Genomic DNA, 121896 nt, shown 5'->3' on the forward strand with positions numbered 1-121896 from the left:
GCCAGTATGGAAAGCCCTAATCTGAATGCATGAGTTGACCAAAAGCTTTTCCCTCTCATCCCTTAACGCTGTGTGTGAATCCTATGTAAATTTCATCTTCTAGTCCTTAGCCTCCCTGAATTCTCATGGAGTGACAGTTCTCTGCCTACAGAGGATAAAAAATGGCTCAGCAAAGCTGAGATGAAAAATTACATGACCCTCTTTGTAAGTGATTTGGGAGGTAGGTTATTCACCCTACTGTATTCTCACAATGAGTCCTTTAGTACTCTTTGTCAATTTTTAATGGATATTCCCCGTTTTGCAGTCCCTTCTGTACACTGTAAACCTACCTGACTGACTTAGATCTTGGGACAAACAGAACCACAGTGGAAATGGTAATTGTGATTTGGAGCGTTTCTGTTATTGGGTGTCCACCTTGATTTATTTTTTTTTTCTTAGGGAGTGGTTTCCAGCTGTTATCAGGTGTAATAATTCTGTGTTTCAGCCCAGCCCCAAGGTTTAGAAGGCTGTTTGCTGTCCAGGAAGAATGTAACGTAAGCAATATTGATGCATCTTTTACCAAATTGTGCTGGGTAGTGTAAAAATGTGCGTATCACTAGAGTCTCACCTTGGATCAACATTCTGATTCTCTAGAAGCTAGGCTTGCTGCTTCACTTCATTTTCTTGTTGGAGGTTTTATCAAAGATAACCAGTGTTTTAAAGGAGTCTGTGGGTCTATTAAGACATATCAAAATGGATGATTTGCAACTTAGTGAGATTTGGTGGTCAGGCTTCTTGGAAGATAAAGAAGGTACTCTGCGCAGGGTATCTTCTGTAACAGGCGGAGTCTTTGAGTGATGTAGGCAATACTTAATCAGCCTGAAGGTTGAAGAACCAGAGAAACAGGTTATGTGTCCATTAGCTTTAGTAAAAACAAAATAAAACAAAAAAATGCCTTGAACAAAAACAAAAGCCTTCATAAGAAGGCATGACAGCTACTCTTCTGGTTCACTCTTGGAGGACAGCAACAGCAGGATAACTGCCAAAGGCCCATTTGGGCCCTCTTATTCAACCTATCTGCCTCTTGATTATCTTTCCTTTTCAAATGGGGAAGTTGATTACTCATGCTGTCTTGCAGAGTAGGTAGTTGAAAGAGTTTTGAGAGACTTGGGTTGAATAACGACTTCATATAGAGAGGATACGTGAGTGTAAAAGGTTAGTGGAGAAAGAGTTGGGGGGGAAGGGAATGAAGACAAAAAACCAAGTTATCGTGGTGCTCCCTGGGAGATGAGGAGATCATGATCATTAGTCTTGAGAAGTGGAGCAGAGGGAATTCCAGTAAGTGTCTTGCAGGCAGCAGGAATATATGCGAGGCAGACATTAAACAGACAAGACCAAGGTATTATTGAGAAATAACAATCAGTTATTTCCCTTAATGACTTTGAAAAGCAAGGAGAGAAAACAGATGACGTTTCAAAGCTTATTATGAGAAAGGATAGGCTTTCTATATCTCTTTCACAATCCAGAAAGAGTGAGCTGTTTTACACAATGAACATCTACTTAGTCTTCTCCCGGATGCACATTGACCTATTTAAAAATGCAAATAGTTACAAAGTTCCCTTCAGGCAGTGACAAAATCATTGTAGAAGGAATAGAGTTAACCCAGAAAGACGATGTAATGTAATTGGGTTGTAGCTTGTCCAGGAGAGATTTCTCTGCAATCCTCAGAAGATGGGAGTGATAGAGGCTTTAACATTTGAATGACTCTCAGCTCTAGGTTTACCCTGTGAGATTGTGTATAATCCCCATTAACCCAACGCTGATGATGACTCAGATATCAGAACTGCTGTGCAATGGAGAATATGTGAAAGAACAAATGTGAAGAGAGAAAAGCATGCAGGAATGACCATTTTCTACAACAGGTCTCTGTAACTTAAAAGACGTGTGACGCATACCCAGGGGGACCACTGGAACCAAGGGAACTGAATCATTGCATATATATAATGGAGTGAGTGTGTGCTGCAAGCAGGATCAACTTCACCTTCTGGACAGCTGTAAATTCTTCGTGGGAGGGTCGCTTTGCAGAACCTAGTTCTCTATGGAAAAGCTGTACACAGTTGCAGAGATTTTCTGTGGGGTAAAGAAAATTAAAAAGCAGGTTCCAGCTACATGAAAAAGCCTATGTTGGGTCCTCAGAGGTAATCGTCTCTTTCTCTTAAGTTTAACTGCTGAATTTTTTGTTAAGGAATTCACTGTGATGGGATCTGGTCTTTAGGTTTCCAGTATGCATTCCTAAAAATGACTCTAGGCCAGACTGTGAATGGTTCCAGACTGGTATGAAAACTGTGGAAGCAGTGGAATGAAAGAAAATAAGCAATTTTGATTCTCTTGCTACAGAATAACCAGAATTGATGGGTGCAATTTTGTATTTTGCTTGGTTTTAGAGAAACAACCAACTCCACCTCCCATATCCTAGAAGAGCAGATGAATCTGAAAATAATTTATCCATGTTTGCAGTCTTCATTGTACAAAAACGTCTCTGAAGATTTCCTGTGTGCCCTCAGAGGTGACATGAAACCCTCAGTCAGGGCACAGGTTACAACTTCATTGCACCACAGTTATCTTTGGGCGTCATTTTTTTTTTTTCCCTCTACATAGCATTGTCTTCACAGAGGAGAAGACCGAGAAAGGTACGAAGGCAATATCACCAGCTATGCCCAGAATTTGCACTCCAGTTGCTCCCATTCAAAATGCTCTGGCATCAGTGTTCAGGGAAGCTTGGGCAACTGCGTTGAATTCTATTCCTCTGCACTTGTTTGGGCATTTGGGGGGTACCCAGCAATCCAACTGTGTCTGTGGAGCACAATCCCTCTCCTACACACAAGGGGATTGGGAAAGGAGGAAAGGTGAAAAGTAACTTCAAACACATACACGCAGGGATCACAAGTTAACTGAAAAATAGTGTTTCAAGACAAGGAGGGAAGAAATTGAATAGATGAGGGCATAATATTTACCATAAGTAGGCAAATCATTTGAGCAAGTACGTTCCCCTTAGGATTCATTTAAATGGATGCACTCAGGCCCTAGGGAGTGCAGTACTGCAGGGAAAAGAAAAAAAAAAAAAAGTATTCTTTCTTGGACTTTGTGTAGCTTTCAAGATTTAGCTGTATGTCATCAACTCAAAATACTACTTGGTGGTAGACAAGTCTTGTAGCTGCTATGCATGGAGCTTGTCAATATTTGTAATGTATAAACCAGTCTCTATTAATGCACATTAGCTGTTTGTAGATAACACCCGTCTGTCCTAGAGCTGCAGTCCTTTAATGGCATGCTTTTAACAACGATTACCCAGCTTGGATTGCTTGCTAAGGGCATTTTGCAAAGAAGTGACGACATAAAGCTCCACAGTTTCTGTAATCCATCAGTCTTTTCATAAATGGGCCAGACGGCTCCATTCTCTTGCATTTGTCCACTTGGCTAATTCAAGGCAAGATTGTCACTTCTGCCGGTATTGCTGTAGAAACCTTAAAAGGTGTAGATGGCCTGTCTGTACGCAGGTATGGGGATCCACGGTCAGGGTATTGGAGCTGAGGAGTCCTCTAGCTTTGTGTCGTGCTGCTGTCCTGCTGCCCCCAGCGTGGTTGTTCTGCCTATGCAGCCACATGTGGGAAGCTACACCTACAACAAGACAAGACTAACGTAGCGAATGCTTATGGAATGATGATGTAAACAGCCTTGGCTCTCCATACAGTTGTTTTTTCTGAGTTCAAAAGGGTGGGAACTTTTTTGACAACCCAGAGTCAGATTCTGTTTCCTCCTCATTTCCTTTGGGAAGGGTTGCCTCTGTGGTGGTGATGTCTGTGGACATGCGAATGCACATGCACATGTGGCAGGTGTTCCCATGGCAGCACACAGCTCCATAGCAGCACACAACAGAAACTGACATCTCCAAAATTAATTTTTAAAATGTAAAATAGATGGGTTATACCCTTTCCCTATCTTTGTGTCTTCCTCTAATTTGGGGGTAGGAAGCAATGAGTGGTTTATGAGGTGCCATAGGCTTAAGTGTATGATTTTTATTTTTTTTAAATTTTTTTACTGGTGTCCTGAGATCATTAACAGGCTGATTTGCTGACCAGTTGACTGTTGACACCAAGGAATTAAACGCATATTTTATATTTGCTAACAGAGCTCGGAGATGCATTCTTACTTCTCTCAAGCTCAGTGTACCTTTGGGCACAAAATGTGCTCACAGACTTAGCCTCTTGCACATGATTGATATTCAGCTTGATGTTATTTCTCTGTGAGATTATAAAGGAAAGACAATGTTTTGAGTGACAGTGGCTTTGCTGGTTGGTGTTTGAACAGCTCTGGGCTTTAATGTGAAGAGACAGGGAAATACCATCACTGTGGGCTGTCGAGATGGGCTGGGAGTAACCTGGTCCAGCCCTGTTTGCTGGGAGCCTCTGATGTCTTCTCTGTCCTCCCTTGCCGTTGCCCTGTGCCTGCTATATATTTGCTATGGTCAGCATGTTAGGCCCCTTGCACGGTAGCTGTCACGCTGCTTTTACCTGTATGTGAATCTCTTGCCTCTGAGAATGCAGAGCTCCGCTAACCCCCGGCCTGGGGGAGAAGTGGTGTTAGCCCTAATTTTTAAAGATGCTGAAAGAGATCAAGTAGAAAGAATGACAGAGCAAGCATTTGGTGGAAGGTGCCTATATAAAAATCAAAGTGGCTTTGACAGCAAATCCTGTATGGTAAGGGACATGATTTTGTTCAGTACTTGTACTGTTCCTCCTCACAGTACAGGACCTGGCTATGAGGGTTGCTGCTGTAATTTGGGATTAGAAACAGCGAGTCGTTTATGAATTACTATAGACTGAGCATGGATGTATACTGTAAACATCACTGCCTTGCTGATCAGCAGGAAGCAACGACATGATGCTTTCTGCAGAGGTGACCTCACAAGGAAGTACTGTATTGGCCTCCCTCTATCCAGCTTTGCTTACTTGCTCTGACTTTTCCTTTTTGGCCCCTTGCAGTTCCACGCCTCTGACTGCTCCCTCCAACATTTTGCAGATGTGCTTCATTCCCATCTCTTAACTTCAGCTGAAATCAGCAGTGTCTGCTACAGTTCCAGATTTGGGAGGCAAATCTACTGGTTGCCGGGAATTGCCATGTGATTCTGAACCCTCGGGGCTGGAATGAGACCTCTCAAGTCCTTCTGACTCAATGGCTTTTCAAAATTCAATTCTCCAGAAGGGTACCCAGGAGGCTTCAAACCATCTATATCTCTCTCCAGTGCTACATGGTAGAGTTCTTGACAATTTGGCTTCATAGTGCTAGGATGCTCCATTACAGCTCTATCTTGTTTCTAATCTCTGCTTTCTGGGACCAGCATCAACCTGGTGGCCTATAATTATCTGTCCCTGAATTTTCTTCTGATCACTAGTTCCTGAATATCGTTTTAGCTGATCAGGTGGGATTACCTTGCATTAGGGTGCCACTATATAAGCACTCCTGGTGTCAAGCATGTGTATTTAATTCATGTCCAGAAATTTCTATGAACAATGAACCAAGGGTTTAGGTTTTCCTGTGAGCATGTAAAGTTTTTTTTTTTTTTTTTTTTTTCCCCCTAGTGACAACTGGTTAAAAAGGTTTCAGGGCTTTCTCTGTATTTTATTAATAAACCTAATAGTACAGTAATAGCTTACCTTCATCCTGAGGTTTTTAAAAGAAGGCTAAGTTGCTCCTCCTATTTTTCAGCTGGGTGAATTACAGCATAGGTAATATCCACACAAATAGGTCAGTGTTGGCAGGGCAAGATGTTTTTTTGGAGGATTTTGAAGATGCCCTTTTCAGACTGGGACATAGCAGCAAAGGCTGTGCTTTACCTGCATATTCTGTGCACATGCTCTACCATCCATGTCTCAAGGGTGCATTGCTTTCTTTGCAGAATTCACAAAGGAAGTGTTCTTAACTCACAGGCCTGAGGGGTAGGTGTCCTCAGATGATGTCTGCAGAAATAGGTTAGATCTGAAAACAAATTAGTGAAGACAGGCTGGTTCTGCTGCTCCTTTACCTCTGTAATGCCTCCTCTAGCCAAGAGGTTAAAGCATTTTCTAGCGATATTGGAGTCTCAAATTCAAATCCTCTACCTGTTTTCTTTTGGACGATAATCTTGACTTTACTGCTGAAGATGTGCTCTTTCTTGTAAGTAATATCCTCTGGGTAACAAGCCGGAAGCTACATCTGTCAGGTGAGTGTTAAGTACAAACCTGCAGATGTGTTTGCTGGGGCATTCCCGGCCTCCTTTTTAGACAACATCCTCTTTAGGCCAGCAGCTACTCAGAAGAGAACCTCTTTTGTTCTGAGGACAGTGTCTGCCTGATTGCACAAGCCCTGCGATTTGCATTTCAGGAGGGATATGCATCAGGAAAGCGGAGGAGCACAGGTGGGCTGAGGAATAAAAGAGGACATCAATATACGATACAGGAGAGCTAGAGTCAGTTTGGCGTTCTGATGCAGATAATCTGCACCTTACATTCAATGTATGCCACATTTCCCCCCCATACCTGATTGCAGAGCACTGATTTATGTGTGCAATAGCTGAGTCCTGTTGTGCAGAGATGAGTGTCCTTGCTGGAGTCCAGCAGAGGTGGCTGAAGACTGCTGCTGTGGCTTTGTTGTGGCACTGCTGCTTTGCTGGAAGCTTGTCCTTCTCACCAGCAGCTCTGTGAAGAAGGAGGTGCAGCCTAAATCCTTGCTTTGCAAACTCAGCTAGGCTGATGCAGGCACCTCTGCTGGTGACAAACTAAGCTGGCTGGCTTTGGACAGTGCTTACATTTCCATTCCACCAGCTCAAGCATAAGGCAGGCAGCAGTGTCTTAAACTAGTGCTTGAATAGTGCCAAGTTAGAGGCTGAGTAGAGGCTTTGGTAGAAGACTAACTGGGGTTTGGAGGATGGTGCCCATAGCTCCATCTGAATCACGGTGGAAGTGCTGCATTTACTTGGTGACAGTTCCTCCTCCAGCTGCCCTTTGGAGCTGAACTCTGCTCTTTGGGCTAACTCGAGTCATCAAGTTTTGCACTTTTTGCCGTCCAGTTTGTATGATGAAAGAGTGATTTTTATAGCTCAAATAAGATCAAGCGTAGATGATCTTTTAATGAAGTGATCTTTGTGCCTGATTGTATTAGCAGCACAGGGAGACAAATGCACTCGAGCTGCGAAGAGCCCCCTGCAGCTATAATTAGATGAATGAAGAGGTTCATATTGATCTGTACATCAGCAGGAGGAAAGAAAGAGCATCACCCAAGTCAGCTTTCAAGACCAAGAGGTAGTACAGGTTTTAAAAGAGCAAAGTTAGGATCTTGATCCTAAAGCAGCAGCTCCAGCCAGTTCATGTGATGCTGGCTCCACCTGCTCTGCAGAGTAGATGGCATTGAGCTGAGCCCATGTCACTGAGGCTTTTGGGGTCACTGTGTTGCCTGGATCAGCCGTGTCTGAATTTATGCAATGGAAATAAGACAGCACCTGCCCTTGGTCCATCAAGCAGTGAGCAGGGTGGTGGTCTGGTTAAAGAAAACTTTGTGTAGGACTCTCCTTATTTGTTGGCATCCAGCTGCCTTGTGCACAACTCTGGTAGAAGCAAAAATTGGGAATCTGTAAAACCCAACAACTTCAGCACTGTCACCCCATGCACCTGTTTCTCCAGCTGTGCCTGTTAAAGGAAGGGAGGTATATTCATTCCTCAGCTAGGGCTCTAGGCTGACAAAGAGAAGTCATGTCTTTCCCACAGACCTTTGTGGGCTGGCTCTTCGTGGTAGACCTGGGCAAGTCAAAGCAGGTGGGAAGTGATGCTAGTCTTCTGTGTGCCATTTATACAGAATCACACCTTGCCCAACCTCAAATGTGGCAACAAAAGCCTTAAGTGACTTCTTGAGGTCCATTATGATTGTAAAAGACAAGCAACTGGTATGCCTTTGGAATCCTTTCTCTGTGGTTAAGGTGTTTAGTACTGGGCTTTGCTCTACCAGCAAATCCTTTTCAGCGCTGGTTTGTCAGTAGAAAGATACAGAAAGTGGCAACTGGAAGGTCATGTGCCCTTAGGGATGTAAATAATACAAAAATCCAAACTTTCCCTGCACTGTACATTTGGAGAAGAGGTGGAGAAAGCACGTAAGGGTGAAGAGAAGGGCGACAAGACATTGCTACAAGGCAGATTCTGAGTGACTCCAAAAATACCCTTGCTGTTCCTGGTAACAGACTGTGTGTCTGTGGGTTCAAAATGTGCCTATGTTGAGTCTAGCTTTCTCCTGTCATCTGTCAAAATCCAGCCTTCGATAGCTCTCTAATCAAATGTTACTGAGCCTAATATAAGACAGACTTTTCTACCAACTCATCTTCTTGCTGCTATCTGAGCCTCTTTTGTGGGCATGGTGTAGCAAATTCTCTCTCATGAAATGCACTTTGAAAGTAAGCATGTCTTGCTGCTTCCCTTGTTAAATATAGGATGCAACTGTGAGAGACAGTTGATGTAGCCAAAGAAATGTTGTTTCTAAGCACATGTATTTGTCTGTAGTAACACCTTTAATTTTCGATTCACTTTGCAGACAGTGCTTGAATTCTAGACAATCTGCATTTAATTGGATGTGTGTTGCTTGTGGCGATCCCACTGCACTTTGGTGGGCTGGTAGAGAGCCACCTTTTGGCTCTCTGTTTGAAGTTTGTAATGTGTAGTTAAGTGATTTGCTGCAGGTCCCATAATTAAAAGCAGCAAAGGCAGCAGAACTGGAGGGACCAGATTCCTGGCTGACAGTTTAGATCAAAATACGGAGGAAACTGATGGATTTTTACACATTCTGAAGCCCTCACATCAGTGCTTTGGATGGTTTTATGGGAAATGCATTACTAGCCAAAAGAGCTAAGGGGCTTGGAAGAAGTCAGAACATATAATCCAATTGTTGCTTCTCATCCTAGAAATCCAGGACTCTGCACAAGCTTTCCCTTGCATGCTTGAACAGGGAAGAAGGCAGCTGGGAGGTGCTAAGCAGTTTATTTTGCCTCAGATCCCTCCTGTAAGATAGAACAATGGCATAGATTGGTAGCAGCTAATGCAAGCTGTTGAAAGGGCAACTTTTCTCCAATGCAATCAATGGAGGAAGAACAAACATCTCATTTTTGTTCGAGGTGGGTTCACTGATCCTTTGTAAAGCATCTTAAGCAGGTAGCCATGTTAGTAGAAGCCAACACGTGTGGCCCTCTTCCGTCAGGAAAAACGCAACGGTTAAAAAGCAAGAGGTACAGAAAGCCTGTATTGCTTTATGCACAGCACATTTCAATATGAGGCTGTTCTCTGGGCATTTTGCTGAAGCCCAGTGCATAGGGGCTTGTTGTCTGATGCAGCTGCCTCCAGTCCTCACTCCAAAGGGAACAAACATACTCCCTTTCAGCTAGGTCTGCAGTCCCTTGATTGCTTTTAAAAAAAGTCTCAAAGAACATTTCCAAACCTATCAGAGGAGTCTAATAATCTATTTGCACATAATTCTGTGAGAGCTGGCAAAAGGGCTCCAGACACAAGTACTTCATTGCAAGAGTTCAGTTGTTCATGTACTCTTCGCTGCCAGTTCAGCTTGGCTGATGGAGAAGGCACTATGAGAATGCGTCACTGAAGGTAGTGTTTCTATACCTGGTGAGTCAAAGCATACAAAAGCAGTTCAAAGACCGTATGTACTTACAGACGGACTTTATGTGCAGGTAGTTAACTGGTGAGATTTGTGATTGGGACTTCTGAGTTCTACTTGTTTTGCTGTGAGTTATCTGTCTGCCCCCAGAGGCAAGTGGTTCTGGTCAATTGTATGAGCAGAGCTTTGAGCAGAAATTTAACTGGACCATTTCCAGTGCTACTCTGTGTGTGAGCTTGCCTGCCATTCCTGCTGGTACACCCATCGCTTTGTTCAGTTTTTGTGCAAGATGGATGTTGACTTTAATCCTAGATTTTCCCTTCTTTCAGTGCTCCTTTGTTTGAGTGCAACCTACCAGTCAGTTCTTGAGTCCTTTGGTACATTCAACGTATCTGGGCAGCCATCCTTCTTTCTATGCTTCAGAGAATTTCAGAAGGGATATCTGACTCAGAGACCACCTGTGAAAGAGCTGTGAAAATGCAGTATATTGCATTTCATACAGAAGTTGGAGAGGTGTGGGAATAGAGTAAAAATTTGTTGGAGAGGAAGGTATTAATATGCATGGGTGAGGGGGAAATCTGTTCAAGTCAGAGTTAAGTCTGAATCAAAACCACTAGAACTAATTCCTTCAAACCTAGGTTATGTTTTTATCTCTTGAACTGAGTTCTTATCAGGTGAAGTTGTCTGAAGTGACTGCTCAATTTGAGACATGTATGGATACTTTGAAACTTCATCTGTGAATGCAAATCTCAGATCAAGATTAAAACGTTAGGAGTAATGAGTGTTGTGGTTTGATTTTAGTTTTGGTGCTTTACATACCAATACAGTTTCATTGACTTCAGCTCAGAGATGCTGAGCTTGTGTATTCTCCTGGATAAAATCAGTCCACCCAAATATCCAGATGCCTGTGACAAAAATAAGACAGCTACACTGAGTAGCTGGTTAGCCAACTCAAAAACTACACATCAGAGAACAATTGTTTTTCTTTTTCCCCCAAAGATAGATCCTTCCTCCTTTCACAGCTTCTGAAGGCACAAATGAAACTCTCCTGACATTGAGAACTGAGATTGTAATTAACAAGTGTCTAATGTGCTAGTCTAATTAATGCTTCTCTGTACAGTCCGTGATAATAATGCTATGCAAGTGAAGGTATTCATTGCCCTATAAAATGGGAGTTAGAAAGTGGTGGTTTTTTTTTTTTTTTTTTTTTTGATTATGCTTCTACTATGTGCCTGCATGTGGAGGAAGAGGATAGAAGTGTAGTAGAGAATTGCTAATTCAATATGACACTTGTTTTGCAGTGTGTCAGGTTACACCAAGTGCTTCTGTAGCACCTGGTCTATTCAGTGGAGAAAAAACAACATCAGAGCTTGTCTTGAATTGACAGTGATCGGAAAGAAATTCAAAGATAAAGTTATACCCACATCGTCATCTTAACTTGCAATGGCCAGATATGGCAGGGAGCTTAGAACAATTGTTTGTCACATGGTACGCTGTAAGATTTCAATGCTGCTAAAAAGAAAAATAAAAGTTTTCTTCTAAATTGTGTGGGTTTTGGAGGGAGTTGTCATGTCTTTAATGTTAAAGGTCATATGTAAAATGGGTTTAAGCCTGAAACTTGGACAAAAGATCCCTGCCCTTGAATGGTTTCTCAGTTCCCTTCCTGAAAGTGTGTTCTTTTGCTGGCTACAAAGAAGGGACTTCCGAGTGACGTGAGTTAAATGTGTGACATTTAGAAAGACAGGAAGCAAAAATGTGTGAAAACAACCACCTCTTCCTCCTCACCCCCATTCTTGTCCCTCTTTCTTTCCTTTTTTTTTGTGTTTTGTTTTGTTTTTGAGGTCATCAGTTGAGTTTCAGGTTGAGCCAGAAAACCTGACCCAAATCTCAGGCTGAATGATGGATTTACTCTGCAGTGGATGCACACGTCTGTACATATCTGTCATCAAATGATCTGCAGAGATACGCCTGCTTATCTGCTTCCTGAAGATGGCTTAAAATGGCCTGGCAGAATATTAGCCTTCTCTTGCCCTTTGGGCTCAGGGCGCAGTGCTGTGAAGAGATACTTGCATGACCAAGCAGGCTTTTCTGAGATGTGTAGGGCACATCTGAAAGCTTCTGTACCGCGTGATATAGGCATACCTTGAGGCAGCTGGAGCTCACCTGAGCAGCAACAGCTCCTTGTGTGTTTGTGTTACCCTTCAAAATTTTAATTCCTGGAACATCTGGCTGTCCTAATTTCTCTTCCATTATTCTCCTGGGAAACCTAGGTACGTATGTGACATCTGTCTCTTAGCCTCCTTTGTTTATATGGAGACAAAGATTTAGTAGTATTTGCAAATGTCCACTTCATCTGGTGGAAAGTGCCTTCCTACTACCCCTTTCAGGGATTTCTTTCCTGAACTAGTTTCCCATTCTGTAACTGGAAAATTGGTCTGTTGTTTCCTACACTTGCACATTACAAGTTCCTTTCTCTAGGGAACCCTTTTGCAAGGATCTGAGTATCAGCTTCTGTAAATTAAAACAGGCACACTGTAAGTAAACCCTTTTTTTTTGTCCTCTGCTTAGTTACCCCTGATAACCCTATTATATGTGGTTCTTTTTCAGTCACTCAACCAAAGAGCCAGCAATAATGCACAAAGCAGGAAAGCCACGTACCCAGGACATACTTACCTCTCTCTTTAACAGGGTTATAAAGATTTCTGTGTTGAATTCAGCATTTCTAAACTCACTCTTTCCTGTCCCATTCCAGCACGGGAAGCTGCAGCCTGCATCACATTCAGCTGAGGGTGCTGCGGCAAAGAGGATTCTCCTTGTGGCCTTGGGAATGAGGCAGGATTTAATAAGAACAGCTGTCATGCGTCAGTGTGCTGATGCCTGCAAATGACTGGCAGGCAGTGGGATTGTTGTATTATGGTCGCATTAGCTAATCACTGCTGATAATTGTTATTAATCATTGTCTTGGATCTGTGTTATGAAGAAGCTTTAGTTCTTCAATTGTAACTGTTCGAGGTGAAATGCAAGAGCAGTTTGTTGTCTTCTAGCACTGTTTGCTGCAAAAGGAAGTGATCTTTCATGGTGTTGCCTCTAAATCCCACTGTGTCCTAGCTGGGCTTATTTTGCAAGATTCACGTTCAGTGTAGACAAAGAGTGAGAAGTGAAAAGCGTGATTTCCTTCCCTCTCTTCCGCTTGTGACCAGTTTTCTCTGCAGTTGACTGACTTTTTTGCTCTGAAGTGGTTGTGTACCAGTGCTTTCCACGTCTACCTACCTTGGAAAGTGGTCCTGGAGTCTGGTATTTCTCACAATAGAAAGTCCTTTGATCAGGTTCATCTTCTGTTCCTTTTGCCCTGCCTTTGCTCCTGCTCCCCCCAGCCTGTATATGGCTCCTCAGGTTCCTGCTCTGTGCTGAGTCTCTCCTTGACCTGCTCATAGGGGGACTTGTTTTGCCACTTGTGTCTGGGCAACTGCTGCTGCATTTTGTCATTCTTTGAATGATGAACAGGGAAAGCACTGGAAGAGTTCAGCTCTCCGTTGCATTTCCAAAACGCCCCTCTATCAGGACTGGTTTCCACTGGTCTGAGGAGAGCAGACATTCAAGAGAAACAAATTGCAGCGGTTCGCTATAGCTTGGAAGCCTGGACAAGGGCCAAAAAGGGCCAGTGTCTTCTTACCCTTTAGCAGTTCATATCCATTAGTGAGACTCCTTCATCTGATCTTGAGAGGAAAGAGAGAGAGAGAGGGGAGGAGTTCAAACAGAAAGTTGGAATTGCTAGGCCGCAGCCCTCAGTGTTACATCAATACATTAATGCATCGTGCTGAGGATACTTTAGGCTCTGTAATCTGCTCTGTTTGGGAGCTGCTCAGAGTGGTCCCTTCCGCCAGTTCGGTCAGTGATGCTGTTAGATTTATTGAGGACTTCGGCAATTAATTACTTTCAGACCTGAGAAGGCCTCATTGTTGTCTGTCAGAGTTTTAATTAATCAAAGCGGCAGATGGGTAGTATCAACCTCGAATGCTGGTGTAATTAACTCATTCATTATCGTGTTCTCTTGCTCTGTGACGGTTTATAAAGGACATCTTTAATCTAGCTGCCATCATGCTGTCCCCATAGCAGGAGTTAAATGATTTTCATCAGTCTTTACCATAATTGCCCTGTATCCAGGATACCATCAGGGAAAATGCTAATTTTTGGCAATAAATATGTGAGGCCCTCCTTGGCTTCAGACAGGTGAGTAGGGTTTGACCTGTGAAGATAAACAGGGCTGGTGAAAGCTGAGTTCCCTTTGAAAATCTCTGGCATTTCATTGCCACTCACCCAGCTCTCCTAGGACCTCCAGAAACGTCCTGTGCCTTGAGCTGTCTGGTCTCCTGGCTCTTTGCACCATGTCAGGATAGAAACATGATCAATTGTCACATTTTTCACAGACAAGCCTCCTTATCTTGGGGGAAATAAAAAGAAGACACGTTCTTAGGCTGTCAGAACTGGATGTGCAAATTGCTGCAGGAGAGTTTTGCTTGCAGCTGACAAAGCCCTTGCTGGGGAATAACCCTCCTTTGGGGGAATTTCCTGGGTCTTTCTGAATGTGCTGTGCCAAAGTGGTTTGAGACATGCCCTCTGCCATGAATGGATGTTCATGGTGAACGCTAAAGATTCATGGTGAATATTTTAATATCACCATGAGATAAAGGCATTTGATTCCCATTTTACAAACAGGCTAAGGTAAGCAGGCTCTGCCCGTACCAGTGAATTAGTGCTAGGGAACAGTCTCAGAAGCTATAGCTGTCTTGGTAAGTTGTTAGCTTAACTTTTGCCATGTTTTTTTTTTTTTTTTGGCCCAGGCTATCTCCCAAAGAATACTCAACGTGCTTCAAGAGTTAACACAGGTCAGAAGCAATAGGCAGTTTTGATGTGGCACCCTTTGGCCTCTGTTGCCCTGAGGCAACAATAAAAGTAGTTTGGACTCAGGTGAGGTTGTGCCTGTTAGCATTAGCACCAGAGGAAGGTCCTGAGCACATTAAGCGCACTAAGATATGTGTTGTTATAGTTACTTACTACACGTGATGAAATGAGGAATTTGAAGTAGAACCAGAAGTAAAAGAAGTGAGAACTTAAATCCTATGTCTCTGAAATACATCCCATACTCCTCCTAAATCTTCACATGTTGCCTGGGAAGACTCATGACTGCCTCATGACAGCTGCTTCAGGAACTTGGAAGCGACCTGTGTAACTGTTCATCCCCAAATGGCTGCTTGCAACCTAGCGTGGGTGCTGGCAGGTTGCTTTTGCTTCCAAATGATATTTCCAGGATTACCTGAATGAGATGTGCAAGCAGGAGCTTTGGCCTTCTGAGGAAGCTTTTTGTCCTGGACGCCCTTCCTGAGAAGAAAAGGAGGGAGGGCCCCAGCCTTAGCCCAGCTGAGGCCACTTTACATGATGGTGAGGCAGCCTCTGCATGACACTGTCCATCCAAGATGTGATGCCAGTGCTTTTCCCTAGCACTGATGCCATATTCTAAATAACGAGAACATTTGCCTTTAGTATGATGTCAAGAAGCCAAAGTGAAGAATTTATACCTCTGCTGCTTGAAGACTCTCCCACTGCCTGCACAGTTGTTTTCAAAACCATTTAGTAGGAACAACAACAACAGCAAACTATTAAAATTTAGACAAAAATCCTCAGCCAAACCAATCCTGTGGCTTTGTTAATCAAAAGATTTGGGAAAAGAACAGCCTGGCTTTCCTTAATTAAGATTCCCTTCCCTTGGCAGATTAATTATCCTGAATTCATTGCAAAATTGGATCCACAGATGGTATTGATCCAGTCAGGCTGCTAGTTTGTGCTTGCAGGGATCTGTCTGTGATCCTCTTTCTGTGGGAATTTGGGGAGGGAGGGAGCTGACTGCCAGTTATTAATAGAATTTGGAACAGTTTTTTTCCCCTAGCTGATTAAATCAAAATGCTAGACAGTTGCATTACATAATTATGTGCATCTTGGTAACAGCAGCAAATGCCACGACAAGCCCAGAGAAAAGCGTGGTAGAACTGTGGAGACAGATACCAAAGAAACAGTGGACTTTTTTTCTGGAGAGGTAATGGTGGTTTTTTTTTTTTTTTCTGGTTTTTTTTTTTTTTTTTCAAACGTGCTCTGGAACAGTATGCTTAGAGATGTACAGTGAATGGTTCAAGTACCCCATAGGCTGTACTCTTAACCTAACATGATGGGTTCAAATCAAGCCCAGGAAAAGGAACAGGATTGCTGGTCCCCTTTGGTGCCCAACTGAAGTGCAAATGTGATGCCAGCACAGGTGCCAGTGTTTATGAGCGCAGGCCCTGAGGCCCATTTGCGGTGGGGATGGAGTGCTGATTGGGAGCTTGTGAGGTCTGCCCCTGCTCTGCAGAAGAACAGGGAGCCTTGGCTCTCTACAAGGGGAGACTGAGACTGCAGGTCAAGTGATAGGAGAGGAGCCCTGCTGCTTGCATAGATAAGAGAGGCAATACAAGGAATATCTTCTGTCTGTGGGGCTGTCCCTGCAAAACATGAAGGTCTTTTTCCTTGTTTAAGGGACATTGCTTACTAGTTCAGTGTGGTCAGTAATCATCATTGCTTGTTGTGTGGGGACGTGGGCCACTCGCCTTTTATAGACTGGTTACTGTGGAGAATAAAATGGGCATTGATAGTTTTGGTGTGTTTATCCCCTGATGCCCTTCAACCTTGCAAACAGTGTTTTAAAGCCTCAATGCATCCCTGTATGCTTCTTGTTTGCTTTGACTACCAGGCAAATGCTTTAGTTAAACATTTCCAGGGATGGTTTCTAATCCAGGGGCTCTCCTTTCCACGAGGCCATGTTTTCCATCAGGCCAGTTAGTTGAATAGGGTGGCTGTGGCTGTACTTACTCCGTTCTGACTGAGTGTTCACCCTCTCTCAATGATCCCTTCTCTGTTTTGTCAGTTGTTTTTTTTTCCCGTACTGCAGTCTTTAAACAAGCAAACAATCAGTTCCCCAAAGCTCTGAAAGATGCTTCTGATACAAGATGCACTGTAATGATTAGAGCTCTCCGCAGTATCACGAGCCACAAATTGTGGCAGTCACAGAACCAGCTGCCTGGCTGTTTAGAGAACAGCTTTTTGCCAGGTCTCCTTCACAGTCTTGCAGAGTTTGCTGTTTAAGAAATGCTGGTTTTCCCCTTTGTGTTTAGGAATTCAGGCCTAGAAGGTACCAGTAATTTGAGGGCCCTAACCCATGCCTACAGAGGGTTTTTGTTGGCTTGTGTGTGTGTGTTTTTTTTTTTTTTTTTTTTTTTTTTTTCCCCTCCAGAAAACATTTCTGGAGCTGCAAGCACAATTAATTGCATGGCTAAGATATTTGGTGGTTGGAATCTGTGGATGGTAAGAGCACCTTGCAAATCCCTTAGCCTTCCTTCTCTTTCTTTAAGTAAGATGATTGAATAAACCAGTGTTTCAGGGACCACATCTTGTATTCAGCTTGGGCAGCCTAACCTGCTAAGTTGGTCTATGATTAAAATAATTGATAACTTATTTCCTAGGATTAATAAAGTCAAGGGAAAAGACAACTAATTTGATTGCTAGCTCCCCAGTCCATGCAAAAGAGGGGTGGATGCTTATTTCCTAACTTTAGCGATGTGTCAACTTCAGAGATGGGTGTCAATTTAAAATTGAAACACTGGAGGCCAGTCGAGCATCTCAAATCATACTAGACAACTGTGTAGGCAGTTAGGTGCTGAGTACAATTGGGATGAATAATTCCTAGGAGGTTCCTATTTTTCTCTGAAGATTACAAAAACAGCTTAGAATTTGACAAGTGGCCTTTAGATGAATATAAAGTTGGTTGAGATGTAGCTGTAGAAACCTAGGTTGCATACCTCTAGAGGTAGGTTGAAATATATTCCCTGTGTGTACAACCCAAGCATTACTCAACTCATAGGGGTGGTTTCTGGAGATTGAGGACAGATGTAGGTTCCAGGGTCATTCCACATGTTGTGATCATAAACTATTCCACATCTGGCATCTTTCACCTAAAACTAATCCGAATGGAAAAGACAAGCATGTGGATTGTATGTGACAGTGGGAATCTAGTGAAGTGATTTAGCCTCCCTTTGCTTGTAACCTTGAAAATGATCCATTGTGCTCAAGTCTGAGACTGCTCCAAAGGGTGACAAGATTTTAGTGACATAATGAAGTTGTGATCTTTCAAAATTAATACATTAGATGTCTGATAGACCTACATTACATTTGGAGTTTTATCATTGAGATTGCAGATCTCCTGTTTGCCATCCTCTTCTGGACATGGAACAGAAGGCGGTTGTATCACATCTGGAACTGACCAGTAATTTCTGCAGGGGAGACACCGTTGTTCACTGCTTGAAATTCCCAAAACAAATTATTTTCTCTTTAAGATTCAGGCAAATATATCCTCCTTGCACTTACATTCACTGTAGGATAGACTTGGAAACTTTCACCCATATCCAAACCAAAATAGTTTCACATTCCCTGAGGTTAAAACCTCTTCCTGCTACCACCTTGCCTGAAATTCTTTTTACTCTCAAGCCTGTGATTTTTACAATTCTGCTGTGAATTTTGCAGCTTGAGATCAGATTCCAGTGTTTTGGCAACACTCCCGTCTGTGTGTGAGAGAATCCAGGCTGCAGTGTCACTAAAACCTTCTTTTACAGAAAACCTTCTTTAGAGCGAAATGGCATTTCAGTATCCCAGTTCTTCTGAAATCCACAGTGTGTTACAACTACTACAATTCAGCATATCTCTGGCTGGCTGGTGTAGAAAATTAATTTTGGTCTGAGCAGGTGCGGGCCACATAAATATTTTTATTTTTTTAAACAATGCATCTGTGTGCACAGAATAAAACAAACCAGGCTGCAATGTGTAAAAGACCCAGCTTTGGTCCTGAGCTCATAGAAATGCTGTCAGGACAGAACTCGAAGTCCAGTCTACCAGTGTTTTATGGCTCCTTCTTCCTTTCCTCAAGGATCCTCTAGAGCCTGTCATGCCCTCTTTTCTCCAAACCATCTGTATTGTTGCTGCAGTAATCAATAGTTGCCACCAGCCTCATCACACCACATTCCTCCCTTCTCTCTGCCAGTCCTGTCCCTGCTCCCTATCTTCTCCCCCAGTGCCTGCTCCTGTTGTCGTATCCCCTCCCCTTGTTCCTTCTGTCCTCCATATATTTCTACTTTCTGATTAGTACAGCTGTTTCAGTCAGCTCTTTGTCTTGTCCATTTCTTTTTCTCTATTTATTCCCTTCTCTCTTTGTCTCTGTGTATTTCTATACACTTATGGGGACAGATGCGTGTGTGTATATATATATATTAAAAAAAATAGGAAAAATGAGCTTATCTGGTTTCCAGGAAAAGAACAAGGAAGAGAGTCTGTCAGCCTCTCCAGGGCAGAATCCCCACGTGTCCAACCATGAGAAAGCTCTGTGGCCCTTCAGCAGAAGAAGAGTTTTCAGAGCTTCTTGTGTGTGTGTCTTTTGTGAGCCCTGTGTCTGACTGATGAAAAGCTGCCCCTGCCTTTCTCCTGCCACGGGGAAGAGCGTGCAGCTGGTTGCAAAGGGCTTCTGGGCACATCAGCTAAAAAAAGTGATGCTCAAAGCTTTTAGTAGACAATGCCAAAACCTTCTCTGTGTGTTGAAGCTCACACAACAAATTGTAGATGATACAGCTGTGGAGTAAGGGCTGACTGCAGTACTGTTTAGATGGGAGATGCTTATTGTCAAGGGCCATTCTGTATTGTCCCCAGGAAGGACTTAGCACACTAGCGCAGGTATTCAGAAAACAGCAGCATTTCCTTCAGTGCTGCATGTACTTACCCCACTTGTCTTGAGCTTTTCCCTTGCATGTAGGGAAGGCACTGCACATGAACCTTATAGTAATGTTTGGTAAACATTTTTAGCTGTTTGATGCTGTAAACAAATAGTAAATCAAAGTGCTAACATGTTGTGCCTTGTATGCCAAGCCACTGTTGTTTTTTTTTTTTTTTTTTCAAATTTGTTTACATGAAGTCTTGATCTCTGATGTGTAGGCAGAAGATGAAAACTTACTGTATAGGGCCCTGTGCAGATCGTGACCAGAAAGAAGGAGGTTTTATTGACCAGGAATGGCAGTAAACAAAGGGGGAGGTAAGTTTCACAGTGTGTTACAGGTTAACAGAGAAGGAGAGGAAAAGATTAACAAGAGTCTTTCATTTGCCTTTTTTTTTTTATTATTATGTATATTTTCATTAGAAAACAACCTTAAACACCCAGGAATAGTTTTCTAATAAACGTAAGCTCATGAAGAGCACTTGGAAGTTTCCATTCTGCGTTCAAGAGAATGACGGGACAGTAACACAGTTGACATGGTCATTCCTCTCAGTCAACCCCTCCCTTGTGGCTGATTGTTTCGGACACTGCAGCCTTCCCTTCCCCGTGCTTCCTGCCCTGAACAAAAGCACACCCCCCCCCCCCCAACCCCACAGACATCTTTGTGGAAAATCTCAACGAAAGCATTTCTGCGTGGTTACACCGCTGACCCATCTCATCCCTCAGCGGGCACGGGGATTTGTTCCAGGCCCAGCTCGGGACCCTACCAAGACCCTGGAGATCCATGCAGAAACACTACTCTCTCTCCTGGGCAGACCCTGCAGTAGTGAAGGATCAGTCCATAGTCCTTGGGAGTGATTTCAAAGGGGGCTCGTGTGATGAGATGTCAAATTAGCCTACTGGGGACTGTGCCCATTGGGGATGACGATCCAGGGAAGTGTTCTTGCCACCCCCATTAGCTATCTCCCTTTTTACTCTCAGCCTCGCTGGGGCAAAAGTCCTGAAGGGGTTGATGCATAGCTATGGGCTGGTTGTGCTTCTGGTATGAGGAAGATTTTCTCCCTAAGCCTGGCCTGCTTTGCCTGCAGAGGTTTTGTTTATAATGGAGAGCTGATGTGTATGAGCTAAAAACAGTAGGGACAAGGCCATTTTCTTTTGCTGCCATATAAATCTGACAAAGATTCTTGCTCCTCTCTCATCTGGGCAAACCTCACCCAGTTTTATCACCACTCAAATAGAAGTGCTTTGTCTTCACTGTGTTTTTGGCTCAGGTACATCATCCACTCTAGTTACCCTGAGGCTAAGAAACAAAAGATTCCCCGCGCCATTATTCCACAGCTCTACACCAGTGAAGGAAATGTTTGAAAGCGTTTGCTCTTCTGGGTCAAGAAGCTAAGCTCTGAATAAGGGTTCTGCTGGCCGCACCAGCCTAGAGGGAGGTGGAGGAAGGTTTGTGTGCCTCTTAGCTCAGCAAGGAGGAGAAGGGCTGTCCATGCTCCCATCTCAAAGAGATGCTGTGCCATTTAGTAGCAATGAATCGCCCCTTTCCAAGGGAAAGCAAAGATTAGGGAAAGGGAACACAGATACTGAGACCAACTGTTATAGAACATCAATTTTTTGTCTCTGTAGTTAGGAAAGAAGATCAGGTGGGTTAGGTAGAAGTCTGTCTGTCCTTCTAGGAAAAAGGACTAAACTGAACCTCCGTAATGTGCAGTGGAAAAACTTCCAGAGAAATGTGGCAAGCTAGATTTTAAAGGAAAGCTGTCTTGTAAGGAAGAGCAATAAAGAGAGCCACCACCTTGAACTGTGAAAGGATGAGATAGGTCACTTGCGAGGATATGCTGGGCATTTGCCATTCTTGTTACTGTTGATATCAAAACTGATAAATGTTCCTGCTGCCCAACAGTGACCTGCTAACAGCAGCCTTCTCCCTCTTGGACAAAAGCTTTCTTCTTGACCAGTTGCTAGTGACCATGCACAAATGATATGCCTGACCTTCATGCAATGTTTGCGCCCACAGACGCCAGCTCACATGGTGTAGATATGTAGTAGCAAACAGATTGTCATCCTGCCAAAGAAGGGAACAAGAGGAAGCAAAACACCTCTGAATGATGCTGGCTATCCTATCCAGAGGGAACCTGTGGTCCCCTATAGAAGGTTATGCTCTAGGAAGACTCCTTGATTATGAGCAGACTCAATTACTCAGACTTTCTTTTAGCAAGCAAGAAACTAATTCTGTGTGGCCAAGCACATCTTGATGCACAACATAATATATAAAGAAGCATCTCACCTTAGTACCTCTTTTCTGCTGTTATTTAATTCTTTATGTCATGGGTATCGAATCTTTTTTGTTTTTTTTTTTTTCTTTTTTTTCTTTTACCCAAGGTGCTTGAAAAAATGGGGTAACAATAGGAAGTAAACAAGTTAAGAACAATGTGGTCAATGTAGCTTGGAAAATAATTTCTCTCTGGGTCCTGGTATCTGTCTGGAAATCCATCTCTTGCCAAACATTTTTGATGACAGGTGCTTGTGCTTTTGCATCATTGTGCTTGTTTTGAGTATGGCTCAGATAAGTTTGAGGAGTCTTCAGTCTGTTTCCCACTGCTGGAGCTGAGCATCTGTTTTCCGCATACTTCTGCGCTAATTAAATGCTATACAGTAATGAAGATGAACCAGAGGCAGGCCAGAGATCCCATAAAAGCATTTCACTCTTCTCTATTCTCTTTGCCTGAAGTCAAGTCATACGTAGTACTTTCCAGACAGTAACTCCCTAGCTCCTGTCAAGACTTTTTCAATACAGTTAAGTATTCTTTCAGGTTTATTTGTTTTCCTCTTTCTTTTCTTTCTGTTTGCAGCATAACATTTATAAATATATATGTATATGTGTACATATATTTTATCTTGCAATTCCATCTCTGGAAGAGAAAACATCATTCTTTCATCAAAGGAGAAATTCACCCACTGACCTGGAGGTAATTTGAATAATGAACTAAGCTAGTTTTTGATGTTTGTGTAAACAGCACAGAAGTGTCAGATTCTGTTCTCCTTGTATCCAACATGATAGATGTGAGATCAAAGACTGCCTTCAGTAACGGCAGCATGTCAGACTTGCATTATTGAGGGAAATGTTCCTAGAGCTATCAGCTCATTGCTGTCATATGAAAGCCAATTGATATTTTCACTGTATCTTCCTCAATGTGGAAGGGGAGGTGAAGGTCAACGCAATAAGTTCCTGCACTGATTTCTCCTCTCAGGAATCAAATTTGTCATTGTCTATCAATGAAATTAATTTGCTTGTCTGAATGCATGAAGGATGAAGCAAGACTTTAAAGCGGGTCTGTACAGAATCCTGTGCCTGTGTCTGATTGGGGATCTCCAGAGCTGGAGTTCAGGGATAACAGAGGGAGTGAGGAGTCTGTTGGCTCAAGAATGAGAAGCAGGAGTTATAAGTTAGGTGAATAGTGAAGAGAAGGTTAGGATACCCTGCCACTAAGGCAACTGTACTGCTATTGAGTCAATTGCTGCAGGAATTTTCCCTCTAAGTGCTTGACTGACAGATAATAGTAAAGGAAAGGAATAGGTTTTCTGGCTTTGCATTCTCACAAGGAGATGTATAGGAGTCCTGGCGGATGATCCTCAGGTTGGAAATGCTAATGATGCAGCCTGCTCCTTCACTGAAGAGTAGCAGTGCTTTGCTTAGTCAGAATGAACATTTTTCTCTTGAAGAAAACAAAGAAAAGAAGTTTGAAAGACTGCCCACCAGATGAGGGCAGGGTAGCCTTCAGAGCTGGAAAGTCTTCAGGATTTCCTCCATGTACAGGTGTTGGTTCTGTTGTTTTACTGCTGCCTTTGAGCAGTATTAGGGAACTGGCAAACATGACCAGTATTTTCCTTGTCTCCCCAAGTGAAAATGCAGTGGGCATCCAACACATCCATTTACTCAAAACCATGCTGCTGACTTGTTCTTTCCTTGAATCATCCATCATGGTCAGGTAGGACATTAACTTCTACAGCACCTTGTTCAGGGGACCACAACAGGGAACACACCTGATTTACTTGAAAAACAGCCCATCACTTCTGATATTTGAAATCAGAAAACAAGAGTTAGCTGGGTGTATGGATTTTGCTGGTATTATGGTCTTCTGTGGCAGCCAATTAACAGCAAGCACTAAGATTGGCAAAGTGAATATATGTCAAAGAGGACTGAGTGACTTTTATTGAACCTGACTGTTGATACAGAATCTTAATGGTCCCAATGTTTTCTGATCACCCTTGGTGCATATGCTTGAGCCATTGCAGGCACAGAGGAAGAGGGTCAGGACTTGGCAGCGGATATCTAGCAAGAAAGGGCATGGCAAGAATGGGAAAGCTGTGGAAGCTGGAGGCCAGCACGGATGTAATAGGTGAGAACAGCAGTGAGAACTGACATAGAGCAAAATATCTCAGAAGAGCATAACTAGAAGAGCATTACCAGAAAGACCTGTCAAAATAGATGTAAAATCAGGAGACTAGCAGAAATCACAAGAATGAGCAGGACCACACACACACAACTTCTGATGATGGCTGAACATAGTCCTCCACCCCAAGTGGTGCTGGAGGACCACAAAGCCCAAGAAATGAGGGGTCTCCACAGTGATAGGGCCTGGAATTTTTCTCCAGTGGGAGAAACAGCTGCCAAACTCAGCAAGCTTTGTTTGTCGGTGGAAGCTGATGTGGCTGCTCTGTAACGAAATACAGATACAATTTCTTTAGGAACCTAGCAGGCAAGACTGGAGCAAAGATGTGGGGGAAGAATAGAAACCTGTAACATAGGCCCACCTCATCTCTTCTGTCTGCTAGAATCCTCTGATACGCAACGTATTTTCATGTCTCAAGAGTGTACTATCTCTATTTGCACCTTTTAAAGTCCTGCATAGTAGCACAAAGGGAATGGCAAAAGGAAGTTGTAGGAGTCAAGAGAACTGTGCTATGGAAGGAAGAGATCCTCATCAGTATTTCTGCCATCAATTCTTTGGGGAGTTATAAAAAAGAAAATCCCAAAGCCCAAACCCTACACTAAATTTGCACTTGTTCTCTCAGGCCGGCAGCCTAGAAGTTCATAAACTCAGAATGACCTTGTTCTGGAATAAACTGTCCTGAAAACAGTTTGCAATGGCTTCACCGAGTTTGCTTTGCTGGTGGCAGCCCTTCGGCTCCAAGCTGGCATGTGTATGAAGCTCTTTGAACAAGTTTTGACCTTCCTTTAGCCCCTCTGCCCATCAAGCCAGGTAATGACATGCTTCGTATTGCACAGAACACATACAATTGACAAGTTCATAGTGGTGTTTAAATATTAAACAATCTAGACAGGCTTTTGAGTCTTCTGCCGCTATGAAAAGGCTCAGACCATACCCATCTTTGAAATCGGGCTGCGGGATCATTTGCACAGTAAGACAGACAATAAGACTTGTATACATTGCCATGCAACAGAAGAGACCCCGAACCGCCAGCCCTAAGTGGAAAGTTTATTTCTAAGCACAATATATGGAAAAACCAAACCAACAAACCCCACAGATATAGAAAACGTTGTAGCAAATCCCTGGTCAAGTAGGACTTCATGTTGGTCACTACCCTGCACCTCACAGCTGCTTAAAATGTCATGCAATGGAGGAGAGGGCACTCAGACGACACCCTCTGCTTCGGATCAAGGAGGATCTCCAAGCAGGAGAGGGCCCGTGGGACTCCTGCTGAGCGATTCAGGCTGTAACCAGCAAAAGGGCAGTGCTGCTCACCCCCAACCACGCGCCTCGGGACTACCTGTGGCACGCACGTGCATGTGACTTAGCACTTCAGCAGGCTTTACGAACGTGGATTCTCACAACACCCCTGTGAGGTAGGTACGTATTGTTATTCCCCCTTTGTGTGGGTGGGGGACTGAGCCAAACAGCCCAAGGCTACAGAGTCGGTGGCAGAGCTGGAGCAAGAGTATGCAGAGTCCTGTGTGATCAGATCACTAGGTCACACCACTCCTTCACGGCAGTTGTGCTTCTGACTTTATAAACTTTTAGCCTTTTGCCAAATTAAAGGAATTTGACTTCTCCATATTAAACAAGTGGAGGACAGGGAGGGAAACAACATTACGTCTGACAGCCTTCTCTTCATTGGTGTATGCCTCCCCATTCCCAAAACCACCGCAATTACCTGTCTCTGGGAATGAGCACAGTTTCCAGGACAGGCATGGGGGTGAGAGGCTGTTAAGTTTGCTTCCTTTGACCAGGTTTCTCTCTACCGTGGATCAGAAGTGGTTCTTCCAGAGACCATTCACTGCAACACTTTCAGTCTAGGGGTAGCTGCTTTTACAGATGATCAGAATTGCCCCTTCCCTCTCCCTTCTCCCACCAACATCTCTTCCCTCACCTCAGCCAAAAGCACTCTTTGGTAGATAATAAATAAGGTTGGTCAGATAAAGGTACAGTGGCCTCAGAAACCGTGCTGTTCACATTGGTCCTCAGTAAGTCAGCTTTCTTGGCTGGTGTTTCACCTCCCACACTTTCTGCCAGAGAAGTACCTGTTCTGTTGCATACTGATATTCAAAGGGACACTGTCAAGTAATCTAGATGAAAAAAATGACCTCCCTTAAGATGTTAACCTCCATCTTCAACATTGCAGAATGGCTGGTACGTTCAAACCTGGAGGTTAAAGTTTGAGACCTTCCCCAGTCCAGAAACACCTGGCCCATGACAGCCTAGCTGCCGAAGGAGCCGGTGACTTGCATTTGCCATGGCTCCAGTAAAAGCTGTGAGAGGTGCTGGTACAACGACGAAGGGCAGTCAGACACAGCCATTGTGCAACGTTGCTCAGCGCTTCTGCAGAACAGATGCAGCTTGGCTGAAGTCCTTATAGTAATTTTGGGGAGGGCTGGATCCAAGCTTGATTGCTGCAGGCTCATTGTTTGGGGATTGCTGAACTGTTGCTCCTCAATTAGCTGATCTCTGTATTTTTAGGTTTCCTACTCTTACACTTGATTTGTGGCAAACCGGCTCAACCCCGTAGAGCTGGGAGTTACCCTCCATGGAGTGAGGACAGTGGGCAGGAAATCAGTAACATGGATTTCTTCCTGTTGCAGATGAAAGGTGGAGAGAAGGACAGGGATGGTGAAAGGAATGGGGTGAGTAGAAAGAACGCTACATGCCCAAATGGAAAAGAACAATATCAGTAGGGAAAGAAATTTTATTTTCAAGATTGTAAGAGAATATTACAAACAATGGAGAGTAAAAAAAGCCCAAACCCTAAAAACTATTTAAAAAGTACTTGACAGTGTCCCTTTAATATCCACAAATGATTCAGCCATTGTGCATTGAAAGAGAATGTTCCTGAAGAGCAACCAGTACCTTCGTGGATATATCCCAGAGAAGGAGACTTATTATAAGTGTTACATATTCAATCGGCAACTGTGCTCCCTCTTCAGACTAACTCTCTGTTGAATGATTGAACGGAATAGACTCTGTAATAAACAAACTGGATGTAAAAGGCTCAGCCTACATGACTGAGTGAGACTGTTACAAATTGAGCAGCAGGGATAAAGACACTGGAAAAAAAATGTACATCTTAGATGTATGAGTGTCTGAATCAGCAAAATAGTAGAAACCCCCCGAGGTGGGTCAGCTTCTTGTGACTGGAGTGAAATGGAAGGAAATTAACCTGGGATGTCTGCATGGAAAATGATGTGCGTGAGTGGGACGATTTGGATGCTGGATTTGGGGTTATGAAGGCATAAATCACACTAGTACTTGTGCTTGAAACACCTGTGGAGAGTTTGTACAAAATTTGCCAGAAACGCCTATACGTCGAATAAAGGTCATGGAACGCCCTCCCCCCCGCCCAACTCCACCCTCACAAACCCTTTGTCAGGAACATTATGAAAAATCAGGATTTTTGTTTTGGTGAAATTTGGGCACACCTGGGTTTTGTTACATTTTCTTGGCGAGATGATTCAATCTGTAAATCACTACTGAAACGTTCCCAGCCATTTCACTTCAGAAATCCTATGGTAAATCAAACAAGGTTCCATAGTGACTCATGAACAAAACGACTCATAGCCCTGGTTAATCACAGTCTGGAAAAAAACTACTCCAAATATTTCATTCCCTTCCTTGTTTTTGTAAATCTCACACGTTTGTGTGTGTGTGCATGTGTGTGTGCATGGGGTGTGTGTACAGAGCGTTACCTATTCCAGGTAATAGGGTTTGTAAGACATGCTAAACCGTCTGTTCCTCTGCTTCCCCAGAACTCTGCCTACTCAGTTTTTAGTCTGTATTGCACTTGTTTTGTTGTTGTTGGTTTTTTTTTTTTTTTGTGATTTGTGTTTTTTTTTGTTTGTTTTGTTTTTGTATTTTTTTTTTTAAACTGGCTGGAAAACATTAACCTCTTTAGCATGAGTGTGCAGCTTTCCCTCCACCTGCTTTTTCCTCAGCTGGCCAGGTGCCGCCTCTTATATCTTGTGCAGTTACCGAAAAAAAAAAGAAGGAACAGAAGAAGAAGAAGAAAGAAAAAAAAAAAAAAAAGGAAGAGAAAGAAAAAGGCACACCATGCTCCTCTGCGTTATGAGTTCTTTGTCTCCTCCGCTCCGTGTTAAGGCCTCCTGAATTCCTCGGCTCAGACCGTCGTGACCCTCATGACGAGCTCTCTGTTACTACTAGACTGACTCCTCTGTTCGTGAGGCCTCAGGTGGCTGAGTATATGCAGGATGGTGTAAGCACAGTGGTGGTCAGAGAGGGTGCCTGTGGCTTGGCCGGCAGCCCGGGCCCCGCTGTCGGCTGGAGCGGAGTTAGTGGCTGTACCACCAGTGGAGGACGAGTGGGTGGTTTGGGAGGAGGGGCGCTGATTTGTCCTGGTCCCTGTTTTTTGCTCCTCCATGTCCTTTGTTTTGTCATAGTTCAGCACTTTCCACTGCTGATTGACCGCCTGCCACCGTTTAAAAATCCGGTAAACCGAGGGCCCTTCGTGTATTATTAGACCTGGAGGGAAGGGGGAAAGAAATAAACATAAAACAGAACAAAACTTTAGAAAGAACCATAAGCCTACCCCAGCATTATGCCCTCTAGCTAGCTGGTTAGCTCTCCCTTTGCCAGTGTATATTCAGTGATAAATCATGTTTTTAATTACTGACTGGCAGAACACTGGTGCTCCTGCTTGGCTGGATCCCTTTTCCCTTGAATTAAAAGGATTACAGCTTTATCTCAGCAATCAATAAACAGGTCTTAAATGCAGCAGAGTGAGTTATGCTCCTACAGCAAAAGCAGTGTCTGTTTACCAATAAACGCCCGAGGTTTATCTATTGCTGGGCTAGTTTTGCACGCTGTGTAGGCATGATTCACCGAGCTAGCTGCGTGTGCTTGGAGGGGGTGTAGCTGGAGCTGACGTGCCGGTGACGTCTGCTGCACCAACGTCACGAGCGGGCACAGACCACATCTCCCCACACGCGCAGCAGCGGAGCAGGCACGCACATGGGGGCCCGAGACGGCAATGAAACACAACAAGGGGCAGCCTGTACCTGTAAGCGGTTTGTCATCCTGTGCAAACATTTGCTCGTTGGCAAACCAGGTACCTCATCGTATGTTATTGCTTCCAAGGGGAGAAAACAGCACGCTTGAAAGAAAGTGCGGAGGAGCTCACAGAGTGTCTGCTCTGAGTACGCAGAGAATGCGTCTGTCCTGTCACCCGTCTGCATATAGCAGAGCTGATATCGCTGGGGTGGCAGCCAGGCTTTGGGACACTTGCCTTCTAGTGGTCTTCGCATTTGGAAGAGAATGAGCAGCTCAGGCTCTTCCACCTAGCAGTCAGCTCACCTCCCAGAGCTCTCTGTCATCCTCCCCACACTTGAAAGAGGGCTGGAAGGATTAGCTAATGGTTGAAGTTGTTTTGAAGATGACATTATTTGACTATTAAGCTTTGTTATTTTCAAGCTACCAGGCTTTGGCCCTTTGAATGCAATGGAAACAGCAGCACCTGCAGCGCTGTGTTGTTCTTACCCACTGAGGCTGAGCGAAGCTGCTACTTGTCATGTAGACTGGCTTAGCTGACACACTGTAATATAATTAATAAGCTTTAATGAAGAATGGGATTTATGCAGAATGAGAGGGTCTGGGCGTCCTGGTTTTGCAGCAGCCTGTCTGTTAGGAAAGTGTCTGAGTCCCATGTAACTGAAGCCAGACCAGCAGATAGGGCATGTACTTGTTGAGTTAGCACACAAATAATTTGTTTTTTCTTAACAGTGATGGCTTCACCATTCTTGGTCAGCATCAGGATTATTAGAAACATTTCCAGGAAGAGCAGCTCCCTTGCCTACTTGTTCCAGGAGTATAAATACAAATGTGAAAATGAGGAGGTTGCCTTGATCAGTGAGGGGTGATGATGGTCACCACAGAATAAAGTGGTTTACTGCTTATTTCTGATGATTCAAATGCTAGGGCTTTACCCTCCACCCAGCTTTTCCAGACTGTTCTAGTTTCTGATGACAGCTGACTACTGGAGTAAACCTGTTCTGTATAAAAAAATAATAAAAAAAAATAATCTGAAGGTCATCCTACACTTAGGGCTAACCTCCCCTTTACTCACTGATGGAGTGCAGCCACCTAGTTTCTCAGCCACCTAGTTCCTACATCTGATTTTACTGAATGTAAGTTCCAGGTTCACTACAGTCTGAGTTTCTAGCCTTTCTGATTCTTACCATAATTAGAAACCTTGCTGACTTGATCACAGATTAGCTTCAGGGAGACTCTCACATTCACCTTAATATGCTGCTGAGTTTCCCTACTGGCTGTTGAAGAAATTCCAGGAGTTGAAGTATTCAAGCCTGGCTATTCTGGGACAGGGAATATAGGTGGGTACTAAAACAGGCTTATAGTACAAGAGATTTCTATTCCGGTTCCAATAGATCACTGCAGGTGATCTATTGCAGGTGTAGTCTATATGCAGGTGTAGTCCTGTAGTGATGTCAGTTTGTCATAGCCAAATAGCCTGATGTCATCACAGAAAAATTTGTTTTTTCCTCCCAGCTTCGGAACGTGGTTGAGAATTCTGACATCTGATCAAAGCATGACCGTAAAAAGCAGGACTTAGGGAAAGCCTACAGATCCAGCCAAGGAGACAGCTTTGAAGCAGGCCTAAAGTGGATTGGTCCAAGGCAAGCGACATTAGACACATATTTAAATGAGCTGTCTGATCTGTAATGAATGAAATTCCAGTCTGATCAATGACAGAGCCAATGTTTCTTTGAGACCTCTTTAAGCCTTGGATAAAAGAACCGAAATCAAATATTTTCTCCTTGGCTGTAGAACATCCTCCATAGAATCAAATCCATTCTCCAAAGTATTAAACACTGAGCCAGGATTGTAAATCTATTCTTAATTACCTTATCACAAATATTTAATGCACAGCCTGATTCAAGAGGGCTGTTTATAAAATTCTTGTTTGTTTGCCTTCTAATTATAAATGTTTATGATCTTATGCAATTAACTGTGTGATGCTGATGGATGGGTTGCTGAGTCAACTGAGCACCTGTTTTCTAAGATAATTTTGGTTTCAAAATATTTATAAAAGTACAAAATAACTTGTTTCCCTCTGTATTTACGGGGCTCTAAATTACTTATCGATTTCCCAGTGTCAAGCTCAGAAAGCTGTAAAATTAAAAAGGAACCAAGCAGAGGGGTGGGCAGGGAGGTGGAAGTAACAGTGATTCATTTGCAACACTGAATGCTAAGATTAAACAAGAGTCCATCAGTTTATATCAACCTGCAGGAAGCTTAATGTTCCCATTGAAACAAATTTTGTCTGCCTGAGTTAAATTAGGATTGGAATTCCTATGTTCAGCTGTGTGTACCTCCTTCCAGAAACACCCCTCCCTCAAGGTTCAATCTGGTTAACAGAGCTGAATCTTTTCAATTTAAGGCCAGACGTAAGTGGAAAATCCTTCAGGAAGAACTGTATGCAACTGGAAGCAACCAGCTAGAAGCAATTTTTCCGTAAGCCAAATCCTCTATATGTAGGGAAAATAGCAGGTTGGTGTGAACTTCTCCCTTTCTGAACTTCCCTTCTTTCAACTAGGGCTTTAAACTATAGTTGATGGAGGAGAGAAACCTCAGTCCATCCCACTCCTAATCCTGTACCTAAAGGGGACCTACAGGAAAGCTGGGGAGGTGTCCCTGCCCATGGCAGGGGGTTGGAATTGGATGATCATTAAGGTCCCTTCTAACCCAACAATTCTATAATTCTATGAACTCAGAAATGGAAATGTCTATATGAGAATTTTAGATGTATTGCCAGTAGCATCCTAATCCTTTCCCACTCCTCCCAAGTTTATCTTTCCCTTTTCTGCTCCACAAAATCTGTTCTCAACACATCCTATGTGAAAGACGGCCTCTTCAGAAGGAAAATCTCAGTGAATTTCACGCAAATCCATGTTGGTCCAGATTGTTGCCTGGTGCATGAAATCCCTTTTTGTGGTGGTGGTGGAATGAAGCTTATAGCGAACGTGGGCACTGAAGATGTGCTGTTCTTATTCCCATTTTCTCATGCAGAGATCTGACTGGTGTCTCCACATTTTTTTTTCCCAGATGATCAAGTTGCAGTCTGGAACAGGGCTAGCACTGGTGAAAGCAATTCGATTTCCATGTTCTACTGATCGCCACAGCTAACCCTGAGCTTCTGCATGCTTAACATGCAAGATTTGAGAAGGGGAATGTGACCATGGTGAGTACTGTGGCCCAGAGGTAAGGCTGATCACTGTAGGGTTTCTCTGAGCCTTGCAATACCTGCCCACGTCATGATCCATGGGGGCAGCCTTCGTGCAAGTAAGAAAAGTCGTGGTGCTGAGGGAGGGCACACGAACTGTGTGCAGGTGGCCCTTTGTCTTCTGGGGTTAGTTGGGACAGAGAAGCATGGCCATCAGTGGGCCTGTGACAAGACTGGTCAAGAGAGAGGCCCTCAGTAGCCAGAGGGGCTGCTGGCAGAGCACAGGCATAAAATAGATGTGAAGAGACCTGGGTTAGTGCCTCCGGATGGGTGAGGGGGCATCTGCTCAGGTACCACCATCCCATGAGATTAACCTGAGTGGCTGTGAGCCTTCAATTTAAAAGAGCCTTGGAGCAGCAGCTTCCCAGAAATGACAAGCAGTCACCCTATGCACATTGTCAGCCTCTACCACCAAGCAATCTTTTCTCCAGGACGTTCAGCTTCTAATTAACCTTCCTCTCATTTCAATGCTCGCTGTGCATTTTCTTGAAAGACAGGTAAATTCTTGGGGCAGAAACTGTTTCTCCTGTTTGCCACTGAGAAACCATGAAGACAAGGTTTCTGCAGACGGTGTCGTACTTTACCCTTGTGCTGTCACTCATCTACAGGAACAAAAATCACAGCTCGTTCTAGCCAGTTTCTCTCTCCTACTTCTCATAAAGCCCCTGCCCTGCTGTGTGAGCACAGGGCAGGGGCTTTATGAAAAGGTGGAAACCTCGTTTCTGCCATCAGCAGCTCTTCTGCCCTTCGGTTTCTTTACAAAATGCGGTTTCACCTCAGCAAGAGAGCTGCCATGCTTTTGCCTGTTTCAGTTCCTTTCATTGCTGGGTGTCAGGGGAAAATTATGGCAGCTGTGATCAAAGCTTAATATTTGCATCCACAGCAGCGATGGCTCAGGCCAAGGCAAACCAATCCTCCTGGGAGATAAAGCTTTTATTGCCGGGCTTTCCCTCTGTTGACATCATTGCATACACTAATCCTTCACTCCCTTTCCCTGCATTCTTTCATCTTTTGTGGCAATTTCGAATTCCCCCACCTTTGTTTCGAAAGCTCCTGCAGCTCAGCCTTCACTTATCTCTTTGCCTTTATCTCATCCTACACGCTCCATCCTTATCCTCCTTTTATCTTCCCCTAATAGCAGTAAAGTGGCTGTACTAGTTCAGAGAAGGGGTCTGGCTGTGGTAGCATCCTGCCTCCAGCAGTGGCCAACCACACAAGGAGTGGTGTAAAAACAAAGCCAGGAGAGTGACTTTTCCCTGGTGGGCTCTGTGGGGACATGCCCAGCCACAGATGGTCTCTTTAGGCTCAGTTATGTTCCCTCATTATAGGTTTCTAGTGTACTCCAGTAAAGTGCACTGACTTTTGCTCTGAGCTCTGCATTTGCTCAAGTTAGGCTGCCCCCCCCCCCCCAAATTCTTGTAGTCTCCATGAGATAGCTCCATTCCAAAAAGCGCTTTAGAAATTGCAGTGAATCTCTGCCTCCTGTCAACTTCACAAGTTCGTGGTACATGGGAGATGAGTCACCAAGCTCCCAGTGGACCCTTCCAGTCCCTATTACTTTTCAGTGCAATCCCCTGTATTTTATCCCTCATTAATGGTGCAAGAGAGCCCTTGGTGATAAACCTGGAAAAAAGAGCCAGAGGGACCTTTCCCTGGAAATACGGGCTGGGAGAGGGGCATCTAGTATCTGTTATCTACATTGAGTCAGTGTCCGTTCCAGCTGAATCTGACAAGTTCTTTAAACAACGTAACATCCTTAAAGCCCCAAGGGCCAAGACTCAAAGCTGCAGAGCTGTGCTCAGCAGGCAGTGGGGAAGCGGGCAACCCAGAGAGTGGGGAGAGGTACATTTATCCTTGAAAGTAATGTCATGGCATCAGTGGGACTCCGCACTTGGGTGGATTTGGGATGGGAGATGTAAATATCAGAGTTCACCACGTGGGGAATCAAGTCATTTCTGCCCTCTCCTCATTCCTGTTCATCGTCTCCAGAATCTCTTCAGTTTGTCCCCCCTTTTCTGCAAGCGAGGTCCCGAAGAGGGTGCAGTCCTCAGAGCAAAGGTGCAGAATAATAACGTAACCCTGCCTTCCTTTCAGTACCCTGATGAAACAAACTGATGTCTTGTCACAGCATCACTGTCTTTGGCAGTGTGACTGCCTGGCCCAGCTTGTGTTTGGGATTTTGATTTCTCCTTCGTAAGGGTAGCACTTTGCACTTCTCTTTATTAAATTTCATCTTGTTGATTTCTCCAATTTGGCAAGATCATTTCAAATTCTGATCTGATCCTCCAGAGTGCTTGCAGCCTTTCCAAGCCTGGTGTCATCTGCAAATTTTATAACAGCACTTTCTATTTCATTATCTAAGCCATTAATAAAAATAATGAAGAGAGTAGAGTCCAAAACAGTCCTAATTGAAATGTGTTTCCAGTTTATAGTACACTGACAACTACTATAAAAGCAGTTTTTCAATTGGTTGTACATCCGCTTTACAGTTTTTTATTCTAAATCACATTTCTCTGTTTTATTTAGGGGAATCTGAAGGGAAAACATCTAAAGTGTTGCCCAAGTCATGGGATATCAAACCACTGCTTCCTCCCTAGCCACCAGGAGAGTTATCCTCCCAAATTAGATGTGATTATACTCTCTTTCTCATCAACTGGTCAGTTAATGATTTCTTCCAGTATCTTTCTATGAATCAGTTAAACCGATTTGCCCTTTACTTCCATGATTTTCTGTTCACACCTTCTTTAATGATAGAGATTATATTTAAAGCTAGGTACTTTGCTTGCATTTCCCCAGCTGCCTGGCACCTCCTGCATCCTCCCTGAGTTCGTGAGGATAAAATGCTCACGGGTCAGAGATTGCTCCTGCGGCTTCCTCTGAAGTTCATTAGGACGTGCTGACAAGGACACAGCAAACTCATCTAAATGTTTTTGAGTCTGTTCTTTTCTGATTCCGCCCTGGGCTCCTTTCTCCTCATTAAAATTATTTTAGTTAAGTTTTGAAGACTGAGACAAAGGCAACATTTAATGTTTGGCCTTTTTTGCATCAAATATTATTTGAGCTCTTAGACTTGTCTTAGCATAAGTTTATGGACCCATTTCTTGCTGCCGTTTCTCTCTCTGAACGGTCATCCTGAGGCTCAGTTCTGACTGCTCCCCATGGCTGTGTGATTCCTAGAGACTCGCCATTAGTTGCAGGCTCTTCTCTCTCTCTCTGCCTTTTTGTGTTTTCAGCTTCTGATTTTGGGTCCTCAAAGAGCTCCTGATGCAGCCTCAGTGCTCTCTTCCCACGCTTCTGAGCTTTCCCCTGCACAGGCACAGTTTGCTGTTGTGCCTTTAGTATCATCCCTTTTGGCAACTGTGAGCTGTTCACAGCTCTTTTATCCTTCAGATTCTCTTCCCAAGAGACACTCCCTGCTCTGGTCCCCTGAGGCTGCTGCCGCTGCTTTTCTGGAGTCCATTATCCTCACATCATAGCTTTCTTCAGCTCAGGAATGCTTTCATCGCACAGTCACTTTTCGCACAAACTGCTGTTACATTCAGATTTTCAGGGATTCTTTGCTTTCAGGCAAAATCCAGTATGAAGGATAGATTCCTTCATAACTCTCACCTCTGTTTTCCAAAACGTAAATTTTGTCCACAGCATGTTTCAAGAGCTTAGTGGACAGTCTACTCTGAATACAGGAGATGTCCAGGTAATGGAAGACCTGGGACCTCTGGTGCCATGTTTTAGACATTTCTGGTAGTTGCAAGGCACCGGCCCAGTGAGCAGAATATTTCTAGTCCACAGGATGTCTAGCAAAGGTGTGCTTTGAATATTGCTGGAACTACATAAGGAGGGTGTGCAAGCTGGGAAATGTCCGGTATTGAAAGATACACAGCATACACTGAAAACGTATTCATAAAGATTCGAGGCTGGGTGAATGCTTACCATATGGGAAAAAAAATAGCTGATTATAATCAGGCATTTTATTATCAGTCATTCTCCACGCACATTTTTTAATACCTCGAGAACTGATTAGATATGCACAAGGCTGCGCTGTGCTTTGGCTGAGCAGAACTGGGGGTGGCTGCATGGCCAGGCCCTGTTCGCTGCTGTCAGTCACTCAACATCATGGAGCCCGTGGGCCTGGGGAAAAAATTCTCCTTCTTCTCCCCATCACCCTTTAAGTGTATTTGCTGTAATGCGCGTCTCATGCTTGGCTCCCTGCAGGTGACGTAGGCCACGACTCTGGCAAAACTGAACCAAAGCCCCTCAAGGAGTGAGGCCCCTGTGGCCAGACCTGTTGCCTGGGCAGACTACGCAGAGTGTGTTGCTCCACCAGTGTATACAGACAAGCTGCTCACAGCTCTCTCGGTGAGGTATTTTCTGCAGGTATGGTCTCTTCCCTTTCCAGTCACAAACAGGCTGCCCCCCAGGCCTTCAGTTTTTGAGGAACCAGCAAACCTTGTGCTTGGTACGGTTTGGCTCCTCTCGTGCAAGCTGGGGTTCAAGGACAACTCTGCCTCAACACTTCCTCATCCCCAGGTGGGCCAGGACACCCCGCAAAGGCAGCAGGAGCCCTTCTCCTTCCCTGCCTCCTCCGCTCCATCTGGCAGAGCAACAGGAGCAGCAGGCCCCATCTGAGCGGGCGGTTACGCTAGGCCCCAAGCTCTGCACAGCCATTAACACCACCCCCAGACTCAGCAAGAGCCCTGCTGGGTGGGAGAAGGATCCAGCACGCTGGCATCTCAGAAGGTCACCGCAGTTGCTGTTGCACCAGGTGAGCGATCATGGCAGACCTCGCCCCATGCCGTGCTGGGGCAGAGCCATTTCCTCCTTCCCTCCTGGAGAGGAGGCAGCTCTTTTATTAAATCCGCCCGAGGCACTGATGGAAGGGCTCGGCACGACAGCTGGGAGAGTTTCTCCTCCAGGCAGCACTGTGATTTTGCAGGATGTTGCTGAGCTGTACAGCAAGAGACAATTTCCAGGTCGTGACACTGCAACGTGTCGTATTTGTGTGGCGCCTTTCGGACATGTACGCAGCAGTGAGTCCTATGCACAGGGAATGCTACAGGTTCCCCTCAGAAGCAGGAGCAACCCATCCCACACGCACAGCATTTGTAGCTGCAGGAGGAACACTTTATCCATTGGGACGAATGGAGAGAACAGGTAGGGACTGTCTGTTGTGGGGCTTGTGGAGCTGGTGGGAGCTGAGGTCAATATGTTGTAGGAGCAGCACAGAGCTTTTATGGCTGCCAGGTAGACGCCAGCTTCTCTGAGAGGTACTACCTCCATCCCAGGCAGCCATCCTCCGTCAAGTCCACTGCCCAGCCTTGTGTTGCTCTACAACACATGGGTTGGTCCCTCTTGGGCTGAGCTGGTAAGGCCCAAAATGAGGAAAGGCTGGCAAAATTTAGGAGCTAGTGGAAGGTGTCCAAAGGACAGGAAATTCCTTTTCACTTAGCACTCCCACATGGTTTGTTTGCAATGGGAAAACAACATCGGTTGTCTGCAGGATGCCATCTGTGGCAGAGGAGCTGGGCTGACCCTGGGAACCACACACAGCAACACCATCGCTCTAGAAATGCCACAGCATTTTCAGCTCTAAGTAAATGAGCTACCAACCTCCACAACTTTCTCCTGCCCTGCCCAGACTAGCACTTTTACTCCCTGCCTCAAAACCTGGACAAAACAAACAAACAAAACAGGAAATAACAGCAAAAAATGGGAAAAATAAAACTCTACATAATCCTCACCTAGGAAATAGACAAACCGTAAACAAAAGCACTCCCGTAAGCTCAGCTGGCTGTGGACAGCTACAGCAAAATGGATGTTGTGCCCTTAAGGGCTCTCGTACTCCTGTGGTATTTAATTCACAGCACACGATAAAGCAGGGGATTAAAGGGCAGTCTCTAGCTATGCAGGCAGCAAAAAAAAAAAAACAAAAAAACCCACTGTGACTCTTCTAGGAAAAAGCAAATAAATAAATAAAGGTTGGAGCTCCACCAGCAGAACACTCCTGCTCCTAAATCATACATCTCCAGCAGCATTCATCACTTGTGAGTCTACCCATAACTGTGCCAGTACAAGAGGGATGGAGCTTAGAGGCATTACCCATATATCCGCCTGCTCTCTTAAAATTTCTCCTCCTTGCTTCATAGCCAGGATTTTATGGACCCTTTTGGTACCTTTTTTCTTCCCAGATTTAAAATGGAGGGGATAGCAATACCCCACATCTTGAAAGGACATTGTGCACACGACAGATACTATTAGATCTTTAAAAGAGGGGAGTAGAAAATTATTTCAAACTGGATTGAACAGAGCGCTGGCCAAATGCACACCCTGGTCTCCTGGTGATTTTATGGGTCTCTTATATCTTCAGGTTTCCAGACATTCCCTTATCAGAAGCCCAAGGAGGTGGATGCTACATTTGTGCCACAGTGGTCAGTCCTCCAGGTCAGGGTCCTGAACCTTTTTGTCCTATAGCTAAAGTTGCTTTGACCAAGGTGTTGCCTTTGCAGTCATGCTGTATCCTTAGACATTCCTGGGACATTTCTTTAATGGCAAAGCTGAGCAACAGCACTGTTTTGCGTAGGGCTCTGAAATCTGGCTTCACACCAGCTTGGAGCAAGACTTGAAAAAGTCATGCTGTCCCCCAGAATGGAAGTATACATACACGTTTTCAGACAGATGAGAATGTTTCGTTTAGACTTGATTTTTTTTTGTTATGTATTCCAATTCTGATGCTGAATTTAAAATACTCAGCATGAGCAGTCATCTCTAAATGCCAAATCAAAACGCTTTGTTCGGTAATGATCAAAACAGGACATTTGCTTATTGAAGGCAGAACTAATGTCTCCCTCTCTATTTTTAATAGGAAATGAAATTCTGTAAGTGAAAGTGGGCATGATTTCACGTTTTTTTTTTTTCTTCTAAGGGATGCATGATCAAGATCTCTTGCGACTACTTCAGCCACCAAAGCACTCTTCCACTATTGGAACTATTATATATAATATATATTTATATATATATATATATTATTATTATTATTATTATTATATTATTATTATTTATATATTATATATATATATATATATATATATATATTATATATATATAATAGTTCCACTATTGGAACTATTTGGAACTAAGGAAGGAGATAGGAGCCAAGAGGACAAGGGCCAGGTCTATTATTTCATTGCATTGTCATACGGTTATTGTGGATCCAGCTCTGCCTCTGGGCAGACAGACTCAGGCTGTGACTGTCACCAGTGGGTTTTGCTTTGGGAAGAAAAGCACTGCTTCAGGGAGCAACTTCCAGGCTGAATAAGCTTAGCAAACCCAAGACTTTTTCCTATTAGTAAGGAAAACCAGCAGTGCTTGACCTGAAATCACCTGTGGGCCTGTTTGCAGTATTTTTGTCACTGAGCTGCTGTGTCTGGGTCTGAAAGATGGCTGTGTTGGTAAGGTAGCCAACCCTCAGGAGAAGAACTAATTAGTCACTACTTTAAGAAGTGATCCCAGGGCTGGGTTAATGCGGCTTCATGTTGATCTCTTCTTACCTCTGTTTTGGCTCCCTAAAGAGCTGGGGACAGACCTCATCCATTCTGCACAAGGGTTGACCCCACTATGGTCCCCCATCTTTGACTACAGAGTTGACTTCCTGTGGCTCCAATGGCCTGCCATGGACTACAGCCTCTCACCTCCAGGAGTAACATGTATGCTGGGATGGAGGCTGTGGAAGGAGCAGAAAACAGCCAGAAAAGCATAGTCTGGCACAGATCTGAGGACTTCTTCCATCCTTACTACACAGCACAATTCATGCAGCTGGTGCAGGAGGTCCTGCCAGCTGCCTGCGAGGGAATCTCCTGCTGTGGTGTAGAAGCTATGACAGGCAGGTGCGTGCTTCTGCCTCTGCCCACGGATGGGAACTTAACCCAGTGACATCAGGCACTTGATGCCAGCAAACGATCTAGTGAGAGGGCAGCGACATTCTGATTATAACATATCACCCTCTGAAGCACAGGATGCAGTTCACGAGGCAGAAGGACTTCTTTTCTCCCTTAGAAAAATGTTAATTATGTTGCCCTCGCTAAATGCTAAACACATTGATCCACTGGAGCAGAGAGCACCATATGGTTATTTGTGACAAAATATATCTCCAGAGCCCTGTTGCAACAGTGGAGAACTGAATGAAGATAGATGTGGTGAAGGACTGTGGAGCTGAAAGGACACAGGTGAAAGGCCAGGTGCTGCTATGATGGTGCTGGAGGCCAAGGCCCTGCCCTGAAAAAGAGGAGGGAGCTCAGAACCAGGTCCAAGCCCCGTGGCTCTTTGCTCAGCAGTGACATGCTCGCTTTACAGAGGGCTGCCAGAGCTGCACTGGAGTTTAGGACGAGCGTTGAGCCTCTGCAGAAATGCCCACTGGTGAAAGTAGCACACATGCACGCACGCTGGCTGGCCCGCTCTGCTCTCTTATTGAATAATCAATGCAGCATTAGATAAAAATAGGTCCCATCTTTCAGGAACGGAGGGGTGGCATGTCTCGGCTTTGCCGAGCATCCTCTGTTCCTGGACAGCGGCCAAGAAGTCGGTCGGCACAGATCAGCTGTGCGGCTCCGCTTCTGGTGCTGCTGGCCCAGGTACAGGGCCCTGGCTGACTGGTGTTGAGGGATGGTCCCTGTCCATCTGGATCGAGAGCCCCACCACACGCCCCGTGGGGACTGCTCCTGTCTCCACACTCCCCTTTACAGCTGATAAATCAATGATTTGCTGAGAGATTTTTTGAGCATGCACATTGTGGCCAAATGAATGCAAACCCAAGATTCACGGTATAAAAAGGGGAGCGAGCTGCTTGTCTTTTTCCCAACCGCCTGCTCTGCTGACAGGGCCTGGATCTGGTCACTCCAGTTAGCTCCTTGTAGCTCCACGGAAAACTGGAGGGAGGATGTTAATCTGGGGAATGAGAGCGGGAAAAAGCGTGGGGTAGAAGGTGATGAGGAAGAGGAACCTGGTTACAAAATTCGAGGGGCAGCTTCCATCCATGTTTCTCAAACAGGCGTGTTGCTTATCCCTGACTGTCCAGCCAGCAAGACCCCATGAGCTGCCAGATCCCATAACCCGAGGGAGAAGCATTAGGATGTGGGTTCCTCAGATCACACTGCCATGGAAGGACCCTCTCCTCCCCATGGTTTCCACAGCAAGAACAGAGAGCTCAGACACAGAGAGTTAGTTCAGAGTGAGGAGAAATAACAAAAGCAGGGAAACGTCAGTTAGGAGTTTGTTGTGAGAGGGGAAGTGCCGTGTTCTCCATACCTTGCTTCTACAGAACTACTGACGCATGACCATAGGCTCCACAACTGCTCTGCAACAGGCAGGGAGATGTCTAACAGGCGAACGTCCCCTTTCAGTCACGCTGGCACACAAAGCTGGTCTGTCTATCCTCCACCTCGTGGGACTGCCTTTCTGTCTCCTGGCCTGTTGGCTGCATTTTGAATGCTAGCTGAGAGAGACCTCTCAGACTGCAGGGACATCTTGGCTATATCTGCTTTTAAAGAGACCTCTTGGGACTGGCTAATCTGGGACCATGCTTCCAGATTGTCCTGCACCTGTCAAACTGGTCAAGAAGTGTGTGAACAGCGTAGCAAGCAGTGCATTAACCTGAAGGAAGTGGAAGACTTCTTCAAACTCACATGGGTCTCTTCCAGGTATGTTGAAGCCAGACACGTTTGCTGTCTGGGTTGGACTCAGTTTTCTCCTTTGAAGACATCTGCTGAGTTTCTCTGCGTTGTGCTCCATGTATAGAGTGTCATCAACAACACATGGGCTTCCCCAAAACTTATTTGCTATTGCTGTAGCAATTCTTCCTACTTTGTATTTTGGGGGACTATGCAGACCTGAATGAAAACATCTTTCCTTTTGAGAATCAGATCATCAATACAGATGAATTCCAAGACTCTGAAGACACTTAACTTCTCAGTTTCTCCTTATTTTTATTGGGACTTTAGCTCCTAAATCCTTTGAATGATCAGGGCCCAAGTGACCTGGCTAGAAAACATCCCGAGGCTACCTCAGCCTGGCATTTCCTCTAGGAAGCAAAGCTCATTTAAAACAAAACCACATTAGTCTTGGCAGGAAGCTTGAATTGTGACCGTCTCAAGGAAGCCCCATTAATTACTGTTCCCATTGCACTATGAAAGATCAAATGCTGTGGATCAGTTTTAATTGGCTATTGATTTCTTATGTTATTACCTACGGTTGTGCTGAGATGCCGTCAGACGTACTGGATGCTTTTGATTATACTTGCTGGCAGCTGGGATTAAAAACAGCGGGCACACACTTCCTGATCTGTAATGGATTACCATGGTGTGCCAACAAAAATCGTTGGCAGGATGAATGGTCCTGCTTCGCCTGTCTCTTGTGCTATCAAGCTGCAATGCAGTTATTGTTGTGAAGGCAAATACCCTCAGGGACTGGCTGCCAAGGAAAGCGAGGGAAAAGCTTCAAAGAGCATGAGGATTTAGTGCCTACAAAAGTGAGCGGCTGTCAGCACCAAGGCAGGGTGAGTCAGAGTGCAAGGAGTGTTTGGGCATGGACGAAGCATCAGGCCCCACCAGTGATCCAAGGAGAGGCTGACCAGGTTGCTTTTGCATCAGTGGGCTAAGCCCCCTACATGCCAATCATGGGGATATCATATGTGTAAGCACAAGTGGGACTGTGCACACACACCATGACAGTGACAGCTCTGCACACACCAGCCTGCTAATGGCCTTCCTGAGCTGCATTTCCCCCTTGGAGCAGACCCGGTGATTTCCGAAGCTTAGTCTGTGACATGCTCTCATTAGCTGGCAGTTACTCCTTGTTTAACAGGAGATTGTTTCCTGTCCTTCTGACCCCAAATGACACTTTAATCTACAAACGCTGACTTTCCCTAATTGCACCTTGACAGAGAGAGAGAGAGAGACAACCCCCTCCTCCCCCCTCCAAGGACTGTCATTTAATTAACAGGCAGGTATCTCTCAGGATTTACAGCCCAGCTCTAAGCTGCCACTCTGTCTACTCAGTAACTCAGGCTCACTCCACTTATCTTTACATTTCAATACCTGCATTTCTGCTAATCCCTCTCTATGCGAGATTTCTGGATTTACTTCTCAGGAACCCATGGGGAAAGCAGTTAATCAAATGAACTGTCCCCATCTCACTTCTCATTCACCTCCTGGCTACTGATCTCAAGTGCCTATGTTGTAGATGACTTCGTAGCACAGCAATACCTGTGCTGGCACCACTGCCAGTTTGTAGTTTAATACAGCTCTCATATCTGTCCTATAGACACGACCAGAAGTAGCATACATGAGAGAGAGATCAGAATCAAAGACATCGGGGCTGGCTGGATATCAAGAAGCATTTAGTCTGTTCCTCCTTCACAAACTGGGATCATCGTTCAGCAACCTGTTCTTGACATATGTTTTTCTATGAGGTTCTTATAAAATTCCAGTGTTGGAGACTCCCACAAATCCTAAGCAAACCTTCCCAGTGCATCCTGCCCTCCCATTTGGTACCTGAGAGCAAGGGGGAGAACAATGTTGAAAGACCATCTCGCACATCTTGCCCAGATGGATATAACTTCTGGCACTTGGAGCCATGCCGTCTGTCTTGCTGGTTGTGAGGAGCAGATTCATTTTATTTTGGTTGTGGTTTTGTTTCCGTGGCCGGTGAAGGGATAGCAAATGGTGTCTGCCCATTACAGCTGTCTTTGCTGAGCATGCTAGGATCCAGCAAGTCCAAAGAAAAGTAGTGTATTACTACATGTGAGTGGCTGAGGGTCAAACCTACGGTCTCTGGATTTTGATGCATGGTTCAGTAGTCTTTGAGTTAACAGCTGTATTTTGAAAGCTCAGTTTGGAGCAGATCAGACTGTTTCAGAGCAAATGCAGCTCGAGTGAGGATAACAACAATCAAATGATCTGTGTGAATCCCAGTTTGCACATGCATCTGAGGGGGTTAAATGTGAGGGAGAACTTGTGCCCTCACTTTTGACACAACATTGGAAAGATTAGTGCTCTGTGGGATTGCCCATGCAAATTGCCACCTAAATCCCTTTAATAACTCAGTGGAGAGGAGATCACACAAAATGGCTGGGCAGTTGCTGACTGAGTGCACTCCCTCTCTGGTGATAGTCAAGATTTCTGCAAGTTTGTCGTCTTCTCCAGCTTGGAGACTCTGTAGTGCCAAAGGAGGTGCCCTGCTGATCACCTCCAGTGACAGTAAACTGTTCTCCTGGACACATTGCACTGGCTACTCAATTGACTTGAGAGATCCAAGAACAACCAAAGTGCGAACTGGCAGGAACTGCTGAGGAGCTCTGCTTTAGCACGTCTGCCCTTTAGTAAATACCTTGTCTTTCAAACCTCCAGTTCTCTGCCAGTGAAAGCAAAACTTGGGGTCAAACTTGTGCAAAGAGCAATCGGAATTCACACAATTAGTGTAGGTCCTGCAGTTTAACATCTGCAAGCCAAGGCTGTGCAGCCTGTTACCAAACAATGCACAAACAACGTGTGTTAAATTAGCTGAAAAAAAAAACAACCACAAGCGGAACAGAACTGAGTGCATCTAATGTCCTGCTGTTTCCTCATCACTGAGCATTTCTTAGTTCCTAAATTTTTCCTATCCACCCACAGGCTGGAAAGCAAAAGGGGAAGAGGGCTGGACTGTGGAGGAAGGGTCACTGAAATGCATAGACAGCACCCTGGTATTTCAAGAATCCTTGTCACTACAATTATCTGTGAGAGGTTTTATCCTGAACTTGCAGAAGTGGAACTAAAGCCCAGGGAGGAGTAACAACAGGCTTCAGGCCATGCTGGCAGTCAGGAGCAGAACTCTGAATCTCCAGAGCCAGCTTTGCCGAGCAGTGATCAAAGACATTGCGCAAGGCTGCAAGGTTTGGAAGAAGGATAAAGAGAGGGAAAATAGCTGTTCTGCAGTGAGGAACTCACTGCGAGTCTTCTAGGGAGCTGCTACTGCTGCATCTATCACAGTCAAGGAAAGCTATAATGAATGAGAAATTAAACTCAGTCATGGACTTCCCTTTGGTCAGCTCTTTCTGCTGACCTGACCTGGCCTGGCCTCTCCACAGACAGACTGGCCTTTTGGCTAGCACTAGTCCCCTGAAATCAGCAGAGCTGGAGAGATGTCACTAAGAGGAGAGACCTGATGGAGTCGACAGCCAGGGAGTCACAGCTCTCAGTGGAGCCCTCATTTGTCACTTGCTTCAACCGGGGCAGAGAAAGAGGAGGAGGCGGGGAGGAGAGTGAACAGCAGATCTCAGCTAGCACTAAGGGCACAATACAAGCAAATTTTACACTGGAGTGTGGTAGGGGCAGAGGGCTGGCTGCATGCACATATCAGCTTTTCTAGGGAAATGTATGAAATGTGTACAAAGGCTCTCATGGTCCAAAACATCATCTCTTCTGGTTGACCATGGGTGGACTGCCTGGCAGCACCAGCAGACATGCTGCACGCAACACAACTGGAGCCAGCTATGGGTGGACACTGCTCTGAGGTGCTGGGCAAGAGAAGCCACATACAGACACACTAAGTTTCTTCATCTGCAGTGCTTTCCACTTGGTTTTGTTTCTGTGGGAAAAACAGTTATGTCTGGCCCACAAGGGCTGCCAGCTGTGCAGGGAGGACTGTAAGGCAAAGGGCTGTCCTCAGCCACAACTCTGGAATATTCCTGGGAATGGGACAGCCCCTTGCTCTTTGGCTGGAAAAATCAAAGCTCACAGCTTAGGCCAATGTGCTTACTGGTGATATCACTGGAGATGCAAAGGGGCTCTTACCTCCCTATAGAAGGTGGATAGGAGAAATAGAAGCCAGATCCTTAAAAAAGTAAAGAAAGAAGCAGCAGAAAAACTCAAATCTGAATCTGTCTGCCCAGTTCCCCTTCAGTTCATAGCTGGCATGGTTTATTCTCTGCCATGTGGGAGGATTTAGCGTCTATTGACAGATGAGCTAATCAGTTCCCCTCAGCTCTTGAAGCTTTATCAAAGCCAATTAATCATGTTACTGATGTCCGCCCAGGCCAGAGCTCTCCAGTGCTTCTGCCAACAAGGCAACACACACACAGAGGGATCATTCTTTTTTCTAGTCCCAATCCCACCAATAAGAGGATGTCACTAGTGGCTACTATGCCAGCATGTGGGTGCTACCTGCCTCTCTTTCACCCTCCTTGGCCACCCCTTGTTCCTGTAGAGCTGTGCTTGCTGCGCCAGCACCTCATGGAGGAGCAGGCCAAGCTCAGCTCTCGTCAGTGCAATGATGGCCACAGTGGGAAGCACTGATCTGGGTTTCAGGAGGCCTAAGTCTTGTGCTGGAAGGATGCTGAAGCCAAGAGCCATTTAAACCCAGACCTGGGATGTGCTGTCCAGACCTCTCTCCCTGAAGCTTCATTTGTTTTGCTTCTGTACTCCAATTTCACCAACTGCTACTCTGGGATAGTCTGTACTGCTCTTCCTGAGGGTTGACCTGGGGGCTGTGCTCCTTCCTTCAGGAGCGGCTCTACCTATACAAACACAAATCCACCAAGGCAAGAGCACTGTCTTGTCCCACTTTTTTTAAAATTATTATTTTATTTTATTTTTTATTTTTTTGGTGGGGGAAGCTCCTTCTGTATGTATACTAACAACCGAAAAAAACAGACACAAGGAGCTCTCTGGAACCCACTTATCTTCCTGGCAGGGTCACTTGAATTGCTGTTATCTGGTGGCCTGTGCTTAGGTGGATATTACTCAGTGGCATGTTTGGAGGTGGTTGGTGTTCACTTGATTATTTTGGTAACCACTGCTCTGTCAGTGGCCTGGCTGGTGGGCTCCTCTGCCCTCAGGTATCACCAGCTAGGTCCTCCTCAACCCTGCAGGCCTGCACTGGGCCTACAGCTCAAAGACCCTGCTAGGCCCAGGCTGCTTGGGGTGGGCAGAGGTCTTGCCCTCAGCCCATCCTCCTCCTCCCACACCTGCCTTCACAGCCATCTGGCTCCCTCCCAGTGTGGGCCAACACAGACATAGGGTCCTGTGGGGCCCTCAGCCCCCTGCTCAAGTCAGCGGGAGTGCCTGAAGCAGCCTCTGGCTCTGCTTTCTGCTGCTCTGCCTCCTACATGGAGGTACTGCCTGTGCCTGCATCTGCTTTTCTGTCTGGGCTTGCCCTGAGTGGGGCAGCTTTCCTGTCAGAGCTGCTCTGTGCCAGAAGTTTTTTTGTCCTGGTAAGGACCCAGGCAGGGCCGTGACCTGGGCTGGTGGGGACTTGCAGCAGGATGGGCCAAAGAAGGGGCAGCCACCCCTGCCGGGCTGAGAGACCAGACTGAGGAGTTGGGACTTCATGTGGAGAGAGTGTGGTGCTGGCTGTGAGGTGCAGGCCGGACCCTGCCATACCCACACACAGGGCAGTCCCTAAATTAGCTGTTCCAGAAAGGAAGGAGTTTCTTTCCCACTGTTAATCAATACTCCCCAGCCTGTCCCCACTCCCCTGCCCAATGAAGAGAGATTTGTTTCCCTCTGGGGTTGCTGCAGGTCCCTCTGCCAGCCCAGCCAAGGAGATAGCCCAGGGCTGCAGATATAAGCAGAGAGCACTGTAAAAAAGGTGTTAAAAAAAAAAAAAAAAAAGAAGGGTGAGGGGAAAGCAGGGGAGGTTCAATCCGGGAGCAGAGCTGTACCAGCCGGGTCTCCACACCATCTCCCACTCCTCTCTGCCGGTGAGCGGGTGGGCAGGTGCCCTCAGCTGTGCCGTGAGATGCATTCACCCACCTATACAGACAATGTCCATGAAGCCGTACATTCCATAGCAGATCTGGAAGAGCAGGTCCTGGCGCTGCCATTTGGCTGAAGGACTGAAGGTCGACCAGATGAGCCACGAGATACTGGCGATGAGGAAGAGGGAACCCAGGATGGCCGCTGCTATCTGAACCTTCTCAATGACCGTCAGAGAGATGGCTTGCCACTGCAAGGGACAGCAACAGGGAGAGGAGAGGGCACAAGGGGGAGGGAGGAGGGAAAAAAGAGGAGAAAGTAGTTACATGATAGACACTGCTGTTTTTTTTCATGGTGGTGGTTCTGGAGATCCCAAAGATCACCTGCAACTTATATGTGCATCCTACACATAGATGCTTTCACCTGGTCCACCTCTAGGGTGGAGCATGGCAGTTGTTTGACAGTGCACGGCCCCATGTTTCTTGACACCACTGCTGAAAAGCAAATAGGGAGGAATCCTGCATCTCACCAGGAAACCACAAAGACCAATAGGAGTCAGGAGGGACTGAGGGAAAGACCCTGAAAATAACATCTCCAAAACAGTGGATCTGTGATGGCCATCACAAGCCAGGACATTCAGTTGCTACCTCAAATGGAGGCCAGACACCAGTTTTGGCTAGGGTATCCTGTTACCATGAGAAGTGTCTCAGATAGCCATGCTTTCCGCTGGAGGCCTCCCAGGTAAGCCATGAACTGGCTCCGTGCCACTTTGAAATGTGACAGGATCACAACACTAGGTAGGATCTTGTGGAGGCAACACACACCCCACAAAACATGTTACAAACAATGCATGTTGCTGCCACCAAGGCTCCCTGCCTTTAGGTGATGACACATTCAGGCTGTTTTCCAAGGTAAACGACAATGCTTCTTCCTCAGAAGAAGAAAAAAAAATAGAAGTAACTTCCCCAAATCCATTCAATATGTCAAATAGCTTTGTATAAGCTACAGTATAAATATCCTAAGCCCGGACTTTTCTGTGTCATCTAGAATAAAACCTCCTTACTCAGATTTACACTTCTGAGAGAACTGCCCAGTAAAAACCAAGAGCTGAAATTGCTTTCTCTGACAAGACTTGGGGACGTCGTCCACAATGCCTCCTGCAAATCAGAAATCAAATGCATAAACAGGCCGTGGAGAGAGAGTGTCTCCTGGCATTAAAGTATATAGGCCATCTTTAGCAGTAAGATACATGCCCTTGAAATCTCAGTAGTACTGGTAGTAGGATAAATAAAAGTAGACTTCAACGTCATACAGGTGGAGAGGATTCAGAGGAACTGAAAATGTTTAGCCTGGATTCAGGTCAAATTCAGTGTACTTGTGAGGTAGCAGCTCTGGAGAGCCCTGAGCACCCTGCCCATTTGTCAAACACATCCTGGGACACCAGGGTCACCTGTCAAGCCCCATCCCCTCATTTTGCAGGGCAAGAAAGCAGCTCAGTTGCTGTGTTGCTCTTTAATGCCCAGGCCAGCCAGGAGTCACCCATATTTTTGGGAAGTAGGGAGGACTTTGAACCCTGCTTGAAGGACAAGAAGGTGAGTAGTGCTGGGAAAGGCATGCACGGCATTGCTACCAGACCCTTGAACTGAATGCAGTCCCTGCAAAGGGCTGCTTTTGAAGAGGAACAGATGAGAGCTTCAGCCTGATGCTGAGGGCTGCAAGTTGCAACTGGAAGGTGATTGCTTGGCTTGGCTCAGAGGTGAGCTGAAATGTCCACCTCTGCCAGCCTTCGTCCTTGGCTTACGTCCTGCCACATCATATGTCAGGGATGTGCAGCATCAATGAGGTGGTGGTACCAGCTTGTTTCATATTGGCCATAGAGCAGAGTAGATGGCTGTAAAGCTCCTGAGCAGAGGCAGAGGCTGCTCCCTGCTGAGGCAGGCCTGGGCTTGGCCGATCCCAGTCCCCTCTGCCATCCACTCCAGTGGCTGGCCCAGCACTGAGGACACACGGTGATCTCTTAAACAACCCATTCCCACTCTGCCAAAAGCCCAGCCTGCTCCGTCCTTCCACCATAGCCACCCACACCAGTGGCCCCTTCATGCTGTGAAGAAGTGGAGGTAGCGAACAGCTCTCCTCTGAGGGCTGGCAGCTCAGCAGTGCCGTTCCCAACAGCAGGGTGAAGGCGAGGTGCAGGCGAGCTGGAGCCCACAGAGGTGCACAGCCGTGCAGCTCCCCTCCCATCACCAGGTGGAGTGAAGGCTGTGCTGGCACTAAGAGGGGGTGATCCAGCATCCACCCCCCCCAAACTGGGATTCTGAGGGTGGCACCAGCAGCTGCACAGCCCTCCCATCAGCTCTTCAGCATCGTCTTCAACAGCACCGTAAGCAGAGGCAGGGCAAATCCGCAATGGTGCCATCAGCGCAGAGCTCCAGGACGAGAGGCACGAGGAGGCGTTGGGTTGGGTATGTGCGTGGGGTTGCACTCTTACTCTTACAGCTCTCCCCAGACCTCCTTTCCCCTTCCACTAACTCTGGCAAATGCTGAGGGGATGAGAGCGCAGGGAGCCTTTCCTAGTGCTGCCTGCCATGGTTTTGCTGCAGGTCCCTCATGCTGACCTGCGTGCGCCTGTGCCAGCCAAATCATTCTGCATCATTTCTCTCTCGAGAGGAGGTAATGGACTGGCTCCTCACCATCTGTCTGGCACACTGCAAGGCCTGTGGCAGCAACAGGTCCTTCCAAGGTAGCAATTAAAGAGAGAAGAAGAAGAAGGAGATATTTTCTACAGCTGGCACCTGTGTACAACTGGCATCACTCTTTTACAGAGACAGAGAGGCATCGATAAGGTATTAAATATACTTTCAAAGGGGATATGGGTCAGGGCACAGAGAAGCTGTACCTGAACACCAGCTTCAAACCTCCCTTCAGATGGGAATAGAGATGCTGGAACACAGGCAGGGCTGCTGCCTGGTGCTGCTCGGCGCTGGTAATGAAAGAGGCTCTCCCCCGGCAGCTGGCACTAAGTGGCAGGGACATGCACAGCAGCAGTCCTGACTCTGTTCAGGAGGTGGCACTCTGTTCAGGAGGTGATTACCCCCTGGCAAAGAGGTAAATGGGTCAGAGCTGAACGCTGGGGAAAATAACGACAAAAAAAAAAAAAAAGAAAACAACCCCAAGCCCCAACATAATAAATGTTGTATTTCCTCTCTGGCAATTCTGAGAACTGCAATTTAGTGTCACGCATCTAGCTCAAGCTACCAATAACTGGGGGTCATTATTTTTCATCTTTTATTTCCATTTTGTTACACATCCCATGGTAAGAGGTTTGTACAGAGAGAAAGAAAGGAGCAAGACAAAGTCCAAGAGCTGCTCAGAGGTGGAACACGATGAGTTTTAGCTGCAGGAGCTGGGCCTGATGCATGCCTGCACCAGCAGCCTTAGGAGCCCATCTCTATCACAGCACTGGGCCTTTCAGATTCCATAGCAGGCTGTAGAAGTCACCCGTTCTCCTAACCCCACTCCACAATTAGTAGAGCCAGCAGACAGGGATTTAGTAGGACACTGCTAGAGCTGCCAAGAAAGGGCTCAGTAACACCGCAGAGTCCCTTTAGCAGCACATCTGAAACCCTCAAGGCTGTTTATTCAAATGCCTGGCTGCAGACACAGTCCACTCCCCCCAAAATCTCCAGCTGAAAGTTCAAATCCTAGCGATGTCACGGTGTCAAGCAATCCCACCCTGCAGGGGAGAGACCTAAACTGAGCGCTGCCTTTCTCAGCTGATAGCTGCTGGCTTTGCTGAAGCACACCTTTACCAACTGGCAGCTCACCCACGTTGCCAATAAAGACGGTGATTTTAGGCAGGTGGAAAGCCCTACAGGTGGTCGGATTGCAAGCCTCTGTGTCCCACATGCCTCAGAAAAGGTTTCTTAGGATCCCAGGCCCGTGACAACCTTAGCTAGAGGCCAGGATAGGACTGGTACCTGGCTGTCATGTCACGCTTGATCTCTTGCACTGTTTCATACTTGACGGCTTGTACTTGGGACAAGCCTGTTCCCGTTTGCTTCAGTGCTTCTGCTCAGAGCCTTGTGACCAAAAACCCCCACTGCTAATGTAACACCAATTAATAATGTCATTAATGTAGTATGTAGGGCCTAATCCATATTTCCCTTTCTTTGTCACCAGCAGTCTCCAAAGACTCCAAGCGCCAGCATGAGCAGATCCAAGGCACATATTTGCCTGCAGAAGATACCTATGTCTTACTGCAGCAGCTTGCTTAGAAGCCTTGCTTGCTAGAAAAGCCTTCCTACACTCCTCTGAGAGCTCCTCCATGCCTGCCTCAGGCAGTTCGGTTTATTTTTATTGCTGTATCTGACACGTCCCCTTAGTACGTATCATTAACATCCTGAGCTCTGCTAGTCAGCGATTTCACTTCAGACCCAGGATCACAAGCAAGCAGAGGTTTTCCTGGAAGGATGGAGTGGCCCATTCCCATCACGGCTTAGGTCTGGCTCTCTCTTCCATGCTGTCCCGAGGCCCTGGCTAGCCTCCTCAATTATCTTTCGGAGGACGGCTTTACTTTTTTGTGAATCCACCAAACAAATTTATCCTAAAAGTGTGGTAGCTTCATTGCTGTATATTTACAGGTGCTTTGGCTTATTCAGGTGCAGGAAAGAGAGCAGGGAGAAAGGAGGGTCCATTACCAAAGCACCAGGGCTGTGATGAAATTCCCTCTTCTCTGTGTGCCAGAGCATCCAGTAAGATTCAGGCTACAATACTGACATCCTGGAAAGCTCCAGTTGTGAGCCACAGCCCATGGTGTCTCTTGCTTGCAGGCTGCAGCTGGAGGGATGAGCTCCGCAGGCACCAGCCAGGGCTCATACTCATGACAAGTGACCCAGCAAGCTGGGACAAGCAGGACCCCAGTGAACTCATCTCAAGCTTTTTAGCTCAGGAGTTCAGGCTGAAGTTCAAACACTTTGGAACCTCGGCCACATTTCTTGCAGATGTGGGGGTCCTGATGAAGAGGCCATATAAACGAACACTCATCAGCTCTTAACAGAGCATCTCCAAAGTCAAGATAGAGCCAGAGGAGAACTGGGATGGGATCCCAACCCCAGCACTCCATAACTGAGGACATTTGGAGCTGAAATTACCCACAAAACAGGGAAAGTCAGAGATAACAACTGTGAAGCAGCATTGCACTCCCCAAGACTGCAGACAGCAGTAGGTCTGGGAAGTTGTTTCAAACTGATCTTGTATTTGCTAAAATCAGAGCATCAGAATGAACGTGGCTCGGGAGTGGCTGCAAAGGAGCTGTATGAATGAGATCCACTGTGGAGTCCTGTTGCAGCAGGTACCTTCACCAGGATGCCTGCAGTGCTATCCCGTGCTTCCAAAACCCTGTGCCTTCAGGGCATTATTAAAGTCATGGACTTTGCACAAATACTGCGGCGGAGAGGAGTGTATAGAGCCTCCATGCCCATATCTTCTGTCTCAGGGACTGGAAGACAGGGGGAATGGATGGATGGATGGATGGATGGATGGATGGACGGACAGATGGGCGGACAGATGAAGGCTCTGGACCTTCTGATTGCCCACAGCCAGCGGGAGGTTTTTGCTCACTTGCTGACTGACCACAGCTTGGCAAGACACTTGCCAGATTCTCAAACAACTTTAATCCTCCAGTCTCAGCAGGTTTGCAGTGTTGCTGCTTTAAGACTTTTGCTCTTAAATCCCAGCAATCCAGGGCTGGGGGGTTAATTTACAGATTTGTTCTGTCAAAATACCGGACTGGAGGCCCCGCTCTGGTATGAGACAGCACAAAAGCCTGGAGGCTGGAAGGAATCCATGTTAATTATGTATGAACCGTGCTCCCCTGGCTGTAACTTCTCTGCCCACGCCGTGCACACCTGGCCCATGCCGTGCTCCTAGGCTCTCCAGAAAATGTGCAGCACATGTCAAAAAGAGCAGAGAATTATGTACATCCATGCACATCCCAGGAAACACGGGAGGGGTTGGGTGTGCTGCTCTGCTCTGACCAGTTGGACATGGCCCAGGGAGCCCAGGGCCTGCCAGCTGCCTGTGGTCTGTCCCACGAGAGGACACAGGGACAGTCACAGGGGGCAGGCAGGCCACCTTGCCGGGCAAAATCTAGCCAGGCTCAGAGCATCATCTGAACCTGCTTCGTTTGACTTTTGCCAAGCTGACTCAAAGGTGAGTTTTGTGTGGGCCTCGCCTGTATCACAGCTGGTCTGAAATAAACAGATGACCCTGAATTCCTACAGCATTTACCTTCCAAAACCTGTGCTTGAGAAATTCAGAGCTTTCGAAGAGGAATAAAGCTGGGTAGAAATTCCAGCAGACCCCAAGAAGAAAGGCCGGGGATTATTGCTTTGCTTAGAGACATGCCAGCGTGTCCTGGTGTCCACACGTGGGGAGAAGGCTGAGCAGAAAGGACACACTCCCCACCCACCCATGCTGCAGCACTGGCGGATGGCAAGAACCACCACGGTGATGTGCATGGTGATGGGTTAAGGGGTCCCAAGCCCCTTAGTCCTCTTGGGAAGTCCGGGTCTCGTACACGAACCGGTTCCCACAGGATTTCACATGCTGGTGCTGGTGTAGCACCTGCTTCGCAGCATTGCCTTTGTGCTGACACCAGACAGGGTGCCTGGGCACACAGCTGCGGCTCCACACATGCTGCATTTAACCCAGAGCGAGTGGCTTTTCACTCCAGTTGCTTCTTCCTACCCTCTGCTGAGCCAAATCTCCCAGCGTTGCTGCGAGAAGCGCTGTGAAGTCTCAGCCAGCAGCGGGAAGCCCTCAGAGCAGGACGTGTGCACGGTCCGCTGGGAGTCTCGCTCCCGGAGCTGAGCTCCCTAGCTCGGACGTTCCTGCCAATCAGTCTTCATGTTCGTGGCAAAGGCCAGCAGATCAGACCACTTTCTAACAGGGGAGCCCAGGAAAAGCCATCTTTTGGGCAGGCTTTTGAAATGCATTTGTAGGATGGGAGCTGGTCTGCGAATTGCTCCAGCAAATTTTAGTGGGGAGCAGGAGGAAAGTCCTGAGTTGCCCTGAGCCGTGTGAGGATGTAGAGCATTCGGAGGTCAAAGGCAGTGCTGGCCACACACACGCTCACAAATCTGCAGCCACGAGCCTTCAGCACTGCTCAGCATCGCTCCCCCAGCCTGAGATGCATGAAGCATTAGGGCACTCATGGACCAGCTTTCCAGAAATAAACAAATGCTGCTGTGTCCACATCTCCCACCCTGTGTTTCAATCTGCTCTGAGTTACTGGAGCCAAGAAACTAAAGCACCCTGGGTCTGGGGCTCGGGATGAAACTACTGATCTCTCCAGGCCACGGCACAGGGAAAATTGAATCAGAAGCTGCAGGGACTAGCAGAGAGCAGGGAGGCTTTTCCTTCCCCCCAGCAAAATTGCCCCATGACATCCCACTAATTTTGCTACTTCATTTCAGTCTGGAGCCCTGGAGGGCTGTGCCTCTTTCTTCACTTTGTTCAGTGACCTCAGGCCCGGAGAAAGACACACAGAGAGGGCAGTTTGGAGAAGAGAGCAGGGATTTGTGTGTCCCCCACCCCATAAAACTAGGCACCATCACTGGCAAAGGCTGTTGGAGAAAGAGAAGACCAGAGAGCCAATGCAACCAGGTGCTGGATGGAGCGACATCCGTACAGACATTGCCCTGGTGTCTAAAGCACAGCATGCTGCTGCAATGTCTCTCCAGTCCAGATGATGCTAATTAAGCAGTAGTGCCTGAGTCTAATATGCTTCCTTACATCTGAGGCACTAATGGTGCTCAGCGAAGGCATGCAGCAATTAGTCCATCTTCAGGTGTTGCTCCAGCAATAAATCAATAGCTATTAAGGATAAATTATCCCATTTTTAACAGTCACACAGTTTTCTCCCATTCTGAATCTTGATTTTGAATTACTAGCCTGCAGTGGGATTTAATAAGCTGCAGTGCTTTTGAACTCACACGAGAGAGAAGGCGGGTCCTCCGCTGCCTTTCACAGACACGTACATCAAGGTGTGCTTTACCTGCTGTGTGCACACCTGAGAATCAGGCCTGGAGAGACCAGAGCACCAGAGCCAGCACCTCTAGCACTGTGCTGGGACATATTTGGTCCTGGGGAGCAGTGAAGTGAAAAGGGTGGCAGGAGGAGAGCTGGAAGAGCCCTCCCTCCACCCCCTCTGTCCCTCGCGCCAACACAGAGGAGGCCCAGGAGAAGGATGTCAGGGCTAGTGGCACAGCTCTAGACACGCGGGGTCTCAAGCAGCTGCTCTGCCACAGGCTGTGTGCCCTGTTGTAGCAAATCCCATAACTCTTTCAAATTCGTGTCCCCATCTGTGCTGGGAGATGGTGGCACACCAGTGGTCTCCAAAAAATAAACACATCTGAAGGGCTGTGAGGTGTTCCAGCACTACCATGGTCACACTGGTGTTTTAAGCAGGAAGAAAATGGATGTGGGAGTTGTCAAAGGTCAGAGAGAGCAGACCCCTGAGGGATGCCCCCGGTACCACCAGGCAGGACGTGGGGCTTTGTTGGAGCAGCCCCCACAGCCCTTCCTACACGGCTCAGACGTGTGGATCACAGCACAAGGAGGCAAAACCCATGCCAGCAAAACCTAGTTGCTCCCAGAAACAAAAAGAGGAACAAGAATAAATAGACTTTGAAATGTCTCTAGTACCTTTACCTGCAGAGGGTTCTTTGTGCTTATGGCAATGACGTGATACTTGTAGTAACACAGCTCGCAGCTCCAGCAGCCTCTCTCACTAATCCATTTGATCAGACATGGCTGGTGCGTGCATTTCACCGATCCGTCGCATCGACACGGGCTCAGCAACTCCCCCTGCAAAAGAGAGATGGCATCAGCGGGGCTCCCTCCTCCCACACGGCAAGGAGGCCGTGCACAGAAGCTGGCCAAGGTGCTCCTTCAGCCACCCATTCGCCCTTGGTCCCGTTTCCCCTGGTTTGGCTTCAGTAATAGGGCTGCTTTCATCAGTTTTACCTCCAACACTTCTTGGGTGATGTCAACACAGTTTGACAGAGATGTAAAGGTCTGAGATACTCACCCTTTACAGTTTCTGTGCAAAGAAACACCTGGATAGGTGAGAGACTCCTAATATCACTGCTAGCGGAAAAGCTCCGAGAGCACGGCTCTTACTAGACACCAGAGCATCCACACTAGACCTCAACGAGTGGATGCGGCTCTGCTGGAAACTGGATGCCACTGCTCAGGCCTCTGGCTCTCTGCTACCAGAGCAAGGCCGCTGGTTTATGAGCAGTGACCAAAGCCCTGACCTCCTGCCTCGCTCCCTTGCCCCTGGTATAGCTCTAAGCAGGGGTACCCAGCAAACCCCGATATTCCTCTGACCAGGTGCTGTCATCCTGTTCACCGCAGGACTGCGCTCCCCTCTGCACACACAAGCTCAGAGCCCATTTCACAGTCATTTGCTGTTGCTTATTTAGGGAAGAACCTAAACAGAGTTTTACCCCCCGCCTCTCCGCGTTTAGAAGCCACAGCAGAGCCCCCAGTTGTGTGTTTAGCTGGGCTCCAAGGTTTAAAAGCTTTTAAAGGCAGGATGAGAATGTCAATAGGATGGGGAAGGCTGGCGTCATACTTCTGGTGTTAGGGAGAGGATTTTTCTTCTTACACACCCTGATCAGCCCCACAGTCCTCCCCACTGTGACCACCAGTAGCACACCAGGATAAAAGCCTGGCACCTGAGGCTGCTGGATGCAGCGAAGGATGCCCACCACCCCAGCTGCCTGAGGTTAGGAGGCCAGATCCTGCTCCTGCTAAACCCGGTGGAAAACTGCCTTAGCTTTCAGGGCACCACGTCAGGTCTGAGGGCCCGAGGAACCGCGAGTCATGCTGGGCAAGAGTGATACTTTTCTTTATGAAACCTAATGCAAACACATTAATCATTTCATTTGCTTCAGCGAGGTGACCTAAAAACGTCATCTTCCATGAAATTTCAGCACAACTGTAAATAACTGTTTACATTACCAAGCCAGGCTCAGCTCTACCTGTCACTGATTTCCATCACACCCTGGAGGAGACTAAAAGAGGGGCGAGCAAGGAGGGCTTTAGGATCCGTGAACTTTTTTCAGGACACCACGCCACACACCGGGGTCTCCTGTGGGGCTCCACGGAGCAAGTGAATGACCCGGGTGTTGTCTAACGAGCAGCTGGAGGCAGTGGTGGTGAGGGGTCAGAAGCGGGGTGGGATGGAGCAGAAATAAACACCCAGCCTGCAGGTGAAGGCTGTGGGGGTGCACAGGGGAGACTTGCTGTGTCTTATTGGTCTCTGTAGTAAATGAGACGAAGAAATCTGAGTTCTTCAGAGCCAAGAGATGCCCATAAACATCCCACACCGCTGTGGGGACCTTGTCCCCCTCGCCTAACCGGGATGCTGCATCCCAGACAGCCCCGCCACCTGCCGCAGGAGCTCAGGGCTGACCGTGGAGATGAAACCCCCAATTTCTTGATTTTTGCAAATCCAGCACAGACCTGATTTATCACATTTTCCCCAGCCGTGTGAAGTATTATATCCTTGCGTGTGGCACACAGCTATTTTTGCATACTGTGAAGCCCAATTCTGTCCACAGCAGGCGTTCGTAAAGCACCGCCGCATGCACACGCGTGCACAGGCGCTCCTGTACCAGCAGAAGAATAAACACCGGGGGCATATTAAAGGAATAAATCCTTTGTACAGCAGAGGGGAAGGAGCCTTGTCGCTGGCTGCACAGCCAGCTTAGGAACGGTCCATTGGCTGTGACTGGCACGGAGGAATCACTGCGCAGGGACCTCTGCTAAGAAGAACGCGGGCACAAAAGCAAGCCCAAAGCGAGGCACAGATCGCAGCCCCGAGAGGTGGGAATTAAACCCCACGTCTGTTCCTGCAGGTTTACAGAAGACGGCTCTGCACAACGCTCCCTCCAGTGCTTCCGCCAATGGCATTCCCACCAATCCCGTTTGAAGACTGTTCTCCAAAGACTCTTTGAAGGGAGAAAATCGTTCCCAACACTTTTTTTTTTTTTTTAATTATTTTGGCAGTTTTCCTTTTGTAGAGTTACATCCTGTCGCTCGGATCAGCCTAAGCAGCATGTTGGCTTTGGCAGCAGCTGGTGGAGAAATGCTCCCTGGCTCATCCATCCTCAGCTTGCTCAGTACCGTCTTGTCCCCCTGAAACAACCAAGCAGGCTTTGAATTCACCTGCCTTGCTTTTTGTTATCCAAGACGGGAGCTTGTCTTCAGGTGCAGCAAGGCGAGGCCAGGCTGACCTGGCTTCACCCCGGGGAGGAGCATAGTGCTGGAGATGAACCGGGGCCGTCCCAGCTCTGCCCTCTCCCTACAAAATCCCTCTCGGAGCCCGTTGCAGCACACCAGAGTGGTTAAGGATCGCCTGGGCCCTGCTATTCTCAGCCTGTCGGGAGGAATTCTGAGAAAGGATGGGAAAAACATTGCTGCCAGCGCGCGCTTCTGACGCTCGATATATCCAGGGAGAAAATACTGACGTCAGGACCAGCGTCAGCGCTCCTGCATGCTGATGGCAGTGTGTTGCCCTGGCCATTTTATTTGTCATTTACCAGTGCTGGGAGCCCACCCGCAGGCTGCTGCCAAAGCTGTGGCTGCTCACCCACCAGCCGGCGGTGGCATTGGGCAAGGACGTGGCCTTCTGGGCTCTTCCAGCCCCAGCCGTGCTGACCTACATCAGAGTCAACCTCGTGCCGGCTCGGCTGGGAAGAGCCCTGTTCACACCCTCCTGCTACCCCGGCTACTGCAGCCAGCAGTTTGAAAACCAGTGCAAGCTGTACTGCTAACTGGGACGGCTGGTGGTGGTCCTAACACCTGCAGTGTTTCCTCAGCTGAGCCTTCTCCCTGCTCAGCTCTAAAAAGTAGCATCGGTTGTTAGCATCGCCTGCAGGATGAGTGCCCCAGGGAAGAGCAGGGCAGGGGGAAGCAGGGCTACCACCTCCCGTTGGGTATGCGCATGCAGCACCTCACAGGAGCAGCTGCACACATGGACCTGACTGCTAGCGTTCGTCTGAGTTTGTCTCATTTGGAAAAGGAAACCAAGAATATTTAATTTCAGGTCTTCAGCTGAGTCTCCTAAATACACTTAACTTCACATTGAATTTAAATGCAATGGGAAGTTTTATTATGGCAAATAAATGCCAAATGATTTCTATATTAGGAACATAATTACAGAGGAATTAAGTCTGATGGCAAAGAGAAACCCATTGTTACAGAGCTGGTAAACTCCAATAAATATGTGCTAATAATCGCTCTGTCTTCACACTCACTTACAGGAACTGCCCCTCCATCCTTTTAAACCTAAACAAAAGCATTGCTACCAGCATCTCAAATGCTTCCTGTGTGTCCCCTCCCGTGTGCGAGCGCTGTGCCAGCCGGTAACAGACAACAGGGGACACTTAATAACTACCTCCGAAAACCTGAAGCCACATGTTTCCATTGTGCTTTCTCTCTCAACTATTAAAGGATATATATATATATGTGTGTGTGTGTTGAATGAAATTCTCTGGTATTGTCAGAGATTGATGCTAAGTGTGGACCCAGCGATGCTGATGTCTCCCACATTGCTGGGACATCACCAAGCACAGCCACATGGGTGGCAGATGGGTGGCACCTCTCCAGGACCCCTAAATGGTTCCCAGCCTTGCGGCCGGGTCTGCAAGCCATGGGAGCCTTGCCCTGAAGGATAACCATTGCCCTCCAGCTTGGGGCTGGATGGGGGTGAAAGGTATTGGGAGGCCAAAAGGGCATGCACAGCCTCAGAGGAAAGGTTTTCAGCCCGTGGCTGCCCAGCTGAAGGTTTTGGTGTGGGATTTTGGCCTGGGAGTACTGATGCTGCCAGGAGCAGCACCCATACAGGGCTCTGGCACAGAAATATGTAGGTGCCCTCCTGGGGCTCCTCATCCCCGTGACAGTGCAAGGGAGCAGACACAAGGGGGTACAGCAGCCTAGGGAGCTGCAGTGGGTGCAGGGGGGCACAGCTCTGCTTTTTTGTGGTTAAAGCAGATGCAGTGCTCGGTGCAGAAAGCCCAGCACATTGGTGCTCTGCCCTCGCTCCCTCGCTGGCTTTTCACGGAAAGCAGCTGGAGGCAGCTCCCGGGAGCCCCGTGCCAGCTGTCAGGGGGCTGGGGGCCATTCTGCAATGCCTCAGAAACAGGAAAATGAAGCCGGAGCATCGTGGAGTTTAGTGTGAAATATCTGGACATGGTCCTATCCCTTCCCATTGAAAAAAAAAAAAAAAAGAAACAAAGAAAGAAAAAGAGCTCGGTCTAGCTGTTTCAATATTTAGCTGACAGTAACTTGCCGATGCGTTTGCCTGCAGGCAGGCACAGCGCACCAGCTCTGGACGCATCCCTGCCTCCTCTGGGAAAGGCCAGAGGGAGGTGGGACCAGGTGTCTCATGGCTTAACATCAATTTCCTTTAAGGAGAAGCACTTTAAAGCAGCAGAAAACACACATTTTTCCAAGCAGCAGAGAATCACAGGGTGTTTTTCATTCAATGGGCTCTGGAGGATTTTGACACCCTGGTTTCAGGCTGGTGAAGGTGAAGGGCAGAGAGCGATGCAAACCCCACCCAGCTGCGAAAGGGGGGCAGTGGGGATGCGGGGGGCTGGTTTTGCTCCGGGACAGCCCCTGCTGAAGGAGGGAGAGGGGAGGACAGTCCCTAAGGGTCCCTTTGGGCCACCCCCATTGCTGGGAAGGGGGGTCAAATGTGGATTTCTGGGCAAGCTGCTGTCACCCCCAAGGAAGCCCTGTGCCTTACTGTCGACTGCATGCACCAGCACCAAAATCCCACCCGCTAGCAGCCCCACCATCCCGCTTCCCTGGCTCCAGGAGGCAGGCTCCAGGCTGTACAGGGTTATAAGATCTGTTCCACAAGAACAAACTCAAACACTGCCTGAAATATGGAATAACAAAAGGATTTTCAGGAACTACATCTGCTTATCCATTGCCCAAAGAGCAGAGAGCTTATAGATCACATTGGGAATTATTTGCTTTTCCTTCTAAAGAAGGATTTCCACAAGATAAATAACTTTGCTTAGGTGTTCTGAAGCCCACTTCATCCTAATGTCATTGAACTTGTTTTTGATTAGCTGATTTAAGCAATTCTTACTAAATGTTGCTCAGTTGCAAGGAATCAAAAGGCAAGCATCTCAAATATCACCTGCTGTGCCTCATCAGGTGTGATAATAGCACCGATTAAGTGAAGTGCCTTCGGTGCACAGAAATCACGGTGCAGCGCATGTGAAATCAAGCTACCTGAACACCCCTGAGCTCCTGGGTGTTGGAGCGAGTTCAGCTGCAGACTCGCGCTGAATACAGAGCGGGAGCTGTCTCAGCACCGAGAAGTGTCCTAGTCTATAGCTCCTGGGCTTTCACCCAGGTTTTAAACTTCCAGAGGTTTTTTTTGTGGACCACATCCATTTTGTGAGACAGAATGATCTAGTCTCTTCTGAAAGAGAAATTCACTGTTGTTTCACTCTGCTTCTTCTTAATTAAAAAATAAAGTATTTTAGACAACACTTACATTTATTCTGCATGAGATACAAGAGTGTACCTCCCAAGGATGCTGGGGTAAATCTGATGCGACTCCATGAAGCCAAATAGCTCTTCAGCACAAATCAAGTGCCCTTAAGTTATGGTTTGTACCAATTACAGAGATTTTCCATTAATTTTTTTATACAAATGGCTTTTTTTTTTCTTTTTTTTTTTTTCTCTAGTGAAAAAGCCTCGGGAAAATAGAATTCTACTAAGTATACCACTTCTTTTTCTTGGAAAAAAGATAGCAATTATTCCTTATTATCTCTAATCCATTGAGACCTTCACCTTTCTACTTCTTCAATCCTCATCAGATCCATCAATGAGTATTTTAAAAGTTCAAAGTATAAAGTTAATGCTTTCAGCATGCAAGTACCATATAATGCAATTCTTCTCAGAGATGTGCTCATAATTCAGCAAATTGAACTTTGCAGCTACTTCCCCGGGAAGCTGTTCATAAAGACACTCAGCTAATGGCCATCTCAGACAACGTTATGCCATCAGCCACTAAGGAGCAGCCGTGGAGTATCCACAGAAATAGATGCTGCTTGGATTCTTCAGATGATAGACCCCGCTTTCAAAGATAGAGAAATAAACAGCAATAGATTTTTTTTTTCCTAAGAAAGCTGAAAAACCTTTTACCATAACAGCTGAGAGAATCCCTATTCTGCAATATTTGCCCTTGCTTGACATTGCAACCTCAAGTGGCCCCCAGCCCGGACAAAGAGCAGGGGACCAATGGATCTGCATGCACGTTAAATAAGAGGAACCCAGTAACAGTGTGAAGACAAAAGCACAGAGGATCTTCCCAGTGCTCCCAGCATATCCCAGCTGGGAGCTGGTCTGGGGTGCACCCAGGGGTGCTGGGGCTCAACATGCCCTGGTGTAGGGAGCTGCAATACCTAATAACGCGAGCAGTTTAGTTACTTTTAGCTTTGGTAGCACTGTGGGACTCAACTGTTTCATTAAAACAAGGCCTGATCTGCTTTTCCTTTCTGCCTTCCAGAGCCAAGGAGAAGAATACGCAATTACAAAGTTCACTCATGTAAAGCCCTTCAATTACTGGGTAACTCTGTTACAGCTTTTCCAAACGTTACGAGGTTCACGCGGCAGTACATGACATCTGAAGTAATTCATTTTTCATTTGCCGATTAGCAGAAATTAAAACAGTTCTCAGAACATCCCAATTTGTGTGAGATCAAGTTCCTTATTACTACAGAGTATCTTAGTGGGGAAGGCATTTCTTTTTAAAGTCCCAGGCAGCCCTGCAAGCAGAGATGCTGAACTAAAATACACCAGGAAAGCAGTGGGAGGGAGGATCCTGGCTCTTGGGGACTGTAGGTGATGGAGCTGTAGAGCCCAGCCTTCAGATCTTGCCAGAAGGTCACTTAAATGTTTGGAGAAAAGTCAAAACACTTGCTGGCATGAATATGCACCAGAGGCAGAGGCAGCTCTTTTGGAAACGCTGTAGCTACCGCACGAGGCCGAGCTGCCTTTCCTGTCAGTGGGCTAGAAACCAGCCAGTTCCCCACCAGGTACCCGCCGATGTGGTCAGCTGCTGTCCACGGGATGCATCCGTTCTCTGGTGGTGGATGCCCCGCAAGAACCAGAGTGGGCCACACCAACCAGCGTCGGTCACACCTCCTGGTGGGGTCGGGGGAAGGAGCTGTAGGACAGCGTGGGAGTTGTCTGTGGTGACGACAGCAAAAATAGACCATGGGAAAGGAGAACGGGAGGCTCAATCCCCAAATCCCCTCGCCTCACATGACAACTTTCCAGCTGAGAGAAGCTCAAGAGGACCGAATGAAGGTGCCAGATGTGCTGTGCTGGGAGAAGCTGCACTACACTAATTCTGGTTTTCTGATGCTGCCCTGGCCAAAGACCTCCTGTATCCAAAGCTATGTGAATCTACATGTTTTAGCCTTTGCCTCCATATGCCTTCTGGTGGAAAGCCTTGTGTTTTCCTCCTCCACCTGGAGAATGCAGGCAGCCTTCCCTTTTGCAGACAGTATAAAACAGAGAGGAGAAAAGGCAGAAACTAATGTCAGAACAGCCATAACTCCAGTGAAGTGGGCTACAAAGGCCATTTTCTATTTCTTTCTTTTGGTCCTCCTTTTGCAGAAGAACAATATCAGGCATACTGAATGACACACAGAGACGTGTGTATACATAAACAATGCCACGACTCCGAGGTTTTGGCACTGTCAGCATACAGATAATAAGCATTACATAGGGCTGATTTATTATCTGACTCTGCAATAACCTTTTGAAGATATACTGATTGGCAATTTGCATATTAACAGATACATCAACATTGAGGCAGTGTCAGATGTTATGCATGGCTATGTTCCGCTCCAGAGGTGGCTGAATTTCAAACAGTGGCCAAAAGGAAAAACTCATTTGTATCCTTCAGCGTGAAAGATGCCCTATTGAAATATGAATTATTAGCCTCTCTGTTGTTGGTCTTTATTGTACACTATCTGATCACTTCTGCTCCCTCCCCATAGGTTTTGCTCTATCAGATATGGAACCCTTTTCTGCCATGTGAGGTTTCTCCTGCCACACCTGGATTAGATTATTTAATTCAGTCTCTGGGCTGCGAAGGGCCTTCCCACATATTCCTTAGCTAGGAATTAGGCTGCTTTCCTCCAAAGCAACACATCTGCTCCATAAAAACTTGCAGTTACCTTAGCAAGTTGTGTCCCTGCACAGGGAATGTCCAAGTGCCTCATCCTGGCTGGGCTTTTCTTTTGCCTTGGCAATGTCCGGCATCATCCTTCCCAGCCACCCTACCCCACTTCTTGGGGCACTGAGCTAAAAGCAACACTTTTTTTTCCTTTCTTCCCACATTTAACACTCTTACCCAAAAGTCTCATCCCAGCTACCAGGTGTTAAAGATGGGTGACAGTGAGAGCTGTGGCTGCTTCCCACACAACACCAGCATCTCAGGCTGCTGCTGGTCTGCAAGCAGGTCACTAGCTGGCCTGTCAGAGAGAGAAGAGGGAAGACGGATGCTGTTCTCATCACTTTTCCCTGGGAGCAAAATGGCCATGGGGTGAAATGGCTGGGAAAGATGAACAAGAAATATGTAGAAATTCAAGATTTAATTTTTTTTTTCTGAGTTAGTTGGCCTGGAAAGCCAGGGCTGGAAGTCCCAAGCACTGAAATCATAGAATCACAGAATGGTTTGGGTTAGGAGGCACCTGAAAGATTGTGTAGTTCAAAACCCCTTGCCAAGAGCAGGGACACCTCTCACAAGATCAGGTTGCTCAAACCCCATCCAACCTTGAACACTTCCAGGGATGGGACATCCACAAAGTCTCTGGACAACCTGTTCCAGTGCCTCACCACCCTCATAGTAAAGGATTTCTTCCTTATATCTAATCTAAACCTTCCCTCTTTCATTTTAAAGACTTTTTAAAGACCCTTTGTCCTATCACTACACTCCCTGACAAAGGGTCCCTCCTCAGCTTTTCTGTAGCCCCTTTAGGTAACGGAAGGCCGTTATAAGGTCTCCCTGGACTGCTCTCTTCTCCACGCTGAACTCCCTCAGCCTGTCTTCATAGGAGGCTCCAGCCACTTGATCATCCTTGTGGCCCTCCTCTGGACTTCTTCCAACACTTCCATGTCCTTCATGTGCTCGGGGCTCCAGAGCTGAACGCAGTGCTCCAGAAGGTGTCTCATGAGAGCAGAGCAGAGGGGGACAATCACCTCCCTTGCACTGCTGGCCACGCTGCTTTTGGTGCAACCCAGGATACGGCTGGCTTTCTGGGCTGCAAGCGCACATTGCCACCTCATGTTGAGATTTCCATCCACCAGTACCCCCAAGTCCTTCTCCTCAGGACTGCTCTCAATCCACTCATCGCCCGGCCTGTATTTATGTTTGAGATATCCCCGACCATTGTGCAGGACCTTGCACTAGGCCTTGTTGCACTTCATGAGGTTGACATGGGCCCAGCTGACAGGCTTGAGAGGTGGGGCCTGACAGGGCCCTGAGATCTGTGAGTGCACCTCTCCTGCACTTTGTTATTCTAGAAGGATTTTAAGAGGTTTTTGCAAGTTACTGTATCTTTTTCACCAGCCTTCGCAGAACTGGAATTGGTAAAGAGATGAGCAGAGAAATGATCGCTATTCACAGATGTGTATTACCTAGAGAAGTCCCACTAATTGTGAAGATTTGTGTTCAGGGCAAGGTAGCGTGTAATCAGCTACTCATCTGCTCTTTGGTGCTGAACACTGAGAAGTTGTGTCTGCAGAGCTGAAAGCACTCAGGCAAGACTAAAGAAACTCATTACCAGCCATCACCCTCCACGGCGATGCTGTGGGAATGGCAAAGAGCTTTGGCAGCCATGAGCTCTCCTCATGGCCTGCAGTGCCCCCATGCCAACATGGGCAGGGCCCAACATGGGCAGGCCCCAGCCCCTCCTGCAGCTCCAGTGGCGTTGGGTTTGGGGCAATTTCCATACCCTGATCCTGGCTTTATCCAGGGATAATGATGCTTATCCACTGCACACAGCCGATCGGAGGCTTCATTTATCAGCATTTGTTGGGGGCTTTGAAATCTTGAATAAGTGAGGCTGTTGAAGTGCAGGTGATTAAATGTGGCCAGCCACCAGACTGTGGGGAAAATGAGCTCTGCTGGCATGCATTTGCTGCCACGGCAGTCAGAGCATGTCCTGGCCTTGAGTAATGGGGCAGCCCTGTCCACCTGTTTACATGGAAAGTCCTTCAGAGCCCTGCCAATGTTGTATGGAAGGGAAATGATCCTCTGAGGGAAAAGAAGCTATCGTAGTATTGCATATCCATGTAGTCAGGGGCTTTTCTTGTTCAATACATTCACACACAAATCCTTAAGTCTGATTTCTGTGTTCTCATTGAAGGGGATGGGCAGTAGCAGATGATTTTTTAATATTTTGTTTCCAAAATAATATCTTCCCTGATGCCGTGCAAGCTTTCACAAAGTGCCAGCCTGCAGCTGCTGCAACACCACACACATCCAAAATGGGTCTCAGGACTTCCACCAAAGACTTCTCCTTAATTTAGTTATTAAAGACACTTGTGTCATGTCATTAGTCTCATTTCCCCAGCCTGGTCCCTCATTATTAGATGAACCTGAGCATCCCATGTATACCCTTTAAGAGCAGAAAGCAGGGTGCATTAGGGTTTGGCTGAAACATCCTCTTCTTCAGATCTTCTCTAAGGTCTTGCTGCTCAGTAACTGCTTGGGATGGGTCTACATCAGAGCAGATGGGTTATTCAAGGTAAGCTTTGGGGCTGTAATAGTACTCTTTGAGGAGACCAAGCAACCAGTTCTCACGCTTTCACAGAACTACTTCTTGACCTGTATTGTCCAAGGGACAAGTTCTGTCAGCAGCAGGCTAGAGAGGCTGTCTTGTTCTTTGGGATGTTTTCCTTAGGGCAATGACTGACAGGGCAATTTCCTAGACTCTTTTCCTATTCTCCTGGATGGCTTGTTAGATCCTATTTGGGCGGAAACAGAACTTGTTTCACTTCAGGGATGCTCAGAGCTGTCTGCCAGGCAAGTGCTATCTACCTAGAATGATTTTGGAGGATGCTCCTCAGCAATTGTTTGTCATCAATTCAATGGTAATTGGAACTAAATCACCCAGATGTATTAGTGAACTAGGAGCTTTACTGAATGATAATAACAGCAGTAAGCTGTTTACCAGTTTGAAGTTTACTTGGTTCCTCACAAGCGTGCAAGTTTAGAGCTGGTTGCTTTCAGTGGTTACCTGAGTATTGCTTGCCCTGACTCAAGTTTATGAAACTTGGAGGATTTAGCAGAGAATGGCTGTGCTAGAAGTCCTCCAAAAGGCTGGAGAGGAACAGGTAGCCCCAGTGTGAATGTGGCCTGCTGAGGGCTGCAGGACCAGGGAGGGAGACAAATTATTTAGCAAAGATCAAGGAAAAGCAATGCGAGAAAGTGAAGAAATGAGGCCACCTTAACCTGGGTGATGCTCTTCTGGGCAGGGTTGTCTCCTTGCTCTGACTCTGGCCCACCTCCATGTATCATGAGCCATAATGCCTTTTCTGAGCTGCTTCTGTATTAGAAATAACAACTCTATCCCTGTAGCTAGAGAAACAGGCCCAAAAGCATTTGAGGAAGGCTCTTCTGGAAAGAGCACAGCTGGTTTGGCTTTAGAGGGAAGGTGTTTCTTTAGTGTAGAGGTTTTTGTTGTTTTGCCCTGTACCTTGACTGTACCTCCATAGACCTGTCATCCTCCAGTCCTATCCACAGAGATCCCAGATGGTGGGGAGCAGATCTGGCCTGTGGGGAGAGGCCCTGGTGCAGGTGGACAGCCACACATCTCCCCTTGCTAACTGAGAAATCACCTGTACTTTAAGAGTTTGGAGACTACTTTGAGCAGGCAGATAAAAGATTGAAAAGACTGCTTCAGCAGCCAGCTCCAGCCTCCTGTTATTGCATGTCATATCAATTTGCTTGCAAATGTGTTCTGCTTGCTATAAAATCAGTTCAATTTGATGCCCCAACTTCTTCTGGAAACCTCTCTACTTTGTCACTTAGAAACTTGCTTACAAATTTCCAACTTAAATTCATTCCAGTTGTACCTCTACCCACTGTATTCCTGTTGCAAAATATTTTGGGGGGCTCGAACAGCTCTCTTCCTTCCAGAGCTCCCTGTTAGGAAATTGGGTCCCCTGTCAGCATTTATTTGTCCTTGGACCCACTGCTCATGAGCTTAGACCTTGCTGTGTTTGTCTGTAGTCTGCTCCTGGGCTGAAGCACTCTTTTAGGCATGGGTGATCTGTGCCTTTACTATCCTTGCCCAGCCCTCCCAGCTGCCAGACAGAGACATTAATACTGCCCAGATGATGCAGGGGACTGTTTTTTCACCATGTTGCAGGATCATACTTGTGTTTTTTCAGCCCATAAGCACTGTGGTCATTCAAAAATACCTTGATGTTCAACTATTCCACCAAGGTCTTTCTCTGTGTTACAAGTGAGCTGATACCAGGCTTCTTCAAGGAGCTCAGTTACCTTTTCTCTGCTGTTCTCAATTTTCTGGGGGCAGAAATGTCTGACACAAGGAAATGAACATCTCTCTTCCTATGATGTGTTGCAGGACTTTACAGTAGCAAGTGTAGGAATATTATTTGTACTGTACCTTGTGTATCAGAGCCCTGTGAGACCAGCCTACTTCAGAAGTTATCTCAGGGGAAATCTCTCATGTTTATCAAATTTCTAATATTTGTGCATTAGGGACTTAGGTTTTATGAGAGGGTACCACATCTCTGGCATTGCTCATCAGTAGATCAGCCAAAGTCCCATCTGGGACTGAACCCTGAGCTGTTCCCTTGCATGATGCCTCCTTTAGTGGCAGAGCAAGGATCTGAGCTATTCCTAAAGCACAAAGTGTCTTTATATGGCAGAAACCCCTGGTTACAGGGAGGTTTAAAAACAAGAGGAAAAGCATGAAGTGGCACAGCAGCAAAAGTCCAGGTGAGCTGAAGATTTCCTTCAACAAAGCCCTGCGTTATGCCTCTGTGGCATTATATGGTCTGTTTCCTCCTGAGGTGTAGTGATGCTCATACCCAGGAGGTGGGGGACCAGTGCCAGGGGAACCTGCACTTCTGAACAGCATAATTCCTTTGTTTGCTGCTCATTGGTTCAAATATTGGATCGTCCAAATAATTCATTGCAGAAGGTAATTAAACAGTTCCTTTCATTTTCCACAATTATCTTATTCCTGGTAAATCTTTTTTTTTTTTTGCTGTGCTGTAATTCAATGTGTGTGAGACAAATGTGCCAATTAGCTAACTGCTTCTAAATTTACTCAGTGCAACAAAAGGGAGCTTAACCTGGCTGTGGCTGAATTTGGATGACAGGCACTCTGAGAGGCGGGTCAGGGCATGGGGCCAAACGAGGACCTGGCCATGTCCTCCATACCTCTCCAGCTGCTCATGCATGTGGGGCAGGGCACTGAGCTTGCTGACACAGATTTCCAAGTGCCTTCTGGACCCCTTTTGTGCATTGCTCCCCCAAACACATCAGCAAAGGTGCTCAACTACTGGTGCTGGAAAAAAGAAGTGGATAGTGAATGTGTTTCCTAGAACTTTTTTTTTTTCCTCCCAGTGCAAGGGCATAATACCCAAGCTGATGATTGAATCCCCCATGGTTTGGATGAATTTGGCCTTTGGGTTTCTGTGCTCTGTCCTAGCACATCAATGTGTCTGGTGCCCTGCTCCATGGCTAGTTAATGGAGATGGGCTGTGCTTATTCTTCAGTGAGATGTCTTTCATGTTACAGCAAGGAAAAACCCTGAGTCATGTGCATGCCCAATCCAGCTATAGTTGGATTAATTGCCTGGTTAGCTTCATGCTCTGGCAAAGAGCGGGGCAAAATCCAAAGAGCTGCCACCAAAACCAGTGCCTGTGGCCAATATCCCAGATGTCCTGAGTCTTCTGGGATGGACTGCAGAAAGAAAACCAGCTTTTCAGCACATAATTTACATAATTATTCATGCTTTTTCTTGTCCATGCTGCCATGGCTTATGAACGTGTGAGGACACTCTAGGGATGGAAGTAGAAATTTAAGCTGTAATCCTTGCAGTTTTAGACATATTTTAAAAATATCGGTGCATCACAAGAGTAACTGACCTTTCCAGGTCCAAGATGCTGGTTGTGTGTGAAAGGAAATGTTAGAAAGGATGGAAGAAGTCTCGATCCTGATCTCCATCAAATTCAACAGCAAAACTCCTAGTGACTGCTGGAAATGGGACCTTGAAGGAAGTGTCTCCTGCTGAAATGCTCTGAGGATATTTTAAAAACCAAATTAATAAATAATTGAACCATCTGCATCAGAGTCTGTAAGTGGAGTGACACATGGAGGGTGTCTGTAAATGGAACAGCTTCAAATATGCAGGGTAAAATACACATTGGAATGGATTTTTTTTCCTTAAAAGACATAATTATTATCAATTTGCATCTATATTGCAAGCACAATGAGAGGCCCTGCCTGAGAGATGGGTTGTTTTCTCCTAAGAAATGAACACACAAGTGGTAAAATATTGCTCCTGCCCTACAGGGGTTACCATCGTATTAATAAAACAGACCAGGGTCAAGAACAATACCAAGGAAATGGTTTGCCTGAGGCCATGCAGCAGATCAGCCTCCCATTTTCTAGAGTCCAGCTGGGCTCCTTGTCTTTTTGACAGAAGACAGTGTTGCCTCTAAAGCTGCTAATATCTCTTGAATCTCCTCCCGTCACCACCAGGCACCTTCTGCCCTGGACTGGAAAACTGCATTTTAATTAGCATCCCTCTTGGGGTTGCAGTAGTGGTTGGAGCTGATGTTTCACACCAGCAATCTTTGTAAGAACGGGGTCATACCAAAAGCTCACAGAGGTCACTTCTGAACTACTGAGTTTAATAGCTCCCAATCCATTTTTCAGGTGTTTTTTTTCCACTCCTGCAACATCCTGAGGAAATGAGTTGCCTAGCTGATGCACTGTGGGATCACTTTCCTGTTACTGTGTTCAGACCAGGTATCTGGACATCCTTTGGTTTAGATTTGAAGAAGCAGTGAATAATTAATTGTTACCAGTTCTCTTCTTCCACTCAACCCTTAATTTTATATTTATATCCTATAGTCCCCCACTGTTATTCCTTTGCCAAGTCAAGGTGATCTAGTTATTTAGCTGCCTTCTGTCTAGAAACATAGCAAAGGAAGGTAGTGTATTTTGGGGAAAAGTTTCATTTGCATAACCTATACATAGCAACAACATCAGCCTTTTTTGAAAACCTGAAATAGAGAGGAATATTGAGAAAGGCACTGACAGCAAGAGAAATGCTTCAATTGAGAGATACAGAGGGTGAGATTTATCACATCTAACATGCAATATTCCTGTGCAGACATCTCTATCTCAGGCTGTCTCCCTGTGCCCCTGATTTAGGGGCTAGCCAAGACAGGTGAAAGGGGGCAGGGTTTGACTTATTTTTGGTGAGATGATTCCTGCCCTGCAGCCCTAATGGAGGCTGAGGCAGATGCAGGCACCTGCTTTTTGATGTGATGATACTCAAATAAGACTCAGGCTGTGAGCTGTAGCAGTAACCTGTAAGTAGCCATGGCCAATGAATTAGTCTTGATGCTCCCTCACTGTGCCATATCTGTTATTAATCCCTGAGTAATCACTGAGAATAGTGCCCTGGGCCAACCCTGCTTGGTTTCTGGACATTTCTGGAAGTATACAGGATGCAGCGTGGTCACCTTCCCCTGTGCACCTGGAAATTTTTCTTCTTGGATCTCAATGGCAGAAATTCGATCAAGAAATCTGAAATGTGATGTTTTTAGGTTTTTTTTTTTTCCTGCACAATCAGGCTGAGTAGAATTTAAATTTTTTATAAATGCAAAGATATTTTTGATCAGTTGACATCTCATTTATACTAATTGTCTTTGAATATAATTAGCTTTCATAGGGATAAATTTCCTCATTTTTAGATTGTAGCTGAAATTACAATATAAGTATATAAAGCGGGAGATGAACTTTCTGGAGCAGTTGATTCAATATATCTTTACTGCGAATAATGCCCTTTATATTTCTGGGAGAACAAAGAAGAAAATCATCTGTATCTCACCAGTTCTTTTGCTGCTCTCACATGAGCAAACAAAAACAGCAGCATTAGCATGAAGCAGATGCTAAATACATCAAATACATGCCAAAGGCCCAGAAAATGTTCTTACGGTAGCGATGTGAAGTATTTGCAGTGATAAAACTATAAAGGGTTAGAGCATCCCCTTAAAAAAGGGAAGGTTCCACCTGGATGTTAGAGATATTGCTGCCAGGAACAGCCAACCCCTAAATTCAGACACCTGCACAAAGAGTGGGACAGTACCAGGGCTGTCCCCATGAGTGGACAATTACAGTGAGCCAGGAGATGCAAGCCATGTAGAACCCACAGCATCTCTCTCCAGATCCTGCTCTGACCAAGGCAAGGCTTGTAATGAGGACTTTGACCAAGCAAAAGGTTACAGATGATGGGAACCAAAAATGTGGGAGGGCGTGGAGGATTGGGAAATAGTGGGTGCTGCCGTATGGCTCACATCATTTCACTTTCCTCTGCTTTATCTCATGTGGTTCTGTCTGTCTAGGCAAATGCACAAGAAGAGAGGAACCAAAGGGCTCATTTTCACCAGGATGTAACCAACTTATCTCTAGTCTCAGCACTACCAGCTCTCACCGCATAGGAGCACGAGTGGAGTCTCCTGTTATTATCTATACCCAGATCCTTCACCTGCAGGGGTGGCAAAGCAACATTTGTGAAAACCATGGCTGCCTTTTATGCTCTGTGGTCTTACAGCCTTAATCCTGAAGGGTAAGAAGTTGGTTTTCAAGGGCAGCTTTCACCCCAAAGCACCTGACCATCCCCTGCCACAATCCCAGACTGTGGGTTGGAGCCAGGTGGCCACTGAAGTCCCTGTGGGAGATTTGGGGTGGGGAGTGCAGATGGCAGCTCTGGCTTGCCACTTCTGGCAGATTTGATAACAGTTTAATCCTTGTGCAATGCCTCTTCTCTGCATCCAGGCATTCAGTGAATGTAAAGCAGAAATAAAAGGGTTGCCTCATTAAAATCTGGTCACAGAAACGAAGATAATAGCCCTGTCTTTGTGAGGTGGATACAAAGTCACGCGAGCCCCGGCAAGGAGGGGGAAATGATAGATGGAGTTAAATTTACCTCCTGTCCCTCAGACACCCCCTGCTCCTATGCGGCTCCATCGGCGGCTGCCGTCAGCACGTAATGTCTCCGGTGGTAATGAATGACTGACAGCAGACTGAATCCCTGCTGGAGAGCTGCCACTCAGGGGCTCTCGGGAGGAAACGCGAGAGGAACCTGATTGAAGAAATAACCCCTGACGCCGGTCTCTGGTGATTCACCTCCCCACCCTCATCAGCAGATCCAGACGCTCCCGCTGAGGGCTCGCGGCCTGGAGTCGTGTGGCCGGGAGCATGTTTCTGCCTCTCCCTGCTCAGCGCAGACACCTCCACCCCTGTGGGCTGAGCCCTCTCCTAACTCCTGGCTGAAGGTTCAGTTCTTCTCCTGACAGGGCCTCTCCACGTGGGCAGCTGCTGACCAAGGTTTAAAACAGTGAGCTGGAAAGGAAAAACCTTTATTTTTTCCCATTTTCAGACCCCTGAGTTCACCGATGCTGTGAATGTTCTGGGTTTTCAGAAAGGAAGCAAAACCTGAGTGCTCAGGGGATAAATTCCTGGAAAAGTCAGGCAGCACTTAATTTTCAGATCTGAAGAAAGGGAAGGAACACAATGGAAGCCTGGATCTTAGAAAAACCTGTTCAAAGAGCCTCTAAAAAGGCTTACAGCCCCAAGATTTAGCACCAGAAAAGAATGGCTTTTAAACACACTGAACTCTAGAGAGCTGCCCTGGGTAGTGTTGTTAGAAAAAAATGGAAAGTCAGAGAAGATCCTAACAGGAGGAGTCCAAAAGCTGCTGAGTTCAACTCTGAAGCCCTCCCCAAAGGGCTGCCCACATTAAGTCTGTCTGACTTGGGCTTCAGCTGCAGCCCCGGCAGGCTCTGGTGCTCAAAGCAAAGGTCAGGCCCAGAGCACAGCCCCCAGCTGGTGCTGTGGGGTTTGATTTGATGTGGGGCTGCAGTGGGTGCGGACCGAACCTCCCTGCTGTGTCTGAGACCCTCCAGGGGCTCCTTGCACAGCTCCTCCTGCACTGCCACATGTGCAAGGGGAGAAAGGACAGCTTCCTCCTTTCGTGGCTGGGGACAAGGATGGGGGCACAATGCCCAGGCTGATGGATTTGGGGGACATGAGGTGATTGTCCACAAGGTGCTCCACAGACACTTTCTTGTCTTGCTACAATGAGCAAAGGCTTTCTGACCACCCCCTTTACAGCCCTATTTCAGCACTTAGAAGACCTCAGCACCCCATATCTAGGTATGGAGGGTGCAGGCCTCTCAGGAGAGCAGGTGACCCAAATTAGGCCTTTTCCCCCTGAACTCATACATTGCAGTGATGGTTTCCAGCTGGCTCCGAGTGATCCACCAAAATCCCACAGGTTGTTAGGGGACAGTTGGGTTCCTACCCTTGTTTCCTCTTTAAATGAACACCTTAAATTACTTCTTATAATGTTAACGCAGGACAGTCACCTCCAACATTGACCATTACAGAGCCAGGAGTGAAGAAAATAATTTAAAATCAATTTCTCTGTGTGCCATAAACTGAGTCCAGTCTGTGATACCGGCACCAGGATGCAGAGTATGCAAATGAGATCATTAGTCCTCACATGAAGCAGGGCATATGCTATGCTCCAGATGCTGCAGCTGAAACATTGCAGATCTCTGGTCAGCGTTTGGCTTTCCATGTTGGCAAGTTTCCATCGGCCACGATGCCAGACGGACAACTTGACAAGTCTCTCACAGCAGCATCCCCTGGCCACAGAACAGCTCACAAAAGTGCCTGGCCACCAGTGCCTTCGACTGCAGCAACTCTTCGGTCGACTGGTGAAAAGAGAGCGTGCACTTGGTAGAAAATACGGTCTACGGTGACTGTAAATACTGTGTGAATTATTAATTTGCTGTTTACTAACTTCAATATTTTTCTATTCAATTATTCTCTATAGATAGAGCAAGGGACAGCTCTGATTTTTAAATAATACACAAATTATTTTTTGTACGTATTTACAGGAAGAATTTTTTCACATCTATTTTCCTTGAATAGATTTTATTTGATTCATGTTTTATTAAAACATCTGTTCAATAATTAAGGAGGGTATATAATTATATGGAAGGCTACCGAATGATTTCTATTGCAGTATTTATTAACACTGTATTGAAAAATATAACCCCTCTTTTTTGAAATGTTTTCCAGAACTGCATCATAGCAGTTTATATGGAGGGTCTACCACTGTTTCCAATTTCCCAATGGGGAAACCGAGTCATGGGAGGAGTAGATGCCTCAGGGGACTAAATACGGACTTGAGAGTCAAACCCAAAACACAGAGCAGATCTCCAGCCACCAAACACTGCAATCTCCTGTAGTATTTTATAATGTATAATATTGTATCCCATATAATAGCCCCAGCACACAGAACCTCGGTGAACAAAGCAATAAGCTGCTTGGCAAAAGGAGTGTGGATAACTGGCATCCTTTCTGCTCTTGCCGGCATTCAGCAGGCAGCTACTGGCCTCAGCATTTGATGAGACAGGTCCCAAATCCTCTGTGTGGATGACATTTAAACACAAATGGCCTTAAAAGTTATCCAGGAAAACTCGCTGACTCAGGAAAAGGAGTGCTTCATGTTTAGGCTGAGCCCAATTGCACATGCTGTGATGTAATTTGTTGTTCATAATACACAACTCATTTAAGGCTCTGCAAGCTGTGAAACACTTAAATCAGTGAGAGGGAGACTTTAAATCCATGCAGAGTGTGACTTTGAATGCTGCGACTGAAACACGGTGGAAAAGCCTTTGCCTGAAGAGGCAGGGAGCTTGCAGTTGCTCTGCTTCGTGCTGGACATCAGAAAACCAGCCTGGTAGAGAACTGGACCAGGGGCAACACCTGCACGGAGCTAGGAGGGGCCTGATTTTGCAGAGCAGCCTGCACGTCACCTCCTGGAGAAGGTTTGCTTTCCTGCGCTCCTTGTCCATAGGGAATTAGCCCCCCAGGGCGGAGCCACTCACTTATTTTTGCTGTGAGGCCTGTGTTGCATGAGCTCCGTTCAGTCCTTGCTGTGAATTTCAGAGTAAACACATACAAAAATCTCTGCTCAATTGGATTTGAGGAAACCTAGCCCACCCTCTGGACTTTCATATGAATGATCCACTTTCTAGACCATTTCTGGCTTCATTTCATAGCTTTATGAATGTATTTCCAAGGGGCTCATGACCCCACTGTCTAAGAAAAGCCCTAATTTGGGACCTACTCATCCAGAGGTCACAGCTCTGGTGTTCTAGACAATGTAGAGAGCAGCTTGACCCTATTTGCAGCTGGAGACTTGCCAAGGCTGATCTTTATGGGGAACTTGATCCTGGCTTCCTTTCTGGAAATATGAGACCTTTATGGACTGTACTCGTGTGGTACTGAGGGAACAATTTATGGGAAGCTCCACTGCTTTCTGGCAGACAAACAAAAGGGGCAGATCCTGCCTGAATGTCCTTGCTCCTACAGTGCTGGCATGGGAGCAGGTGTAAATCACTGTGGTGCTGAGGAGCACAGGGTCTTGGTTCAGTCCCAGTTGACTCTGGACCTGCCACAGCACAACAGAAGCACAAAACCAGTGCCAGGACTGCAAACTAGCAGGTAAAATTCAGCTTTTGTTAATGGTTTAAGCACATCCCATAGGCCTTCCCTTTGAGCATGGAGCCACCTTGCACCGGGGAGAATGCAGAGACATGGGTGGGTGGGAAGATGTCTGTGGCACAGGGCACTGGGTCTTAGTCCTGCCCAAGGAGCCCTTTCAGTCCACTAAGCTGCCATCCCCTCTGGCTGTAGTGCTCCTTGCACGCCATCCACTCTCATTCCACCAGATGCACAAACCTAAAGTTATTGCTGTAGAGAAACCAGAAGATCATGCATCTCTGCTGAGACAGAGCAGTGATCTAAGCATGGTTTCTCACCTCCTCTCTGATCTTCTCCCCTGTTCTCTGCAAAAAGCTCAGCAACACCACAGTTATCCCTGTTTGGGAGCAATACTGCTGTGGTCACTGTGACATAACCTGGAGCTTGGTAGTCTGATAATGATGATGATGCTCAGCTGCCCATGCTGCTTTGGATGGGGTTTCCGTTCCCCCCACCTGGGACCACTAAGCTTTCACCTATGATGTAACAGCTCCTCTCCCAAAATGACACCGCTCCCAGGCAGTGCTGCTCATTTCCTCCCCGTCCCAAAGGGATGCTGTGGCGTGCTGGATAAGGCGCTCTGACTCGCAGAGCTGCGCCTTCCTTGTCAGTTGGGAGTGCTTATAATTACAACTCCCATTATAGTAAATCATGTACGCAGTCCTGTAAAACATGACACTTTAATCCTATTAATTGCTGCGTTTCCATTTCTTGCCAGTTATTTACCCTTCCCTCCCCCACCCCCAAACACCCAAAGCCAAAAAAAGAATTTATTCAGTCAAATGTGTCATGTGGCACATGAGAGAGCCCACACTGCACTGGCTGGGTTTGGGGCTCCTGATATGCTGTCCCTAGACCTCTAAGGCAGGCACAATTCACACAGGGTTGTGGGGTCCTCCTCCCAGCTGCCAGCAAGGTCTGCCTGTCCTGTGGGATGGGGCTCTGACAAAACCCAGCCTCGCTGACCCCAGATGTTTCTTCCTCTTCCCGGCCCTCCTCAGCCTCTGGAGGGTGCATGAGTCCGCCATGCAGGTGTCTGGCAGCTTAACTAGAACAAGCTACGAGCTGAGACCTGTTTCTGGTCCCCAGTGCTCAGCTCTGCCTCTTGGTTGATTCCCCACTCCCACTCCAGCCCCCACAGACTGCCAGGAAGGAGCATGCTAGCTTGCCAGGAAAATGGGTAACAGCACCCCAAAGTGACCTACAGCCTCTCTGCATGTACTTTGCAGGCATAGGTGGGTTGGTCCCTATCTCCTGCCCAAATTTCAGCTTTCTTCCTAGGAGCAAATCCCTGTCCTTCTGTTCACTCATTTCCTGAACACTGCCAGTGTCTGGCCTGTTTGACCTGTTGTGTCTTTGGTGGCAGTCACCTTCTGCTTCCCTCCCACCACCAGCACCATCAGCTGCAGGAACCTGAGTCCTGCCCTCAAAGCCCTTTAAGTGGAAAATAATGCAGCAGATGCAAAAGAACTACACGTAGCAAAGATTGAATGGGTTTAAAATACTAATAATTTTTGTGTCTGGAGCATATGTGAGGACTCCGAGGGGTTTTGCAAATGATGGTGAGGCTCTGATCATGTTGTGAGGTGGAAAGACAAAGAAACTGTTCAAACAGAGATGGAAGCAAAGGGAAATGACAGGGAGCTAGGAAGGGGATGGGGGTCCTGCCCACCTTTGTTTTCCCCCTTCTTGCCTACACATGGGAGATCTCACTGGGTTCAGAGCAGAAAAAAAAATAGAACTCCAGGCCTCAGCCCCACATTTAAGTGAGTTGTTCTCCACCCCATATGAGAAAGAGCAGAGCGGAGCAGACAAAAGCACGACATGGAGATCTTCTCCAGAGCCAGGCGCTAGCACAAGAGCCCCAAGTGCTGCATCTGACTTTTCTAATCCCTCACCAAGTGGACTTTCATCATACTCATAATTAAGGGGATAATAATTTAAACAGATAGTTGAATACCCAAATCTGCTAATCCTTCAGTGGAGTCTCTTTCTTTTAATCTTTCTCTGAGTCACTAATACTTAAAAATGTAGCCAGGCACCCACTGCCCTCATTAAAGGGAAACTTTAGCCTCCTCCCCTCGGCCTCGGAGCCATGCCAGGGATGTACGAGGGCACAAAGGCAGCCCTCTGACTGCTCGAGACATGCAGGAACTTTGAAAACCGTGGGACTGGGCTCGCTTCAAGACCGATGTCACAACAGAGGCTGGTTGTCATGGTAACAGGTTATCAGCTATCAAAAACCATCCACAAAAAATAGACATCACATGGAGTGATGGCAATGGGGGGGCAGCAGGGAAGGGGATGCCAAAGGGTGGCTTTGTCCCTGGGTGAGGGGAAAAGCAGAGGGAGGCCCATCCTCTGCAACGGGAGGCACTGACGGCTGTTAATCCACCACCCTCCTTTGTTCCCACGTGGCTGCCAGTGGGCAAAGGACCAGGAAGGCTTTTGAGAGCAGAAGAGGGGAGATGCAGGCATGCAGGCTCCTGATCCTGATGGGCAACTCGTACTTCTCCAAGCCTTCTGCTCCATTCAACCAGCAAGCTGTTCCTTTGCTATCATTTCTGCTGGCACAATGGGCCATCCTGCTCGTCCTGTGACAGCGCTTGGTTTGCCACCAACATGGGCCTTTTGCACATCTCCTCCAGCCCTTTTGTTAGTGCCCCAGCTACCATGTTACCACAGCGGGGAGCTCTGTTGTTGGGACCAGCAACACCAGTGCTAGCACCTGCCAGGCAGGAGGTGATGTACTTGCTGGGCTAGGAGCAGCCACAAGTGGGAAGCCATTGTAAATTAATTGGATACGCCATGTAATAGCATTAATCACAATCAATATATTAGATAGAGATGCTACTGCTGCTGCACAGTCTCTGCCAGATAACAAATACACCCACACGTCCCAGCGCAGCCACACACAGTCCTCGGGACCCCCAAGCTCCATGTCTGATCCTCCTGGGCTGTGTGCAGGCTTGTGGTAACAGCACTGAGCAATCTTTTGGCCTCTGCTCCTGGCATCCTGCTGATCTCCTCTCCCCTGCCTTCTCCTGGGTTCATCCTTCCAATTTGCCTCCCCTGCGCCCTGCCTGCATTCCTTGTTTTTTTTTTTTCCCAGTGATGTAATTTGGAGAGCTGCTCTGAGAGGCACCCGTCTCATCCACACACGCCTCCATCTCCAGGGCTGGTGAAGGCTTCAGGAAAGGCTGGGAATGAGACCTTGATGTGCTGTTGTGTAGGTGGGCAGTGAGTGCTGTGCTGCTCCTCTTGGAGGCATTGAGAGGCCCTCTGCCCCACCAGACAGGCATGGCAGCCTTAGCCAGCACCAAGTGAAAGTAAAGACTTGCTAAAAATGCAACACGCTCACACCACTCATCCCAATTACTCTTCCCGTGTTTTCCTGAGGAGCAAACACCACCTTCTCTGCTCGTGATGTCCCTCATCCCAGTTGCAAGGATTTTGTGCTGGAAGGGCATCTGCAGCCGAGGAAAGGGTCCTTCCAGAAAAACGCTCCTCCCTTCCTACACACACCACCACAACCACACTGCATAAGCTGGAAGGGTAATGCTTTTTCTCTGGCAGCTGCCACAGCAGAAATAAGAGGCATCTTTGAGATATCAAGATTTCATTTCAAAAAGGAATGGTTTTCATGGCAGGCACAGTGTCTAAATGTAAGACGCCTGTTCTTGCTTCAAGTCCATCTCTCTCTGACATACACAGAAAAGAAACCACAGACATACCAAAAATTTTGACAGAGATAATGACCAGCCCAAGTTTAAAAACAGAAAATCCTGCCTTAATCTTTAGTTAAAAAAAAAAAAAGGAAATCTAAATGCATTCCATTAAAAGCAGACAAGAGGATACAAAAAAAAATGCTTTTTCAGGCTAAATAATAAAAAAGATTTAAAAAAAAAAATAACCCAATTTGGCAGAAAAGCCTAGTGAGTCATTTAATGCTCTCCATGCAGCTGGCAGGGGCTGGGTAATTTATACCTCTCCACAGCACAGGCTGAGGGCAGGGCGCACTCAAGCCATTAAGTGTTCAGCTGGGAAGACCTGAGGGCTCTTTCCCAACTCCATGCTGGAGCTGAGGAGACGTTTGTTACCTGCGCTGTGGCTGTGACAAAGCCGGCTGGGAATGTGTTTTTGGTGGTGGACAAAGCAGCCTGTGCAATGGGTCCACCGTGCCCTGGGAAGGCTGTGCCAGCTGGGCAGGAGCTGGGAGTCTCATGCACAGGGTGTCAGTAGGCCCAGGGGAAAGGATGTTGCAGGAGAACACTGGGTAAAGTGGGCTCAAAGAGTCCATGTGATCTCTCACCATGCCTGAAGGGATAATTGCATGCCAAGTTGGCTCCGAGCCTGATGAAGGCCAGCAGTGCCCTCTGAAGGAAGGAGGGACACAAAATGGCCACTCTGAGGTGGACCAGCATGGCCCCCTGCTCGGCTGCCCTTCTACCACCTGTTTTGTACCCCGATGTGTTGAACTGTGAGGTGGCTGGAGATGCCTCTAGATGGGAGAGATCTGCTGCATTCTGTGGGGCAACAGAGGACTGCTTCCCAAAGAAACCAGCTGTGCTGCTGAGAGCTCAACCATCAGCCTCCCCAGAATTACTGGAAAAGCAACATTTATGTGACACAAAGCATCGTGGCTTTGCAGGAGCAATAGTACCTTCACTTAGTGGAGGGTGACATGGAGGTGGGTTGTGCCCTGCAATGAACCTACAGCAGAGCTGGGCAGTGGGCCCTTACACAGCTGGCTGATACTCAGCAAAGAGTATGATGCTGAGGCCTGGGTGGAACAAAGAGAGAATGAGAGCTTGAGAAATAGCATCTGGTGCCCCTTGATTAGGCCTGTGCAGAGAGCTTGATTCCCAAGTGCACTTCCTGGGAGTGTTTTGCTTATTTTCTAGCAGAGGGCTTTAGGTACATTCATAACTTCAGGTACTGGAGAGGTCGCACTGCCTTGCACAGATGGCTGAGGGACAATGGGACCATCACTCAAGGCTACCTCTGAAGAGCCTGCACTAGTTAGAGGTAATTAGCTACAGCTAAGACAAAACCCACTTGTCTGCCGATTAACTGGGGTTGTCCTTAGATAGCCGTATCTTGGCAGACCACCAGTTGCACAGTGAGTGGAAGTTTAAATATGGACCTGAATGACTTGTGTCTTGTTTTTCTTCTTGCTGTGAGAACTGAGGCAAAGCCAGGATGTGGCACTGGCGTCTGCTTGCTGTGCCATTGTTTGCAAGAGCAGGAGCTGGACCAGAACAACTCTCAGCTCCTCTCTACACCTCCTGACAGCAGACCAGGCTATTTTGGTGTGATGAAAAGCATGTGTGGAGACCTAGACCCTTCCCATATTTAATGCTCTGTGTTAAGAGGAACATTTCTTTATCTGGATGTAGATTTCAAAGATGAATTAATTTATAGTTCTAGTTTTTGATCAGGAAGAAGAAACCAGAGATGATGAAATAGTCATAAGTTTGAAGTTATTTTTATTTTTGCTAGTGGATGACTTGAATGACTAAAACAAACAAACCCAGCTGGAATTTATCAGCTGTATATAAAGAAATATGTACTTAATGTTGGGATCTCAAATCTTCTCTCAAGTAAAACCTTATCTTACCTTCTTCCTACCTGTAGCCAGCTTATGTGTTATCTTTGGCAAATGGGTGCTGGGTGTGTGAACAACAGGATTACAGGCTCTGGGGTATATGCTCTGGGAGGCTGATACATACGACTTTTCTGAAATGACCATTTATATAGAAGAGACTTTGAACTTCAATAGATCAAGTCACACGACACACAAAAAAAGCCTGAATCCTGAATAAAGGAGTCAGGCTCCTCACAAAAGTAGTTTGCCGTTCCTTATTATTCTTACTGAGAGGCTCTACTTTGGACTCTCCTTTGCTGCTAGAAGCTCTTTTCCAACCACAAGCAATTTCTCCTGTTCACTGAATACCCAGCTTATATCTCTCTTTCATGCTGTGGTTTGCCACCCCCAGCAGAGCCAGAATAACCTATCTTCTCTCCTTCAGACTTTGCTTTCTTAGGCTAAACATGTCGCTGATGACTTCCTCTCATCATGTGGGGTCTTCATGCCCACGGCCACCTCAGAAGCCATCCTCTGCCCAGGCTCCCCCAGAAGAGCTTGCCCATGCCATGGTCACTATTTCTCTGACTCTGCAAAGAAACCCTTTTATTTTTACACCTTGTGTTTTCCCAGCCTTCTCACATTCTATGATTTTAAGGTGCAAAAAGGAACATGAATCCATACAGGTATATACTGTGAACGCCCCTGATCTCTCTGTGGAAAAGGTAGTGGCAGAAGATTTCCTCAAAGCTGAGCAGTCCTTTCTGTAGTCTTAGTAGGTATAGCATTCACAGGCCTCCTCAGGCTTGAAGTTATTACCCATGACTTGAAGTAGGAGTGGCTGAACTTCCTATCCTGTGTGTTTTGTAGAAGCCCAGCAGAGCATGGAGGGGGCATTTTAACCACCACAGGAGTGCTGACTTCTAAGGACCAACACTGATCCACTCTTCCTGCCCAGACACCTAATTATCTCATTGCTTATTAAGAAATATACCATGTGTTAAGTTACATATTTGATTGACTGTGGTAAATGCATTTAGTTGGGATTTATAATCAAACAGACAGGCGGCTCCTTAAACTCCTTCTCAGCATTCATAAGGATTAATTATTTTTAGTCTGAACATTGTCCATAACTGAGTGTATCTGCACTTCAGCTCAGTGGGTAACATACCTAATACATTTCACTTCTGCTGTGCTAACAGGACAGAAAGGGAATTGGGCCCTGTTTTTGCAGGTGGTATTTGCACAACTCCACAATTAACATGTAGCCTTGTATCTGCTGAGCTTCACACGCTAGGCGTAAAATCCTGCAACCACTTCTCCATCACATGGTGTGACACACAGGAGGCATTCCCTGGGCTGCTGCCCAACTGTCACCATATCACCCCCTGGGAAAGGAGATGAATTGTTCTGCAAGGTCCAATGCCACCTGAAGGCACTGAATTTTCTGCTCAGTGTATATCTTACCTACATGACACTTGGATAGGAGGTGTCCATATGTCAGTAGGTACCTAGAAACATGGTAGATTAGGGCCCAAAGCAGAGAGGTGACAGACTGCTACTAAAAGTAGTAATTTACCCTTGGTGCTACCAGTGTTGGTAGGCCTCCAACAATTTAAAATCTCTAAGGAGATGTAGGCAGACTGCAAGAGCAGTGAATTCCCCAGCCTGGCAAGTGGCCAGCAGATTGCTGTTTGGATGCCCTTTCACCAGGACACTGTTCTTTGGATGTGTGCTGGGTCGGGCTGGGATGTTAACTTTCCCTGCAGCAGCCCATACAGTGCTGTGCTCTGCACTCGTAGCTAAAGCAGCAATGGTATCACACCAGTGTTGTGTCTGCTGCTGAGCAGTGCTGGCACAGAATTAGGACTCTCTCTAACTCCCCTAGGGGTGGGCAAAGATGTGAGAAAAGAAACATCACCAGGGCAGCTGACCTAAACCAACCAAAGGGATATTCCATACCATATGATGTCACACTCAGCAATAAAAAGTGGAAAAAGGAGGAAGAGGGGAGGGGTGGGCTCTCATGAAAACGTCTGTCCTCCTCCCAAACACCGGCTATGTGCGTTGAGGCCCTGCTTCAAGGACGTGGTCAAGCATCGCTCATTTGTGGGAAGTAGAGAGTAATTTCTTTCCTCTGCACTTCCACGTAGCCTTTACTTGTTTTGTTTAGTTTTCCCTTTCCCCCTCCCTTTTCCCCTTTCCTTTTTTCTCCTGTAGTTAAATTGTTAATTGTTTAGTTAAATTGTTTAATTAATAATAATCTTTCCTTAATAATTATTTTTTTTCCTTTAATTAAATCATCCTTATCTCAACCCGTGAGTTGTTCTTTCCTTTACTTCTTCCCCTCCTCATCTAAGGAGGGGGAGTGAGAGAGCGGTTGTGGTGTTCAGCTGCCTAGCACGGTAAAACCACCACAGGATGTCCTTTCCAAAAGCATCATGAGAGTTTTCACTCCTGCCAGTGGGACCGGGCACTTCCACTCTGACCAAAAGCAGGTTTCTTGAGACAAACACAAGCCCTAACACCACCCTGGGGACTGGAGGCAGGTGGGGGATAACCGTTTAACTCAGTAACGCTGCTTCAGGCAGTCTGTTGGTCTGTTTTGAGGGGGTCCCCAAGCAGCAGGCAGGCTTGTTACAGTGACACTGGGATCACTTCCAACCACAGCTCTCCTTTCCCCCCCGGGAAGATTGGAGTTCTTTTCTTCTTAGTCTTCTCCCTCACTACATTTTTCTTGGTCATCCCTCTTGAGGACACTTCAGTCCTTGGCAAATTTTGGTCAGTCTCCAAAATTTTGGTCAGACATCCCTTTCCAGTCTCCTCAGAGAGAAGAGGACCAGAAGGGCTTTAGGGACCTCAGACAAAAATGATCTGAGTGAGTTAAATCAAGTGAGCTAAAAAGGGATTCGTGTTTCAAAGACAACGTCACAAACAACGCGCAAAGATGGAGGATTGGACACCTTTCAGTCCCCAGCTCAGAGGCCTATCCCACCCACTGCTCCGGGTGGCAGCAGTGACAGCATGTTCTCAGACTGCCAGGATGAGAAAATGTGCATTTACACCGGGGGAAGGAACAGGTGGTCTGGGAGTGTGGCTTGGCCGGAAATCCCACAGCCAGAGATCCTTTTCAAGTCTTGGCATGCCTGGTCAGGCAGGACATCTCCTGGTTTTAAAGCAGCTCTCCTGTTATTCGGGACCCTGGTCCCAGTGTTAGCAAGGCAGGAGCTCACAAAACCAGTGATGGGGACAGTTACATGAATCTGCTCAAACTTACAGACTTCCAATAAGTTTCAGGCTGAGCCTCAGATCAATTCTTATTCCTTCCAGATTGCTTCACTCATCCCTCCTGGGTACTCTTGATCAAATCACAAAAATGCTGAGCAGATTCTTACAACATACTTTCTAATAAGCCCTTTAGGAAAGCTGAGCTGACAGCGTCTTACATTTTTTTCTTCTTTCTTCTTTTTAAAAACTAGATCCATAGCCTCTGCCAAATGCAAGGATGCCAAGTATGATCAGGCTGTGGATGGCACCATTCATTTGTATCAATCCTCTTCATGCTAGCTGAGCAGACAGGACATATGGGCCTCTCCTTAACAAAGTGTACACAAGAAATAAACAGGAGATTTCTGCAAATCAGTAAACTTCCAAGTGCAAGATTAACCCAAGGAGTGCCAGACATGGGGAGGACCCACTGTAAGTCAGGAAAGTTAAGAAATGTTCTTGGACCTCCAATTCCTATAAAAACATCCTGGAAGAGGATACAGTGGAGAGGAGAGGTCTCCATGATACTTCATCTCCACGGACCAGACTCTGGAAAAATCAGCATCTCAGAGCATGCTCAGGCTCTCATACACAGTTAGCACCTTATCCTCAAGTCTTAAGGTTAGTCTGGTCATCTGGGCCATCTGGAGCATACCCTGACTCCCCACAGCCCTGCTCCAGTTTCAGCAGTGGAAAGCAGAGCTGTGTGTCCATGTTTGTGAAAACCTGCCTCTCTGGTGAGTGGAGAGAGAAGCTTAATCTGCTTAGCTTAATGAAGAGAAGGTGAAGACGTGACACGACTGCAATCTGTTAAGTACTACCACTGGGAGAAGGCTTTTAACATTGGAGGGCTTTTTAATCCGGCAGACAGGCAGAATGAGATCCTGTGGATGGAAGATGAAGGTGGGCAGATACAGTCTAGAAATAAGGCACATTTTTGTTTGAAACAGTGAAAGCAATTAGCCATTAAAGAACCTATGGAGAGATGCACCAGGTCCCCCAGCTCCTTAAGTCTTAAACAAAACCTCATTATGTTTGAAATGATAGATGTCACCGGGTCTGAAGTGAGGGGACTTGCTACAATTTCACAAAGAAATCACTATAGCTGGTTTATAAAAGACCCACTTAAAAATGTGTGAATTTACCTTTGCTTCCTAAAGGCTTCTGAATTTCGGTATAATAGCTGTTGCCTTCCAGCCATGAGTTGTGCATTGTGTGGTTACACATATTCTCCACGGAAGGATGTTAATCAGGCTCTTAATCGCCTGCACATACTCCTCCTCTCCTGCGTCAGTTTTCGAGGGCCCTACAGTAACTGTGACCTCTGGTCCACACCCGTACACGACCAGAATAACCTGCCTCCTCTTTTAGTCTGTTCCCACGCTCTTCTCGCATTGTTTTCTCCCCAGATCTCTTTGGTGCTTACATTTCTGCCTCCCCCCTGGATCTGCTCAGAGGCTGTGAATGTGCCTTGAGCCAGCCAGAACATCTGGATCCCCATTCACAATGTGTTTTCACATTGCGATCCCTGTTTTCACGCTTGCTGGTGCACGGCAAGGATCTCCGTGTGCTGCACAAGCTCACGGTCGAGTCCCAGATGCCTCTCCAGCCCCACCTGGAAGTGGTTGTTCTGGATAAGTCGTTATGCTCTGAATAACTGAAACACTTCTCAGAAGCAAAATGGTCCTGCTGGTATCCATCTGGTGACCAAAGGGACATGGGAGTGCTGTCAAGAGAATCAAGGCAATTCTTTCATAGTTATGCAATGAGATGTCCCACAGGCATTTTCCATTCTCACTGGCACACTGAGCACCTGCCAGAGACCTTCGTGTCCAAACTCTTTGAGACACCTTGGCAGTCCAACCCTGAAGCCCCTCCCCAGGGCATAATGCGCTTGTGCAATAATGTGTGCAGAAATGCGTGCGCCACTTTGTGCCCTGCTCTGACATTCCCAGTGCCTGCCAACGGTCTGTCCGGGTCTGCAGCTTGAACTCCAGGACATCCACAGGATCTTAGCATGGAGGCTTTCAAACTAGTGCTCAGTCACTCCTGAACTATCAACCTTTGGCCAGAACTGCAAAGTCTTTTTGGTTATCCCAGCACACGCTCTGGCCTGCATACACCAGACACATCCCACAAGTTCAGTGGCCTCATGCACTGCCAAATTTAATTCTTCCATCTCTCCTGCACGGTCAGGACTACCACACCTCTGCTCTCTTATCACTGCCAACTGTATAGGGTCCCATCTACCTCCATCACCACTTCCTTCATTTCATCAGATGTCATGGAGTCCCACCAGGTTTTGCTTGTCCCTTTTTTAGCACAATTTGTAATGTTAATGGGGTTTATTACATTGGTTAATAAAAATAATGTTAATGGGGTTTATTACATTGCTGGTAATGTTTGTATACCACCCACTAACTCCTTTTTAAGTCTTTGGCCATGTATGACCAAATTTGTCAAGAACTAGAGGTCTTCAAGATAATAAATTTGCTGTTATTTCTTGAAAATAGGGGACTACATAGAAGAGACAAAGCTTATTAAAAACCACCAATGTAGGAAAATCAATGGACTGAGCTAAATTTTTTATTAGAAAAATAAAATAGTGAGAGAAAGCTCCCGTGGGACAACCAGCACAACCCAGGTCAGGCGTGACCATACCATGCCCCTTGCCCGAGGGAAGTAAATGGGGCAAGAAAACCCAAGGACTGGGCATCATCACAGGAAGCCCACTGCTCCTGCCCTCCACATGACAGCCTGTGCCTGGCCTCCCACACCAACATTTCCATCCTGCCTTTGAATAGCCCCAGCCTGGACACCTCTCATGCCCCCACGTCTCGATCCATCCGACACGCTCTCCCCGGGGACTGTCAGATCTGCTTGTGCTGATGCTGACACCTATTAACAGCGCGGCTTGGGTGCCGCTGTGATATAAATACAGCCTCGGCAGCCAAAGCAGCTTTGCAGGTGTGTGAGGCTGAATTGATGTGCCATTTCGCTGGCACAGGCAAAATTGCCCTGCCTGTGCTGCAAACGGCCAAGCTCCTCTGAACCAGAAACCTCGCGGTCCCCTCGTACCCGAGCCTGCCACCACCTCCGAGCAGTATCCCACTGGGTTTGGGACCCACGTGCTGGGCTGCACGTGTATTTCCAGACCAGGAGTGGGGTCTTCAGGGTGGGATGGTCCACCTGGGCCACAGCTACGGTTCATTAAAGTACCTCAGTATTACCAGCTGCAAAAGAGACTGGTGCTGTGAAAAAAACAGGCATTAATGAACCTGTGGGCATCTACACTCACTTGAAGATAATAGTTTGAATAAAGCTCCAGGAACTCAATGGAAAGATACTTAATGCCAAGGAGATTATGATCTATTGGACAACGAGGCTCATTAAAGGTGAGGGCTGGCAAGCTAGAGAGACTGAAAAAATCCATTTCCTGAAGCTGAACTTCCTAAAAAGACCCATATCCAAAGGCAGCAGGTTCTCCTTTGACAGCCCTTATAGGCTGGGATGTGAAGTAGAGGATGGGGATGAGTCATGATAATCTTTTTTTCCCTTAGCAGATAAGGAAACTGAGGCACAGCCAGCCAATTAAATGGAGATAATCAGTGCATTTCTGAGAGCTAATGTGGAGACACCCAAACTTCTCTTCCAGGCCATAAACATCTGTAGTTAATGACAAAATGTTAATTACTGGCAATCAGCTAATGAGGGTAAAAGCTGAACTAATTTTCTGCTGCCTGAAATGCTACTCTAGGCCGTGTTTTGCCCATCAGCTGAACTGCCATTTCAAATGAGGATGGAAAAGAAATGAAAAAAGCCCCATTTTGGCACCTCGCTCTGCCTCCCCTGCCAGACCAGATTAGTGTGGGGAGAAAGTCTCCGGTGACAACAAACCCGAGTTCATTTTCCCGTGTCAGGTGGTGAAGCAGCTCTGAGATGAACTGGGGCTGAGGGTCCTGCTGCCCAGTCCTGCCCCTGCTGAGGTCAGCCTGGAGGATTTTACGCAAGGATGGAAATTTTGGTTTGTCCTTATGCTCAGCAGAACCCCTGAGCAGCATTGCTCTCCATGGAGAGACGGGCAATTTGCTATCCCTCTTTCTGCCCATCTAAGGCTTTGGCCCCAGTCAGCTATGGCATGGGGCAGGTCTAAATCCCCTCCAAATTGCATTTTGAAGCTACAGCTGGAGAGGACATTCCTGGAGCACTAAGCCAGCACGTAGCATCGCTGTGCATGAGTAACCAGCAGCAATTCTGCAGGAGGCTGTTCGCTACCACTGGGCAGAATGATTCATGTGCATGTCACGGGCAAGGTGGCAATAGCCCTGCAACAAAAGGCAGAGCCACGGGCCATTTTGTCATTATGGTGTGCCTTGGAGTGATCAGTCTGGGTGGTCGCATCTCCAGTGTATGCGATGAAACCTCTCCATGGCGCCACTGAGGAGGGACAGGCTCCAGGTTGGGGACACAGAGGAACGGGCCCTAATGGGGAACCCGAATTGGTACATTTTGCAAAATGGTTGGGGTTTATGGTGATGTTTGATAAAACCTCCTGCAGTGGGCTAGAGGGTCAGAGGGCAGATTATGGTCCGTGTTGCCTATGGCATGGTAAAAACAACTCCAGCTGGCACTGTGCCTTACCCTGGAGCAGTAGCTCCATGCTCTAGGACCAGAAACACCAGCCTGAATCTCACGTGGAATTGGCAGCTAAGGGCCCCTTATCCTCTGACCCAGCTGCCTGGGTCAGATACCTCCAAGAACTGCCACCTGCAAAATTCCCTCTTAAATCTGGTATCTCAGATCCATCTCAAGCCCTCATTTGTAGCCCGCATTCTCAGGGATTTATCTGTGGCCCCCTTCCCTACATGCCTTCAGGCACCAATGCCCTCAGATGTGTTTGCTCTCCAGCTACCCACTCAGGGCTGAAGAAAAACCCTCCCGATTAAGCCGATTCTCAGCTTTTTGATAAAGTTCACCCCTTTGCAGACTTACCTCCCCACCGCTGTGATGATGTCAGGCAGCTTTTACGGTTCGTGCAATTAATTCAACCTCCCTTTGCAGCGCAAGTTCACCGCGTGCGGGGAGACCGAGCACATTTCATGCTCCAAAGGGCTTACCACCCCTCCGCGCACACGCGTATCCACGCGCTAGCAGGGTGGCCGAGGGGATGTGCCAAAACACTGAAGGAATGGGAAATAAAGCAATTTTCCAATTAGATGAGGCCATCCTGCATCAGATTTAGGGAGCGGGAGGACAAAGCAAACCGGGGTTGATCCCACGCAGCCTGACACATGCTCACCGTAACACTTGTGAGCCTGGTACCTGGGTTATGGCTGCTGCCATCCCTGTGCACCAGGGTCACCTGCCAACTCAGCTGCACTCTTTCTCCCCCCCCTCCCCACCCCAGGTTGTTTGTAACTTGTTTTCCAAGCCAGCAGCTGCTGCAGCTCCCCAGCAGCCCTTTCCTCAATTATAAGCTACCTGCCTTACAAATGGGCCAGGTGAGGAGGCGCCTGGGGGATCGATGAAGTGGAGGAAAGCAAAGGTGTTTCCTGTGGCTCCTGCGATGCTGTGTGGGCAGCTGGGTGCTCTCCCTGCCCCACAGAAGGGGCTGAGTCCCACCATAGGAAGGGGGCAGGATGTGGGAGTCATAGTGGGAAGGATGTGCCCTGCAACACAGCATTTCCAGGGACAGCTGTGCCAGCATTGAGCCCCCCATTTCACAGCAGGGCCCTGTAACTTGTCCCGCAGCATCCCTGCACTGCTTGCTACGAGACCCGTACCGGGTCTGTGAGAGACTTGGTAGCACTGGGGAGGCAGCACACAGCGAAGGGTAAGAAATGCAGATGTTAATAGACATGTGGAGCCATTTTCCATTTGCTTTCATACAAGGCTACCTAAATACCGTGCGATCTTTAATGCATTAAGCATCCAAGCACCTCTCAAAGCTGGCTACTCTCATTTGTACTTCACGTACAATGGAAGATGAGGCACCAGCAGGGCAAACGGAGCAGCTGCAAACCGCAGGGATGGGATGTGCCAGGGCTCTGGCTCTCCTGCATCCAAACCTGCCCTACAAAACAACTCCAGAGGCTGGGAAATTCCTTTGCTCTGACAAGGGGATTTCCATGTAGCTACTGGCATTTTGCAAGCCAAGCCAGTGAAGAAAGTGGGAGGCAGGACCGGGACTGGAGAAGCCCGTGCTGGGGCCATGAATGGGGTGGGGAGCTGGGTTAGGGGGTGGCAGAGCTGCCCACCAGGGCGTCCCACTCCTGGCTGCTTTGAGACCCTGCTCAGTCTGGGATGCCTGGAGGAGCAAGGCTCAGGCGTGGGCATCATCTGTGCTCTGCTAGGGGGAGCCCAGGCAGGGCCAGGCAATTGTGGGGTGGATGTATGGGCACAGGCAGCACGGCTGGTCCCCGCAGCCCTCTGCTCTGATGCCATGGAAAAATATTTCTGGACTACTGCTGCCAGCTGTAGTGGGAAAATCCTACAGGTCACTTTAGCTTGTGATATTCAGGCTGCATTTTACAAATGTGCTCCCTCCAGCTCCGCTCAGCGAGAGCAAATGAGCTGCGTGATTGGTGTGCAGGGGTTGCTGCACCTCTCGCTTCTCCTGCATTAGCACAACATGGCTGGTGTGCCCGACACTGCAACACTGAGTCGATAACAACTATTGTTATTATCTTTATTAATCAATAATAATATCCTTATTTCCTCTTGTGAGGCTTCCCAGCGTATCCTTCCTTATTTATCCTTTGTCTTATTTATGTCCCCAGCTTGCAATTAGAGCTGGGTGAGTGGCTGCCAGCACTGACCTGACTGCTGCAATCCAGCCGTGCTCTCGCAGGCGATTCCCTTTCAAGGCAGGGACATTTCAACTGGCTTCAATCAGCCTGCCCGTGAGCAGGGAGCCTTGCGGAGCCAGGGCAGAAGCCATCAGCTCCTCTAGGCAGCTCTGAAAGGGCTCTAAGTACCTAATGTCCCTCCAGGGAGGCACACAGACATCTGCTGCAGCTGTGAAAATATATAAAATAAGGCAAGGTTAATAGTGGCTATCTGGAGCATGTGCGTGTCTCCCTTTTTCTTGCTGTCTGGGGGATGTGTGATGGTCGATGCCTTTACCTTTGTGGTCTCCCCAGGGAGAAGGGACAGCACGGTGTCCCCAGGTGCTGGCGCATGGGCAGGGATGCACTGAAGGATACGTGGGAGGTGTCTCTGGTGGAGCTGGGATTTACACCATGAGCTTCCAAGTGCCAGCATCCGTCCTTCCCACCACGCTGCATTTTAACTGGACCATACCCCCCGCCGCGGCTTCACATTCAGCGCCTTCCTAACAAAACCTGCCGGCCCTGCCCTGCGTGGCAGCACCGCTTAACAAAGCAAATTCCTGAGCCAAGCCACATTTTCGCAGCAAAAAGCAACCTTTCCACGAGAGCTGCGCTGACGCCCGTGTTCTCGGCAAGAACAAAACTCGTTCTGCCTAATTGCTGCCAGCAGCACGCTGCCCTAACGAAGGTGGAACAATGGTGGCAGAGAAAGGCAGCGCTGCTTCTTTGCAAAACGCGTCCTTTTGTGCTCTGTCTCTTACAGCACAACGCGAGGCCGGGCTCCTTTCTGCACGTCGAGGAGCAGAGCCTGCTTTGAGCCAAAATCCGCCCCGCACACGCGCCCAGCTCTGCACGCCGGCAGTCGGCTTGTCTCTCCTTTTACTTTTTTTTGGTTTTTAAATGAAAAGCCTGAAATAGGTCACAGGTGAGAATTTACACCGTGGAAAGGCTCTGGGCTCTTTGTTTCACATGCCTGGCGGGCTTTGCAATAGTTAATTTTGCTTCCCTACTCTCCGGAGGGCGGGCGGGAGGGAGGTGTTACTATTTGCGGTTTGCCGAGCAGCACAGCGAGGTGGATGGCTGAGAAATGAAGTCTGTGGCCTGACCGTGCTTCTCGAAAGCATTAGCACACTTTCTAACTCCTTCCCCACCAGCACAGTGACATTTCACACTTCTGCTTGGGTCTAGCTCCCCGGGGACCTTGTACCCATTCCCTGGTGCCTCTCCTTTCAGGGCAGCCTGAGCACGAGCCCAGCCCCAAGCCGACACCAGGAGGACGGCTCCTCCACGAACCGAGGACCTGGGGCAGGAACCTGATCCAAATCAGCATGGGAGAAAATTCAAAAAGAGGAAATTAGTAACAATTTTAAAGAATATTTATCAGAGGGAAAGATCTCTGCTTGAGGACTGCCACAAGTATGGCGAGATGGCAGCGCCGAGCTTGGAAGGGCTCCGGGGAACGTAGGTGTAAGAGGGGTGCTGCTACACGTGGCTGTGAGGTGACAGTCACTGGGGATGCTGAGGAGTGATGCTGAGGGAAAAGGGCTTGCTGGGCTGAGGAACAGGGGCCTGATGTTACACAGGAGGGATCGGGGATAACCTGTGGAAAACCAGGCTGGACAAAGAAATGCTTTCTCATTCCTGGATGCTTTTCCCTCCTGGCTCCCTGACGAAGAAAGGGCAGCAGGGCTGGGCAAGGCACGGGGACACAGTTCATCCAGGCACTCCAGGGTCCCATAAGTGAGACAGGCTCGGAGGAAACCATCCCCATCTCCGGCAGAGAGTCACCACAAGGGTTGCATCACCATGTGGAGCTCAGCGCATGTCTCCATCACCAGCCCCTCTCTGCTGCTGGGGGGAAGCAGCGGAGAGGCCGTGCCTTTGCTGTGCTCATTACGGCAGGCTCTCACGCTGGGCCAGATGAGGCGTTTAAAGGTCAGTAAGACAGGAGCTGGGACACCACTGGGAAAGCTGCAGGCACAGCCACATCTGAAGACAGGCAAGTGTGAGGGTGCATGTGTCCGCGTGTCTGTCCTGGGCCCTGGGTTCCTGCTCTATGAGATGTGGAGAGAGACCAGCTGCCTGCAAAGGTCAAAACTCAAGACTGTGTTTCTCTGTGTCAAGGCGCTGTTTTAGGGCCAAGCTGAGGGGAAATGGCCAAATTGTGGTGCTCCTGTGGCTTTTGTACGGTCACAGAGTTTAGGCTGGGAAGGGTGTCTGGTTTTCCTTAGTCCAACCTCCCGCTCAAAGCAGGGCTTGCCTCAAGGGCTTTGTCTAGCTGACCCTTGTAGATCTCCAAGGGCTGAGATCACACCACATCTCTGGTCTGATGTCTCAGGGCTGTGCCACTCTCACAGTGAAAGTTTGTTTCCATATATCCAATGAGCAATTTCTTTGCTGCAGCTTGGGCCATTGCCTATCCTTTGCTGTGCCCCTCTGTCTCCATGGTCTCTACAATCTGACTATAGGTAGCAGAAGAGCACATTTCCCCTTTCACCTTCTCAACGCCAGGCTGAACAAGTCCAAGTCCCTGCACCTCTCCTCACCCACCATTGTGCTTCTGCCCATTGACTGTTTTAGCAGCCCTCACTGGACTGGCCCCAGATTGTCACTCTCTCTTTTGTTCTGGGGTTCTTTGGGTGCTGATCTCTGAAATTACAGCCTGCAAACATCTCACGTGGCCCTAGTGTAGCACTTCTACCCAGGCTGGCCAGGAGGCATTGCACCTCTGATCTGGGAACAACTTCAGGGTCACTTGGGTAAAAACTACAAGGTGTGTGAGAGCCCAAATGGCATGGCTCCATGCCCCCAGTGCCACTGGTTTTCTTCCCCCTTTTACAGAGTTAGAAAGGGACACCCTCCTGGGGTAGTTTCACAGATATCAGCCCAGGCAGGGAGCTTGTTTTCTAGAAGAGCTGAGCCCAAACTTGCTCTTTCTCACTGGGCTGAATTTACAATAATCTCCTTGAAATTGCTGTGGTGTATCTTCAAATATACTTATATTTCATCATCGTTAGAAAGGAGTAGCTAAACACTTGCTATTAAGATGCAATTCCACACTCAGCCTAAGTCCGTGCTGCCTTCTCTCCCTTCCCCTCGCCCACTGATGTACTGCCCTGCCCCTCCATGCTGGTGCTTGGTGGCTGGGTTGTCCATCAGATCCAGGATCTGGTCCAACCAAAAGCTAATCAAAATTCAAAAGAAAAAAAATGGATTCTTGTTGGATCAAGGCCCTGGCTGCATGGTCAGTGGTGCTAAACCTCGGAAAGGGTGGAAATGCAATGCTGAAGGTTGCTGCTCACTGTAGCAGCATGGGTTTAGACGGGCTCAGCTTGCTCGTGAACGCACCCCACCAAGAGACCAGAAAGTCACTGATATGCTGCGGAAAGGGCTGTAGATTTTGTCTCCTTTCAGTGACACCCATCTTCTCTCATTTAACTTCAGTAACTCCTTTATTTATCATGGGCATGTCCCTGCGGCTCCTGGTTCAGTCACTGAGCAGGGAGACACCACGCTGGGAGGACACAGTTTCTGAACTGACTTCAGTCTGACTTTGTTCACCATGGACATTTTGCTTCCAGCACTGCACGTCTCGTTCCGTGCAGTCTCTCCTCAGAGCAACTCACCTGTGTCAGCCCAGCCCTGCCATCCCCACCCCTCACCCAACCCAGCCTGTCACCTCCCTGAAGCCACCAACAAGGTGTCAGCCTTTATTAACAGAGGAGTATGTGTTTTTTTTTTTTTTTTTTCCTGTTACAATTTCAGAAGTAGGCTGGCTGAATACAGGCTCCTAGCAGAGAAAAGGCACTCCAGGACTTCCCTTAGTGTTGCAAGCTGGGAGCTAGTGCTGGCATCCCATCACAGGGCTCCCTGAGATCCCCTCCTGAGGATTTCCACTCAGGACAGATGCCCCAAAACATCTTCCTCCATCCTGTGATCAGGCCCAGCTCCCTTTCTAGAGGAGCTCTCCAACCCAGAAATTTCAAGGAGATCCAACTCTTTGTTATAACTATCCAGACATGTCAGTGTCAGAGGGAGATGCACCCCTCTTAATCCTTCCCAACAGTATTACCCAGACAAATCAGGAAGAAATTAATTAAGCAAAAGAAAAAAGAAAAAAAAAAAAAAAAACAAAAAAACCAGGCTGAATATCTGGGAAAATATCTCGACACTGAATCGCCTTATGGTAATCTCTTAGGGACTTGGCGGAGGCTGTGCAACTCCTGCTATTTGGGAACAATTGTGGAAAAACAACAGAGAAAGAAATGAGAGCAATGCATCTGTGCTGGAAGGTATGAACTAGAAACAGAAAAACAGCCCTTGAATATCTGTGATGCTGCTGGAAGAAGGACAGATTCAGCCAGCTCAGATTTTGAAAAATCTCAATAATGTAAATTCCTTAAGTATGAGCCAAGCCTATGAATAATATAAATCTCTTAGTCACTTTGCCAGTGATACCCTTCTAATCTCGTCCTTCCTCAATGGTGATGCTGAGAGAATGAAACACTTTGCAGAAATGGGCTTGCTGCTCAGTGCAATCACTTGCCTCCCACTCAGACCCCAGGATTAGAGAAGTCCCCTGGATTAAGGCTGTTACTATTCTGAGTCCAGGGCAAACCTTAAACTAAGATCCGAAGGGAACTTTCAAGCAATTGCAAGAGAGAAAGAAAGAGGAGAGGAGGCAAACAGGAGGACATCTCTGTCTCAGGAAAGTGCATGTCCCACACTGGTCTTGAACTGTACAGAGGGACCTTAAAGTGCTTTACCAACAGAAATGACCCAATAACAAGGAATTATCAACATACGCATGGAAAGGTAGCGGTAACTAAAAGGCCAAGCCAACTTTTTTTTTTTCCTGGAAGAAAATGACATTGAACTGACGGTGCAGTTTCCAGAGGTGCTGAGTGCCTTGCTCCCCAGCAGACATCTCTGGTTGCTGAGTGGGCCCAGCAGCTTGAAATTCAGCACCGAGGTCTGCTGAGCAATCTCTCCCAAAAGAGCGATTGGAAATGACCTGTCCAAGGTTAAAAAGTGAGTTGGGATCCAGAGACAGGTCCCCTGAGCTCTGATGCCCATGAAGTGTGGTGGAGGCATTTACACCCAAACAGGGAGAGACTCAACACTGCCAGCTCAGACTTCATACAGGCTGCAGGTCACTTTGCGGAACTGAGGAGATGATTTTGTATGCCAAAAAGAGGAAAACTGTGCCTATTCATCCAAATTATACCTACAACTATGGACAACCACTTGTCTTTTGCTTACTATTCCTTCATAGCACACACATACGCAGGAACTCTTCTCAGTACTACTTATGCAGCGTATACTCTAATAAAGTATGTAATCCTTTAAAATACAAGAGCTTTCCTTATAATCCACACATGTGTAAATCCCTCCAGATATTTCATACATTCTTATTACACACACAGGAAATAGTTTTAATGCCTTCAACTGGCACATGAATTTTCAGAAATGCCTGTCACATGCTTACTACATCCGCCCCCAAGAACTGTCCCCCCCTCACCATTTCTCTATGAGATGCCGATGTTCTCCCCTCCCCACGGGAGCATTTCCAGCAGCAGTTCCAGAACTGGAATATATTGAATATATATTGAATATATATTCCAGAAAAGGGAATATACTGACTCCTCAGAAGCCAGGGAAGTTTTGCTGCTAGCAGCATCAGGCTGGACGTTCAGTGTTGTGCCGGGAAGTCCTGACGTGCTGTTTCTGCCTAGGTTTGCAGAACAGCTTTTCTGGGCTCCGGTTAATTGAAATAGAGTATGCCTCATACAACTTCTGAACTTTTCTTTCTGCAAGAGATATGCGGGGCTGCAGGTTGTCCATCACATCCTGCATGTCCCCTGTGCCTAGACTGTAGTCTTCTATTTGACTGTAAATCATCCATTTTAATTAGATGTAAGACAATTATTATTGGTTTTTAGTGAGTCATTTTTCTCTCAGTAATTAGTACCTGTCAGTTCAGCTCAGCCCAGAGCTGGTGTAACCTGGTGACTTCAAGGATGTGTTTAAAATCTCTTCTCTCCCACACAGCAGCTCATCATAAACAGGATCATTCTTCCTGCCTTGGCCACTGGAGCTGGGTCAGGCTGGGATCATCTCGAAAACTCCCAGTCAGGCCAGCAGAGAGGAGCACTTGCTGGTCAGAGTGCAGAAGGGACTGCCCCACAGGAGGAGAACTTGGCCAAGAAAAGGCAGCTCACCTCCTTGACCCCATTTCATTGCTATACGCTTCAAATCCTGGCCACGTCTGTCTCCTTATAAAGATGTCAGACCGTCTCTAACACTTATTTTTGCTCACCGCTTCAGCGTGGCCTTACTTGGCAGCGTCTCCCATCTGTTTACTACTCTTCAATGTTTTGCATGCATTTCCAAATTACTGCTTACTTATAATAATGCAAACACTCTGCATTCATAGAGCACCTAGCTTTGAAGGGGTTTAGGTGTGGTACAGGTGAGGAAGGATCCTTACAGCTTTCCTAGGAGGAACTGAAGATTCCTAGTTTCATTTTATGACAGGATGAAATGGCTGTATATATCACCATAGGTGAATCCAGGTCCAGACAGACTATATCTAGAAGCAGTAGCTATATGCGCAGTGGGTATCTGTGCTCGGTATAATCGATGGAGGTCTAGTCAATGCTGACAGTGCAGCCCCACGAGTGAGTCAGCTGAGCAAATGTAGGTGTCTAGCTCTCCAGCTCCACTGACTGTATTGACTAGGGGCACGATTCAATTACCTACCTTGAGATGTTTTCCACTAAGAAATCATTGTGTGGGCATGAGTCAACCTCTTGATTTTCACTGCCTAGACACCCAGTCCACATGCAAACACCTACGTTGCGACACTCACGTTGAGGTGTCTGCAGTCTGGAGCTGCATCCCGCATTGATGATGTGCCCAGGATCAGGGATTGTTTACAGAGCTCAGAGGAGAAGCTGAGATTCTTGGGTTGTTGCTCATCTTCTTTCATCCACTTGAACTGGAAGAGGAACCTCCAGTCAAGCTGTCACTGTGAAACTACTCTAAATATGTCCTCCCTGCACCTGGGCTGGGGTTTGTTTAGTAACCAGTGACCGAGCTGCCACCTTGACCCTAATAGCTGGTCTTTGCTAATACTGGTTTCTAGGGTAACTGTCAACTTACAGGGCCGTGTTTGCTGCTCAGTTCCCCTTACCCTTTGTTGTACCTTTTTTTTTTTTCTCCAGAAGAAAGGCAAAGCCTGGCTCCTCACAAAGCAGAGTTGCCCTTCTCTGAGCACTCACAGGGGCAGGCTGTGTGCTTTTCCTCCATTTCATGATGTGCTGTTTGCTTAGAGGTCTCCCCACATGGGTTAAAAACTGTCCCGATCGAGAAGTTTTCTTTACCATTTGTATTGTCCAGCAAGGGCTCACTGCTGTTTCACAGTCAAGCCCTGACATCCATCCCAATGTCAGAATGTGCTCAGCTCTGCACGGCACATCAGATGTATGTATCCCAAATGTTCACCTGAGCCTCTTAGCTCCTGGTCTCCAAGTCATAATGTCTTAAATATGTCCAGGCCAGCCTGTACACATGACCTGGTGAACCTGATGGCTGACCAGCCGGATGGGAAGGTATTTTTCAGTGGATGGACACAGAGTGCCAGTATAGGGATTGAAAAAACAACAAAAGACACACAGGCCTGGCCCGTGGGCTGGTGTGATTCAGCCCAGTTGTGACAAACTGCAAATCACCACAAGCTGCAAATCACCACAAGCTGCACTGGACGTGCCAAGCATACAGTACTGGGAGAAACAGCCGAGGTGCTGATCTCTGAGTACAAGCACACCAGCAACAGTGAGGAGTAGCCACCTTCCAAAATGACTGCTTTCTGCAGGGGAACATCCCTGGATGGGGAGCTCTTGGTTGGTGTGTTGTGCCTCCAATCCTGTGGTGAACTCCAGGGAGACCTCCAGGAAAGTGCCTTGCAATAGCCTGAAACTGCTGCTTCTGCTTAACAGCCCAGATGTGCACCATAGCCCCAGGCCACCCTCCGCAGGAAAAGCTGACCCACAAGTGACCATTTAATCTCCTTCTCTATCCAATTTGGCTCAGCCACGTGGCATCTGCCTTCCACTGCACTGCCGCAAATCTGTGCACAGCAAATCCCTGCCTAATAATGAGCACTGGGCTCAGCGCATGCTGCGACAGTGTGTGGTTGCTGCTTGGAAATCACACTGATCCTTGAAATACAGAGGGGTCTGGGAGTGTGTTAGTGGGAACCCAAGTCCCCGACCTCCAGCATCCTGCAGAGCATCTCATGAAAACCCAGGAGGGTTTTATAGTCCAGGAGGGAGCAGTGCACTGAAAGTACCTACCTCAAATGCTGTGTGTGCATTTCAGGATGGAAGAAAAACAGCTCAAGGCAATGTAGACACAGTGATTTAAAAGGAAACAGATTAAAGACAGTCATGTGAGTGCAGCTGGGTCCCAGCAGTTATGCCATATGCATTTATAGGTAGATATATATATGGCAAAGATCCCTCCCTCTCCCCCCACAGCAAATAAATCTTGGGAAGGGCTATTATTCATGCTGCCACCCACCCATAACTGAGGGACCTGGTACATCATCCGAGGCTGTGTCAGAGGGTTACCGAACTCTAGCTGCAGAGTGTCGGCAAGGAGGACTCATAGATTTTATTTCACCTCTGGGAACAGAAAACAACAGGGCAGCCTGAGACAGGTGACTCAATGGATCCAGACTTGCCCCTGATATAGTTAAGGCAGGCTGAATGGCAGAGATCTGGATGCTTTTCCCCATCTCCATGTGCTTGTACAGCCTCTTGTTGCCTCATCGTCATCTCCAGCATACAAATGGCTAAGTGCCTTGGGGGCATTTACTCTGGGGGAGAGACCTTGGCCAGCGATGATGGCTGGTAAGCATATGGAAAATGCAGAACAGCCGTCCGTGGAAGTGAATTTTGAACTCCAGGTTGTTTCATTTCCAGCTGAGCAAATTTTATCTTATTTTACAGGATACAGAGGGAACATACTCTCCTGTGCCTAAGTACCACTCCTTGTTTCTGCAATACAACAGAACAAATAGCCTAATCAGGCTGAAATGCCGAGCACGCTGAAAAACTGGGAACATTCAGGATGTAGTTAGAGAAGGTGAAAACCTCCCTTGTAGCCTTGCAGGGCTGGCACTGCTGCTCTGATCGTAGTGCTTAGGGGCAGAGGAGTGTCTGGTGAGAAAAGACAGTGAGCTACATTCCCCTGGTTTGTCAAAGGGACATTACCTGGAGAGAGATGAAGTGATAAATCCTATGGAAGGAGCTACACAAACAGGGATGGGAGAACTGGGAGTGACACAAAGAAGCAAGGGCTGTGGAAGGTGAGTGTCACTGGGCTCTCCTGGTGGTGGTGGGGTCCCCTCAGGAACACACAAGTGAAGCTCCAGCAGGTACAACACAGCCTGGTGCTGGTCGGAGAAGCCGAGCACACATTTTCCGGCTTCCACTCCGCCACGATCATCCGCCTGCACTTTCTGTTTCACCAGAGAAACTTGATCTCAGTGGCCTCCTCACATCCACTAAAGGGAAAAATAACTGGATCCAACCCAAACAGAAAACAGAGCCCTGATATGGTAGCAAACCTCCTGCCAGCTTCAGAGGAGAATGCAACATTCACCCCGTATGTTTCTGATCCTCCTGAACACACAGAGCAGCTTGGTTACACACACACACACATTTGTATGCCTTGCGTTTGCAAATAATCTCTGATGTGGAGCCTCTTGGACTGCTCCGTGGAAATCCGCAAGGCTGCAGCCATCTCTGCGCTGCCCCTGGTTTACCACAACAATAACAACTTCTGAAGAGTTCCAGCAGTTCACTTTCCCACTTACAGAGGCACTTTGGCTGCCTCTTATCAAAGTTCCTCCTCTCACTAAGTAGGACAGAATTATTTCTGATATTCTACCCACGGTGCATGCTCACTTAACTGGTCTGCAATTGCCCACCACTCCAGCACCTGGCTCTCCACTCCAGTTGGGTTTGCTACAGCCATTGAGTGACACACACAGCTCTGCAGGCTTGGGGAAGAGGTGCTGCCATCAGCCAAGTACCAAAGCTGCTGGTTCAGGCTTTCAGGGCTTCCTGTGTGGCAATACACTAACCTCCTTCGTGTCTGCACTGTCTGAGGGGTAACTGTTTTGGGTGGGTGCGACCACCCTGTCGTGAAGTGCTCTTGGAAGAGAACGATTGAAATAACAGATCCTGGACTATGATCAGTGGAGAAGGTCCAAAACTTTTACTATGCGGCTCCTTGGTTTTCCTAAATGTATAATCTTCTGAAATATGTAGGTATTCAAACTTACTATGCTCAGCCTCTGTTGGCAGATGGATCTTTTTCTTGCCTCTTCTAACAGAACAGAGAAAAAAAAATCTGAAAGCAATGGGCAATGGAGCCAAAGGACGTGTAGGTTCTCTCACATTTGTATCTGGGAGTAAGGTGGCTTCTTTGATGTCTAGTAGGGGTGCAACTCTTACGACAGTTCTCCTCCATGGCATCACAAACCCAACACGGGGGTATGTATGTTCCACTTGGCCACATGTTTTCATGAAATTCATAAGAGCTTGAGAATTCTGCACCCTTTATTCGTCAAAGGTGGCTGACTTTGGCAAAGAAGTTTAAATGTTACTGAGTGCATCTAATGGACTTATAAACAGAACTTACATGGATAAGCACTGTTGCTGAGAAAAGCAAGCTAGAGGGAGAGAAGTATATTCTTTTTTCATTTTTATTAAAATACATCTTCGGACAGGCTTTGAAGCTTTCCAGCTTTCCAGTCAAATTAAGTGAAAGCAGAAAGCAAAAATAACCCGTAGAAGGGAGAATGACTATGAGCTGCCAGAAAGCAGCAATTGTAACAGAATGCTTTTGTTTGTTATAAAGAGACTAATGGCTGTTTTGGTAGTCATTAGACAATGTATAATAAATTTCTGCTATATTGCATATTTTTAAAGATTCCTAATTTTTCAAAATCTGCTTTTGCAAAGTTGAAAACCTTAGTTACAAATCTCTTTTTGCTTATCCTTCTGTTCAATTTAAACAGAAATAGTTCTTGCTCAATCAAGCTTTTCTCTGACCGGTTTTCCTGTGACTTGCATTTGAAATAGTATCACCTCTTGGAGGTTTAGTGATTATTGGATCAAGAAATGTCTTGGCTATGACAAACAGAAATATCTGAGCCTTAGCTATTATTAGCAATGTTTGTTCTCGTTCTTCAATCTGTGGCTGGGCAGCTACTTTCCCTTGATATTTATCTGACTACCATTACAAAAATTTCAACCCTTGTCCAAATCCACCCTGGGGAGCCAGAGCAGACATTTAATCCTATCTTTTGTATACCTCCTCCTAAATTCGCTGTAAAGGCTAAGGGGAGATCTTATTGCTGTCTTCAGCCTTCTCACGGAAAGGCAGAGCGAAGACAGAGCTAGACTCTTCTCGAAGGTACATGGTTATAAGACAAGAGACAACAGATGCGATTTGGAACATAAGACATTCTGATTAGAAATCAGAAAAAAAAAATCACCAGGAGGGAATTCAAATACTGGACCAGGGGCCCAGAGAGGTAAGTGCAACAACCATCCTTGGAGGTACCCAGCTCTCAGCCTGACAATGCCCTGTGCAACCTGACCTAGGAGGAATCGCTTGAGCAGGAAGTTGGAGACGATGGCCTCCAGAGGTTCCTGCACCCTAAATAATTCTGTGGTCGTGTAATTTTGTTTGACCTGAGCTATAACACTCAGAATTGCCACCGTCCCATTATGTTTGCATCATATGCTTGAGCACACCTCTGAAGAGGTGAAACTCTTCTTGCCTGGCAACATAAAGTAAAAGGTGAGAGAGAAAATCTCTTGAATAGCTGCAGGATAGCATGGCCAGGGGATCTTCTGCAGATTTTCATGTTTGCAAGAAGGGCAAGAAAGAAACCCGTGAGGACTGGGAAAGAGAAAGCTGATGGCAGCTGGGTCAGGTCATGGCAGTTTAGTAAGCTGGATTTTATGCGGGAGTCCTCCCTGCAGGCTATGGGGGCTGTAGAAAGCTTTTTCTTAGAAATGATGTAGCCATCCTGTCTATGAAGAAAATTTTCCAAATGTGGGTTAAATGTAGGTGACAACATTTCTGCTCTCATATGTCAGAGAAGGCTATGAACTGATTTTTCCTAACTTGCTGAATCCCATGCATGTTTGCCCAGTCTGAAACTTTCTTGCTTTTAATCTGATGTGGAGTAAAACTGTCTTCAAACACAAAACTTCTCCATGAGGGAAACCTTTGCAAGGCAGCCCAAGGGTTACAGAAGCTGGCTTCTAAGGTTGCACAAAGTATCTGGTCCTTTCTGTGACAGAAAAGACAAAAGTTCATATGCAAAGACAATTTCAGTTCTCTGTTTCCCCAGATTTTCTCCTTGGGCACTGCAACAACTTCCCATTGTTAGAGATTTTGAAATCAAGATGGGGTATTTCTCCTCTAGTCCTTGCTCAGCTATTAACCTTCAAGCATGAATTTCACTGGTTGAACTTCTTTCACTGCAATTATAAGGAGGCTCAGACTATACTAGTCCAATAACACCCCTCCAGCCCTAAATCTTGTCGGAATTCACCCCTCTTCAATGTTAAGGAAATGTTGTCTTTTTTTCTTTTCTTTTTTTTTTTCTATGTGCTAAATTGTGTACTCCCTAGGACAGGAAAAGCCTTGCTTCCCTTCTTGGTACAGTGCTTGACATACTGACATCCTCTAAAGGTTACAACAGTATTAAAATAAAGAATGGTCTAGAGGCCAGAAGCACCCATAACTTTACTTCTGCCTCTTGTGCAAACCCTTCTCTTTAATTACTTAACTGCTATTTCTCTGCTGATATAATACTTTATTATTACCTACTTTTCTTGAATGCTCATCTGATCCATCTTAATGTTCTTTTAATATCACTTGGAATGGGATAATAATCAGCTTGTACTTCCCCAGCACCTTTAATCCTGACAGGTCCTACTGCACTTAACAAGGGGAAAAGGAGACGGAAAGAACTTCATCCACTGAACAGGGCAAGGTCATGCAAGACTGAGAAGAAGTCCTGACATAACTAAAGGTTCTGGGGTGTTTGGAGGAGCAGGTTTAGCTCATGGCCCTGTACTTGTGGAAAACACAAACCACCCTTGAACTTTTAGTTCATCACCCACATGAAATTGCCAGGGTAGATGCTGATGTGACATGGGTGAAATACCAGCAGGATGTCTGAGTGCCAATGCTGTATAATGTGTCTTCATTGGTTCCATTCACAGGGTTTTCTTGTCTCTCCCAATGACTGGGAACTGGAGTAAAAACGGGACAGGATCCACCTGGGTAATGACAGTGAGCGCTGTTGGGAGGATAGGTGCACATGGCGGTTCTCAGGGGAACGTCTTCCTCTATCAAAGTACCAATCAAAGAAAATGATCTTCACATCTTGGTCTTGACTCAACTAAAGGAAGGCAATGTCTGCGCTGGGAAGGTTGGAGAAAAAAAGATCACAGAAATGAAGTCAAGAGATGAGGATCTGAGCAAGTGTTTGTGTGACACGAAAGAAAGCACCAAAAGATCTGAGCACAACCTGTATACATAGCTGGGAAATGAAAGAAGCTTAAGCTGAGGGTAAGGCTAATGCCTTGAGTGACAGTGCTGGCCCAAGAGAAAGGCAGAAAAAAGGTGGACACAGAGGAAAATGCCGGATAAAAGAAATCTGAGGTGATGCCAGATCGTTCAGCAAGAGAAGTCTGGGAAATAGAAAGACATCTGGGGTTGGACTGAAACGAATGAAACCTGCAGAGCTGGCCTTAAGGGCTGGCATAATGGAGGAAGTAGACAAGCTGGAGAAAAATGGGAAGGACAAAGAGAAAGGAGCTTTGTGGGATTCATTAAGGGACTGTGGAGGAAATGCTAGCCATCTCACCAGTGACAGAGTGCCTGCAGAAGCAGGAGAGAAATAGGTAGGTGGATCAACATTTCAGGCAGGACTGGCTGGAGGCCTGGATCTGCCAAGAAAGATCATATTCAGCCTTACTGGGAGTGACTTTAGTTGGGGGCACAGCATAGACACCTGAAATGAAATAATGGGGATCCCTTCTCCCATCCTACACATGGCAATATGTGAGCAGTGACAGGAACAGTGCCATCCATAAGACTCATCTCAGACAGACAGGGGATCCTTAAAGCTGCTCCTCCAGCCTCTTCCTCCCAGCTCTCTCCAAGACTCCGGGGAGAAGAGCTCAAATCATTAATGACATGGAAGATTCAATAGAGTGAATGTGTACCGCATCTGCAGGCCTACCTGGAAGGGGCTGCTGTTATGGAGAAGACTGAAAAAAAGAATGCAATTCAGTAGGGCCACATATAGCTCTTCCACCAAGGCAGCAATTTCAACTGCACAGATCCAGGATGGAGGACTGACCAGGGAGCAGTTCTGAAGGACATGGAGATTATATGGGTTCATGAGTTGAAAACAATCAATAACCTTTTGCTGCTCAAAAAATAAATTAATTAAAAGAGAGGGCAAACATCAGCCTGAAATGGATGGCGTATGTTATCTGTTAAAGAGGACTCAAAACCTTTCTGCACGGCTCAGCACTGACAAGGACTCAAAGGGATAATTGTTTCTTACTTTAGACGGTGCATTTAAAGCAAAATATGGACCATCTGGTGAAAATCCAGAGGAGAATATCAAGGATGATCAGAGGTCTAGAAAACATGTCATAAGAGCAAAGGTAGATTTGGGATTGTTTGGCCTACAAATGAACAAGGAGCATGACTTTAGGTGTCACTTCAACTTGTACAGTCCTCAGCAGATCAATTTTTGCTATATTTACATCCAACTACTGGATAACACCTTCAATTACTTGCCACTTGGAAAAAAAAAGCAAAAGGCAAAAATAATCTGCTGCCCTCCTAATGGGCAGTGCAAGAAGAAATGGGCTGCAGCAGGAAAGATTCAGGTCAGACTTTATATAAAATTTGCTAACAAGAAGGATCGTGAAGTCCTAGAACAGAGTGCCTAGGGACAACTGGAGTCTCCAGCCACGCTTACCCTTAAGAACTGGATAGAACAGCCTCTGTCAGGATTTTGGATAGGTGGACTAATTGATCTCTTGAGACCTGGGCATTGCCTAGTGCTTGGGCAGGATCAGTGCATGGATTAAGTAACAGAAGCTAAACCCACACAGCAGCAGAGGTTATTCTGGTAGTCACAGGAAAAGACTTCACAGAGGCTACAGCTTCCGGGCTGCCTCCATCACATGACGGCAGACACCCTAAAATGCTCAATGCACTACAAACCTTAAAGATGATTCCAAATGATTTGTATTTTCTGCAAAGGTGACCTCTTGGCCTTACCTTTAACATAAACATAATGTCAACCAACTCCTGGTGAACTTCTGCTAAGAGTGACATGTCACAATGGGACACCACAAAGACAGTAGCAGTCTTTGGCCTCCGTACAAAAGAATAAAACAAATTGCAAAACATATTTTTGGTTACCCTTCTTCCATTCTGCACCATCCCTTCCTTCATTCCCACCCAGGAAAGCAGGTTAAACTTATGTGACTGTTATGGGAGATGACACTTAGTGTGCCACCAGTGTTTGAGCTGCAGATACAGGGTGCTTGGATAAGACAGTAACATAGACCGCTGGAGAGTAGAGCCAGATGGGATGGGTGGTCTGGTGAGATACACCAAGGTCTGGTGTATCTTTAGACTTTGACCAAGATGAAGAGAAGGAATTGAGAGAGAACCACCAAAGAACTTAAAACCATGACAGAAGAACTGATGTGTGAGGATTTCAGGACCTGAGCCTTGTCATTGGAGCCAGTCCGCACACCAACATTTTGCCTTATCTCATCACTTTTCACAGAGGGGACGGCAACAGCAGATTTATTACCCGCACAGGTTTCCGGGTCTCGCTCTTATTTTCCTCACCAGAGGAAAGCCATCACTCATCACTCTTCACTGCTAACAAACTAATCTGTTCTACTGTAACCACTGATAAAGCAGAAAAGGATAAAAGGTCGGTTGTTAAAGGATGGGGGAAGCTAAGTAAGTCTTCAACATCAAGCAACACATTTTAGGCAAGTAACCCTGATTAACAAAGGAAAAGGAAAAAGATAAAAAGTTAACAAGCTATTCTGTAGTATTTGAGTCTGGTTTTCCATGGAAACCATACCATTTTTCTTTTTTTTTCCTTGTCTAATGGGGTACATGATCCTGTTAAAGCTTTGGCTCCATCTGAAGCTCTGTCCTGCTGCATGGACTCTACAGTGTGTAGTGCCAATAGCTCAACCTTTCCCATAACAGGACACTACTAGTTTTCTTCTTCATCCAGCTGGTTGTCATGAAACTTGCAGGAATTTAACACCTTTCAGATCTGAACTCCCTGCTAAACCTGACTGAAATCAGCCAGTAGGCGTAGAGGAGAAGTGATGAACATATAGTCTAGCAGCTAACACCTTCACTTGGCTTTTTGACTTTAGTAATCAGCAATTAGAGAGACGGGTTGGCCACAGACATGGACCAATACTGATTGTGGTCTATCTTATTTTCTTACTCCAGGACTAGGAGTGAGGAAAACATAACCCATTTTTCAGTTCAGATTATTTTAATTCAGTCCACATCATTAAATCAGCCCTCCCCATGGCAGGTATTCTGCTGGGCGTTAGGGTGTAGCAAACTGCCTGTGGAGACTGAAATGCCTCTTTAGCAGGAGACTGGTGTGTCCTCCTTCTCTGCCCAGCAAAAGGAGGGGTTTAGGTGTGGGGCTGGTAATTCAGCTGCTGTCTCTTGCATAAAAATAAACTCATATAGCATGATCTCCAATTGGTTTATTCCTCCCCTCAGCAATGGATCTCTGCGGGCATAACCTGAAGGGCTGCTGAGCACTTTCAGCTCCTTGTGAAGTGATTCAAGGACAGCTTCCATCCAGAAGCCTTGGACCAAGGCCTGTTTCTGGGAGTGCAGTCAAAGTTGGAAGCTTTACAGATGCACTCACCTTGCATTGACTTGGAGCTGCGTGCGCAGCGGACACATAGGACACACAGCATCACAGACATTATCAATCATCCAGATTCTGGCACAACCATATTTCTGACTTCTGGACCATCCTTGAATGGAAAAACACCAATGTGAGGAAAAGGCTGCCACAGAGGAGGCCCTTGCTGTGAATGAATATTTGCTTGAAAGACAACCTGAATGCAAGTCAGTTTTGTACAAACAGAGCCCTTCCAGGAGCAAGTGTTGCCTTTGCGGGAATAACAGTGACTTTACAGATGCAAACAAAGAAGCTACATGCTTTTGCATTGCTTGTTCTGTCACTAACTGACATCAGCCACTGTTAATCATGGCCTGAAATGTGTATTTAAGAAACAGTGACACAAACACAGACAAGTTCCTTCACAAAGCCTTTTATATGGGTGAAAGTGAAAGAAAAGAAAAACTGCTCCTCAGGCTAGCTGGTGGCACTGAAATAAATGGGTCAGGCATCAGAGTTTCAGGAGGCACAAAAGGTGAAAACCCTGTCTCCTGGAGCAATTAAAAGTCAATGGGATTAGTGGCCTTCACTATTATTTATAGAAACCCCGCTGTGTGCACAACATTATTGAAATACAGGGGTCAAGTCCCTGCTACTGGACGCCTACCCTTTTGCTGTTGAAGTTAATGGGAGCTTTGCCAATCAACTCTGTGGCAACAGAGTCTAAATCTAAAATAGATGACATCCTGGGCTCCCTTCAGTTGATGGTTCAAGCAAAGCTTTTGCTGAAGCCAAAAAAGTTCTGCCTGCACAGTAGAGATTTGATCCGGGGACAGCTGAAAGAGGAACACTAGCCATAGAGGTGTTGAAAGTCAAAGACGGGAAAGCAGAGAGGTGGATTGAACGTCACAGGAAGCTTTTTCTTCTCCTTTCTGCCACATATTTCAATATACAGATTGAAATCTAAAGGGCTGCATCCCAGGATCTCTTAGACTTCATTTTTAGCAGGACCGGCTGTTTTCCAATGAATAATTCTCCTTCTAACACCATGTAAATGAATCATGTGGGAACACACCTATGAAAAGGACTCGGATGGGACTCCTGCACTGTCATTATGTGATTCAACATGTTCGAAAACAGTGTGCTGATGTTCTAGCCAGTTTAGACAGATCCCACCAAACACCTGCATCTCCTTTCCTGAGCTTGCCCAGCTTTCCACTTGCTTGTAATGCTACTTGTGCAGTTGTTTCTTCTTCCTCTCATTCATTACTACCCTCGTGCCCTAAATTCTGCCACAGGTTACCTCTTTTCCTCTTTATCTCACTCTAGGAAGGAGGTACCTAATTCTGCCCTGTCTTACAATGTTGTAAATCAGAAATCAAGCATCCCAGTGATTTACTGCACTCCTCTGTGCTACTGAGATACCCAGTCTGTAGAGTGGCAATATTTCCTGGCTTAGTTCATGACTTCAGACACTACCAGATAGCAAGCTAATGATGGATTTTGCGTGTCCCTGTATTTGCAACAGGAACAGGGTTGAGGTTCTCACTTGCTATTTCCAGTGGCACATCCTGACTCAGTGGTACTAAGCAGGCATTGCTCCTACTTGGGACCACCAAGAATAGCATTTTCATCCAGACTGAGGAATTAGGAGCAGGAACAAGTCAGGAATTTCCAGGTGGGGGCAGAGCTGCTTTGCATGTATCCTGGCGCAGTCCTGGTGCAGGGGAAGGGACTCTCTTCACATATGGGGCCATCTTAGCTCCAAAGACATACTGAGAGTGGCAGGTACCTACATTAACGTGCACAGGCATGAAACCCAGACACGCACCTGGAGAGGCAGATCTCACCAGCTGTGCACAAGGGGCTGGTGAGCCCTGGGGCTAGAGACCAGCCCTGGGGCTCTGCTCTTCTTCAGTATTATCCTGATCTCGAGATTCAGACCTAAAGCATGAATTTTACTTTCAGATGTGTTATCATTAATTCCGATGACTCCAGATATCCTTTGGTATCCACACAGCTTTACAACCATTATTAAACTTAGTTAAGCACTTTGTCCTGCTAATGTCCTGCAGCAGGGAGCTCCACTGCTTAATGACGTATCACATAGAAATGCATGTCCTACTATCCATGTAAGTTGTCTTCCCTTCCAATTTCCTTGTAGGTCTTCATGTTCACATATTAATGAGCTGATTTCCCTAAAGTCTGGAGGGGACTTTGGTAAGAAGAATAGTCTATTTTCAAACATTTCTTTTGAATACTGAGCTACGTCCAAGCTAGCAGCCTGCTGGCAAAAGAGTCACAGTCTGTTCTCTCTGATCCTCCTCAGCCAACCAATCCTATCCACACTGACTTTTCAAATCCCCATCTTTATGGTATTTTTCCTCAGAACAGAGAAGTAGAGAAACACAGACAGAAACCGACAGGTAAGAAAAGATGCATGCACACTCTGACTGACAAGCAGTCCTTGAGACACTGATTTCCAAATGATCTCAGTTTCATCTAAGAAAGCTTTTCTATATTTTTTGGCACAGCTAGCACCAACTCAGAGATCCTAAACCCTGCCATACTGCTAACTCCTTGTGACATGGGCAAACACTTCATCTGCTGATGTGAAGGGACTTTTCACCCATGTCTTTTCCTGCTACTCGCCATGATTTGCTTTGAACTTGGATCTATACCAAGCACTAGGAAACATCTGTGAGAGCAGAGCTCATCTTAGTTTCCTTCTCTTGCAGAACATTGTCAAAGATCCAGGAAAGCAGACAAAATTCTGCAAACACAGAGCATTAACCAAAACAGAAGAAAATATTCCAGCATCTTGCTTTCTCACTTTCTCCCCCAAGCTTCGCCTTTCCATCCACGGTCTCAGAATTAGCTGACACAACAGTGCAGGACATTTACTGAGTGAAACATTTGAAAATGCCAAGCAAGTCCCTGACAGGCAATGCCATTACCAAGTGCAGAGTCCACCCCACCAGTTTTCATGCCCTAGTCTTCAATAAAAACAATTGGCCTCTTTCAACTGCCAGACCTAAGCAGAGCTTGCTCTTCGTGCCCTTAAAATGGGAGCCCAGGCATTGCGTTCACCTGGTCATCAGATCCACTCTTTCTCGTTTGCATTACTGATTTCTCCCGAGTAACATGAAAGGATTGGAGCAGTTTTACAATAATGAGATTTACTCCTTCCTACAGCCCTCAGCACATTTCTAAATGAAAGAATCAGTTTACCCATAACAGCCACAAACAAACACGAGGAGCTTAAGATATAAGCAATTCAGTAGCCTGAAGTATTATGCATCTTGGGCAATCATAAATTTAAAGTGAAAATCCCTACAGATTTTGGTTTGCATTAGATATTAAATAAAATCCACTTGTGAAGCCAGATTAGTAAGAAATCTTTTTGGCTGTTGTACTTAAAAAAAAAAAAAAAGATTAAAACATCTTTTGGAGACTCACTGTCATTTTATCTGGGTAAATAAGCTTAGAGTGCCTAACAGTCAATTTATAATGAAGGCTTTTGTTCTTGGTACTGTGATGCAGCCCTGCAAATTTGCCCACAGCTGCAGCAGTTTCAGATGTTTTTGACAGGTAAATAAAACACTGTTTATTTCTGTCATTGTTATTAATCTGCACAGTAAAGAACTAGCAATTACATGTTGTTTCCAAGTGGATATATTTTCACGACAATCTTGGCAAGGGTGGTATGGAATTATGTGCATTTATGACATCTATGGCTGCAAGGGTCTGAAACATGAAGGTCTGTGCTCAGCTGTTCAGCTGGAAAACGAATGGGAAATAAAGGCTACACCAGCAGTAACTACTGTAACAAGAAAGAACATGGAATTCAGGAGTTATCCCTGTCGGATGTAAGGGACAAATAAACCAAACTGCAGGTCTCGAGTAGCACTGATTCAGCTCTCGGTTGTTCTGAACTGTACTTCTAGGGATCTGTGTCAGGATCTGACCACCCTTTAAAGCCCCACGCCTTGGGCCTACATTATGACCGGCACTTCCCAGCTGCTGCAGGGCAAAGGGTTTCAGGCGCTCCTCAAGACATGTTGGTGAAGAAGAAATTATTTGCAGAACGAGGTACTAGTCAAGGATGACTGGCAGAATCCAGCTGTAAGTGTCTTATTATATCAGTCAGGAACTGTGAGAAGCAAAGAAGAGAAATCCTGCTGAAACTCTATTAGATGCCAGTCACGTCTGCTCAGCTTCTCACTCAGGTAGGCTGGCAGATGGTCAGCAAATAGTCCCGCTTTTACAATGCAACCTACACAGGTTTTAAGTGTGAAAATTAGCATCCAATTATTTTCAAGCATTGATGTTCGCCAAGGATGCGAGTTGCCTCTATTTTAATTCTGCTTAGGCTCTATTTGTTCACACACGCAAGCCAATCTTGCGGGCGCTACGTCTCATGTACACAGCAGAATGGTAAGCCAGGGACGAGTACTAGAAACGTGGAATAATGCAAATTCCCAGTCAGGGAGTTGCACAGCTTCCAACTTTCAGAAGAGACAGGGAGGAGACAGTCAAGTGAGGAAGGCATAGAGCATCTCTGAAAAAGAATGATTTCCCTACCCACATCTAAAAGCCTATGGTGAAAACCATCTCTCACAGCTATCGGTCAGCTGCAGAAGCTTAGAGAAGGCTACAGTCCACTGAGCACCTAGCTCTGATCTGCGAGACCTCGGGGTGTTAGGATGAGTCGGTGGCTGGCCCTGCTTCTTCCAAAGATGAATGTGAGCCCATTCCCCACTTTCCCTAATCTCCCTCCCACCCTTGGGCTGGCACAATGGAAAACACAATGACTGCCCAGCAGACGTGGGCATTGCCCTCAGGACTGGCAGGACGTGTGCCCAAGTGTGGCCACCGTAAGGTGTGTGCTGGCTTTCCTTAGCAGAGCACACAGGTCCACCAAGGGGAAAGAAGACTTGGAGCAAAGCCTGTTTTGCTCACGGTCTCAAGGCATTATCTTCTGTGCCAGGATCCGCGCCTAAAATGGGACTGGGTGTCAGCCAAGTCCAACCTCACAGCCCATGCTCGTGCAAGGATCCCTTATCACCAGTGGTAACAGAGCTACCCTGGGCAATAAGGGTTATCTGCATATTATCCGGGCTTGATCCTACACGCAGAGGTCTGCAGCCTTCCCTGCTGCCTGCAGTTGTGACACGTTAAGCACAATGTTGCTGCGTATATTACTGCCAGCCTGAAAATACACGAACCTCTTGTAACTGTCATTAAATGGGGAGAATAACGCCCCAGGCTGGCACCTAACGTTATGGTGAGGTTGCATTTGTGTCATTCTCCTGTTTGGTGGAAGGAAACTTCCCCGGCCCAACCTCGGGCTGTACCAAGGGGCATTTCCAGGCTGCAGCTCCACAGGCACACTTGCGGCCAGCAGTTTCCTCCCCCAGGTAGTGCAGCTGGGAGCGTGGCAGCGTTGGCCAACCTGCAGAGCTCTTGCTGGCCATTCCCAGGCACTGCTGCTGAGGTGGGCTTGCCTCCCGCCACGTGTTTGTACAGACCCAAGTCACATTTCTCAAAGCAAACAGCACGTTAAACACAACCTTTGCATCATTCCTGGGATCGTCACGTCCAGGGCCCCACTTGGGGACAAAGAGCCCCCAACACCGAGTCCGCGAGTCCCCACCACGGCCCTGAGACTGGAGACGGGCTGCAGCGAGGGGGCCATGTAGCCTTCCCCCGCCCCATACTCCCTTGAAGAACCCACCCGGCGCCCCAACCCCGACCCCAACCCACCGCCCTACGCGGCCTCACCTGCTCGGGCCCCTGGAAGCAGATCCTACAGAGCGGGGTGCGGATGCCGCTGTCGACGCTGCTGCCCAGCGAGTAGCGGTCCTCGGCCTTGCCCTTGCCGAAGTCATCCGAAGAGGTGCTGCTGGGCAGGGAGGCCGGGGGCTCCCCGGCGGGGCTCCCCCACTCCTCGGCTCCCGGGCTGCCCGCCGCCCCCCGCCAGCCGGCCCCGCGCCCCCCGGGCGGAGCGGTGCCGCCGGCCCCCGCCTCTGCGCCGCCGGGCATGGGGAGCGGCGGCGGCGGCGAGGGCGGCGGAGGGGCGGGGGGTCTCCGCAGCAGGAAGACCTTCAGGTCATTGAAGAGCATGCGGCAGCGGCACTTGAGGAGGCCTTGGTTTCGCAACATCTGTCTCGGACGGAGGAGCCCGCAGCAGCAGTAGCAGAAAAGGAGAGCGCCGGGTGGTATTAACATGTGCCTTGCCTGGGCTGGAGGAGACGGGGGGGGAAAGAAAGGGCAGGAGCCGGGAGCCCCGAGGTCGGGGGGCTCTGCTGGGGTCTCAGTGCTGCGGGGGGGGGATGCGCTCGCAGGTTGGGAGACGACAAAAGAGGGGCCGGAGGGCGGGGAGGGGGGAAAATCCCCGGCAGCAACCGTGCGAGGCTAGCAACAGCGGTAGGAATAATAATAAAAAAATAATAATAATAAATAAATAAACCGACCGACTCCAGGCTCCCGGGGGATTTTTATCGCCCTCCCCCTCCGGCGGGGTGGATTCCTCAAGTTTGTTTGGCAGCGGCGGGGGGCGCCCAGGCAGCTCCCACGCCCAAGGGTTCGGGGGCGAGGGGCGGCGGCGGCACCGCGGGGTGCGGCGCTCCCGGGAGACAGCCCCGGCTCTGCTCCGGCAACTCCTAAGCCTGGAAAAAAGAAGGGTCCGCGTCTCCGGTGGGTGTGGGGAAGAGGGAGGCCGTGGTTCTGTCGACAGTATTTGGCATCTCAAGTAATTTTCCTTTTTCTTCTTCTTTTTTTTTTTTTTTTTTTTTTTGCAAATAAAAAAATCAAACTCAATCACGCGAGACCCGGTGTGCACCCAGACAAAATAGCAGCCAGTCTGGCTAGCAAAATGCAAAACTGGTAGTTGTCGTTATTATCAAAATTGCCTCTTTGACAAAAAGACCTTCACATTGTTTGTGGGAAAACACCCTACGTTTCCAACACTGTACTCCCAGGTGGCTTCAGATTTTACCGTTGCCTTTAAAAGATTTCATTGTAAATATTAAAAGTCCTGAAAGAAATAATTAGCATTCAGTGATCTTAATCCCAGAGGTACTGAGATAAATATATTATATATATATAATATATATTATATATATCATATATATTTTTATATTTATTTATATATTCTGACCTTCTCTCTTCCAGCAGCTGTCTGGACCACACCAAAAATAATCAGAGCAAAATTGGTGAGGGAAGGCGGCTGTATTATTCCCTAAGCTGTTACCATCCTGGACCGAAAAACCCGTCGAAATCGGATCTATTCTTCGCATGTAATTGACCGGAGAAACGTGGATCTTACATGGTCACGTTTCCTTTCCTCCTTTCACAAAACAGGAACGTCATCAAACGCATTGGCAGCTTGTACAGACCATCGTGGATGGCAAGGCGGCCAGGGCTCTATCGGCGATTGCAGGGACCTCCTTTTGATGCATTGGACGAGGCTCCTTCTTTCTCTCCACCACCGTCCCCACCTTCATTTTCCTCCCCTTCTGTCCTCCTCCTCCTCCTCTGACTGTTGTTCTCTCTCACAGGCATTGACATTCAACCATCGCAAGTCTGTCGCACTCTCGCTGGCAGGAAAAAATAAAAAATAAAAAATCGGAGCAGATAATTCTCTTCTTCCTCCTAAAAGGCTCTGATGGAGCACAATGCGCCAGACACACGGGGCAGCATGGCTTATTTTTCGTGCTGCTCCTACCGCTTTGGCAACATCGAGCCGGCGTGTGCGTGTGTGCCTTTCTCCCTCAGCAGCCTCCTCTCCGCTCTCCCATCCGGCTTGCGGTGATGATGTTGCTGTTGCTATCTCCCTTGGATGCAATGGGGAAGGCAGATTGTTTGCAGTGCAAGCGGGGATTCGCAGGAAGGGAGGGGTGGAACGTGGCCGCGCTCTCCTCCCTCCCCAGGCTTTTTTTTTAAAAAAAAAAAAAAAAAAAGCGAAAAGGCGGGGTGACGATGAGGAAAGGTGGGGGGGGGGGGGGGGAAGAATCAAAGGGAGGACCGGGGCCCTCCCCAGCCTTTGATGCCCCGGGCTGGCTGCAGGAGCCCCCGCCGGGGAGGAAGGCGGGGGGCGGAGGCAGGGGCTGGGCGGCCGCTGCGGCTTCAGCACCACGAGCCGCGGACAGCTCCGCCGGGCGCGGGCACGGCGCCTGGGCGCGCCCCCGCGCTGCGCGCTCCCGCCGCCGCCGCCGCCAGCGGGGCCGGGAGGCAGCGGGGCACACGGGCTGCTCGCCCCCGGGAACCGCAGGGAATGAGGAAATCGAGCATTTGGGGGTGCCCCGGGGGGGGGGGGGGCCGCCTGGCAGGCCCCCAGCAGGCAGCAGGAATCCCCGCTAACTAACTTTCCCCTCGCAGATTAATTAGTTGCCGAGGATCTCATGGTTTGGCAGCGATGATAAGCGATAGTTTTCGTTTCACCCCGGCAGCGTTTGTTCGCCGGTAGGTTTGTTTTGCTTCGGGAGAGTATATTTCAGAAGTGTGGGTGCCTTGTACCCCGACGGAAGGTAAATCCAGCTGACCGCTGCCGCTCAATTAGACATTTGCTGGAAGCAACCAAGGGCAGCCGGAGCCGATAGTTTTTACTCTCCTCAGCCCATTCGAATGCTTTAAGTAGCAGCTGCTGGAGTCCATTAAGCTTTCCCCTGCACACGCCAGCAGAGGAGGCTTTCTCAGCCTTCACGTGCTCCGTGTGCGTCCGCACGGCCCCATCCGGCTGCCAAACACGAGGCTGCCGACGGCACTCTGTGCTGCTGCTCCAGCTGGAAGAGCTGACAGAGGTGCCGGGTGTGGTGTGGACCAAACCTATTAACGGCACAGATGATCTGAAGGCTTCTAGGCTATGAGGTCCTGCGAGCATCAGTGCAGTGTCTCGGCTCATGGGCCAGCGGACAGCCTCCAGATGGGACACGCTTTTTGGTGAAACAGCGCGGGGCCTGGGCCTGACGTCACGTCAACACCATTGGAATTGCAGGCTCCTTCATCTGGTTTCTCCACGGAGTTTCTTCAAACTCCTAATTGGCAGGGTGTAAGGGTCACCAAAACCCAGGCTGGATTCTCAAGCTGGGGCATGCATAGGGTCTTCACCAGTGGTGACCCAGGAGGTGCAGCTGACGGAGAATCTAATCCCACTCAAAAGTTGCGTTGGGCCCTAGACAATGATTTGAAATCTCCTTTAGTATAAGATGAGACATGCAAAAACCACTGTGCCATGATCAGCAGAGGAATCTACGTTGCTACCTAATTAAAAAGGGAGCAAAACTGATTATTCGCTACAGGAAAATGAAACCAGCACATGCAATTAATTTCCAGCAAATAAATTACACATCGGGATGCTGCAATGTTAAAACATTCCTCATTGCAGCTTGCCGTTTCTCAGAAAAGCTGGGCAGATTCACCAGTGTGGATCTCTACAACATATTTAAGGCTTCTCAGAATTTCACATGTGTCTAATGGGGTCATTAGAGGAATAATAATGGAAAGAGCATTTTAGGAACTTCCTGAGCATGAGACAGGCTGGCTAGAGGCTGTCTCGGTGCCCAACCTCAAGCATGGCTTTCCATCCATCCCCCCTCCCACTTGTTATTACCCTCATCCCATTGTCCTGATGTCGCTAACGTTTTCAGAGTGGTTCCATCAATAAACAGAGTCGGAGGCAAATATATTGTTGTCATCCTTTGCATGTGCAAAGCATCTTTCATCCTTCCCTCCTGCCCATGCCTGGTTTTTCAGAAAGGATGTGCTCAGGATAGAGGAGATCTTTGTATTATACTCAGGGTTTTAATGTATGGGCTGTGTGCCCAGAGAGTTGAATGGCTGATAAATGTGACAAAATAAATAAAACAAATAATAAATCGGAGGTGCTCCATATGCTTCCCAGAGGTGAGTGGGTACTATTATTCCTTTCAGTAAATGGGACAGTGGCCAATGTTTTCACACTTGGATGCTGCATTCAGGTCCTTTGATATGGATGGAGGTGCCTTGCTCAGAATGCTCACACCAGAAGGAGCTGGCCCGAGCCTCCTTGGTGAGATCCCAGAAGAGCAGGGGGCCAATGCAGGCTGCCTAACTTTGCTCCACATAAAGCAATGTGGTGCAGAAAATAGGCAACACTTTCTCCTCTTGCAGAAGAACCTCTCTCTGGGAGTTTTGACCCTGTGTCTCTTGAGCCCACCAATAGTTGTGAGGGTAACACTGGGAGGGAGCATACTGGAGGCACCAATGCTGGCACAGAGTAGCCTGCCGTCCTCGGGTACAGAGAGAACAAAAGTCTGAGACGTCTGAGCTCTGCAAAGTCTGGGAATGAGAAATGATCGTGCTCTGTAGCTGATGAAGAGGAACCAGACAGTGAGGACTGCTGGGGTGAGCGTCCCCCTCTGGCCATGCAACTCTCGAGTAGGTCAGGGCATTGCAGAGCACTGAGAAGCGTGGCCCAGCCAGCTTTTGCAGACCTTTAGCTCTCTGTGTCACTGACAGATCTTCCCTTCAATGAGACCTCTCCTATGCTTTTCTTCCTTCCTTCAAATTAGGCCAGGATCCTGGCATGATACTCTCTCTTTCCCCCTTAACTATTGTTAATAACAGGGGTAGCATTAATAACCCGTAATGTATCTTCATCCTGTAAGCTGCATAGGGCAGAGGGCTTGGGAAAGGGGATGCACCCATCAAACACCCATCCAGGCCAGGCCTCAGCACCACATCTGCTGCCACATCCACACCGTGGGCTCTCAAGGCCGTGTTACGAGGTGGCCTCTGTGCAGACCTGGCGCTCTCCAGGGGCGGAGACACCCAGGCAACTCAGCACAGACCTGGAGGTGAGTTTGCTACAGATCCCGTGTCAGGATGAGTTTGGGGGTCAGGCTGCAGGCTGGTCTCACAGCAGATATCCCAACTCTTATCTTCTGGAGCTGAGCGTGGGCCCATTGGCCCTTAGCTACTGCCCCATCATGGAAAAAGGACGTGTTGCTGGTTATGAGTTCTCCTTACCTCTCTGTGCGAGTCATTGCTCAGTGCGGAGGGGTGGAGAAAGGAAGGAAGAGGGTGGCTGGAGCAAGCAGCGGTACTTATCTGCCTGTGTGGCAGTCTGATAGCAAATCATATCGGAATTTTTTTTGTTTGTTTGTTTGTTTTGATGTTGTCAGGTCAGAGATTAAAAAAGAAAAAAATGGCAGAGACTGAGAGGGCAAATGCAAGCAGGAAAACTCTGTGTGGACTGCAGCGT

At 47.1% G+C, this 121896-nt stretch overlaps 1 protein-coding gene across 1 annotated transcript; it reads right to left on the reverse strand.

The window, feature by feature from the left end:
• Positions 1 to 27999: 27999 nt before the first annotated feature.
• Positions 28000 to 116882, reverse strand: MARCHF4 (membrane associated ring-CH-type finger 4). The gene is made up of 4 exons (XM_035571075.2): positions 116436 to 116882; positions 56707 to 56862; positions 48052 to 48244; positions 28000 to 28497 (listed from the first exon to the last, which is right to left on the reverse strand). Exons 1-4 carry the CDS (start codon positions 116880 to 116882, stop codon positions 28136 to 28138), a joined length of 1158 nt encoding a protein of 385 aa, XP_035426968.1. The 3' UTR covers positions 28000 to 28135.
• Positions 116883 to 121896: the final 5014 nt, after the last annotated feature.

The sequence above is a fragment of the Cygnus atratus genome, chromosome 6, assembly GCF_013377495.2.
Source record: "Cygnus atratus isolate AKBS03 ecotype Queensland, Australia chromosome 6, CAtr_DNAZoo_HiC_assembly, whole genome shotgun sequence".
Classification (NCBI taxonomy): Eukaryota; Metazoa; Chordata; class Aves; order Anseriformes; family Anatidae; genus Cygnus; species Cygnus atratus.

What these genes read in the sequence shown, in the direction of transcription:
- MARCHF4 (XM_035571075.2), bottom strand. Translation starts at nt 116,882, where the DNA reads ATGTTAATACCACCCGGCGCTCTCCTTTTCTGCTACTGCTGCTGCGGG. An exon ending in GCACAAAGAACCCTCTGCAG is followed by an intron (nt 48,245 to 56,706) that starts GTAAAGGTACTA and finishes TGTCCCTTGCAG; the next exon opens with TGGCAAGCCATCTCTCTGAC. An exon ending in CATGGACATTGTCTGTATAG is followed by an intron (nt 28,498 to 48,051) that starts GTGGGTGAATGC and finishes CCTTCCCTCCAG; the next exon opens with GTCTAATAATACACGAAGGG.